We start from the raw sequence: 144,179 nt of genomic DNA, 5'->3' as shown, positions 1-144,179 counted from the left end.
ATATAGTATGTTGACGATAGATGGTTGGTGGAAGTGTTAGTTACAACTTCGTCATAGTTACTTCAGTTACAAATCTTACTATATTGTAATTTGTAAGACTGAACTCCAAAATAAAATTGTACATTAAATGACAAAATACGTATAGTACCTGAATGTTTTATTTTGTTATAACAGCGGACAACGTAGTTTGGACTGTATTTTAGAATGCTTTTAATAGCTAAATTTTCGTGATGTTTGATTAGCACTTCTCTCAGGACATTTGTATTCCATCAATTTGGGCAGATCACGTATTCACCAAGGCGCCAGTGATCGTTTGTTCAGGGTGTGCTCCGCATAACTCATTGAAACCCTCTCCTTGCCTCGTGTCATGTCATGTCATAATACTATTTGGATCCATACCGTACATATATTACTGGATTTTTTCCTGCAATGCAGTTCTAGTTTGGACTGTAGTAGTAGTTTAGATAATCCCTAGGTAATATTTTCTAATAAATATATTCGCAATAAATTCTAAACTCATCACTCTCATTCTATAAATTAATTACTAAAATAATTAATGATTATGAAAATGCTTAAGAGCTTGCTAGCGTCTGGCTGTATTCTTGGGTATTAACACCATCGATATTGAAAATCGCGGCGCTTATAAAACTAAGTAATGACGGCAGAAAAGTACAGTCATGGTAGAGTGATAAAGAGGAACCTTAAAACGAATAAATTATTTGTAAATAAAATAATCATAACTCATACATAGGTAAAATACTGCACTGCATGCAATAAAAGTAGCTCGGCTCGTCGCGACGCCTACAAACTAAGTTTGGCACTTGAAATTCTTCTTGGCGTTTTAGGGAACGTTAAATTACTTATATTAGAAAGACAGCGTACATGACCGGCGTCTTAATTTCTTCTCTGTATTTGACGCTATATTAACTTTTAAAGAATCCCCTTATTTTCATATAAAAAGACTGCAATCTGAATCCAGGTTACAATTTATTTAAGTCTTTCAATGAAATGTTTGCCTGGCTTCTTTCACTGACCATTTATGATAACAAAATATTCGTCAACATACACTGAATGAAAACGCTGTATAAGCTTTAATATTTTAAAGGTTACCTCCGTTTCAATTTATCTTAAACCCGTAAAACAATAAAATAAAAAAAATATATAATAGCAAGTATTCACATAGAATTACTAAATCACATTAAGTATTTTATAACTAGTAAATATTTGATTTGATTCTATAACTAATCAAATAACTACTACTCAAAAAAAAATGTTTCTGCATCTAAATGTTGCGAGTATCTGAACGGTTAATTAAATAGAATTTCTCTCAAGAGGACGTAACTTGTAGATAATATTGTAATCGAATATTGTACCTTCAACTTATACAAAATAATAATTAAGACGAACCCTAATTATTTCACAAATTTCGTTGAAAGAATTTATGTTTTATGGTGATTCATTTACATTCATTTTGCGTTGCTCAACTGTCTCGACTAATTAGTATTGTGTTCATTGGGAAGAAAAAAATTCTTTTGTTTCTGTCACTGGCTTTTCATGTTACACGCTAATTTGTTATAAATGGAAGTCTGAATGAGGACAAGAAATAATTGAAATTAAATAGAGAATGCCACATTTTATGGAAAATATATACAAAGGCTTAGGCATTACATTTTATAATTTAAGTTGGCTCTCAAAATATTTTATGTCACATTGTCAATGAAAAAATGAGAAGTTAGCACATCATGCACAAAATGTAAAAGTCACTTTAAAACATATTCTATTTCTATAGAATGTCGAACTTAATTCTTGAAGTCGTTAAGCACTTCCGAACCGGTCTTATTCTCTTATGTTTATTAATTTTAAATAGCGATTAGAACCTCCAGTCCTCATGATCCTCTATTGAATATGCTAACTACAGAACCAATAAAGCAGTTACATTATTATCACATCGTCAACGTGTTCTGGAGTAGTGGTAGATATAGTCCTGTACACATAATAAGTCTATATCAAAGAGCATAACTAGACCCAAGAAAATTTTGTAGTGAAAAAAGGCATGGCAAGGAAAGGGATAGGAAATGTGGGGAAGGTATTTTTATGATGCGTAATTGAAATTATAATACAAACCTTTTATCACGTACAAATAGCGTCTAATAACTTTAATATGTCATAATGTAAATACAAAATGTATATTTAAAAGTAATGCAAAAGCTTTGCTTTACTTATTATCAATAAGAGCCTAGTTATTTTATCATTCTCTACCAGAATCGTGTTCAAACAACGATCGAGCGTTTAGCGACAATCGTTGATTACTCGCAGGATTCGCGTAATCATTGACTCGTACCCAGTACGTGCAGTGCAAATGTACTCGTTATTCATGGACGAGCTGATTCTACAGTGTTGTTATGTCATTCAAACGTGACTCATAATTAACCTGAACTCAGCAATTTTGCTTATGACGTAATAATCAGGCTCCGGCTTTCGAAAGAAGTGACATATGTTATATATATATATATTGTTGATACAGTGACAACCCCGATATTTTCTTAGTTTTCTCAAAAATACTATCTCATAGAATCTGAAATTAACGCTTACAAAGAAAAGACGCTTTTATAAGTAGAGTAGAGTAAGACGCTCTTAAGTAATTATAAATGTTTAATACGAAAATATAACTCAGAGTACTAAATAATAAAGGACGTTTTACGTTACGTTTTGATGTGTTTAAAATAAAGAGGTTCTATATACTCGTAAGAATGGATTCTCGGTATTTTAAAACTATATTATACTTCGAAAAAGTAATTAAAATCATATCATAACCTTTTATACATTTCATTTCATTCATCATTTTAACAAATTACAATAATTTCTAAGCAAATAAATCGATAGATTAGATACTTACGGCGCTCGAACCAAAACGTCGCGTATTTGCTGAGCAAATTGAATTCCTCCCCGAGATTGTTTAATTTTAAGCGTAAATGTTGATCCTTATAACAAAATATTTGCGCCCCAATGTATCTTAACATAATATATACTAAAACTAAATCTTTTCTATATCATACTACTCGTATTATATTCTATATTTTAGTTAAAAAATAAACAAATTTATATTAAAGTTGACTAAAAATTTACGAAAAGAATATGAATCTGATGTTTAATAAAACGCCAGCTCAGTTTAATCTCTCAGTCGTGCTTGACTTAAATTATAATCACAGATAAGCGACAGCTTAATTTAAGTTTTCTATTTCAATCTTATCATTTTTGTCATCTTTCGACGATGGATGTTAGCTGCAAGTATGGCTAAGAAGTAAGAATTATAAACATTTTAACATATTTTTGCAATAATGATATTTCTTATTTCAACACACGCAATTAAAGGCCACTTTTTTGTTAAAATTACATATGTTACGTAGATTCTGTATTCGATAATGTCAAAGTATCAAAATCGCATTTTCTTAAGAAATAACTAAATTAATATACAACAAACTTCACACGTGATTTTATAAAAAAATTGAAATCTAGCAATTAGGTGAAAAGCGTTAAGATTATTTTAGGCAGATTAGAAAAGTTACAAATTATACTTATAATAACCGCTTTCTTCTAAAACATTCGCCATTGAAGAGGGTAAATGCAAGTACACTAAAAGCTTCCCTGTGTCAGAAAGACGCCTCAGGCCTTTCTTTCTTAGCCACTGGGAATCTTTCTCTTTATGATCGGAACACGAAGTACTTGGGACGATTTCAATTCAAATTTTATTCAGTGGTAGAATTTCAGATCATTACTTTGAACTTTATTTTGTGTATAATTAGTATTACTTTATTCATTTTAAATGTCTGTATATATATTATAAATTTCAAATGGAAGATCACAATGGATTTTATTGATTATCAAATGAATTCATATAATTTATAATTCGTTCTACGTCAAAACGAACAACGTTTTAGCCTTTTGTAATGTTAATCCGAGGCCTTGGCGTGATAACACACAGTTTGTTATTGAACAACATCAAGCGATTAACTTATTTGCTAAAAATAATCTTGCCTTATGAATTCCTTATGAAGTCAATAAAAAAAAATATTTGTCACCGCACTGCCAGAATTGTAATAATAGTTATTACTTGTGAGAGTAAGTACGAGCCACGGCTGTATATTTTTCTCACTCAGGTTTTCTTAGTTATACCAACGGAGTTACACTCAGATAAGAGCCAGGCGCAGGCACTTTCTTTAGCATTTTATAAGCGCTTCATACAACTTTATTATTTTGTTATACGTGAGTGATAATAAACATTAAAACTAATAAATGTGTCATGATTATCAGTAGACAGTTAGTTATAAATGTAAATATATTACCCAGTAGCTATCAATATTAAGTACAAATCGTTTATCGTGGAGTCAACAAGTCAAGCAAACAAAAAATGCGGTAAAGTGCTTGGTTTCGATTCTGTTTATATAACATCAATATTCAAAGCTTGTAGAAAAATCTGGCGTTGCTCGGCACGGGGCTTAGCCGTTCAGTTCCAACCGTGTGTTTATGCAGCGGGCACGCTTCACTGATTTCCTCGACGACAAAATGCACTCACGTAGACTCCGTGTGCACTCAGCCACGAATTGGAATGCACTAATATTATTGATCATAGGATCGATAGTCGTAACCCGAGCTGAGTCCCGCCTACCGAATCTTCTGGACGCCACTTCAGTACACTATGTAAATTTGATAATAGTCACATATCCTCTAACAAATTTTGCTTGAGAATTTGAATCAGTGATAGATCTTCTATATTTAATATAATATTATATATTATACGAATGCATGAGTCATATTCAGTCTGTATTGTGAGGTTTGTCATCAATTCCATCTTCATTTAAAAGCTCTTACAAAAAGGACAAAAGTGTGGGAGGCTCACCTGATGTTAAGTGATACCGTCGTCAGGGACACTCTCAATACCAGAGGGCTCGCGCGTGCGTTGCCAGCCTTTTAGGATTGGTACGCTCTTTTCTTGAAGTACCCTAAGTCGAATTGGTTCGGAATTACGTGAGTGGGCAGCTGGTTCGACATAGAGGTGGTACGCGTCAGAAACTGCCTTAGAAAACGCTCAGTTGTGAAGAACGAACGTCGAGGTGATACGGGACCTTGGCTTGACCTTTTGAAACATCTATTCCCCTTAAATATGGAAATCCATAGATACTTAATTGATTGACAGATGAATTACTGTTTTTTTTAAATTTGCACGCTAGAATATAGCATAGCTAAGCCGTCCATAATTAAGTATGTTTAAAGGGATTATAGTATATGGATTGATAGTATTTGGTAGCAAGTTAATGATAGCAATTGCACTTATCCCAAATTATATGGCAACGTTGAACACGTTGAGTCATTCGTGAGCACCGTCTAGCGCGGAGCGTGATCCCCTGAATCTTAAACCTTCATTATTTTAAGCAAGCTTTACAGTTGAATTCGAAAACATACATTGTTACATTCTATTTCTTATATTCATATATAAAGTACATTAAAAATAAAGCAGTGGCACTACAACCTTTTTAGGTATGGGCCTCAGATTTCTGTATCTGTTTCATGATTATTTATCAATCTAATAGGCAAATAGGTTATCAGCCTTCTGTGCCTGACCTACACCGTCGACTTTTTGGGTCTAAGGTTTCCTCACGATGTTTTCCTTCACCGTTCGAGCGAATGTTCAAAGAGCACATAGAAATAACGTCCATTGGTGCATAGCCCGGGAACGAACCTACGACCTTAGGGATGAGAGTCGCACGCTGAAGCCACTTGGCCAACACTACTCCATAGAAAGTAAAAATCTTATTATAATAATGTAATTTTCAGTGCACTTATCGAAAATGTCCAAAGAATAGGTATTATTCATTCGAATTGCAATACAGTTCAACGTTTATGCGTTTTAAAACTAGCCATTGTGCTCGTAACATAACAACAGAACAGATCCGACAGCGGAGAAGGTTCCACAATAGCTCATTCCGCTCCCCTAATGCTGCAATTAGAACGAGAAATACTAGTGAAAGGATTTGTCTGTCGCTAATGAAGACTGCAACTTAATTGTATTTAGGTTTCCTAAAGAATTCTCTTTTCCCGCTTCTTTTAATGCTAATTGAAGTTTAGGTATTTTCACTAATTAGTATCGTTAAATGGAATGGATTTTTATTTAATTTACCTGATAATTATTAAACTAAATCGTTTTATTACTCATTATTATTGATTGAATAGTTGGCATACATAGTAAAATCGAGATTTCCTTTCTACAAATTATTTCGTATGTATTTTAGATTTGTTTGTGGTTCCGTTTGTACAGCTGGTTTTATTATCCTACAAGACAGGATAGATATTATAGTGTTAATGTGCGGGATAATTCGAAGACAACAACAGCTCAAAAAGTTAACTATATAAACCATTTATAAGTAGCAAAGGATAGCAAAACACAAAGATTAACCTATTTCATCCTAAGAAAAACACAACATAGATAATTAATTAATAATTGGCCACAAGAGGAGCTTCGTCTACGGAGTAAAACTTAATTACCTTTCTCGGCTGAATCATAAAGCTAAATATTTCATACACTACCGAGTCCAGGCTTAAATACGTTTGACATTTTTCGACACGAAATTGGATTGGCTTTTAGTAAATCCCGTGGTAAATTTCACGATAACATTTTCATACAGATGCTTATTTAAACATACCTTTACAGGCATTAATTTTTACGTTGATAACGCGACAAGTAATGGAATATCGATTTCAACATCAACAAAAATATATTCCGTCATGCTTTTGTTGCAACATAAAACTATTTTAATTAAAAATTGGTATGAATACAGTTGTATATTGCTTTTCATTCTGCATAATGATGCACAAATTGATATCGCCTAAAGTACTTGTTTGATATACATAACCTTTTAAGCCTGGGCCTTCAGAAATCTTGGTATAAATCGCTTTTTTATATCTATTCATATATTTCGATTACATATTTCTTTCAAAATTACTGATTCAACAAGATTTTTCTTAACTTTAACACAGAAGCTAAAAATTCCATATCATGTCAAAAAACATCACATTAAAACTATTATTTTTGCTGAAACTGCGAGTTGTTACAGAAAACTCAAAGGAATGTAGCCAGTTAACCGGTCTTCAATATCTCAGGGGATTACAGGGACACGTTCCGTTCAGTCGGCAATAGAACTTCTACTCTCAAAGACAATTTCAATGTTCTTTTCTCGTCTATACTCTATAGCTGACATATAATTTCGATTCGATACTAACGGTTATACAATACACAACTGAATTGGGATTTCAGCATTGGATTTCACCGAATACGCTCTTTTAAGGATGTCTCACAAACAATGTATTTATTTGGAGTGGCCTTTTCAAACAGCTCATCCGGTAGATTCGGTTGGATCAGTATTTCATTTCTATTTCTGTTCTGATGTAAAATTTTGTTTATTTTCTGTTGTGTGTTTCAAAAGACATAATCGAACGATATGTCATAACAATCAGACTTTTATTCACAAATTATAATGAATAATTTCTTTGACTTTTAATTTGTAAATTTCTCCTTGAGAGATATTTTTTAGTTAAGTACCTATGCTGTAAAATTTTATTGTCTAGAAAAGCATCCAATGTTTCTTAACCTTATATTAATATATACGAGTATATATAATTATTTATGTGACAAAAAGTGAGGAAATTTTGCGTTTTATAAATTTTTCTAAATAAGTAACAAAATACATTCACCGTGGGTGATACAAACTGTTTAAATTTTCTAATAATTTGTCTAATAAAGTCTTATTATTCACATTTGTAGATGCCGCTTTTAAAAGTCTCACAAATACATGACTGCCAGTACGAACTCTCATTCCCTTGTCGGATGAAAAGACATAAATTCCAATAGCCAACCGTTAGTCTTTTTAATATGCGCAAAGTGTTTTGTTTCCGCGTTGAAAAATGCATTTATTCTAGTGAGACAACGTGACAGATTTATTTTCAACTCCTATATCTCAAACTCCTTCGGTATTACAAAGTTAGGATACACGTTTTTTACGACAAAAGTGGATTAAGATACGCTATATACGTTATTATATCCGGTAGGTTCGTATGATTTATAGGCTAACTTTGCTAAACTTTTGCATGTCATCCACCGGCTCTTTGGGAAAATTTCTAAAGAAAGTTTAAACTTTTTACGTTAGACGGATGATGGTGACTAACCTAGTTTAATATTACGCTAGATTACTTTTAAGTTTTTAACATGCATTTGAAGAACTTTATACGTGGAAATACGATAGAAAATGGAATCACAGCCATAACAACGGCAAAACAGCTGCAATAACTAAGTTATTCCTTGCATATATTGTTTCGGCCAAATAAAACCAACGGGATTGATTACCCAGTTTTCGACAGGTCACGGTGGATTATACTCGTATCTTTACAGGTTCAGGGTAAAACAAAGTGCTGCTTGTCCTTGTAGCAATACAGCTGAAGAGTCGGTGTTACATGTTCTGACCGACTGTCCAAAGTAACAGGTATAACACTAAACAAGTCATGGGAATAAAATTAACAAAGATGAAGGTAAAGGTCATACAAAAAGTTGGTAAAAGGAATAGGTAGTAGTGTTTAATCATCCGTGTTACCAATGCCATTTACGTAAGTAATTTAATACCTCTGACGACTACATAGTCGGAGAATTATCTCGAAAACATTTAAAAAAAAACTTGTATTTTAAATATACTATGCATTTGTTCTTGAAAAATATAAAAAAGTCGAATATTTATTATTTTTACGAACCATACTCCTGGGTTATTTCATGCGCAAGGGTGTTTGTAATTGCACTGGGAAATAAACATCTACATAATATTAAGTAATAACTTTTCTTATTAGAAAAACTCCCTATTGAAACGATTCTTTGACCAGTAAGCGATCGCTTTATGCCTGGTCCATTAGGGAGTATGAGGGAAAAACAGTTTTTTTATTAATCAATGTCAATAACTTTCTTTGATTAGAGGTTATTATAGTAAATAACAAGCTACCCACGCAACTTCGTTCGTGAAAATACGAAAATATATTTGGTGATAAATATTTAATTTTCAACATCATCAAACTTCAAAATAGCCGCCTTAATTACTAGAAGTATGGCTTATAAAACGAAATAAGAATTTAAAAAAACTTAAAAATATAGTTAATTATATAATGAGTAACATTAATATGTATGTAAGAACAAGGAAATTTATAAAAGAAAACACACGATCAGTTTTCACAAAGTCGATCCAGCTTTTTAGCTAAATACAAACACCTACAAAAGATTTATATATATCAAAAAATCATATGAAGACTGAGAGTTAGTAAAAATATTTTGATAGCGTTTAATATTGTATTTTCGGAACATCATTATTTTTAATAAGAACGTTCTGTTATGGAAATATGTATACAAATATATTTGTTATATCTACACATAGGCTTATTAATTTATCGTGTTAAATTTGTAAGAAAGAAAACTAATGATATTTGTCTGCTCAGTGATTAATGGTAAAGAGAGTTGCGATTGTTCGAGCGAGATCAACTCTGAAGAAGTCTCCACAGCCCGTGAAATTAACTTTCGATGTCGAACTCCTGTCAGTTTATTTTCAGACTTATAAGGCGTCGCTTCCCTTATGAGCATTTGAAATTTCAGCATTATTGGATTTCGTCATTACATTAACGTGAGCAACATTACAAGTATTCTATATAATTAAATAATAAAGTAAAGTAGTAAGTAATATAACTTCAATATTAAAGTTCGAAGCTGTTATTTATTAATATGCTAAAGAAATTAATGTATTACAATTTTACCGTTTAATCTTCATATTATCCGAATATTTTTTCGTTTATTCAGATATATGTATTATATCAGATGTATGTACACACTGTTTAATAATTTTTTTTTATCAAATTGAAAGGAGTAAAAAAGACAACAAAATCGATCAGTTTTTGTAATAATGTACAGGACATTGTTGTCTTTATTATCAACTATATCGACAATCTATCGTACGATGAGCGAGTACTGCATACTATGTCAATGTTTCTTTTAATGGCGCCTTTGTAGTGGCCAATTATTATGTATGGCAACCACAATTATGTCGGTGGTTTTACGCTCTATTTGAATTGTTACTTTCCAGTAAATTTAGAAACATTTAATTGGTAGAAATGATTATGAATAGTAGTCGTTTAGTACTTTCTGTGGGGGATCAGATAGCTAGTAATTTATTTCAATCACAATGATTATGGTGAAAGTAAAATGTAACGTAATTGTAATAAGTGTTCTCCAGATATCTCATAAAATATTTGGTCCATCATTAATTTAAATACTTATAAATTATATAATTTTCAAAAAATACAATAAACCAGACGGAAACAAACACTCGATATTTTACACACTTAAATATGGCGGAAATAAAAATTCCTTTTGATAACCGTTGTGGAATATAAAAACATACTTCAACTTGCTATTGCTATTCTGTAAGGCAATGTGATTTCAGGATCAATATGTAAATGCATTTGTGAGTATTCTGGTGAGGCGTGAGTGCATTTTGTCGCAGTCTTCGTGACCAACTGTTTCTGACTGTGTTGACCGAATCTCTCGACGCCTGGGATTTGAATAAAGAAATGACTCGTAGTATTTTTAAGACACTAGATGCATCGTGTTTTAATAACCAACAAAGTGATGCAAAAATGTGAGTAATTTGTGAAAATTCTATGCTAGGTTGCTAACATTTTATCTAAGTAATTTTAATTATAGCCCGTTTGTTGTAGCGTTCTAAACAATTTAATGTGCTTTTAGTAATTAAATAAAATGTATTTTTGTTCTTTCACATATCTTGTATAAATTAATGTGGGTAACACTACTCAGTGTATTTTCTAATTAGATAACAATTGCGATATGTTATACACCAGTTTTAGTAGTTTAATTACTTAAGAGCCGTAAAAAATAACTTTGAAACTTGACTTGTTTAAAACAAACTTATCTACAAAAACGGTAACTGTTTCCTTATCTAGATTTGCAATTCTTTCATTTTATAACCAGGTTTCATGAACTAAGTAAATATTAAGTACCTTTATCCAGTATAAAACTTACGAAAATAACGGCTGAGCAAAATATGATTACATGAAATGTCAATTACACAAATTGACTTTTAACCTAACAAGAAATCCCTTTGTTATTTTTTATCAGAATACAGTCGAAGATATTAGATTAACTGGTACATTTTTTTTCAATTAAGGGGCACTACTTGCGTAGTGGTTAGAGGCGCGCGAATCTTAACTCTGTGTTCGAAGCCCGGAAATGCTATACGATAAATTAAAAATATGTTTATTATGGAACATAAGATACAAGTATCACTTATTCAACGTCATTAAATTTGAATAGGTAGACATCCCTACTCATCGGCAAACAAGACAGACGATGGAGACTGAGAGAAAAGGCCGGCGTAAAAAACTCTCGTACTCTTTTCAAATAGCAAATTATCAAACAACACTTATTTTAAAACAAATATCGCAAGTTAATTAGAAATAGCCTGTCTAGCACTAGTCCCAGGCCCATTTATCAACTAGATAATCGTAAACTTGGTAGTAAGCATTTTTACACAGCTTTTCTTAAACTTATTAAAAGGCAGAGATAAAAGAGCCTGCATTTTATTAAAGAAGAGTATCCCTTTTCCCAAAAAAGAATTACTAACTTTAGACAGTCTAGTACGGGGAAATTACAGCCTGCGTTTGTCCCGAGTATTAACATTGTGCGTATGTTCTGTTCTAGTACATAATATTTTCATAAATATATTGCGAGGGAAAGGTAAGTATATTAATTTCCTTGAATTTATCTCTAAGAGATTTCCTATATTTTAAAATTATAGATTGCACGAATAGCCCTCTTCTGCAGAATGAAAATAGTTTCGACATCAGCAGCATGACCCCATAATAATAAGCCATAAGTCATTAAGCTGTGAAAGTAACTAAAATAAACAAGTCTAGCTGTATCGACGTATGTATATAAGTTAGTGAGCGAATGTTTTTAACCGCGTAAGCTGCAGAACTAAGTCTCTTCGCCAATATAAGGGACCACTGAAGTTTTGAATCCATGTTGATTCCAAGAAAGATTCCAGTTGTATCATCCAGATTCAATTTCTCATCATTTATAATTGGTCTAGTATCAATCAATCTAACCTAACCCTTGCATTTTTTGCACAAAATTTAATGCATTTCGTTTTATTTACATTAAGTAAAAGGATATTCATACTCAACCAATGGACAATCGAAGAGACAGCCTTGTTCATGTCGTCAAAATTTGTTATTTGTCGTTTGATTTTAAAAATCAAGGACCGGCACCGAAGCCACGTTGACTAAAGTGCGTACCGCCGCCCATGGACCTACAACGCCTTGCAGGTGAGTTTCCAACCTTTGGAGAATGGTATTTTCTTGAAGGCAAGGAAGGTTCGGATAAACCTCAACTGGCTGTATATAGCCAAAACACACAAGGCAGAAAGTGTCTTTAAAAATAATATATTGCTGGCGATGCCCAGTCGAGGAGAAAAGGATAAAATTTAATATTCTTCACAATTATCAACAATCTATTGAGCAATTCCGTGTTCGTTTACGTGGCTTCAGTATTCCTGTTTACAACAAAGAAATTAAATTGATTGAACGTTTGCATGTTTTGAGGTATTCAAACGTTGACGTGCTTCCATGTTGTAAGTCGGACTTAATTTTCGCCAAGTAATTACTTGTGGAAACCACAATTGGCTAAAAGCGTGTAAAATGAATTGTTTTTACTTTTTATTTACTTATTATGATTATACTAGATTTGATTAATAAATATCACTTAAATTTATTAATCCCTTATCAATGAAAATATAAATTAGAATGTTATATGAGTTGGTTATAGTTAAAATAAAAATAAGATAATTGGATTATCTGCTATTGCCGTTTGAACTCAACTTACAAAATTGCAATTAAAAATACTAGAGGAAAAAAGCCATATTCATCATATTTAATCAAACTTGCACATATTGTTGAAAACTTTCGTAGTTACGTACTTTTAAATTTACTTGTATTTGTAAAACCTACATGTTCTACGAATTACAATGAGTTTAAAGTTATATAATGTATTTAAAACTTTGATATTGGCTTCTTGCATACTATAAACTCATAAGCTAGTATAATACTTGGCAAATTGCACTAAGTACACTGTCAAAATTTGTTGGTATGCGGTACGAACGCAGCCTGCTCACACAAGTTAAATACGACTTAGCCTAAGTTCTCTTGACAAAGAGAACCAGACTAAGGAGCTAGTTTGGTTGAGAAACAAGCTACTTTGTATTATTAATGGTTCAATTTACATTACGGACGTTAAGTGAGCTTTGGGAATTGTGAAATACAATCAATTGCTAAACACATTGGCAGACAAAATAAAAACCTACAAGTTTACCTTCACTTATAGAAGTTTTAGTAAAAATGTAACTAAAGTTGCGTCAAAGACGGATGATATATATGCCCCATGCTTGGTATTAAGAGACACCCGAAAGAGCAGGTTTTTGGAGTTACACTTTTGTTGTATGTTAAAGCTAAAGTCAAGGTATGAAAGCCAAAAACATCAAGAAATTAAAATTTTAGACTTGTTTTAACTTGTAACCGTGTAAAGGACAACTATTTATTACAATATGATCCCGTTGTTATCGCGTGTCATTAAAATATAGACCACATATGCTCCCGTGTGCGGAACGATTTTGACAGCAATATTCCATTTTTTTTTTAATTCAGTAGTTTAATTGGTTATAACTCCATGAAAAATGTTATCGCAAACCTTAAATTTATATAAGAATCTGTTCAGAGAGTGCTTCGTGCTATTTAGTTCTCATTGTGCTTGCTAATAAATCCGTTAACATTTTTACTTGTTAGCCAAGAATACTTTGCTTTCGTGAACTAGTTTTAAATAGTAGAACGCTCAGCTTGAACATTTTCCCATATAGTATGCAAATGCCAGATATGAAGCGCTTTAGATTCTAGAGCTAGGTTAAACATTCTAAAGATGAACAAAATTCCCAATATGCTTATTAATCGTCGATTGGTCGTACAATAAACTACCATTTTAAAATACGCAAATAAAATAAAGGCATTTGAATTATCTAATAAAAATATTAAGCTTAAGATTTTTTTTAAATGGAGCTAGATTCAGAATGCCTCACATGAACAAGTTAGTTACATTATGAAATTGTCCTATATAATGGTCCGAAATAGTTAGCAGTTTACCGATTATTAAATTAATTGTTCTTAACATTTCCATAACAATTCCAAAGAATACAAGGTGTTCGATCACTTATAGTTCAATTTTCAATAATATTAAATTAAAAATAAACATGTCTTCTCTCTTCATTTATTGCAACTCAATTACTAAACATGATGTTCACCAAACACTTATTGTTTTTAACTTGATATATGATATTGGATTACTTACTTAATTTTGTACAAAAAGTAACTGCTTATAAACAACCATAAAAAAGGGCATTACGACCTTTTAAGGTCTGGGCCTCAGATGTCTGTATTTGTTTCCCCGTTAATCATCATCATATGTCTGTATTTGTTTCATAAATCATCATTTAATCTAATAGGCAAGTAGGTGATCGGCCTGGAGTGCTCGACGCACGCCGTCGACTTTTTGGGTCTAAGGCAAGCCGGTTATCGGAATCTAGATAGATAGAGATCTAGGAACATTAAAAAATTCAAGGGGTTTTTTTCAATTCAATTCATTTCTTAAGATGTTTTCCTTCATCGTTCGCGTGAATGTTAAATGCGCGTATAGAAAGAAAGTCAATTTGTGCACTTAGAGCCGGGGATCGACCTACGACCTCAGCAACACCAATAATTTTAATGCGGGTCTCTTCCATAACATATAATTTTGCAATTATATCAAAAATGCAAAACACCAATATTTCGAAATTATTTTTTAAGTGCTTTCGTTTGTTTCTGACAGTATACTCGTATAATAAATATAATTTGATTTAATAAATATTTACAAAATGTTTCATGCCAATGCGGATATATCCAGCCTTACTCATGATACAGGTATAAATAGTAATTTTGAACAACCAATAAAGTATTTTCAATCAGCCACCAATTATGTAAGTGATTCGGATATCACGATTTTCCCTTCTCAACACCAATATGACAGTGACACAACTTCCATATTTGTTCAGTTCATTAAAAACAGTAAAATAGAACTCAATAGGGTGTTGATTGAATTACTGTTGATTTTGTTTACTATGTCAGAGGTATGTACGGTCGCAGTAAATTGTGATGGTAGTCGGCCCTCGCAATCGACCGAGTCACCAGGGTGGAATTAAACGATTTATCGTAGTCACGGAGTGCGATTTCAGGGGAACCCTGTCGCACTCCGGCATAATGGTGTTACATGGATCGTAGTAAATACTTTTAACTCTTTTTATGACTTAGATTTGTTTGATAAGATTGCGCGACCCCTATTGATATTAAGTATTGTATGAAATTAGCTAGCAATTATTCTATCATTATATCATACTAGTAAATTAACAAAATAGTAACTCCTCATGGCATGTAGTAGATAACTGTTTCTTGACTTTCTCAGTCAACATTTTATCGCTGTTCGTAAGGGCATCTAATCTATTTGTTTTTGAACAAATAGCTAAAGTAAACAGGAGTATACTATTTACATTTATATCAAATAAACAAAAAAATACATACACATATAAAAACCCCAACTTTAACAGTAAAAAATCGAGTGATTTCTTACAGTATGGTAACTAACATGAAGCCGACCTTTTATCAGTTCACTCAACGGACAATTAATAACTGTTTATCTGTGCATTTCATTAATTATTTCCTTACATTGTGTCATGTGTGCCCTATTTGAAAGGTTAGTTTTCGCTGAGGGTATGAGTAGTAACGGCGGTTGATGTCACCTCCTAACGTAACCATCAGGCGCCCTAGGCCTAGGCACTAGAGCACTGCCGGATGTTTTTCCTTTCCACGTAACAGCAATAAGATACATGGTAAACGCAAATTCTCAGCGCACTCTGAGATCTTTGTTCGTTCGTTCCTATACTACTTTTTACATTGAGTAATGTGATTCCCAAAAGTCAGGTCTGAGTTGAACCGTTGTTCAAGTCAACTCATTTCAATTTTCGAACTCTTTGGTAACCTAACGTAGCATTCATTTGTCATTTGTTTTTGTGAATTGGCGTCAAGAGTTTTACTCTTGTTACACGTGAAAATTTTTGGTCAATGATTTTTTATGACTTTCGTGTCGGGCTAACTCAACAACAAAGCTATGATAGGCTACCTTTAGCATTTCTTAATGAAGCCTCATCTCGTGCTGCTATTTACAAATGGTTTAACGAGTTCAAGTGTGGACGTAGCACTCTCATCTCAATTATGAGTGTCCTTTAACAGCGACTTCGACGTCAGAAAGCTTTGTACCAGATGGATTCCAGAAACACCTTCGCATGGATTGGTGTCGCCAAATGTTAGATAAGTTCAACGGTGGTGACTCAAATGCTGTGTTTGACATCTTCACAGTTGATGAAAGCTTTAATATTGCTATGAACCCGGAACCAAAACACCATCAGCTCAGTGGGTGTTTCCTTTCGAGAATCGAAAGGAAGAAGTCAAGGAAAAAAGATGATTGCCTCCTTCTTTGGTTCAAAAGCTCATTTCGCGACGGTTGTGCTAGAAGATGGAAGGACAGTTACTGCATTTTTTTCCAAGACAACGGGCAAACAGCCAATGACATGGTATGTAAAAAAATGCTCTGCTTCGACAGCAGCGCGACAATCCTCCTTCACCACGACAATGCTTCAGCGCACTCCGAAAACGGACTGTTGAATATTTGACTATTTGGCAGGTGTCGAGTTAATCAGTCATCCGCTATACAGTCCTGACCTGGCACCCTGTGACTTTCATGTATTCAAGAACTAAAAATAAAATTCGAGGTATTCGCTTTACGAGCCCGGAAGATGCGGTAAAAGCATATGAAAATGCCAAGGAAGAATGGGCCTACTGCTTTTCTCAGTAGTTCCATCGTATGCGACGATGTGTAAAGAGGAACGGAGATTACTTCGAAAAACAATGAAAGTATTGGCAACTTAAGCCTAACTACATCAAGCCTTTTTTGATTTTATAAACATCAGTGTTACCTAGGTATCTCGACAATTTTTAAAATACGCTCTCATTTTCTAGTTATAGTTAAGTATACTTATAGGATTATATATAACATAATCTAGAAATAGGAAAACGAAAAGTAACAGATATTATTGCTTTTATTTGTCTACTCAATGCATCCGCTCTTGAGCCACAGAGAGAGGATGTATCGTCGGAAGGAAGACTCAATAAAATACTCTTAAAAGTATTCACATCGAGGGAGGAATATTTATACAGCTATGTATTAAGGTAGCAGGCTTTCAGCAATCATATTTCAATGCGGCTCATTTTGTGTGGGCTCCACAGGGACAATATATCAACCCCAATTTATTTTCTTCTGAAGTATTTTCATAACACATACCAATTCGTCTTTCGTAATTAAAATGAAAAGTCTCTCCATATATACAAAAGCTAATATGATTTCAATGTTTATGATATTTCTGGTCTTTTAAATGTGAACTTAAACTAATAAAGCAACAGAACTTACAACAAAATAGAATTTCAATGATTTGAAAATTCTATATTTTGTTATTTATTTGAATTTGAAATACATTACATACATAACTTACAGTTCACATGGTAGAACCGGTAACTTGATAGATAAAAGTGTTTAGGTTATAATAAAACGTATCGTATTTTGTTACTAAATGACACTGTGTAAGCAAAATTTATATTAAGTCCATTTAATACGATTTCAAAGTATTCGAGTTGAACAAAGTGAACATTTATAAAGACATTGTTCCGAAATAAGAAAATAGCACAATAAGACTATCTAGTTATTTGCAATTCATATTGTTCGTAAGCGTTTACACAGTTAATGTCGCCTGGGTGTAAGATCTTAAGATAAGACCTAAATAAATAGACCTGTCCACAACCATAACTCACTTCGTTTTGTTTAGTCTTTCAGTGGATCCTCAAGCTCTTGCCAGTCAGTTACTACAACGAAACTTTACGTAGGTTTTATTCCTACTTTAAAAAAACTTTTACATTGTTGGTCTTCTGGACCATAGGTCATAATTGGCCCTATGTTAAAAATCCTACCAGATTTGTTCAATTGAAACCATTATGTTTCATGGCATATACTGTTACCTTCGTTCATACGTGTGCTATCTGTAGCTGTCTAACAAAATTAAAAAATCTAGTCGCTTTGCACGGCTGTACGTTTTCTTAAATCATTCATAATATAAATAAATATAACCTATGTACGTATATATAGCATTCTAATGGTGAAAGATTTTTTGATATCAATCGAGTAGATTTTGAGTTTATTCATTACAAAGTAATGACCACGCACGCATGCTATGGTATAGGAATGTTATGTATACCATGACGAGAGAAAAAATATTCGTATTTTTCATAGGTCTGAAGGTCACGTCACTGTAAGGTGGCTGTTGCCCTGCTAGTCTCTCTCCACTTTGTTTGGTTTATAGCTTCCCTTGGCGCAGCTATTATGGGGATACCCGTGACTTGGTCACACCAGCTGGTTGGTGACCAGCTTTTTGCCTTTCACCTTGGCGATGACCACCAGCTTGTCCAGGTTTTCTCATGTGTGACGAGTGATATGACTATAGTAAGTTAAACCTCATTGTATCATATTTCTACCGAGACATATCAAATGTTACTATTTATTTTCATTTTTTATAAATTCAGTTACGCAACGAATTGCTAAGATTCCATAAACGTCTCGTTATCTCAAAACAAAATTAATATAGTATTTTCTAGTTATAGACGTAAGTACGTGGAGTTATATCAATAGTTACTAGCGCTCAGTGTATGACGGCAGCTTGAATATCAGTAATCGTATTCGCAACACGTCGCCCGCTGCGGGAAGACGCGCTACAAATCTCATGAGACGCCAGGAATCTGTTCACAGTATGCTTTCATGTACACCTTAGTCTTATTTATACACGCTTCGAGCAAACATTGCCTGGCAGTAACTAGTTATAGCACTGAGCAAGAGTATATTTAACATAATGTTAATGTATATATCAGGAAGTTCCGTTAACAATGTTTGTCTAAATTCTTTATTTAGCGCTAATTGAAAGGAAAATCGTTGACGTAAATGTAATTAATAGTGATGATACCTATCAAACTCACTCTACCTATATCAACTATTGGTATATTACTCATCTTTGTCTAGCCCTGAGTGAAACGGGTTACAAGCGAAATCCTTCGAAGAGTAATAAATAAAAAATATTTCTAAAATACATATCATCTGAATGTATGAATCTACTATTATTATTGTTTTCTTATGCTTTGTTCCTACCATGCTTTTTTGTATTTACATTGTATATTTGCCACTGTTTGGCGGTCCCATGCACCTTCTTCAATACAAAAATTCCCTTCGAGAGTCTTGTGCTGTGATATTGCGATCTACTCGATTGTGACTCGGTTGTCGCTGCGCCTTCTAAGTGTCTCATATTTCACACGTTCTTTTTTATAACATATTTTCATAAGTATTTGATTGTTCTTATTTTAACATGTTTGAAGGTTGAGAGCTTAAATAAAATAAAATAAAAAATGAACAAAACAAAAATAGACTTAGTATTATAGTTCTAAACGACGTACGTCCCACTTGCAAGCCCAATTTTAAAACCAACATTAATTAACCTTTATAAATTATGATATCATACAAAATATAGCCTGATTAAAATGAAAAACGTATCGCTTGGAGCGAGAAATCCTTTCAGAGACGGCCGCGAGCTTTTCATTCAACTTCCACAATATCAGCTTTTAATAAAGTGATAAAACGTTTATGCCAAACACGCGATGTGTATTTTATTTGCAGTTTTATTCAGCATTTTAAAGATTGTTCCTCAGAATTCATTGATGTGTGATTTTAAAAAACGTCTTAACGTTTTAGATTAACTATTTAACAAACAATTACCTAACGTAAAAATCTTGCTTTTTAACTGCGCGATACTAACAATATTTACGTAATTCTAATGGTTAGGTTAAGGCTGTTATTGCTGTATATATATATAAACAAATATAAATTGATATTATAGCGTTTTCGTTATTCTTTTTGAAAACGCATCGATCACTTAATTTCAGGTGAGCCACCTGATAAATGTTCACTCACGAATATTCAAAATCGCCAGAAAGATCACGAGTACAATTTCGGATTTCTAAAGCTTGGTATACTACTAATACTATTAATATAATATTACCGGTCAGATATGTTATAGAAATATAAAATATTATAATATTAAAAATTATAAGTAAAAGGAAAATGAAACTTTTAGCCTTTTTAAAATGAAGAAATTCACCGTAAATGGTTACACTTCAAACTTAGAAAATAGGTAGATTAGAAGGAAGATTTTCTAATTTATATTTCTTATAACAACCATTTTACAACCCATGCGTGTCACGGGACACTTTTCCTTATTTATTCGTGTCTCGATCCTGATACATTACAATTTCTCTTCGCACCCTTATTTTCTCTCCTCCATAGATCCTACATGATCCATTCCTTTTGATGATGCGACCCGACACTCTACCACTGGATTGAACACGACTCAATTACATAAATACTATTTGAAATTGAAAGCAGTCGAAAGAAAAACTAAGCTACAATACCTGTCATACAACGTTTTGGCATATTAAGAAAATTTTAAATAGGTAAACGATGGACAGATATAATCTACCAACTAAAAGACAACGGTTCTATATTGCTGTATACATGTCGCAGCCAACTACCTTAATTAGTCGTTTAATAAACAGCACCGTTTAACTAGCGGCCTGAAAGATATTCAGCCAATTGATCTAGCAGCTTGGCAAATGACTTGGATCAATGAGGTTTCATTACTTGCCTAGCCTGTTGATTGTTAATTTAAATTTAGTTCCACTTTCTGCTTCTCTCAAACTCCAAATGAAACTCTTCAAAATGTCAATATGTCGTTGGCAAACCAAAACGTTGATGGTGTAATGACAATAATAATGTGACGCTGTGACTGACTCAAGCAATTTAATTTTCAAAGATTTTTTTTTATGTTTCATCTCTTTTATTTCTGCCACATGATTGTACGAATTACCTAAGCATAGCCAGCTAGTTTATTTATATCTTTCAGCTAGCTAGTTGGCCGCGACATAGATACCATCTCAATCTAGTGTTGTTAATATCTATTACTTATTTCACCCCTTAATACCTCAAGGAATCTTGGCGGGATTTATTGCATATGCAAAGAATAAGAGGGTAATATTTTCTTCACCATAATTCAGCCCGGTTGAGATTAGAGGCCGCCCGTGTAAAGGATGATATATCAATCTATTCATTTTATGCGTTGATACGCTTTTCCTTTATGGCCCCATTTATTTGATATGGAAATCTATTGAAAATATAAAGTTGCTGATTGGTTAACTTACTTGTGTACCGCTTATATTACGGGCTTAAAGTAATTATCATAACAGACACCGCATAAATGAGATGGTTATGTCTTGTTACAATATTTTAAAAAAACAATGGCGCTACAACTCTTTTACGTACTAGGTATCCCCTTGATCGTTGGTTTTTTTTGATAGGCCGGTATACTAGACCACCGGTTTCCTCACGTTGTTTCCCTTCACCGTACGAGGAAGTTTTAACACAACATGAGCGACAAAGTAAGAAACTCGCGCACACGCATAGTAGTAAATTAGACAATCTTCGGCTCCTCGCGGCGTAACGAATATATAAGTGTTTAAACAAATCAAATTATAGGCCGATCGTATAAATACTCGGTTAAAACTATTGTGGGTATATTTGTTATTTGTTAATCTCGCAAGGCTATGCTTTCTGCCTTTTGGGCGTGTTATAAGCTAAGATTTTAAATATGGACAATAATCACGCTAATTTACTTAATATTTTTACAAACCTACACAAATTACTTGTTTATTGCAACAAGATAGATTTATATATTTGTTTATTCAAACGTCTAAGGATATCTTTCCCAATTAATTATATTTAAAATCCTCTTTCTTTACCTAACATTGAATATCGTGTCTTCGTGTAATAAGTAAGGTGATATCTGGGCTCAACTAAGGGTAGGCCTTGCTAAACAATATACTAATTTATTATCCATGTTGAAGTTTGTTATCAAGATTCTTGAACGCATTAACGTTGTTTTGATTGTAATTGAATTTTATTGCGCTGGGGAACGTTACTATTATAAAAATATTATTATTCATCAAAATATATAAATAACTGTTATGTTTGAATAGTTAGTGAGGCTTTTACTGCCCCAATGGATTTTTCTATGTGCACAACACTTTGGCTAGTTTTTTCGCTGAACCTATCACATTCTTAAATTAAAATTGTTTAATGTAAGAGAATTGTATCAAGCCAATATAAAAACCTTTATATCTCAGGACGCATATAATATAGAAATCAAAATTAAATTTACGTCAGCCGAAGCCGTTTCCTTAAGTTATTTTTCTTGCACTGAAACTTGTTGACTAGTAAAATTAAAATTTTACCCAGGGCGTTAGCTGATAAGCGCTGAAAGGGGTAAAACTCCAACGGCAACTGTATGCATACTAATAAGTTGCAATCTTCTTTTTCACAACGTTTTTAGAAAATAGCATTATTTTCAAAGCAAAATCGATAAACAATCGCTGAATAAAAAAGCAATTTTAAGGCTGTATTAAGGATTCTAAGGTAAACTACAAAAACTTGTTGGGTCATGTATGATTCATTAAAGTAGAGAAAAGAAATTAACTAAGATTTTTTGTTAACGTCAAGAACAAATTGAGAGCTCAATATGAAAACCATTGTTGATAGTTTACAATGTATCAAAGTTGAAATAACACACAACTTAGTAAAAGAGAATAATATATATTAATAGAAGTTTAGATGATAAAAAGATGTTAATTCTGAAACAACCATTTGTCCTTGAATACTTACGGACAACTCCAGGGTAGTAAACATAAAATACTGATATCTCTATCGTTTGTATTTTATTTTATTTTTACTAGTTTTATAACTAAGTAGTTTTCCTTCTTAATTTGGATTCCTAATGATCTTACTAGATCTTACTCAACAAAATAAGATTTTAAAAGCTTGTGTAACAATTCTTGAAAGGCCGGCAAGCCTGGCATTAAGTATTAGAGTGTCCATAGGCGGACGGTATCACTTAACATCAGGTGAGCCTCCTGCCCGTTTGCCCCGTGTTTTATAAAAATGTGTATTATAAACTAAGTTTCATATATATACCACCAAGGATTAATGAAACATATAGACTGTTAAGGGATGTAAAAAAAAGTATATTTGCAGTCTCATTTAATTTATTATTTTCGTTATGTATACTAATTTAGGATTGTAGGTACATCAAAACACGTAATAAATTAGACTGGAAGTAAACCGACGTTACAGTACTAGAGCAATATACGAAAATATTCCAACAAATCTGTTTATATGCTTTAAACGTATGTGTAAGCAAACATCCACAAATGGAATAATATTCGATCCGAACAACGTGAGCGGTGAAAATAGTCTAAAATTCAACAGATATGTTTGACCACGAACACTAACGCATGTAAAATCTAGTCGAGTAGATCATTCGAATATTGTCATAGTTTATTACGCTAAACAGATAAAAACTTAAGCTTATTCTTAAAAGCGTCTAAAAATTATAAACTCGTAAATTGCATAGTATTTATAATTCTATTATCTACATTTTCCAATACCAATTTTTACTATGCTCTACGAATGATAATCTCTGTATAGATGTGCATGAAACAGTTCGTATAATTCATTGACATTTAACATTAAAGCGGCTTGTAAAAAATTCTAATCTATATTACTATTTACACGATATCTACAAGAACTTATGGAAACAAAACTCTTTGTATTTCAAAAACAATTCATACCTGGCAGAGAAAATAAGATGTATAGACGCAATTAATTTTGAAAACATTAATTTGAGATGAGTTATGAATTACTAGAAATGTTATTGTCATATTTCATATTCATTGAAAAACAAAGCGTAAGAAATAATTAAATCTGAGTAATTAGTTATCAATTTACTAAGGGAACAGCTACTGTACAACTATGGCACTTTATATTAGGTACATAATATAATAGTACTAGTAATTAGGTATTTTGAATGAAAGTCTTAGATTAATAATGTATTTTAAACTACTGAGGGATATTTTATATCGGAAACTCAGTATTTTTTTTACATATTTAAGCGTTATTATTACGGAATGTTATAATTAAAGCCCATTGAACAATTTTATTCTAATAATAAGATATTATTTTGAATAAATAGTTTATATATATTTAGTTAGTCATCGTAACTTAATAACGAGATGGCTTCGAGGTGTTTAGATAATACGACAAATATTTATTTATTGAATTATTATTTCCATTCCATCCACCTGGAAATTACTTACATTTCAATAATAGGTATCAGAATATAGAATATAGTTTGTCGTTTGTAAAAATATTTGAAAGTCAAATAAAATAAATGTAGTTGATGTTTACTTAAACTACTTAATAATTATTTTTATTTCAGTTAAGGTTATGGCAATGAAAACATATATTGCTTATTAGTTAATTATTGTTATACATTAACGAAATAACACTCTTAAAGAATAATACATAATTGACACGCTAAATGTATTACTAAGTTCACATCAGAATACTCGTATTTTACTAATGCTGGAAAAATTGCAGATGATATAAGAACGGAAAGGATACATATGACTGGAATGCTTAAAAATTGTAACAACACCAGTGTCGTTGCTCTTTACCGATATGCATTCACAATTCAATTTTCATTACAATTATTATCCTTCCATACGAAACAATTTTCAGCACATAGCAGGCGTTGTAACAGATATGTATTACAAGGTACAGGTACTAGTAGTATTCAACTGTTTGATAATACTTTTAATATCACTGGCTGCAGCATATGCAAAGTTATACACAATATCGTATCGTACTCATAGGTCGTATGGGGTTCGTGATGTCTAAATGTCGTCCGTTCGCTTTGACGCTGGCAATGCAACCCTGCAGTCCCGTGTACAGAGACGTCGGCAATCCTAGTGATAGCGATGGAGATCCACCTACAGATAGAATTGTTTATTAAATTTAGAATTATTAAACAAAAATTGAGAAATGTGTCGCGTAATCAAAAGATAGATACCTAAATTATGTTATCGGCTTAAAGTAATTTCAAAAGTATTAGCATTTTATAATTTCTTTGCTTAATACTATAATTCCTTTGTTTTATTAATTGATGTGCTTCCCTTTTTGGATATTATGTATCCCATTAAAGCAGAACAGATCAAGGGCCGAAAAGTGTCTTAAGCGTGCGACCCTTATCTCTGAGGCCATGTGTCCGAATCACGGCTTTAAGCCAATCGTATTTTCTTCTTCTGTGCTCAATAAGCACTTACCAACCCACATTGTAGGCAAAGCGTTATGAGGAAACCGGCATGTCTTAATGAATGTCATGTGTTTGATATAGAAAGGCTGATCCCTCGTTTATAAGATAAAAATGATCGAAGAAACGAATGGAATGTTAGGCCATGCCACATATAGGTTGGCATGAATCACAATTATTGTATCCCATCACAATATATTCACTAGATATTAGAATCGAAGAATCAATTTCCTTTAAGTTAAAACTTACCGATCCACAATTTAGGATTAGCCTTCGAGGGTACCAGTAAAGACTGAGAGTACCCTCTAACTGGTGGTAGATCGTCCACTTGAAGCATAGCCAATCGTTTACGTCTTCTCAGTATAGCAGTGTGCCATAATCCATCATCAACTCGATCCCTGGACTCTACACTTTGGAACCAATCGTCGTGTCCTATATTATCCTGAGTATCCGTATCGGTGAAGATCAATTGCAATTTTCCACCACTGAAACCCAGTCCGATGAAGTCACGTGGTCGTACACCGATTCTACGTCGCCACATCAACAGACCAGATTCATTGAAGGTACGGAACTTTATTTCGTATCTAATACCGCGAGGGCCACGATTCCTAAAATATATTTCTTATTAGTCAAATATATAAATGTACGAGTATATAGAAGTTACCGAGTAAAGCGAACATCAGACCCACTAATAGCTAAATGTTCATAAATCAGCCATCAAAACCTAATTGTATAAAAGGTAAATTATTTTGTTAGCTAATAATGCCTCATAACAGACGTGACTCAGTGTTTAATAACATTGGACAATATCTTATAATTTCTATTCTAAACAATATTTTTGTTCATTCAAATGTATGTAAACATTTGAAAATAAATAATGTTATGCAATACAAATACTCGTCTATGCGACAGCAGTTTTGAATTTATGCTTTTATGCAAAATATATATAACTTTGGCTCAACTTTTATATTACCATGCCGTGAATTCTGCACATTCGAAAGCAAAACTTAAATTAATAACGAGAGACATTAGGAAATTCGTCAAACTTGTTTAATTATTATTACCGTAAAGTAAGTGCCTACCAATTGCGTGTTAGTGTAAAATAACAATTGGTAGATATCGGAGGACGTACTCATCGTTTATATATAAATTTTCTGGGGTTAGCCACTGTTTCCCCTATCACCCCACATCGGCATGACGTTGATTTATGGTACAACTGTATATATTTATATTCAATACCAGTACCACTATACATGTAAGTGAAATCGTAGATATATAATATATTGGTGTTTGGAATTATTTTAGTCTATCAGGTCGAAGCAAATTATTTTAATGTAAAAGCCAAATTTGCCAAATATTTTATATGAGCATTAATTTATCTAACTCGAACCGCCTTTGTAGATTACAATAGTTGGAACATGACTAGAATTTCACATATTCCGAAACTTAACCAAGTCACGTATAAGCACTTTAGTGTGATCTCGTAAATCAACTCAATTTACAAAGACTAATGAAGTGGAGTAGCGAATAAATTACAAACCGGCGTATTTATCTATGACTATTACTATATTACTACTTATCTAAATGAAACTGAAATTTAATAGAAAATTTACAAGTTTGTGAAGGAGAATATCCATATTTATTCGTTCTCTGATCAAAACAGCTTGCTGGTTTTTGCTAATAAATATCTAGAATTAAATTCTCGGTGGCACGAAGTACCTGTGTACCATAGAATCAACAGACAGGGCCTCAAACATATCAATAGAACTAAGTAAACCGTAAAACGTAATGTACCATGTTTCGTGTGATTGTGGTTAGTCAATCTTTGGACCAATCACAGGCACATGACAAGAGCCGTTTTTTCCGTTTGACTAATGACTATCAACCGTAACGCGCCATCGAATTGTTTTACAATATAATATATGGTTAGAACCGATTTATTTATATTTATGATACTACGATATATAATTAAAAACAATTGTGCCAACATTTCAATACTATTATACAGAATAAATATAGCCAATCTCCTTTAATCTTTCAAAAAAGTCACTTAACGTAAGTGTTACGGAAAAGCTAAATCCTTCAAAACACATATATCACAAAATTATTTACCTAATCTAATTATTGTGATGTTATATTATTATATATTGAATGCATCCTTTAACGCTATCTTACATCATAATTTCCTTCACCAAACAGCGCGTTAGTTTGTAAGCTAGAAAATAAAAATTATGTTAGTTACAGTTAGTAGATATTCAATATAAAATATATTGATACGTCGAATATATCAAAGAAAATTGTTAGCTATTGAAACGCCTCGAGCATCTAATATAATCAAATTTAGAAAATAATATTCTATTGGATCAAAGTTGACAAAGTGTACGTATATTCATCGTATCAAAGTAAAATTCAAAATAACTTTATTCATATAGGTAAACAAGTACACTTATGAACGTCGGAAAAGAAGTTAAATTAATTCTAAATTTACATTTACGACCAGTTCGCAAGTCAATTGCGTAGAGCGGGCAAGAAACTTTCCGCTACTCTTTTATAGAGTATATAAATTATCTATATACGTTAAAATGTTTTATTATATTAAATAATACCGAAATGTTTAACTTTAAAATCACCCTTGCTTATTTAAGAATGCTGACAGACCCTGAAGATAGAATCATCATTTGCATCCGGGTAAGGCGTTCGTAGATGCATAATATCCGTATTTATATATTAACTCCTAAAACTTATGCTAATAAAATACGTTATAAGGTAAAATAAGAAAGCAGTATTAGCCTAATTGGCCCTAATCATTATTACTTAGAGTTACAAAAGACTTTATAATTACCTGCGTCCGCCCCGGCTCCTATACGAGAAGTAATTATTTCCGTCGAACCTAACAGGTGCTCCGTCGTTCAACATCTCCACTTTTAATTGCACCTCACAGTTCCTGCCTTCATAGCCTTCGCGACACACACATTTATACTCGTTCAATAGTGGTATACATGAGCCATTATTTTTACACGGTGTTAGACCTGTTAAGAAATTGTATTAGTCGAGCCTTTTCTTTATAACCGAGAAGGAAATACTTATACGTAGCTTATTGCTATGGGAATATGTGGAACACGTGGTGTGAAAACCAGGCATCCTCTCTGCTACCCAGAAGGCCGAGTTATTGTTCACCCTATAAGACTCCTTAAGTGTATCCCACCAGCATGAGGAAAACACTGGGATCCTGGTCGTGATTTTTATTTAAGGCAAAGTTCTGTTACTGGTCTCTTAAATGTTACTGGGCCAACAACAAATCATCTCCTTGTCCTAATGATACCTTGAGAATCAATGAGAAAGAAGCGAAAATGGCTATACATCTATTACAGTACCTAGATAAAATATAGTAAAAATATTTTTCAATTCACGACAAAGTTTTTATATAAAGTAAATGAAAATAATTCACATTTTTAAATGTTACCTACAATTATATCAATTCCGGATATTTTTCAAGCATGAAAATACTATATAATACTAAATGATTTTAAAATATTGCTTTTTTTATAAATCTGTATTAACGTATCCTGTTCATTTTTGTCTTAATCTACATAAGATTCAGCTATAATTAATCGATACCGTAAAGGGCTTGCAAATATATTATAAACTATCATTCTTCTGTTCCTTTGTAGACAAGTTGAAAACAAATGCATTCTTGGTTACGATAAAAATTGGTAAAAACAATGTACACGTATGGTACCCATAGTATTGATTGAAATTCTACGCAGATGAAATTGTGGAAGAATATTTAGGTTTCAATTCAGGTAATGAATCTTTTAGAACTTACCATTTCCACATGGCGGACCGGTGTACTTTGTGACCCCACTCGTGGCACAAGGAAGCCTTTCCTCCTCGGGGACTACAACACACTTTGCTGTTTCGGAACTGTACAGGGATAATGGTTCGCCATTCACAAAGACCTGTTGCACGGCTCCTATAAAACTGCTGGTCACCCCTGACATTTTGTGGGGACGGTTGTAAGAACTGAAAAGGGGATTTTGTCTCAGTCTACCCTTCAATGGTATGATTTATACGATTCGCTTAACAGAGCTTTATTTTTGACGTTTTGCTTATTGCGTAAGACGAATATACTTTACAACTTTATGTAAGTTGATTGACTGAAACACATTTTTTTAAATCTTCTTAAAGACATTGTTATGGTAAGGTACGGTTGTAAATGTTTCTAAGCAAATAGTAGTATAATAATATGTTGTAAATATCAAAATGTGACTATATACTTGTGACTATGTTCTTATAAAAGTCAGTTGCTTCTGATACTAAGTGAAGTCACAAAAATGGTTTATTTATTATAGAATATAATACAATAGCAACAATGGGCAATTATATTTTTATTACCTCTAACTACTTATATTTTATAGTTAGCTTATTTTATAATCGCAGTTCGTAAGTTATAAAAAAGTTAAGAAAAGTTAAAATCTAAGTAAAAACCCTGCGAGTTGACTTGAAAGCTCTTTGTTAGAGAAAAATCCGTTGAAATAACATTTTGGATTTCTGCATTTTAAGGAAGCCCATTTTAAGAAATAAATTTATGTTTACTTTTTTCTTTACGTAAAATGTATAGCATAATTTACACTTTAAAATAATATTAATAATAGAGTAATATAGCATTTCTATAACACTTTGTATCTGGTTAACTATCGGCAGAGTACATAAGCGCCGTGAATTTCAATGAGGAAAGAAAAATGTGATGTTTTTTATACGCAAACGGCATGCGTTAGGAGTCATTAAACTATACATACGGTAGAGATCCAATAAAAAGGGGCAGCGTCAGCTCCAAATGCGTTAGAGGTGGGGGTGAGCGCCCCCTCTGAACTGGGTGGTGGTCGAGTTGTAGGCTTCCGTGTCGGCCTGCGCGCCCCACACGCACGCGGTGCCAACGCCCTTTGCTGACTGATACTGGTGACCTGGTGACGTTATTCAATTAGTATCGGTATCAATTTACAAAAAAGATATTATACCGGCTGAAATAATTAATAACTACTCGTGATAAAGTAGAATAATTTTCAGTATTATTGATATTGTTATGTAAATTACACGTAATTAATTAAATAATTGGTTGGGCTTAGTACACTTCTCCATCAACTATTTTGACATAAAAAATCTACAAATTTTATATATACCATTTAATAAAATGGAATTGTTAAATTTTATATATTAAATATGAGGTTTAAAAAAATAAGTATGAGATAATGATTATGAAAGGAATGAATGATAGACATAAATTAATTTGCAATTAATGTCTATCAATTAAAAAATAGTTAAAAAAATAAATATTAGAAGCTTAAAAAATAAAACGATTGTTGATACTATATAGGAACATGTTTTGAATCAAAGAGTTATTCAAAAGTGTAAGCCGTACTAAGCACAGGAAATCCCCTTACATTAATTTGGTTCAGGACTTCAAAGCTTTACTTACGTGATATTAGCAATCCCACTCCCTAAATTGTATCTAAACTGAAGGTATCCATTAACTAAGTTAATAGCTATAAAATCTCCCTTCGCTTTATTAGATTGGCCGGTGTACAGCAGCATTCCGGAGAATCGGTTCGTTAAAAACCAAATTTCGATTCGAAACGCTTTTCCAAGACCTTCGAGGGGCATTAACTCGATGTAGCTCGTGCCATTGAATTGAGGAGACCACGTCTCTTGAATTACATTTACATCTGCAAGAAGAAACAATTATTAGTGAAGGAAAAACAAGATGGCAGGGGAAAATAAGAAATTTGTGATTGTCTACCATTGTTACAAGTATTTCCACTAGATCCGATTTCTCCAAATAAACAACGACAGACGTGTCCTCCATCTGGTCCAACGTCGCACAATAGACTCTCATCATATCCACAAGGATTTGATTCGCAAGGGTCTAATCTCTCCTCGCAATTGGACCCTTGAAATCCGATAGAGCAGCTACATGCGTAGTCAGTTAGCGAGCCCTCGATAGCTCGGCACGTAGCCCCATTTTTACACGGCATACTCATACATGGATTAGATTGACACTCGTGGACGTTTTCTAAAGCGACTACTAATGAGTCAGGACGACCCAATTTCTTAGTAACTTGATGACGTATTATTCTCAAGTATTTCACACAGCCAATAAAGCCGCTTCGTGTCCCGATATTATCGTAAACTCTAAAATAAAATAGATTATCTGAATCTGTGATGCTTACATGCTTTAATTAACAATAACTATCAAAGTGTCAAATACACCAGGAAGATAATTTTTCATTTACTGACCTCGAATAATTAGTAGGCACGCTGCCAATATAAGCGTCATCAGCGAGGTCTAAAGCTTTTAAGTTGCCTCTCGACTGTCCCGCTACATCTTCCATATTATCAACTGATAGAATCCCATCTCGATGATATCTTTTGGCCGACACTTTATGATACTCATTTAAGGTTATTTTTTCTAGCGATGTAAGAATTATAGCCCCGTTGCCAAGGTTATACCTAAAGAAAAACTTCGAGTACAGTTTCTACAACACTGTATTGGTTAAAATACTTTAGCTCTAGAACATAGTTGCACGCGTCAAGAATACATTACTTAAAGTAGGTTATAAAGTAAATCAATACAGTACCTGAACTCTAAATATCCGTTCACAAGAGCGAGCGAAACAAAATCGCCCGTACCGTCGTATTTTTGCTGATTGTACAATATTACTCCATTTTCAGAAAATGCCTTGAACTCGATATCAATATTCAGCTTATGGTAAGCCTTCAATGGTTTTAGTCTTATATAAGACGAACCGTCGAAGGATGGGGTCTCTATATAGGCGAATAGGGAATCATCTTTAAGCAGTGTTTCGCAATTGATTCCTGTGTAATGGTCAGAACACACACAAGTGTATGTTGTTCCGGGCAAGTCAATACATGTGCCAAGATTGTAACACGGCTCGGACAAACAGGCACTATATTCCTCCGTTGTTTCTGGAGACAATTGCTCTGTAAAAGGATGTATGCCACTAATAATAAAAAAAATACTACTAACATTGAATTAAACAGGCTAATCAAATATTTTTTTGAACTTTATGATTTAAAAAAACAATATAAACAAGTTAGTATCACAAAATTTGAATCTATATCGACTCGAAATTGAAATGAAATTTATTTACATTTTATATTCATCAATGTAAATACACATTCATTATTGCTTTTATCTGATCGAAACATCAGAACTATGGAATTGCTGTGCTGTGAAATATATGAAAGGATGAAATAAATGTCTTTTGGAGAACGACAATGCTCTGTTTATACATTCACTTACCAACACATGCTTTCCTATGTGGAGTTGGTATATATCCAGGGCGGCAAACGCACCCGCCTCTCGCGCACTGGGCACCCGGCAATGCGTTACAATCAGAATCCTCAGTACAAAGATCGCCAAGCAATGCTCCGACAGCCCCAACGGTTGCTGTTGTTGCTGTTTGTGAACCTTTCAATGGAAATTCCAAATATATATTTTTTCTAACATATCTCACAGCACACTTACTTACAGCCTTTTAATATTAATTATGGTAATTATCTTATGGGCTAATACAAAATGTATCGTTTACAAAATATTAGTATTATTTTAAGTTACGTTTAGCTAATATGGTCGTAGCTTATGCCGCGTCGTGATCATATCAGGATGGAGCATTGTAGAAAACTTTGCAGAAGCCTAACCAGAAATGATCTCCAATTTTCGAAGCCTATGTCGTAATTTTACGAATCAGAATTGGCGTTGCTATTATTGATGAAAATGAAAAATTTTCCAGAAATTAATATTCAACAAAAAGTTTTCCCATTAACTTGTATTGAACTTTGAACAATGCCTGATTTTTCGTTTAATTTCGAAAGTTAAGGAAAATACTTGTATTTATCTCTTGTAATGAAACAGGCTGACGGCAACTAGCATTATTAATAATAAATAAGTAAGATAAATTGTTAACGAAGTTAGGACGAGGGACGTTGTAGAATGACAAGGGCAAACAACTCACACAACATGGCAAGCTCTAATCTCAACATTCGTGATTAAGATGAATTGAGTAGTTACTATATTCACAGGAACTTTCCGACTGAATTTCACTTTCGAATACTCAATTCTCATTATTTAAAGGGGTAATGTGGAAATAACATTAAACATTCAGTGACGTAGAAAACATGGATGAGTGGGTTAAAAGGGTTTCATTATGATATATTAATTATCATAGTTTAAAGAATCATTTCTGTTCTGAAATTTAGACTCATATAGTCCAAATATATAAATTAATTAAAGTATTTTAGTCTTTGTTCAATATATCAGATAATAATTTCGTATTTAGAAGTAGTAATTATGTTAAGTATAACACCATATCCTTTGCGTTTTGATCGGCCGGCATTTTTAAGAACCGATAAAAAATTCCTGTAAAGTCATGTTCAATACTAAAAAGCTGATAATTTCGCTCCTAACAAAGATTTATTGACAGAAATTTCTAAAACCACTAAGCTTAACTATCGTTACATTTTTTCCAAAATGCAATTAATTTAACATTAGCATCAATCACTGGCAGTAGATATTGAAAAGGAATAAAAAACCTAAATTCATGTGACCTAAAAAATTGAACGGGTCCCACCTGCGACCTAAATCTTGTTCCCGATACGTCGGAATTTTATAACATCTAAATGTCAGCGTTTACTTCTAAAATTATAGTTATTGCTACTTAAATTTATAGAAAATGCCATAATTTCGTGCTTTAAGTGGCTGTTGAACATTATTCGCAAGGTTTTAAAATGGTAAACGTAAGAGTACGTGACATTAGTTAATGAGCACAACTCCGGGTAGCATTAATATTTTTGAACCATAAACCATCGTGTTTAAATGGTTCCCTAGGTGACAATGAAACTCATTTATTCTCAGAGATTGAACCTCCAATATCTGTTATTTTCTTACCTTTTGTTTTTTGCCCAGAAAGAAAGCTTTCGAAATCACTTGGCGTTTCTTTTAGCGTCCATTCATACTTATTGTAGTATTTGTCGGGATTTAGTAAGTGTCGTGTAGATTTAGAGGCTGCACCATCGTCCTGTTGGGTGAATTGAATGGGCGAGGAAGGTCTCGGAGGCCCCGCAGTGGCCGGTATTTCTGATAATTTACAAGGCCCAAATGCCTGTATAACAATATCCTCTTGAGTTCTACAAGCCTGTAGTTTGAGATGGCATTCCGATTCATACGTCTTTCCATCGCTTCCACAAACCTTAAAAATTTCATCAATACAAAATATGAACTGAGTTGAAACTATCTCCTAGACGAATCCTTAAGTGTCGCATTAATTCCAAGTAAACTACTATAGCGAACTGTCTGACGAAACATGGAAATTTAATGATCTTTCTCATAAACTACGAACCAGACTTTCACACTAAAAAAGGTTGTGTTTTGTACCACTTGTCGGTACTTCATGGTATCAATACATTTTATTGTTATGAAATCATAAATCAAAAGCGATATCGCAGTCAAACAAATCGAATGCAACGTATTACACAGTTTAATGTTAGCTGGATATTACGTTGCCTTTATTGGACAATTCCAAATGTTCTGACAGATGCCCAATTTATGTTTCGATTGCCAATAGAAAATATTAAATAATTGTTACACAAAATATTTTATAAAATTGTTAGTAAAAAATTCCAGCTCATTCCCCCGTATTGTTTAAAAACCTTTCCGCTTTAATTGCGCCATTAACGTTCTACTTAACGGGAAAGATATTTAACTCTTAAAGAAATTCAGAGTTATGGCTTTTCAGTTAATAGCTGAGACATTAAACTGAAGGATAAAAAAATACTAAAAGGTTGATTGCAAAATTGAGTACTAATCAAAATTACTAATTTTATTTTCTGCGTTTCAAATTCCTTTTATACAACGTTCCTATTGTATTACAATCTCGGATTCTGAATACACATGAATTTGTACTTAATTGAAGGTTTTCAAATAAAATATCGTATTTCTTTAGTTACATTTCACCTTCAAAATAGAAGACCATCCTTATGATGAATAAATAACCTATTTGTTTGAATACTTAGATTAGTATGTTTATCATATCTTTTAAATTTTTTGTAATGTAAAACTGTTGTAGCTTTATATTTTTACTAGTCTAGTTTATGTCTAGAGACAGAATAATTAATACAACCTTAAGGATAATAACTAACGTAACATATTACGTTACAATGGAAATGGGAGGGGCACGTGGTAAGACAAACAGAAAATTGGAGTATGCTCCAAACTGATGCTCAAGGTTCAGCAAACGAAAAAGAGGACGACAACTCAGAAGGTAGATAGTCCAAATTAAAGAAACAGCAGGGGATACATGGCAGAGAGTGGCACAAAGCAGAGATGAATGGCGAGATTTTGATGAGAGCTTTGCTAAGGAAGAGCACACAGATACTCTCGAAGAAGATTGAAGTGTTTAAATCTCTGAATTACGGGCTATTATTATTATTAGTTTATCTCTACCTAATTTTATGTATATTACCACCTAATGCTTAAATAATTATTAATACCTTAATTATATTTATATTCAGATAATATATTAAAAGACATGAAATTTCATCGAACTGCAAGTACCACTCCTAAGAATATTTATTACCGCTACTACTTGTTGGGTATAATTTTATATCATGAGCACTTACCAGCATATTGAGATCGCTGTCGGGGCACGGTGCAGCGGCACACTCACATAGGGCTCCACCAGTCCGCTCTGTGCAGACAGCGCCAAAGTAGCAAGAAAGCTCCCTGCACGATTCTGCGATTGCCAAGTTTTCAGCTGAAACAAATCTTATATGACTTTCTTGCTATGTTTGGCTACACAATAAAAAAAAAGTTAAACTTGTGTATATTGTTTTAATTTTTAAATTATATATTTTTAAATAATATGGTTTATTTTCGATGGATTTCCATACGTATAAATATTGTTTGGTATAAAGCGGAGAGATGAGAGAAGAACCATTCATTATAAACTATCAGTAATTTCCGAACACAGCAGAAGGTATATAGAAGGCGAATGTAGATATTTAGCTTGCCCTGCTTGCAAGTTCTCCGAAAATCTATCAGGAGGTTCTAGGAAAAAGAACTAGCCAAAAGTACCCATAACTGACTAGCGTATGTAAGCAGTAAGGGTGAGAGAGAGGTATAACGGAATCGTACCAAGTGAAGGTGTAAAGTTTCCGCTTTGAGAAACATGTGAGAGTTACATAAGTAAATAAAATATTTTATTAGAATGACCATGAGCAGACATCCTAATTAAAAATCGAAATTGTTTTAGTTGGGAAAATATCCCCATGTAGGTCCAATTCTAGTTAATTATATTTTATTGCACTACTAAAAACATTATTGTGCCCGTTTTAACGTTAACTTAAAACTGACAGAAGCACACACAACATTCCCTGGAGTGAAAAGCCGTGTTTTAGGCCTACTCGTTAAATTTCCAAACGTCGTATAGTTATACGTATTTCACAAAATTTGTAACTACTCTGCTTATCAAACAGTGTATTTAAAGTAGCATAATATTCCTTTAATATGTTTTTTATAAATGGAACAAGTCCTTTGGAGGCCACAGAATCTAAATTATCTTTTACGGCTGAAATAATTTACATGGTAAATTAAGAAGTCCAATTAGATTCAGAAAAATTGATTACTTCATTAGAAGACGTAAACGCGAATATGATTTGATTTAATTTGCTATTAATCGTCAAATATCTAAAACAATTATTATGCAACTGTACAACAACAACAACGTAATGAAATTCGTTAAAATGTTCGGTAAATTTCGGAAGTACACGCGTAGAGTGTGGGTCTTAATTGAAAGCAGCGTGAAATTGTATCATGTTATTTACACACAAGTACATAACGAGCTGGCGATTAAACGTCTAGAATACTTCGGAAATTCTGCCAAGATACGCAACTCTTAAGAAAACATTTCCTTTATAACGTAAACTGTCGGGATTGTTCGCACAAACTTGCTTCTAGCTTTTAATGCTACAAAGCCTACTATTGTTGCTTTTAATCTTTGTTAAAACTTTAATCATTTTAACTTAGAGATATGAAGGTTTAAGAAGAAACTATCCACTTTCAAAAGTAACGTTATTTACGTTTTGAGTTATTATTTTCGTTTCTAAAACTCTATAAGATACAGGCAAAGCTTGAGATACACATATATTCTTGTAGCTAAAGTTACAATACTATATATGTGATATCAGGTTACGTATCACTGTTTTATTCATCTAACTAAATAAAAATTAATAACTAAATTTACCTGTATGTAACTGTTTAGGAAAAACACGTTTTGTATGACTATTAAGGTTTACAATAATTTACCAAAAGAATTAAAAGATCTTCCGACTAGAGTCTTTAAAAATCGACTTACTTATGGAAAAAATGTATTACTCAATAAATGATTATTTGCGTGAAACACTGTAGTTGATATAAATTTAATAACATTTGATTTGATATTTACGATAAAAATAATATAAGAATTGACCAATGTTAATATGACTAATAATGTAAAATTCCTTTAAAGACAAATTTGCGCGCCATTGTATGCGATATATGTATAATGCGAAATAACAATTATACCACCTTTTTGTACCATACTCTTCCTGTAAATTATTATTACTATTACTTATTGCACTCCTTTATATACTATTATGAACAGTTTTTAAACATTCTACAATAAAATGATATTTAAAAACAGTATTCACTGAATCGTTATAAAGCTCGTAGGCATTTACTCTAGACATTTGAAACAGTATTATACAATGTAACAGTACTTTATAGATTTTATCTTTAATACTTACGATCGGAACAACCATTAGGCCCTAGTCGTCTCCTATGATCGGCACAGACAGTACACTTCTGTCCTTGAACTCCGGGCCGGCAGACACAACGACCAGTCATTTGTTCGCAATCTTCTCTCACAGAGCCAAATGCTGAACACCCGCACGCTATAATACAAAATGCAGGTGTGCAGAGGTTAAAGATAAGGCTAAATAGTATTGTCTTTTGTTAAAATAGCTTTTACACATTAAGAAAAACACTTTTTGAACGGTTTTATTTATTAAATACAGATAAAACAACTTTCCCTGCAGATGATGATGATCCCTGTGATACTTTTGACATTTAACACCTTTTGTCTTCAGTCACCATGACCACGCACGCTGAAAAGTACGTGAAACATCGGAATTTTTTTTTTAATTTAGAATTATGTAAATAATTATAAGTTTTAATAATAATACATAGCTTTAATCCGTTCAAAAAGTGTTTTTCTTAAGGCTAAATAATGAAACGCGCCTACAGAGTACGTAACTAATATAGTACAATGTGATACGCTTTGATCATTTTTAATAAAATATCTTATAACATGATTACGAGCAGTGTAGACTCTCATCCCTGAGGTCGTGGGTTCGATACCCGAATGTGAACCAATGAACTTGCTGTATATGTGCGCATCTCAACTCTCGCTCGTACGGTAAAGGAAAACATTATGAGGTTTCTAGTTCACTGGTTTTCTATTTTATATTAATTCCACCACGACCAAATCAAAAATAATGCTATAACTATAAACGTTATACCAAAAAAAAACAGAAAATGAGGAAATGTCATGAATTTCATGATAATATAATAGATATTATTTTTGCTTAATATTACATTTTCCGAAATTTAGTTTAAATGTACTTTTAAAAAATGTAGTAATTAAGGTATACGATGGCTATAATTGTAACTTACGAATACATCCAGTGTGTCCTGAGCCTATACGTGGCAGACCCCAGTAGCCAGGCTCGCATCTGTCGCACTTGAGTCCGCCAACGCCAGGCCGACACCCGCACTGACCGCTATCATCACAATGATCAGATACCGACCCCAGGCGATTGCAGCCACAACTTGAACTTGTAATCGGGCAACCCTCCTCATTAGGGCCCGAGGCTGACGTCACACCATCCCCGCAACAACCAAACACACTGTCTGAACAATGCAGCACCTTCTTATCTTCCTCTTGCTTCATGTCATCTGCATATAAATTCAGGTTTAAGCGCAACACAAAGTGCATTTATAACACCAGAATAAGTGACTCAAAGCCGCTTCAGCGTGCGTGATTTTATCCAATTTGCTCGGTCTTATACTTTAGTATCCTGTAAAGTTCCACATAATGGAGCGCTTGCCAAAGTTATTTATGAATATGTAAATATAAGCGGAACGTACGATCATCTGCATTTGAAAATAATTTTACACATTTTTTAACTGAAATCATCACGTATTCAGTTTATCCCCCGAAATTCGCCAAAAAAGCCCAAAGCTTTCTGTTTTGCATTCAAAATGTATTATAAATTTTGTAATTCCTAATATATTTTCGACTAAATGTAGCATTAACATTGTTTTTAAAAATACAGAATTCATATTTCTCTTTATATAATTAGTTTTTGGTATGAAAATTAGATTAGCTTACTTTTCGGACAACACCTGGCCGCTGTGAGTGTGATGTGGCAGTAGCTCCCAAGAGGACAATCCTGTCGATGGGGCCCGTTCCCGCAGTCTATTTCCAGACCCGTAGATAAATCGATCATTGCTTTGCTATTCCCACAAGGCCTGACTTCCATGCCTATAAATGAGATACTGCTTAGTGTTTTGGTAAATGATGTCTACCACTATATGATAATCTGTAAGTAGAAGCTAGCAAGTTAGCAAATTAAATTTGTAAATGGATAAGCCAGTAGCTAATAGTAATGTAGTAGAATTTGCTTTTCCTGAAATTATTATTTTTATTAGGAAATAAATAAATAACAATTACATTTTGATTAAGATAAATAAATTTAAATATACGGTTGTGATCCCCACAAGAAACTAAACACTTACGAGCAGGCAGTTAGTACCTAAAACTGAAAAGAATAAGCCAAATATCTGAGCTGGGCTGCGGTCTTAAAATTGTTTTAAGAAAATAGAATAAATTATATAAACAAAACAAACCTTTACATAAATCCAGCGGTCGTAATCTAAGCTCTAATTGCTTCTGGCATCCCTCTTTCCGCATCGCGCACAAACTTGGATAAAGTCGAAAGTCGGATGCACAGACCGGAAAATATTCATCTTCCATTGGACATTCGAAGAGGCAAGAGCAACGGGGATAGCCGTCTACACCGATTTCACAGCTGGCGTCAAAATCGCAACGGATATCGCGGCAAGCAGAGGCACTTGTCGACTCCCAATCCGTTGCACCCAAAGAATCCGTAAACTCTTGCTCAGCCTCGGTTGTAGTCATCGCGGTCGTTGCTACTCGCGCCATGCAAATATTTGCGTGTTAGTCAAGCGATAAAGCGGAAAGTTAGTTAATTGATCCGGATAGGTCCCTTTATTGGAATTACAGCCAACAACCGAAGTTGATGGCGGTTCGATAGTAAATATTTTGTTTTGCGATCGTTCAAAACTTTAAGTATAATGATGAGTATATAATAGAGGTTAGTCATAGTGTAATAAGATTTTATATGATTAAACGTCATACATATTTCATGCGTTATAATAACATTATAATGCTACTTACTCATAGCTATAGGTGGTACAACAGCAAGTCTATCTTTGCAGTCCCCATAGAAAATAACGTGTAGTTTTGTCGGTGGTGGTACTCCACATGCTGCCTTTTGAAGTTCGCATTCATTGGGATATGTTTGCATAGAACTGCTACATACTGGTTCGTGAGGAGCTCCCATACAATTGGTGGGACATAAGCATTCTCCAGCTATACAGTGAGCCCCAAAAGAGCACTGCACTCCCTCACATAAAGCTGAAACAAAATAGAATACGTACGAAAACTAAAAACGCGTTAAGACAATAGTATTCCCTCATTATTTCATAACGTTCTCTAGACAGATATGTTTAGATTTTTGTTTTCCACAATGAAGAATGGGGGAAGAGACCGTGAAAATTTAATAACGATTGTTTGCTACTTTCCAACAAAATGAAATCCTCGTGAACGCGGTCGATTACCGCTTCGCGAAAATCTGGTTGGGAAGAATTAAAAATTATTTAGCTTGGGGAAAAAAAGAAAGGAAATTTGGAAAGGTATGTCTGTTAATTAAAAACTTTTTGATAGCTAAGCCAGAACCAGATAAATTTCGGAAAGGGATAAGTCATTTATTTTATGTTTATAAAATTATCATTACCTTACAATATCGTATGTATGTTTTATAAATTGTTTGATCCCCACATTTGACACATAAAATATAAATGTACCGCGAGCGGCCTTAATTGAAAAATAATTACGAAAATGGTCTTTAATAAGTAATTCTAATAATTTACCTTTAATTTCAACCATTTCACTTCAACCATAATGCTTCTATTTTTGTTTTGTCTGTGAAAATGAGTAATATCTCGTGAATTGACATTAATATGAATAATTGATATTGAATAAATGACGGTGACTTTATTCCCGCTTAAGTGCGTTTTACTTTGTAAATTCATTATCTGCTTTCGTATAAACGTTCATCCCCTATTTTGCTTTATAGTAGATGAGTTTAAAAATTCTTTGGAGCTATGTTGTCTTTGTAAATGCAATAGAATGGAAGAGATTATAATTCTAACCCGTGTCATGTGAAACCGTCAACAAAAAGTTTTGTATTTCATTATTAACTAACCTGTCTAACCGCGTGTACATTTGTACATTTTGTGAATATGTGTTAACTTGTTTTGAACAAATTTTTTTTTTGTTTTTTCCGACGTTTCGCGTGCTTTACAGCGTGCGTGGTCTTGGTGACTGCAGACAAAAGGTGTTGATTGCCAAAAGTATCACAGCTGTAGAGAAAGTTATATTATCTGTATTTATTTCCCTTTTTGCTGAAATTACTCACGGTGTCCTTTATTTTCGTGGATTGTTTAATGCTACTTATAAGTTTATACACAGCTTTAATCCGGTAAAAAGTGTTTTCTTTAAATATAAAAAAAATATTGTTCATGGATAAAAAAGCATAAATTTATAATAATTCACTCTCTGGTTAAGTGCATAGCAAAATGTCACTAGAAGGTAGTTTACAAAGCTTAGCAATGCATGAGTAATATATAATGCATTAAAAATATATTTAATCCAGTTACATTTATTGTTACAAAATTAATTTCACGTATTAAATGAGTTCAATCCGTAAAATACGTTTGGCTAAATATATGTATTATAATATGTCTAAATATTGACCAAAATATACAGTTACTTCTAAGTGTTATATTAGCTGTTAGACCCACGTTCATAATCCCCAAAACTTTATCCCGATGGCACATAATACGTTAATATTAAAGTTTTCATGCCACTTCACAGTTTCATAACATCCTTTGTGTCCCTGTTTCATTATTACTCATATGTTGACGAACACTAATTAAAATTTTGGACAATCTCTTAATGCCCAAAAGTAAAGTCCATTACCCTGAAGTTTGGTCTTAATAATATCAGCTGAGTAATATTCTGCCGCAGTTCTCTCTAATTTGAATAATAATAAAACTAGCTTTCTGTGTTCCTTATTATCCCATTTGTCTATTACTAGAAGTATTTAAAAAAATCAATGGCGCTACAACCTTTTTAGGTCTGGGTCTCAGATTTCTGTATCTCTTTCATGATCACTTGTTAGTCTAATAGGCCACTCGGTGATCAACCTTCTGTGCCTGATACACGCCGTCGACTTTTTTGGGTCTCAGGCAAGCCGGTTTTCTCACGATGTTTTCCTTCACCGTTCGAGATAATGTTAAAAGCGCATATGGAAAGAAAATCCATTTATGCAAAGCCGGGGATAGAACCTACGACCTCAGGGATGAGAATCGCACGATGAAGCCACTAGGCCAACAGCTTTTAGAAGCTGTGAATATAAAGTGGTATTTTTAACCATAAAATCTTCTTTTCTCTCTTAAATCAGACATAGTAACATACTACTATTACTGTTTTTTAAATATCAATTAGGTAGGTAGAATAATAGTACTTGTAATATTTTCTCAATGTGATTTATTCGTCAAATTTCTATTTTTAATAAATTGCGCATATTGTCTACATAATATATATCTAACCTAAGTTGTACAGGTCTTATGACATATACATTATAATACACCATTTAGGATATTTTATTGAATAATGTAAAGTACTACTTGTTAAATAAACACTGTTGTTTAAAATTTATGGTTTGTCTATTCAAAAAAAACAATATATTATATATTAGTATTTTAATAATAGGTAGTATACTTGTTAATACATTTGTCATTAACATAATTCTTATAAATGTGAGAAATTAAGGATGCCGTTACATTTACAGTAATCATGCAATTTTCATCCAATTAGTAACCGCATTTAAAAAGGACGAGGCAGGCATTGTTCACGTTTAATATAATTATCCCAAAGCTTTATAATTTGAGTATACGAAATTATTTACCTAGGAATGTTTCACGTTTTGTTATTACATAACTATTATGAAATACATTTATTTACTATAAAATTATGGTCTTGTTCGTTGTTCACAATAGCAGTGCTTTTTATCGGTTGATGAATGAGTAATTATTGCTCACAATTTTTTCATACACGTACGATGATGAAAGAGCTCGGTAAAAGGTAAATGTGACTCTATCTAAGTCTATACATAATAAAAAAAAACTAAAAACAAAAAACTACGGACTAAAAAATATAATAGTTCAAAAGTACATACTAGAATGAACAGATTACAATAGTCTAGTATTGGGCACAGAACATTGTTACACATAAAATCACATGACAATTGACAAATGAAACATCGCAGTGTCGGTTTGTAATCGAATGTAAATTTCAGATATGAAAAAAAAAACTATAAAAGTGTTGGATTTGATAATTTGATTATAATCATTGGTTGTTATAATAATAATTTTCAAATGTATTTATTTAATTTATCTAAAATATTTCACTAAATTAAAAGCAGTTACAAGTAGCAACAAGAAATTGCAGTCGTTTATATATAAAATAAATGGGTAATTAATAAAAAAACAATTGAACTTACGCTTAATAATAACGCTTTAAATTAATGCTATATTGATTTATTATTTAGTCTTCCCTTTTCGTTTCTTAAGATATTCTCCAGCTTTGATATTAGTAAAGGACTATGATGTAATGTCTAGCGGCATAATTTAAGCCATTCAATAACACTGGTTCAATACTAATAATTAGGATTTACGGGTAAATCTATTCAGTTAAGGTGTAACCAGCCGTACAATATTGCCTAGTGTAAATTGATTGACTGAAATAGCTTATCTCTGGGGACAACTATGCATTCTGAAGAAACTAATTGAAATATGTATTTATGTGAATTTGGAGCTTAGGAATGAGGGCTACTAGAGGGCTAAACTTGAATATGTTATTCAACCTAAGACTGTTCCCCTGTGTTACAGGTATTTTACAGGTATCATTCTTTTTATAGATCTAAAATCTTAAAATCTTGGGCTCGAAGGAAAAGGTTCATATAAACTATATATGAATGCCGTGTTTTTTTATGTAAACTTTTTAAAATGTTTTAATTACTTTTTACTTGATAATTTTAAAACAAGTGTTTCTTTATTCTTTCATATTTATTATAATGTACCACACGGGCTCATATGCGTGAAAACGTGGATGCGTAGTTATAAGATACAAGCATACAAACTGCAGACAACGAATTTGTTTTTTGCTTTTTAAAACCTTTCTTTAAAGTAGAACTCGACTGTTATTATCGTGGAATTCGTTGCGGTTACATTTTTCACATCTCCCGCAATGATCGTTATCGTTCAGTCAAATTAAATACAATTATAATAAATACAACTAATTCTTCCTTAGGAATCACACTATCTATTACCGGAAACCGTACAAACCGCTACCGTTATTAGTACATTTACGTTTAGTTAGTACATTTTGAGTTCATCGCATATTCGCAAATATTATTAAGAAATAAAATATTACTTAGACCGCCTGCGATACGTAAAACCGCAGCTGTGATTGTAGCTTAGCCGCAATTTGCATGTCATACCAATGTATATAGGCAACGGCGGACATAATATTGAATAGCTAATTACAAATCTAAATTTCATGAAAATGTAACAAGAGTTACTCATTACTCGTCATCGTATCGTAGATTAACGCACGCACTTTATAAATTCCGGAAGAAAAATATCAATGAAGGAAGGAGCGTTAGTTAGTTATAGTTGCGTGAAACATATGCAGAAAATGTTGTGCCCTATGGATGAACAAGTACAGCAAAATCTTGGAGTTTTTTACTATCGACGTAAAGAAATTTATAATTAAGTTACTATAAATTCGTAATTTCGAGATACATTTAAATTGAAATCTACGGAAGTAACTAGTAGTAGTAGTATATAACGATATGGATGAATTGATAGTACGGAAATCAAAAATCAAATACAGTCTTGCTTTGACTTGAATAACAAGGGAGCCCTTGTCTCGATATGGCAGCGAATTTTAAAGTAGTTTATACTTATGTTTACGTAAAAATAAGATGATTTGTTAATTCAGGTAAGTACTTACCACAGTCGCCATTATAAGCCAGCCGGAGGTCACTCTGCTCTCGACATGCAGTTGAGTCTAATTCACACTGAGATTTGTATGTTTGCCCATCATTTCCACAGACTACATCCTGTCAAAAAACCGGAATTTGGTAAGAAAAAAAGAACTGTGATAAAAATGAGACCATAATTATGTCTTTAAAACATGCTATTATTATATATTGTAATTATATACTTATAATAATAGTGTGGACTTCTAAAACTCAATCATGACCGTGCTATGAACCCGCCAGGAATATATGACACATACAAAAATATTTCCATACGGTATCAACATATCTCATAAATAACGACAGCGTATAAGAAGCAAATTAATATTTAGAATATAAAATATAATTGGCTTAATTGAATAATACAGCCATCACCATCACGGTCTGGAATGTTCACATTGACACAGCTTTTGATAAAATTAAAACGTGGATTTAAACACACATAAGCTCACTGAGCTAAATTTAATGTATATCATTCAGGTTAGATATATATTTAATAATATTATTGTATTGGTTATCTATTAGTAAATAGCATCACGCAATTTCGCAATAAAACTCGCCTATATTTTATTCGTATATAAATTTTATAATAGGAAACATTTACACTGAATATAAATGTATTTTATAAAATTGGGTAATAACAATTGCAGTTGCAAGAATAATCTAATTGTTAGGTTTTTATCTACCGGTCGGTAATAAAATATGATTCTTACAGTCTGTAATATAGTACAGATGTCCCATCTATTTAGTTGAAATAATAATAATACAGTGGTCTTACAACCATACAAATTATCTTGGTCTCGGATTGCTTCCGTTTTTTTGCTCATTTTTATTTCATAGACAAATTGGTAAGCTCTCTGCATGTCATTAGTTTTTGGATTTTGAGACACGCCGGATTTCTTGCAATGTATTCTTTCACCGTACAAGCGAGTGTTAGTTGCGCATATATAGACAAAACGGCACTTCGTGCATGGTCCTGGATGGGAGTTGAAATGGAAAAAGTAAAGGGAAAATATTTCTTAATTATTCATACCTGAGTATCAGTGCAATTGTGGATACAGCGACAAACAGGGCGGCCAGTTAGGGCGTCCACCTCACAATCACCGCCGCCAAGGCATACGATATCTCCACATGTTACTAAAAAAACACGTTACTTGTACCAGTGTTATTTGAAATACACATCGATATTGCTCTATTAAACAACAATTTATTTATATTAATATAGAAACCATTCATATAACTTATTTTTTCAAGTGTTAGGTACACTTCGTCACAGCGTCGAACTAGAAATATGCAACATCAGCCGAATTTTAAATATCAAGGCAATAAAATCAGTCCAACAAAGACACCACTATCTTTGAAATTGAATGAAGTCTCAACAGACTTTGTTCAAAATATCTTAGCCATAAATCTGTCCATCAACGTCGTTCCAAACGAAGCAGAATATTCTTAAAACTAAAGTAAAAGTCTTAGAAAGCGATTCTCAAAGTAGCAAGCTAAACCCTCTGAACGAGATTTCATTAAAATATGAAAGCTATTACTGAAGGATAGCGGCGTTCAATATTGATTTAATAACCAATAAAATTGTGTAAAATTAATCCTTTGTCTCCGCCCATTAATCCGTGCCTCTTTTCATTATTCACTGGAGCCATTTTAATCACTAATTGACATTTCAACGAACGCAGTGGCTGATGGATTTGATGCTACTAATCAACGCCCTTCTATGTGATGTGAATTAGCCATTCAAATTAAGGGACAAGTTGATATCGTACTAGAATAGCATTACAGTCTACATTAACCTGTCCAATTTGATAGACCTAAAGACTAATTAGTGAACGTTAAAAAGTAGTATAAATACTGTTGTTTTATTATAATATCGTCTGGATATTAAAACAAGCTCGCTCTTTTTAAAAACATTTTTATGCCAAAGGAATCCTGTGCGTATTTTATTGACAACTTTATAAAAGACGAAGACTTTCATCACGGGAAATTGATAGCGATTTTTCTTCCGAGGGAATTTTATAATTGATTTCATCTTTACTTTTACATTCGCTGCGGAAAGCGGGGCTTAAATCTGAATGACTGATGAAAATATTCTCAGGTACCGCTTTTTCTATTAGCGAATAACAAAAAGCTTAGTGAAAATTGTTTGAATGATGCTTCTGAAAAGATTCCTCTGATAGAGGACCCAATAAAATCCTCCACGAGTGTTTTATTAAGTAGTCAAATGATACTCTTTGACAAAAATATTATTTTATAGAAGGTTAAAATAAAAATAACAGTTGGTTGAGTATTTTACCTCCTTCATTCAAATTAAACTGTATTATTAGGTGCATATGTACTATTCTATTATTAACAATTATTAATAAATAGGTACTAACACATCTGTGTTCTTTATAAAACTTTTTATACGTTACTGTTCCTGACTTTCAAATTCTCGACTTATTAATTATATTAATTAGGATCTTTTCACTTTATATACTGCTTGAATCGCAAGGATTCACTGCTCATTAAATTTTACGTTGAAAAAGTTTAAACTCGCTGCAAAAAATATTTCGCTGCAATTCGACATAAAACTGCTTAGTTTCTAAAATATTATCTTAGTTGAGTGCAGTGTCTCATTTAGTTGGCACCGGTTCAAATTTTCTAAAGTATAAAATATATTTGATATAATAAATATTTTCTTTTAAAACTTTTATTAAATTTAACTGCAAAATTACCATTTAAAATCTTATTATACCTAATGGTTATGCTTTGATGGTTTTCTTTTGGCCCAGATATAATCTGAGTCTCTATGACTATTCGTAGATTTATCTGTAGAAATCGCTATCGCGTAAATAGTAGATGGTAGTAGTATAATTATGTTTTTTTAATAATACAAATATTTAATGATAAACTAAACTATTATTATATCTGGCGAGAAAATTTTCGTTATAAGTAACTTGGATAATAATGACATATACTTACAGCAAGTACCATTATACAGGACTTTGAGTTGATGTTCGCCGATACCCTCTTGACAGGCGTGCATACGCATTTTGCACTCGCTTCCATATGTATTGAAGTCTGATGCACACACGGGCGCTAGACTGGAGTCACAAACAGGACAAGAACAACGCGCAGTGCCACCGTGTGCTATGCAAGCTCCGCCCCAGGGGCAACTTGCTTTGGCACATGGGTTTTCTTCTCCTATTCAAGAAATATGAATATTGTCACTCATTCATTACAAAGAGAGATACTTGTAGGAAGGGGTTATTTTGGTAAAAAAATATTTCATTGTATATTCTGCGTATTAAAATTTTTAAATTATTTTAATATATATGGAAGAATTGATTTTTTGTTGCAGGTCCTTACCACAAGCACCCATATAAGCAACTCGAATCTCCCGGTTCTCTAAACACGCAGCTCGGTGCAGCTGGCAAGGATTGTCATAGGTACGACTGTCACTCCCACAGACTGGCCTCATCACCTTTTCACATTCTGGACCGCAGCCACATACAGCGACTCCACGTGCATCTAAAGTGCATAACTCCCGCATACTGCACTTGACAGATTCGCACGGATGTTGCGCTACGACAAATCAATATAAAACATAGATTATCTTGGTATTGACTACATTTTATTAATAATCTAAAACATGTAATAGAATCCCATTAAAGCTATATTTTTAAAACTGTTAATATTTTTTGTTTTGTAATTTATCACTGCGGAATTTGTTGTAGATTGTAAGATTTGAAACCGACTTAAGCAACCGTAAATTGGTTTGATGTGGAAACAATTAATATCTAATCGAATTAAGATTTGATATCGACCTCTAAAGAAATAGAAGCTAAAGGGATCTAAAAATCCATCTTATATGAATAGAAGTAGTTTAAACTTTCTTTAATTTTCTTGGCCACAAAGCCATTGTATCGACACAAATAAAACTATTGTTATTTAATACTTTTTAGTGTATTGAAGCAGATTATATTTTTTATTCTAAAGGAATATAATGCAATATGTAATATTTGCTCTATAATAATACTGTTTGCTCTAAATAGTTTTGATATTTGGACTTCGTAAGTTTGACCATATTTCGGAGTTCCGAAGAAAACTTAATTGGCTACCCATTCGATTGCGACGTAAGATGCACATTTTACAACTTCTGTATAATGATGTTTTTAATCCTAAAAGCAAAATTTTATGTTCCGCTCTGGCGGTAGTTTTGACTTGCGTTCCTTGGACAATCTAATTCTTGCTCTAAAACTCCTGCTCATAAAACTGATTTCTTTCACTCCTCCTTTACTGTGCAATGTATCTGATATGTAATTCCCTGCCAATTAATATCAGAAGAGCTCAATCTTTAAATTTATTTAAAAATCTTCTTTTTGATCATTTTTCTTCTGCCTCGTAATTAGCTACTACTTATATATATTAACTCAATTAACCTTTGGATTAGCTTTTGACATTTTTGTTTATACATATTTTTTTTGTTTTTATTAAATTTTTCTTTAGATTTTACTTTATTTAATTTCAGTTATAGTTACATGTTATTTTGAGTTCTTTTGTTAATTAATTATGCACTTTATGTACTTTACCCTCCGTATTTCTTTTTATTGTTCCATATTAGGGTTGCCTGGAAGAAATCGCTTGTTAGCGATAAGGCCGCCCGTTGCCTAATAACTTATGTAACCTGCTTCTTTAGTTTTTTTTTAAATTTTGTATATAATGGTAAGAAGTGTAAATAAATAAATGCTTTCCATGCCGACATGGCCACGGCGGCTTATGTCTATTGAGACATGAAGGATATATTTTATCATTTGTACCCGAGATTTCATGATCAGCCTAGTTAAATATGAAACCTCCAAATCTACTAGCTACTAAATCATTAGATAAAAGTCAATGACATTATACAAGCAAAGAGATTTTTTAATCTCACAAAGACCAAGCAATGATATCTGGTTAAAACAACTGATAAAACATAACAGCCTTACAAATATTGAGTTAATAACTCTAGAAAATTGAATTATATCGTTGCTGTCACAATTCCTTTGGACAGGGCACGCTTGGATGCTCCAATTACTTTCTTTAGAACAAATATCTTACAAACGGTACCTCAATAAGGGGGATATTTGTGTTTACGGAGACAGATTTAATTATAGATTAGAGGCAGACATCGAGGTGAATATTTGTTAAACCAAAATATTTTGTTTCAAATTTCTCTTTAGAATAATTATGTTTGCAACTTCAATTCGAAATGTTTTGTTTGACGTAGATAGATTGGAATTATTACGAATACTATTAATGGATCTAGCTAAATAGCTGACTTTACTATTGTTGAATACGTAAAATTTTAGTCAATAATATGAAACAAAATTTTACCATCTATAAGTTTGAAGAGTTTAAGTGCTTAGGGGATACTTAAAGTTGAGTGTTCTAATCTTCAATGGACCTAGTATATACAATAAATTAATATAAATATAACGTTTAACCGTTACCTGATGCACACTCTCCTCTGTAAGCTATGGACAATTCTTGCCTCGTTCGACAGGACTCTTGATGTAGACTGCACTCGCTTATATAGTCTTTGTAATCGGATCCACATACAGCTGAACCAGGTTGAACGATCAGATCACACGCAGGGCCACAACGACAAACTGGGGCGCGCACTTCATTCAGTTGACACACACTGCCGCCAGTGCATTCATGCTCCGAACAAGGATCTACGGAATAATAAAATGAATTTATTATAAAAATATTGTATGAGATCTTTATAGGAAAATTCACAAAAATTCATTTATTCATTCAGAAAAGGAAATTCATTCAATTTAGATATCTAAAATACTTTAACCTAAAAATTCAAACGACTTATTCTTTTCACATCCGTTATTTTTAGTAGACAATTTTATACTACGTTATAAGTGGCTTTTTGAATATAGAATTTGGGCTATAGAAAACTAAATAATTAAAACTTAATGCCTAAAACGTTGCTATACTAGAGTTACTGCTATCATTTATTTACTACGTATACTTATATTAATTCTAGTCTCCAATATAAAGTACCTTAAACGAAAAACCAAAATTAATTCAGCTACGAACTATAACTTTATTATAATTATGTATATTCTTATTATATGTAAAATAATTCCTCTGCAAACATTTGTTATTATTCTAAAATTGTCGAACACGTGTACCCACTGGATAAACTTCTGTTGACTTAACGAACAACTGTCTCGACTTCCACACATTGTATAAATTGTTATTATTCACCGGAAAACTTTTAAATTATTTTCACAACGTTTATGTAAGACTAGGGGTGGGATGTTGGGGATGGTGGGAATCGCAGATGGAATGAGGTCAGCATTGCCTAGAATAAGCCCAAAAAAACCATCTGCTGTGTTACGTAGTGGAACACTAGTGCAAACAGAACCCCGACCAGTCCGAGCCATTCACGTCCTAGTCGTCCACCCTGGGACCTGCTGCAGCCACGCTCACGCATGCCCACTACCTAGAGCTGCAAATGAGCTAAGGATGCAGGGCAAAAGGCGAGTTCTGCGCCTTAAAACATCGATCGATGACCGATCTTGAATTTAAATTTAATTTTAAAAATTTAAATATATGTATATAATTATAATTTTATAATAATAATTCATAGCTTCAATCCGTTTAAAAAGTGTTTTCTTTAACTTATAGGACTATTTATATCAATTGAAAGAAATCTAGCTAGACAACATTAGATTTTTCTTGAGACAACAATTGTTCCACACTTTAAACGCCCTGAATAAACTCTCGAAGAAATTGAAGTTATTTTTTGTTATAGGAGAACACAAATATTTGAATAGCATATATTTCGTTGTTATAACAAAAGAAATAAAATGAGGTCAGAGACATTAAAATACGTCCTTTACTTTAAGATTGAACTCAATTTGATTTCGAAAGAATAAAAGCATCCAAGTGCGACATAATTTCACATCTCAAAGTCCAAGACAAACCATTTAATATAGGTATAAAAGCGAGCTAAGGTAAACAGTAAATCTCTTAAAAGACTGATTGTGCGGGCATTCGGTACAGAATTAGTTTATATGGAACGGTCTGGGACAATTCTATAACAAGGTTATATATGCTTCATTGTTATATTAAAGAAAGTTTGAATTAAGAATCTGTTTTTCTTGCGAGACTTCAAAGAATTTCTGTCAAGATTTTTCCTTTGCTTTGACTTTATAAAAACTGGAATAAAAGAAATAAATGTTGGACATTTCTCTTTTATTTATATTTTAGTTTGATGTTGTATTTAATTACAGTTATAATCAAATCTTAAAACCCAACTTTTTTTCTTAACTCTTAGACATTGCGAGCCTTCTGGTATTGAGAGTGTCTATGCCTTCTGCCCGTTTGTCCCGTTCTATAAATATATCTATATATATATATATATATATATATATATATATTTATATTTGATTTATACCGTAATATGATGTATAAGGAGTTAAGGACTAATGAATATTTACCCAAGGTTAATTTCCATGATATCTGTGGCATATAGGATAAAAAACTGACATCTTTAATAGTCCGTTTAGTGATGTGTTTATTTTTTCCATGTTTTGTATGTAATATTAGTGAAAATAGTAGCAGCAATGGAATTATCTATAATGGTAGCTTATTTTGTTGAATGAAATAAATAAAAGTAATAATAGCTCTTTAAAGTATCCGTACCGCATTTTCCATGATATTTCACTGTGATATTGAGCTGGTTGTCGCAAGCGTGCTTATGGACGTGGCACTCTGAGGGATATTCTCTACCGTCAGATCCGCATACCACCTTCCGCTTTTGGCAATTCCGAGGACACCGACATTCTGCCTGGCCAAAGGTCGCTACGCAACGGGTACCAGGTGGACATGTCATTGTACTACAGGGTTCCCCAGTTTCTATACATGAAAATACTACTTTATAACACCTGTACTATTATTGGTATAAGTCTCGAAGCTTATTTAAAGAATTATTTATTGTGTGTCGTAATTTCATGACATAAAACTAACGTCAATATATAAACTATGAGACTATGAGATTGGAAATTACTTTCTAGTATATTATTTTTTTATATCAAATTGTTTTAGTTCAAACATAGCGATCAAAACAATAACTTACCACATTCACCCTCATGCTTGACCCGTAAGTTTAATCTTCGTTCACAAGCCTCCTTTCTTAGGAAACAATGGTTTCTGTATGTCCGGCCCGCGGTCGAACAAACCGGCGTTGCTGCTGATGGGCAGCTTGTAGGGCAAGCGCAGTGTGCACGGCCATCGCCTAACGACACACATTCTGCTCCCCAACGACAAAACGTTTTCTCACAGGCCTCTACGGGGGAAAAGTATTGACTATATCACTAAATCTTAAGATTTTTACAGGCTAAGTACATGTATAATTGGCAAATATAATTTTTTATAAATTATAAAGCGCATGTTTAGAACCCATAAGTCTATCTCGATAATCCATATCTTGATAAATCATAGATACCATTATCTTTATTTTGCTGCTCAGCAACGACACTATTGATATAATATCACGTGGAACGTTTTAAAGAATTACGATAATAAATTAGTTATCGAGAACTGACGCGTATGCAATGCAATGAAAACGGAAAACATTAATTCCTTTTCGAAATTGCATAATTAATTTAAGGCTATGGAAAATCATTTAGCACTTGTTCAAATCATAAGGTTTCTGAGAACTCTTTCAAATACACAAAATAAATATTTTTTCTAAAAATGAATGATTTTTTTTAAATGTGGAAACGTAATTGTTTAAAATCTTATAAATTTTCTTTATAATATAAGTAATTGAACTTTGAAAAGACGTGATTTCTTAGCGAATCCTTAACTCAATTACCTAGTCTATTTCCAATTTTCTACCGAGGCGTCGTTGGAGCCGTGACTAAATTATTAAGACACGCTAAAGTAAGGTACGAATATCCGTTTTGCCACCGCATTGTATTCACTGGCTTTGGAAATTGTCGATCTCTATCATCTATTTAAAATTCTAAGGCGTGTTTTCCGTGGGAAATCTTTTTATCTTTCGCTTTTACATTTTTTATGCTTGAGTCTTCAATTTATTGTATTTCTTATTCTATATTACTGTTCCTTATTTGATTTATATTTTTTTTTTTCATAAAAATATAACTCTTTTACTAAATACATTCAAAGCAGTGTGTAATATAGTATGACAAATAATTTGGAGATCACGTAGTCGTCTCTCAGCAACTAAATATTTGCTTAAGTTTAAAAAAAATAGCGAAATATTTTTTTTTATCTTACTGATTAACGATACAATCCAAAGAACTTTGAGGAACTGCTGGAATTAAACCATTCTACGACATCGTACCCTTTCGACCAAGATACAACACTAACGTACAGTATTAACATAAACCGTCAAAGACTGAATAAATTTTTGAAAGTGAGATTACTTCAAGCATCAAGATTCAACCGCGAACTCATTTCCTCGACTTTTATGAAAGCTTCAGATGAATCCGCTTAAAGGAAAGAAAGCAGCCGGAAATAACAATTTTGTAAGAAACAAACACAGTGTTAGGAAGCGAATCGCTGTTTGGTCCCAATATAAATGGAACAGGAGGGGAGATAAAAGTGATGGCGGATTTGAATAGAAGAAAATTAGTAAATTAGGTTGCAGGTTCCCAAAGACAGTAGAAAATTTATTATCTGTTTGATTTTGTATTCTCTAAGAATATTTTTGTAAGATTAACTAACATTGTATTAATTAAAAAAAATATTTTAAGACGTGTTTAAAAATTAAGAGATTTATTAAATTCCTAAATCCTGATTTATTTTAATTACTTTTGCATAATTGCTTTTGCGTAATAATGCTTTTCATTGTTCTACTTATTTATAAAACAACTTAAAATACATAGCTTCTACAGTGTAGATGCTAATAACTTTATTAATTAATTACGAGGAAATCATACCGGAGTATTTACTGAGTAATGCGAGCAAAAGCGCTCCCACTGAGTATGAACAAAGCAATTTTGCTGGCACTCTACGTAGTTGGCATGTCACCCGCAACGTACGTGCTTGTGTGAGCCGCAGATAAGCTTTTCTACTCATCTGTACCTTTACATAAAGAATTTCTCAAACACTTTTTCAAGTTTCAAGTTTAGGAATGCTGCTATTTTTTATAAGAAAATCGTAATCTGTCATTAAGGCAGATAATTACATAATGTGGAGGACACCATGTGTTTTTAATAATTGAGCTAGGCAAGGTTTTTAACAGAATCGATTTTACTTACAATAGCAAAAATTACAACAGTGGCGCTATGACCTAAAAATAAATAGGTCTTGGCCTGAAATTCGTCCGTCCATCTTGTTTCTGGATCATATTTATACTAAAGGCAAGGTGATCAGCCTTCTCTGTCTGACAGATGTCATCGATATTAGGGTTTGAGACATCGGTTTTCTCACGATGTTTGCCTTTACCGTATGCGCAAGTGCAATTTGCGCACGTAGAAAAAAATCATTTCACGCTTTAGACAAAACGAAATCCAAATAAAGTCACTATAAGCTACAAACCTTCGGGGGCCGGAGGTCGTGGTTGGTAATGTAAATCTGTAACAAAGAATAATTCTATTATAAACAAAACAAGAACATATTTTATACGTTTTTCTGTTATTCAATTATAATATTTTTCTACTCAGTAGGACCAAAAAATGTAACGTACGTAAAGTAAATATGAATTAAAATTTTGGTAGGTAAGTTTATTGTGGAATCAAAAAATATTTATCTAATATTGTAGATATTATTAGGTTATATATTATATTTTCATGACATGCAAATATATATAACTACTACTACTACTACTACTGTAATTAATATAACAGTACATATGGTAGATATTATTATATATATGTATGTTAATATTACTTATTTTAATTCAATTAAGTAATTTATTTTATTTATATACAAACAACAAAATATATGTATCAATTAACAAAATTATACAATTACTAAACTCAAATCTAAAATAAAAACTAAATGCTATTTATGATAAATAGCATTGTTTGTTTAAATATATCGTCTTTTTAGACGTCGTCTTATTATCCTAACAAAATTGTTAAAAAATTATAAGTACGTTGTATACAATATGTATGTATGTGAAATTTCAGTGCAACCTGTCAGTACTCAGGCACGACGTGTCTGTACACATTAACGACACATGTAGCCTAGTAATGAATCTGCAGAAAACGTTGAACTTTGACCCTCTATTAGACTATTTTAATAATATCATGCCTAAGAGTATGTTTTAACCCACAAACCGAATTATTGAACTGCGTTACTCAGCTATTTCTTTGTTATATTCAATCTAAATTTATTTCAAAAAGTTAAACTTATAATCTATATAATAGCTTATAAAATATTACATTATTTGCAATTTTAATTATGACAATAATAATTATAGAAATTTAGTTAATCGGCACAAGTATTTAATTTTGAATTGCCATTTCATTATAATGAACATGTTAGATGTCATCATTAAAATATCTCCGGAACATAATTATGATGAAATAGCCCGCGTTATGTATAGTCTCACATAAACGCTGGGGAAACTACGGGACACATCTGGTTAAGTTATACGAAGAATAAAAATTGATGTTGATGAAACATGCTTTATAATCATTACCAAGCATTTGATGTTAAGTGATACCGCCACCGCCGCTGGGCATTACCCGAAGGCTGGCAAGTGCGTTGCCGGCTTTTTTATTTAGTTGGTTTATTTTTAAATACTTCCTTGTGTACCTGGTTAGTTTGGTGGAGAGCGTCAGAAACTGTCTTAAAAAGTCTTAGCTGTGGAACAAATCGGTTGTGAAATTATATTAATATGTTTTTACTTTATAATTACACAAATGGATTTACCATAGAACCGTAATATTTAGAAATGTGCCACAAAGTTCGTGTCTAATGATGCTGTTAAATATAAAATTCAAGAGGTTGGCGATCACAACACGGCGTTGGTGTGCGCTATATTGTTTTATTGCAAATTGGATGGAGGTTGGTCCCTTACATACCGGGCTATTAAACTACACGCGGTGTCCACTCCTGTGGCAAACGAAGCCGATCAGCTAGTTTGTGTTAGGATGTCTATTTAAATGTTATTTAATACCTTACTTTAAATTGTACTTTGGGCTATAAATTCTAACAATCTAAAAATCTCGTAGTAGATAGCGGTAGCCACATACAGCTTTGCACTTTTTTATATAGAACGGGCTAAACGGACCCGATGTTGAGTGCTACCTTCGGTAGAATCGCGAATGCGTTGCCGCCCTTTTAAGAATTGGTATGCCCTTTTCTTGAAACACCCCATTCGAATAGTCCAATTAATTTGGATATATCACGACGAGCAACTGGTTCTACATAACGGTGGTATGTGGCAAAAATTGTCTTAAAAAACGTTCAGTTGTGGAACGACGGACGTCGAGGTGATACGGGTGGAATTCCATATTGTGCCTCGGCAACGTCCGAGTTTTATTTTTGTTTGTATACTAATAATTATTTATTATAATAGAACAGTGTTGGTCTAATGGCTTCAGCGTGTGACGCTCATCCCTGAGGTCGTAGGTTCGAGCCCCAGCTGTGTACCAATGTATTTTCTTTCTATGTGCGCATTTAACATTAGTTCGAATGGTGAAGGAAACCATCGTGAGGAAACTGACTTGCCTTAGACCCAAAAAGTCGACGGCGTGCGTCAGGCACAGAAGGCTTATCACCTACTTGCCTATTCAATTTACAAATGATCATGAAACAGATACAGAAATTTGAGGCCCAGACCTAAAAAGGTTGTAGCGCCATTGATTTATTTTATACTAATAATTATCATTTAACTATTTTTATTAATTTATTAATATTTTTACACTGAAACTTAGAAATGTTATGTTTTGTAAAACGTTTTAAATATATTACATACACTAATACATTTAAATCAACGAACTAGAAGTCCTATATCAGTTAGAGCACACAGTAAATCGTCAAATTCATAGTTAATTTGTAATCGAACTGACTCATAATGCGGATTCCGTATTTAATATCGCGGTATAGATTAAATGTGCACAGAATTTCTGAGTACTAGATTCGAAAACGTTTCAAGCGAATAGTCGTAGATTATGTTCTGTAGGAACGCAACAGGAAAGTGAAGTGGAATCGATCTACCCGAATCGAGTAGAAGCTGCAATAGCGCCGCTACAAATTGAAATTGATATCATCTTTGGGCAGAGAACGGCCGGATATTACTGGTGTCAGGCGGCAATCACGCACCGCCAGGTGGGATCTAAATACCCTTCATAATATCGATGCGATATGACACAATCGACGCAAAAAACGACTAGAAAAATACCTTGTATTATTGCCCTTGACGGCTTTATGGCTTCCAACACGCCCTAAAAGTTTTATATTGTGTACAAACATTATTTTATGATTAAACGTGTTTCTTAAGGTTTTGCTATATTTTTGTGTTTATAATAGGCGTTACTTAGCAACACATTTTTGGTTATAAATATACAATTATATGACACAGTAATATTTCAGAATATTACTTTGTTTCAAATAATGCGTAACCTTAATATATGTGGCAGTAATAAATACTTAGAAAAACACCTGTCTTTATCGTACACGTAACAAATTACACCCTCCGTTACGGAAAACGTACTTAGGGATTTGTGGCTAGTCAAGAAAGTGAAATTTTTTACTGTTTCAGTTCATGAAGTATTTTATAAGTCAAACTTGCCTAAAAGTCTAATAGTTTAAGTACATGCATGTACTAGTTACTACTATACAGTTTTGTGCATGTTTTTTGTCATTATTCATAGTAACATGAAACACTAAGTTTTAATTTACCATATAGCCGCACACTAAAGTTGGCGTTGTGAACAGGAGCGCTAACATTGTAACTTGGTAATAGTGAGCGCATCTAAATCGACAAGCTTAACACTAAAAATTATCTCTATCGTGGGCAGCTAATCTCTTCCGTTTGACACACAAATGAATTTAGGGACTTGACGTAATCCATTCTACATAACACCATTTTATAATTAAACTACTGTAGCACAAGAAGAATACTTTTGGTTTCAGCATAGGACAGGTTTAGAAAATGTTGTTCAAGATTGTTAGTGAATGTTTTGTATATACTATAAATATATATTCAGCAAGTCTATGCATGTCTAATAATTATTTTTTGAACTTTGATATTCTATATTTCATAAGTTTCAATGAGTTTCATGATAAAGGATAAATTCGATATTAGAAAACCAATCGTTAATAAATAACGTTATTACATATATCTCAATACGTTTAATTAATCAATAAATTACAGTAGTACGGCTATATAACATCTAATAGAACTACATATTTTGATTTCAATTCTACGCAACCGCCAGAGCCTTGCCCCTAACCCATAAATCACTTTTGCCCATATTTCTTTCTGATTCGTACATTTAAGGTACTATTCATTGTATTCTTGTTAATCCAGTAATCTGCGTGCTAAGAGGCAGTTATTCAAATTCACTATCGTTGTATAAATTATAGCTTCATACTCAATTACTGTATTGTGTAGGACACGGGCGGCTGTGCGTGATTTATAATGTTTTTTAATCACCTGTGGGGGTCGTTAATAATTTGGTGGCTATTTAAAACCATTTAATTTTATTAATTAGCAAGTATATCACGGAATTTGCAATAAATGGATATAATTTGTTTTCATTTATGCGTTAGAGCGGTTCGATGTGATTTATTAGTATGAAATTAAAGGTATGATTAGAATTTTTGTAAGTTTCAAAATTGTCTTCGATTCGATTTATTTTGTAAAACGAGGACTACATCTAAGGATCCTTGGATTTAGTTATGGTAAACGACACTGAGTTGGTTACCAAAGTTTTTTCCGAGTTAAAAACCACAACCTCAAATAAAGCTCGTAAAGATTTATTAAGCCACATATCATGAATCAATACAGACTATAACTATAGAATTTTGTGCTCAAACAGTGTGAAAATTAATCGTTCGATTAACCATTCGCACCCAGCATCCCCAGCTAAGCCGAACGTGACTCGTGAATCAGTGCCCGAGCGATGGTGGAAATTAATTCCTTCGACAAAAAAATGCGAAAAATTCGAACAAACCGTTTCGACTTTTCGATGGCGCATTGAATAGAGTTGGAAATGGGTACTTTTTACTTTATACTGTTGTTACAATTGTGAGTACAACTTGGACGGTCGTTTACAAAACATGACACTATATTGGCTATTTCAGCGGCACCATAAGTGCTTGTGATTTGATTATTTATTAATACTATCTATACTATTAACTCGCTTTAGTTTCATCCAGGTGCCATTTAATTACACGACACACGTATTTACTAAAGTGGGATTAGCGTTTGGCGATAAATAATATGATTATCAAATCTATCTTAGAGGTTGTCTCTATGTGGTACACATTTAAGAAAGAAGGTAAAGACGGCACGATTTTATTTCATACTAAATATATTGGTAAAAAGCAGGCAACCACGTGACAAATGTTTCTTAATAATTTACAGCTATGGATAAAATAAAAAAAATAACTTGCAATGTTCTACTTATACATCAAATATATAAAATCTAATTCTTCTATTTTTAATGATATTTCAGTAATTGTTACTTCTGTTTGATTTTGATTAAAACGTTGATTTAATTTCATTAGCTTTGTTACAATTTAAAAATCGTCTACGTGGCGTTCGAAGTGGCACTAAAATAAATGTTCTGTCAGAGAGAAAAACGAGCGCAGCGCCACACTCTCGGCCCCTCCTATACTTGTACACCTCACTATTTCATTTCAACTGAATCAACTTTGAATTACAGGTAAAAGTCATACGCATACGTGGTCTTTAATATTAAAATAAAATGCTTATAGTAATATTTCTATGGCTTGGTTATTTACGGTTTCGATTTCGTTTTAACTTTAGATTTAAGTGTTTCGGAATCGTTATATTAATGTGAATTTGTTCGATGATTTTCACAATTTCATATTTAGTCGACTTTTGTATGAAAATAGACGCAGAGCGTAATAAAACGCTTTTTTGCGCTAATTTTAGGCCCAAATGGGGTTGATCTGGCCCATCTACTTCGTAACATTAACTGAAGTACATAAAAAGGCAACCATTTCTTTGTTGCATAAATTTTACTTGTAAGTAAATAGAATTTATTCTTAATCTCTTCGTAAAATATTTACTAAATTTATATATATTTTTTAAGAATTTTTTAAGAGTACTTAATTGAAAACTAAATTAACATCTAGTATACTTACAGTTATTTGTCAATAGAAACCCTGTAGAAACGCCCAACAAAACTAGAAAAAACAGCAACAGCAATACAATAAGGGCTGGTCTACAATAATGTAACCAGCAATAGTCTTCAGAGTTAGCTACTTGCGGATTCGATGACCACACACAACACTTCGCACACAACGTGGAGTCTGCACTGGCAGTTCTAACTACTGCACTATTTCCCTGTTGATTCACTACCACACCCTGGACTGGAGCAGAACTTGTCTGAGAATATGCATTCTTCTCGGACATGCGAGCAAATCCAGAGCTTTCATCATCTTGCGAAGATCCATATACGCCATATGATGCCACCATATCGACCCCAGAAAGAGATCTCGCCGTTGCATTCCCATTTGCATTTTGCTCATCATTATTGTCAGAACTAGGCCAACATTCACAGGAACATCGGTTTTCTTTTCTTCGCTGTCTTGCTTGAGATGATTCAGATCTTACGACTTGCGTATCAGTATTCTTTTCCTCCTCTTTCTTAACCTTGACTTCTGGTATAGTCTCATTATTGGTGTGATTTGGTTGTACATTTTTATGGTTTTCTATATACCAGTGTCTTTCCTCGGCTCGAAGAGTGGTATCGTTGTTGCCCTCGTAGATGTCTGCATAATTCGAAAGGGGATGCGCTGATGGACTGTACACAGGAACTGAGGTAAGTTGGCCATACCCATGTTCATATTGTGGTGGCCGACTGTTCGTCGGATAATAGGTGGTGGAGACAGGCACGGTGTACTCGTAGCCCGGCCTGTTCATTTTCGGTCCGTATTGCCCTCATTGAAAATTAATTCACTCTAAAATAACGTTAATATTTCTACAATACTACATATATTGCTATCCAATTCAAAAATAATTTGATTAATCCCTATAGAAACAAAATGGTTCACATAAGGAAAGTAATTTATAGAGCTGAACCGAAAGGTGAAGTAACTTCGTAGACAAACTTTTCAGATTTTGTTATATGTTACACGAAGTTAGAAAGTTATAAGAGTAGAATATACACCTGTTTATCTCAATTACGTCTCTTGTTGTACGTTAGTATTTATTTTTTGTGTTAAGAATCACGCCCCATTATCCGGTTTCCGGGTAAAGTAGACGAGAAGTAACAACGTGCGTAAACAAACTTTTTCTTATTGAATAAATATTGGGTATAAATCTGATATTGTTATGTAACCGTTGCGGGAAAAAAAATATTTGCGGCAGTGATTTAAATATGATGAAACTATTTTAGGTTAATAATGCATTAGAAAAGATCAATTTAAACACAAATTCGCTTTTTTGAAAAAAATAATATATATTTTCATCCCCATTGCAGGAAAATATTTTTAAAAGTGTATTTAAATATTATGGTAAATATCGTTAACGAGTAACCTAATGACTGCAGTTACTAAAAATATTTCAATTAACTTAATTATATATACACCAACAACTTAAACGCAGACTAGGCTATTTATTATTTATTTTCATACCTATGGCCGCATATAAATACCGCTGACATATACAGATGCATCGTCAACTTTTTTGAAAGTGTCGGATACGTGTATAAGACACAGTCCTATTAAACAACTTCATTAATTAGTTGAAAAAGTTTTATCTACTTAGTTTGAGCATTGTGAAAGTTTTGTACTAATCCGTATCCCCGATTCGCCTAATTAAAATCTGCTTAATGAGTCTCAACGCAGATTAAAGCAACGTTAAGTAAATTACTGTAAGAAAATGTAAAAACAAAGTTGAATGTCTGAATCATAAACAATGTATTTTTCCGTTTGACTAATCAGAAAAAAAAATCTTTTGTCTAACCCTCTTTCTCTCTAGCTAACCTGAATCTCTGAATCGAAATCTTAACTAAAAGCGCACAAATAGTCGACATAGACGATAGTTTAGAATTCTATCTTTCAGAACAAATTGGTTCAGAAACCAGTGCAAAACTTTATACTTTGGTGGCTTTTTCAACGTCAATCTATTTTATCTAAAGTACTTAAGTACGCTCACTTCTATGGAAGTAAAAAGAAGTTCTTAAACAATAGTTTATTGTTACAGATCTGCATTTTATGGTATACTCCTTATATGTTGTATTATTTAGATAAACACTAAGTTTTTCTATTACATTGTTAGAAAAAAGGACCGGATTAGATAAAAAAGTTGTTTCCTTCAATAAAGCTAATTTGATTTGTAAAAATAGTGTGAAAATTTACGATGTTTGGTATTTTAGCAAATGATATCAAAATATTATTATATATTAATAATATTATTATAATAATAATAATATTATAAATATATATATTTTTAGCCTGGGAGTTTAAACCCCAGCTGCCCCGACTAGAGGTTTTTATTTTATGAGTTCAAATATATTAGTCATATATGACAACACCTACATGGGGTCGTAGTTAGATTGTTTTATACTTTCCGCAATTGTAAAATTTTAATTAGTCGTATTACTCGATTTCCGTAAACATTTAATGGATCTCGAGATACAGATGAATTAATTGCTTAAACAGTAAACTATATTATTTACTAAGGGTTTACTTAGTGTGAGTCAGAGAGGATAAAGTGAATTGGGTCACTGTTTGGTCGCCGAGGATAATCCATAATGTAACAATGAAATCTTATGAATTCCCCGGTATTAATACTTGCATGGGCACTCAAAAACTGTTCTTTACGTGAATAACTATTTTGCTGCCATGAACTATCTCAGGTATACTTAACTGCTTTATAGTTACAAATGTTAATTTACTTACTTTATCTTTCGTTGCATAAAATAATTAATTCAAATATCAATCGTGAACCTCTTTTAACATAGAGGCAAAACCTTCGTTTTACGCAATACTGCTTCAGTCAGCAATACTCACGCTAAGGTTCGTAAACGACATTCAGTCAATAAAGCGACGACGCAATGTTCAGCAGTTTCAAAATGCCTGGGTCACATGTGTTAGAATAGCCGACACCTGGACGTGAAATATATGCAAATAGCCAAAGCATTTAAATAACTGTTTCGAACAAAGCCTATACTCTATTTAATGCTTGAAAACGTGTAATTTCGTACTTTGCGGTATAATAGGATAATTTTATCTGGATTATAAATTAAATTCATTTATACACCTTAACTTTTAGTCAGCGCTTCTCAAATATCTTATTGTAGCAGTTAACGTGACTGACAGTTACAATATTAAAAAGGCTCATCAAAGATGATGCCGTTTAAAATTTACCTGATCTTACGATACGAGGCTTCAAAATTTTGTAGAAAATGTATTATGTATAATTTTGTATCTATATATTTTTTTTATAGTACATTTTGTAAGCTGATAGAAATAGAAAACGACCGAGTTCTTGGTTATTCTTGTCTTAAATTTCTTTCATGAGTCTATGTGAATAAATGAACATTGACTTCAACTACCTATACTATATAGAAATGTTATGTGATTAAATTGTCTATGTGCAGACTTTTAGCGGGTGTAACTGGAACCTAGTTATATATAGATGGTAATTAATTATCATAAAATACCTTTTTATTATTATTTAAATGTCTGTCTATAGTTATTTTTTTTTTCTTATTGCTTGTAATATGTAAATATTCTGTATAAAAATTTACTTTTTTTATATAAAACATTGGGGAAACTTGATGTTAAGTGATACCGCCGCCCATGGATACTCTCAATGCCAGAGGGCTCGCGAGTGCGTTGCCGGCCTTTTAGAAATTGGTACGCTCTTTTCTAATTGGTTCGGAAATACTATAAATAAGAACTATCTCCGTGAGGTCAACGTTTAATGTGTAGCCTATAATTACGAATTTCAATTCCAGGCGGATAAGCTGGAGAATCGTAATTGCCCTATGAAGGTATAAATTATTATTTTTGGAAAGAAGTTTCATGTAACTAAAATACTTTCGATCAATACAGTCCAACAACCGATTATTGAACGGTTGCGTGACATGAAATTCAATTATATTATTTCATTTGGGCACAGAATATAAAACTATAAAAATAATAAAATCTCGAAGTAAAGTTCTATCTCAATAAGTTATCTAATAAGTAATAAGTAGTTTGATTATTTGCATGGTTTTATATAAGCCTAAATTATGGATTTCTTTCTACAATTTTTTTTAATGAAATTTGTAAACTTAATAAGGTTACGCTTGAGAACAAAACTAACGTGTCGATGGCAATTAGCAGGCGGTTCAACGTACGGTATATACGCAATAGTTTAATTAATTAAAAACAAACCGTATAATGAATTTTCAACGTGAAATATTACTGAAATATAAACTAGATGTCTAATTGGATATGAAACTTTGTTATGAAACAAAACTTTTCGTGAAATATATTATGTGTAGTAATTTATTAATTTCCAGGAAACATCTAGGCATTTCTGTTTTAATTTTATAAATAATAGATGGAGAGAAAATTATTAATATGTATTATTAATAGAAATACAAAATACTAATTTTTAAAAACTTTGTTAAATCCTGCTCTAGTCTCCATATAAGCCGCTCTTTTTATCCGTGCAAATTGGATACGAATTCATTATTCTGGTCCCTTAATTAAAATAAAGTCAAGTTATTTTCAGTACTTCACCTTTTTGTACTTCAATACCACATTCATAAGTTGAAACCCCGACTATTTTTTTTCATTTTGATTCACCACATCAGGTGTACTATCATTTCGTCTAGTGGCCTTCTAGATTTACATTTTAATTCAGTTTCTAGTTTATAAAGAGTTTATATTATTGCCATACCTTTCCAAAATCGACTAAACATTAACTTTAACGGGTTCTTTTAATACAAATTAATTATTTCTTGGTTACGGATTCTCTAAAATATATATATATTATAGGATAGCAATATAGCATGCACAAGACATTTAAAAATTCACTAATTGGTTATTTTAATTAAAATAAGTGTTTCCTTCTTTTTGACGCACCGACACATACATAACATTGAAACACATCCATGCAGAACACTGATCGTACGCTCCCATTCTCCCGACACGGTTATCATTAAAATAGTATCGTATTACAGTCATTGACTCGATGAGTAGCACGCGAGGTACGGTGCGACGTAGCGTCGCCGTAGCAAAGCGTAGACTGCCGGCGAGCGCTACGTACGCCCCGCCCGCCCCTGTCACCGCCACTAGCCCAAATCCAGACAAGTTCTCATTAATGTTGTTATCGGTGTAAACTTCGTCCAAGTCAAACTTATCTACAGCTTTAATTAACTGCCCGTAAAATAACACTAAACAAGCAAAGATTCTCGTACTTTAGGCGCCTATAAAATTGAGTTTCCAGGTTGATTTTAGTACTAGTCAAATAATGTAAAATATTAATAAAAAAGATTATCGTTTCTGAGTTTCTGAACTTTGATGATCTAAATAGCATTCGTTGGCTCAAAAGTTTAAACGAATACTTCTTTCAATATTTAAATTGAATTTAGTATCTCTTTGATGTTCTAACTACAATATAGTTAGTGGCGGTTGTATATTAAAAGTTGATAAGTTTGTTTACGCAGTGGCTAAGTGAATGTATATTTTTTTTTATTATTTACGACAAAAATGTGATAGAATTACATCATGCCATATTATTATTAACTTAATGAGTTACGTGATTCAGACTTATCCCACATATTCACTAAACTACTAGGACTAAATCAGTCCTATTCATTATTTTAGAAGACTCATTTACGTAAACAAAATTAAACAGAAAGAGAAATGACTCAGTACTTTTGTAGAAACAGTGTTAAAACCGATGTTTTTTATACATAAGAAGTTTTTTGCCAATAATAATTTAGTGACAATTAATTTGCGGACATAAGTTATCATAGCAAGCCGTTATAGAACTAATTAAACTTTGCGAATAGTGTTAGTAGGAGCTCTATTGTGCCTTTATCAATGCTTCACGGTATTGTCTATAAATTAAACATATATGTTAACGCATAATATTGGGTTATCTCGTAAACGATCTTAATAACAAGGTGTAATAATAAATATCCACTTGATTACAATTACTAGACATTAGATTTATTATAAACACACCTTTAATAATATCTACATATATGAAATATTTATACTATACTATAATTTCCTGATTCTATAGGAAGTAATTTTTACTATCATATTTGTTTAATATTTACGCTCATACGGTTAGAAATCATCGTGAGGAAACGGTTTGCGTTAGACCCAAAAAACGAGGAGTGTCAAGCACAGAAGGCTGATGACTTACTTTTCTATTAGTAAGATAATCTTGTTAAAGACCCAGAAGTTTGTAACTCTGCTGGATTTTTCAATTTTATTTTTTTATTTACTTTGCAATTGGTATTTGTTTAAGTACAACTTATATCAAAAGTTTGTACTTAAAGGAAACTAAGGCCTATATTAAGATATGTGGGTCAGTGTACGCGTTCTCTCAGTGCCCACAACGAACAGAGCGAACGCTCTGCCTCGACCAATACAATATATACGGTCTATATTTTGTTCGCAGTGTAACTATAATTAAAACTGTGTTAGCCTAGTGGCTTCAGCATGCGAGTCTCATCCTTGAGGTCATAGGTTCAATTCCCAGCTGTGTACCTGTGACTTTATTTCTATGTGAATTTAATATTCGCTTGAACAGTGAAGGAAAACATCGTGAGGAAACGGGCTTGCCTTAGACCGAAAACGTCGACGGCGTGTCAGGCACAGAAGGCTGATCACCTACTTGCTTTTTAGATTAACAAATGATCATGAAACAGATACAGAAATCTCTATATAATATAATCCCAGACCTAAAAAGGTTGTATCGCCACTCATTTATGTAATTGTAATGTTCTTATTTTAAAGAAAGTATGTTTAATTGACAAAGTAATGAATATTAATATGGATAGTTTTATTTTTTTACCATAATTATCATTATATTATTTGTTTAATGTAGGATTACCACTCTGAGATATATCTATCACCGCTATACCGAAACGGTATTAACTGGTACAAAAATAGTTATTTATAATAGAATGATAATAGTAAGTGGCACGTAGTATCGAGATTTATTTACTACGAGGAGGTTAGACTTCTTGCGCAATACAATGGCGAACTTTTATTCCATTTCTTCTTCCCTATAAATAACGCAAAATTATATTTCACTTTAAATAACTTTTGTTTAATAACTTAATCACAAAAGTTACATTTAATTTTAACTTCATTGTTATAAACTTTGCGAGTCTTTCTTTTTTAGTAAAGTTATTTCATATACTTTCTAAGACACACGTAATTCAATCCCAGATTTTCAGGAATAGCTGTAGGCTAGGACTGTTGTAGAAAGTACAGGACAAACAGAGAGCAAACTTTTACCGGCGTAAGCACGAGCGTTACTTATCGCTAGCCGCTGACAGCGCCAGATGAAAAATTGAAATTGTGTGAGATAAAACTACTAACTGCCGCCGCAGCGAACAATGCGATGACAAGAAATAATTTTAGCTTGTGTACCGAATACATATTGTGATTTTTGTGACACTACGTTTGCATATTTTATTAAAATGTCCAAGAATTGTACGTGCTAGGATAAAAATATACGCTTTTGTTTGGTTTTTCAGCGACAACGATGTTTAATAGCTAATATAATGCATAATAAGAGATACTGTGTTCAATATTATTTAAACATATTCAACTATTGAAAAATTCAATTTATTCATATTTTAGTGAGACTGCGACTTTGTTTAAGTAGATGTATGTTATGTATTTAGTGTATGTTAATGTTAAATTGTTGATGAAATACAAGGTTTTATATACCAATTTAAAATAAGTACATAGTTCTGTTTATTGAATTATGGTCAGAAATCAACTGAACAAATAAAACAAAGTACAACGCTGAGGTGCAATAATGGCCTTTTAGGATATGGTAGCTCCTTTAATGAAATGGTCAAAATGGTATCGAGTTAAATATAATACGAGTACGTGGCAGAAGTATTAGTGAACGCTCGAAAAACAAATTTCGGAGTCTGCCTTGACGTTTTTATAGCATCTCTCAAATTTCGTTACGAATTATAACTCCTTATAAACAATATGCAACTCACTATATAAACTTAGATATTCAATTCAAAATAAATTCATCGTCGAACGTGAAATTTATCGTCCGTCAGAAAGTCCACAAAGCGCCAAGTGAGCAAAAATCATTTTTATGCGAGCTCATATCAATTGAATTACGATAGGAAAGGAAATAATATGGAAATTTCCGATCTTATTCCGATCCTATATCAAATCGGGACCGGCAGTTCAACAATGACAACAGCACTCGGCGCAAACAACAATAACGAACTGTTCAAAACGTCAACTTGAGACCCTTCCTTTTATGATACTCTGAGGGCGTTATTAAAAATTACGCGTACATCAAACACATAAATTCAACTATCGTGAATGAATACCATAAATGTCTAGTACAGTGGAATAGTCCCTCCCTCGTAGGATCACCTCTACCAAGTCATTTGCCTTTGTTCGGAGGGCAATTAATAACTGGCAGAAGGGCGTTATCGAACCGCAGGCGCCATTGCTATCTAAAATGATCTAGCGAGGTTTCACAACCAGATCAGGTTTGCTATCGATCATTTAATACAACTATTTGATTTCTAAGATTCTTGCATATTTATGCCATTAAATAATTATTTATTTACGATTTCAACAGGTTCCCTGTACATAGGTTCTTTTAGAAAGGACACGCTTTTTAGTATGTATAGTCTAATTATATTATATATACATATATTACAATTGTTTCGCTTGATGCTAAGTTAAAACATATACTTCGACGTAATAATTAATAATTAATTCATTCAGTTTCTTTTAATTCCTACTTTTATGAATGCGACCTGTTAGTGTTTGTCAGCGATGAAAAAATTGTGTTATAGAATTGTTAATGTTGTGTTTATGCTCAATGTTATTTTGATTGAATGGCGTATTAAGACAGTTAATAAAATGTAGTTGATATCCCAGTACATGTGTGCCATTTTGGTGGATAGAATCATTTAATAAAGATATTTTTAAAATTGGTATATAAATTAGCGAATCCGTTATATAAGCCGTATCTCAATTTTTGGAACTTACTCGTAAAATGTGAATTACATGACAACTTTTATAAAATTATAACCAAGAAAACATAAATACGATGAAGCTTAAACGAACTGATAAATTTAAAATAAAGTGTTCCTGCCAAGATTTATTTTAGTACAAATTATTTTGACAATAACTCATCAATTATTTAGCCCGGCAAATATTATAGAAGGGAAATAAAATGGCATGAATATTCCGCCCAGAATTAGAATAGCTAATTGTTAAATAGCGTGTTCCGTCAGTCGTGCACTGTTGTATTACTGGGCTGATTAGATCATTTTTATCCAAAGGATAATAAATATATAGAAGTTATTCAATGTATACGTCACCGTAATATAACAAAATCCGCAAGTTTATAAAGTTCCTAGGCAATTCATAAACTTTCGTAGGATTCTAAGCGAGAGATAAATTGTATTATTTTACGCCCATTATGTAATATTTGTAATATTTTAAACAAACTGACTTTGGCGCCAAAGTCAGTTTGTTTAACCTCTAGTAGAATCTGTAATATTTTTTTATTCAGCAGTTACTCGCGAATATTCTATTCATAGTTAACATTTCCGATACATTCAATTACATTGTTTTGTTCTAATAGTTTTAGTCAAAAAACATGCAAGGTTAGGTAATGTCCAAATGGTACGTTTTTGGAATATCTAAAATTCTTCTTTTGTTATGTTTACATCATAAATTGCATTAGCTGCCAATAATATCATAGTTGAAAATTCTATCCCTTGTATGAATAAAGCAGAATTAAGAAAATTAAAAAAAATGGAGAATTAACTGAAAACTAATGCGGTTTTTAAATATACAATATGGATGTACGACTTGTAACAGTGGTTTACCACTGTTACAAGACTATAGACTCTTTTTACATCCAATTGTATCTACGTCCTATATATAAAACGCGCATATGGATACAGTGGATGAAACATTGTGCAATTAAAAACTTAAATAAAACAATAATTTCATTGCACGACATCCGAAAATGATGTTCGAATGTAATGTACTTGTGTATCTTCGCGTAGTCGCGCAGAACTTTTTATCTAGCACAAAATGAAAAAATATTAAATGTTATAAACTTTTGTATGGATTATACAAAGGCATCTTTTTGGTGTCACATTATGTACCTATATATCATCCAAGTTTTACATTGTTGTTTACGACAAACTTGGAACATACTAGGGGCAATTCAGCTCATAAATTTTCGAGTAATAACAGCTCTTAGTTTCCCCAGACACTTGAGGAGTAGGGTTGTATATTTACCTGGTAATACCATCAATATATAGACTGCTTAATCACCTGGGTTAAGCAAGCATTTAAGCATTTCAAGGAATTCTTATTCGAGAAGAGATGTAAACTTATAACAAATAAACGCCTCGTTGCAGGAATATTAATATTTTTCATTAATAAAGAGTATGATTGTATGTGGCCGCAACCACATACTATAATAGGCATTTAATGAAAATATAAATATTATAGGTGGTCAGAATCAAATTAATAATAATAAAAGTCGATGACAGCTGTTTGTTCTGAAATGTCCAATAAAGTGCCAGTGCACTTATACCAATAAATAAAGGCCTCATAACACAAAACAGTATTTAAATGTTAGTAATGACATTAAGGAATGATATTAACGTAAAAACGCTATTACTTTGGTCTTTATAAACACTCTTCTGTACTCTATCTAACAAAAAGGAATATTCCAGAACCTGTAAGAAACATAATTCGTTAACAAACTATAATTGCGTTTAAAGCTGTAAATTTGATTACTAATAGTCATCCTATATGAAATGACCTTAAAAGAATTTTTGATGACTTAAGACCGTCACTTACAAAGCGCATTTTCTGCATTTTTAGCTTTATTCCAACCGGAATGTGAATTAGATGGGCCCTTATACAATATTCAGTGACAATTTCAAGTGGGTTTTCCCGCAGAATTCAACCGCTGTCAACAACGCGCCCGCAACCCGCAGCGTAATTACCTAAATATGACTTCTACCAAAAGTTTACTATTTGAAATTATCAAAGCTTAATATAAATATAGCATTGAAATTTCAATACCGTAGTATTTCCGTATCGTATTTGAACAACCTTCTTAGCGAAGAATTCGAGGTTCAAGCAATACACCGAATGGAAACAAATGTATCTAAATTTTCCCGGTAAACCCATGCTGAATATCAAGTAAGTGCAACCCATATAAGGAATAAGCCGAATCGAATATATACTGGAGTATGGCTTAGTGCGGTCAAAGGGTTATTTCTTCCAAAATGTAATCATAATAAATTGTCCCATTTATGAATTGAATATATCTTTTTATATGATTGTAGGCAAAAGCCAGAAGACTCGCAAATGCGTTGTCAGCCTTCTAAAACTTGGTACGCTCTTTTCTTGAATGACCATAAGTCAAATTGGTTCTAAAATACTTCAGTGGATAGCTAGTTCCACATAGTGGTGGCGCGCGGGAATAACTGGCTTAAGAAACGTCGAAGTGATACGGTATTTTGAATTCTGCCCTGACGTTCGGTGATAAACCTCAGCTACGGGTATTAGTCGTATGGTAAATGCGGTAGAGGATGCAGAGAGACCATACATTTTTGCGCAACGTCAACCGATCAAGCCGCACGGTAAGTGAATGATCGTTGTGTAAAGCTTATGTATATAGAAAACTTCTTCTTCTTCACTGTACATTTCTAAAGGTCGTATTAGTGGCGCTGCACAACTTCCTCCACTATCCCCTGGCTTTGGAAAGCCTCTGCTTTACTTGATCTGTCCAGTAAATAGGACATCGGCCTCGAGGTCTAGTGCCCTCTACTTTACTTGGCATTTGGTTTTTCTAAAATTTCTAGATCTCTGCGTGTCCAAAAAAACTGCATTGGTAACAAAGAGTCGAAAGAACATTTTTTACCTATAACCATCTGAGTATGGACACGTTTGTTTCCTTAGCTCTCCAGGGAATCCTAAGGATCCAAAATCAACACCACATTTCCAGAGAATCTATTTTTCTCCCTCAAGATGTCAGGATTATTGGAAATACCAGAGTTTCCACCAATTTCATATTCATTTCCTCGTATACGTATAAGTAGTTAAATAAATATCTAATTTCATATAAAGGTGACCGTAGTGATACGTACAGTCTATGAATCATATTGCGATATTAATTAACTTGCACGAGAGAAATAGCAGCGTACTGAAAGACAAAATTCTATATTCAAGAAATGTTGCGAACATTCATTTACAATTTTCATCGCATCTTTGAATGCTGAGGCCGTATGAATGATATAAATAATAAATCCTAATTACCTCTATCTGACTTGGAAATTAAGTTGAACTAGACTCTGATAAGTTCAGGTGATTCAGTCTGCTACATTTAGATCGTCGTCGACACCCGATAATAACACAAGTTATCAATTGAATTGCAACGTACGATATAACTGTCGTGGCATATTAATATTCAAAATTTAAAATGAACATGTCGCTAAACGATGCTTTTAGCGTAATCATAATCGTTAAATATACATAAAATACCTTGTTGCTTGAGTTGTTGATGTTGTGCTTTCGTGCTCTTTTTTAACAAATTTAATCTAAGTAAAATCGTAGAGTAGAAATAAGTTAAATTTACTGCTAATGACGCTAATAAACGACTATCTAGATGATATGAATATTCATAAAACAATGGTTTAATAGTATTTCTATATTATAGATATATCAGACACAAAAATACCACCACATTGCGGGATCACGGACAGGCACGCACATATATATTCACAAACAGATATAAGACAGTATTTGTCCTACCAATATAAACTTAAGCCTTGTAGGTATAATCATGCTATTTCTACCGTTATCGCCACTGTTCATATCAGCTTGATACAGATATTTTCACCTCGAAAAACATAAAATAATTAAGATAAACACTAAGTGGAACTTTAAGCAGAATATAATCACACGCACTGAATTACCAATTTAATGTAAAGGACAAGTTAACATTTCAAACGAGAGCTATAAGGAATATCACTTCATTAGGTCACTTTAGATATATTTACGCCTCTTAATGTAAAGTAGATTGACAAGGTTTCAATGGAATTTTACAATTATTAACTTTGTGTCTTTTTATAGCCTTAACCTTTCAATACAAAAGGAAAAAAATGGCGTACATAAATCGATTTATATCTATTATGAAAGACACACGACGTGTTGATTAAGGTAATTTAAAATAATAATATGTTTATGACTCTAGTCTTAATGTTCTTGTGACAAAGTGTGAAAACGGCTTCATTTAGTATGAAGCCGAATAATCTTTGTTATATCGAGAAAGAAAGCTATGACTAACTTCCTTAGCTGTTTCACTGGTAGCTACATACTTTGAACTTCTTGGACGTTAGGTGCACCACAAAAAACCGAATGCGGTATTTCGAACAGGATTTTTTGCTAAAATAAAATGTTGCTCGTGACGCTTAATGTGTGACAGAGTTAAAAGCTTTTCCTTTTTGTCAAATTGGCGCTCTAGTGACTCGTAAAGCTGAATCCCACAATCATATAAGGACACGTACATACCATCTTACTTTCCAGTCGGTTAGAGATAACATTATCAGCGGTCCTGGCCACGGCATCAAGAAGCACGTACATGTAATATTATTGATTGCTAGGTGCGGCGGTCCCCTGCCATTTGAATTTCCAATGAGCTCGTTAGAATCGGCCGCACACGGTACTCGGACACCCGATAAAAACTTCATTTCTTTTCAGCTGATTGCGAAGGTTCGCTTTAACACCGAATTACAGTAATCACTCGCTTTTCGTAAGCGATTTAAGCTTGCTGTGTTTAAATACGGTACAATTCAAGTCTTTAGTTAGATTTACTACAGCATTGTTGAAATAAATAGTACGATCCGAAGTCGCAATTTTTTATCAGAATGTTGTTGCAACAATACGTGTCATATAAAAATAATTAAAAAAAATAGCCTGTTACAATAAAATGAAAGCAATATATTCTAAATCGTGGTTTCTGATATCATTCCCAGAATATGCACAGAATCTCCTCTATTAACCGCTTTGGGTTACAGGAATTCCATATTTTCTATAACTAATTTTATTATGATATTTATAGAATACAAAATATTATGAACCAACATCTAAGCAACTACATTGAGTTTGTTATTTGTGTCATTGTTGGCAACTTGAATTGCCGCCTGACTACTTCAACCACGAGGTCGAAAATCCATTAAACGTTTGTATAAAATAAATTCCCATCTAATTTTTAACTTAATAATAACTGTATGCATAATTCCATTACAAATTTTAATAAATAGAATTTCCGTTAATTTAGCGGTGCCTTGTTGCACGAAGCGGTCGCAAGTTCCAATGCCTTAATTAAGGCGGCCTACCGGGAAACTTCGATTGCGCTGTCAAAAATCCGAGGAATTATACTGGTAGTAAAATAACTTGCGATGTTAGAGTTTATCGAGCGAGTTCAGGCATATTAGCGAATTTATACGTTCAGATGCAATATGCTGGCTATACGGCGCTAGTTGGACGGTTTTATTAAAAACAGTTTTATTTATTGACGTTTCGAGGGTCGTATGTATTTTTCTTGCAAACGATTGTGCTCTAGATATTGTTTCCATTTGAAAGGATCTTACGGACGTTACGCGAAAATTGAAATTGTGATGCCATTACGTCCAAACTAGCTGCTTTTTGTAATAAAGTCATGATTGATATAACATTATTTTGATCTATCTTGAAAAGTTAATAAATCTTTAAACTGATACTAGAATGTCTGTATCTCGTTTCAGAGGGAAAACGTATAGAGTCATAAAACCAAAGGTGTGTATGTTTGTGTTTGTGTGTGTATGTGTGAGTGAGTGAACTAAGTACTTAAGTACTACATGATTTTGCTTATTTTTATTTAAATATTTTCTTTACATGTATAAATTGAACCCACGTTATAACTTTGTAACTAAGCGTCATTAGCACAAGGAAATATGATGAAGAATATTAGTTAGTATTGATTATTTCCTCAGCTCATTTGTCAAATCGAGACACATAATTATTTTCGTTGAATACTAATAATAAAGCTAATGGTCTAGTTGGATAATTATTTTCGTATTGATTGATGGCTATTGAGCTTTTGTTTATGTATATCAATTGGACCAACTTTTCGATTACGGCTTTCGATAGCGTGTAATAAAGTCTATTATTTGTCACGTAAAGTTAATAAATTTAATTGTTTATTCAAGTAGTGTTAGGATCAGATTCAGAGTCGTGACTTAGTCATGTATGTTATAAACCATAAGGTTTTTGTCGAGTGGTAGTAAAGTACAATTTTACTTTGAATATTTTTGGATTAAAAGTAAAGTACTTTTAATCCAAAAATATTCAAAGTTTAACATGTTTTTTTTTACAATGTTTAAGATTTGGGAAATATTAGTAATACTCTGAAAGGAAATCTCGAACGCACCGCAAAGATTCGGTGGTTACCAAATCTATGCCGTGAGTCTATGATATACATGTTTGTTGTACACAATATCCCAAAGAAGGTTACATACATATTTTTCTATATATATCTTGATGATAAGTACGCAACGACACATGAGGCTCATTTTGTTCTCAGTTGTTCGCTCTGCCCGACACAGAAAGTTTAAGTTTATAACCTTTAAACGTTTGACACTAATTAAATTTGTTTGTGTTATGAAACAGATATAAGATAAATATAGTTTTAGTTATTATTAACAACCAGCAACAATCAATGTACAAAAAACTTATACACATTTGGAAATAAGTCTTGATTTTCGATCATTCGATGATACGTCATAACATAAATCATGTATTAATAATATTCGTGATTGTGGAATCAACGCGTGCAATTTACTGCCTCCCTTCACAAATACCGGACAAGGTATCAATTTTTTAATTACATAAATAATTAAATAAAATTTAGATATCTAAGTAATATTTTAATCACATATGCGATATCACCGGTATTAATCAGTACCGCGAGGAAGGAACTTACTCACATTTTCAATTTATTTTAGAGTTTTATTTATATTTACTGTTACGTATTAAACACATTCATTTACGAATAAGGGATTTGCTCTCTCATCCGTGTCATTTGGTCCTAGCGAGATATAATAACCATTAAGTAATAACTCTTGAAGAGTGGTTATTATATCTCTAATATATATATTATTTATTCTTCAATAATAAATTAATTTAAAAAACTTATAGAGGCTTCAAATAACAGAACTAAATTTACCGAGGTGTGTATTTTATAAATACGAAATGATTGGATACATCTGAAACCGATTAATGAACTGAGACTGAACTGACTTTGATAAAAAAATATATTTTTGATATGACTTTTTATTTCCGAGAAATTTGTCGATATACACTGACAAAATGTACTACTCGTGCTTGAAAGCCAAATAAGATCATGTTACTGAAATAACATCCCACTCTTATAATATAACTTTCATGTAAAAGATATATCTTTTTTTGTGTTGACAGTTATTAATATAGTTTTGGCATTTAAAAATCGACACTCAAAGCTCTCCCTACAAACAATCGCTCCACGCACTGAAAGCGCCCACTACCCGCTATTTTTATTACCATAACCACTGGTCTACGTATTGTCATATCAGCATTCCTTGGAATCCGTATCTTCTGTATGTAGGAGTTTTATTACTCTAACACGAAATTCATTATAGATATTGTTGGACCACATTTGACTTTATTGAAAGTTGTCTTTATTAAAAAGACAAAATACTGTATGGTCTAAAGATAAAACTTTATTTATTGCGTATAAAGGCATAAATGTCTATTATTTGTGTGGACGACAACATATAGGTAAACATATAGAAACAATTACACTTTTCAAATGTTAATTATATACTTAATCTAGCCATAAATACAGTAACAATTGAAAATTAACAAAATTTTACAGTTGAATTTAGAATCTGTCATTTTTATATCTATGTTCATTGGGATTTCTCATTTTGGCGCCAATACATTGTACAATATTTTGCGATATTAAAATGGAGTGTGGTGATAGAGAACCGAATCGCTGAGATTGCATTACACAGAGTAGGTATGGAGCCAATTGCAATTATTAAAACTCTCCATACGCTTGGTATTAGTAAAAAGTTTGAGTACCGGGCTATTAATAGGTACAACGAAACCTCCTTTGTTTATGACAGAAAAAGATCTGGCCGTCCACGTAGTGTTCGTACGAAAAAGGTGATCAAAGCAGTAAGGGAAAGAATTCGAAAAAATCCTGTCGGAAGGCAAAAGTTTTTATCTCGGGAAATGATGATAACACCTAGCACCATGTCGCATATTTTAAAAGATGACTTAGGACTTGTAGCCTATAAGGAACTTACAAGTAATTTCTTAACTGATATTTTAAAAAAGAATAGGGTGGTAAAACCTAAACAACTACTGAAGCGTTAGGCAAAGGGAGGTCACAGAAAAATTTTGTTTACGGATGAGAAAGTTTTTAAAATTAAGCAACATTTTAACAAACAATATGACCGTATGACCTCAAAGCTCTAAGGAAGCTTTCCAATTAGACGACAGAGTGCAACGTGGGTACTATCCGTCTTCAGTGATGGTTTGGTGGGGTATGAAAGAGTGACTGAGCCATACTTTTATGAAAAAAGGTATCAAAACATCGGCACAAGTATATCAAGATACCATTCTTGAGAAGGTAGTGAAGCCCCTTAATGTTGTTAAAAGTCCATGTTCAATAACCAAAAATGGTCCTTCTAGTGAGACGCGCCGTGTCATAAAACTCGTTCTTCGCAGTTTCAGGTGGAAACGAACGTTTCGAACTTCATCAGAGCTGAAAACTGGCCGTGGTCTTGACCCAATCTTAATCTGATGGATTATGATTTATGGTCAGTTTTAGAGAGTAAGGCTTGCTTTAAACGCTATGATAATTTGAAGTACCTAACACAATCTGTACGATTGGCATTGAAAAATTTTCCCATGGAAAGAGTGCGTGCTTCTATGTCAATAGATCTGGCCTCAATGTCTTTTGGCCTGGACTGGCCTTAAAGGACTTTTTTTTACTTTTATATAATAAGTACAAGGAGATTATTATAGTAGGATATTAATAAATAAAGGTTTTCCGTTATTTATATTATTTTATACTTTATTGTAGGGGACTTAAACTATTTTTTTTGAATTTGTTACAACAGGATCATAACAAATGAGTCGATATAATTTGTTCCTGTTGAATAAAAATTTACCTGTCTTTAGAATAAAATGCACTGAGATCAAATAGAATAATTAAGAAACTTACTGCTATTTCCGAGAAGATTTTCACTCGTGTTTGTGGCATTTCACTTAAACGGTTTCAACTTAAACTTTTTGTGATGACTACGAAGATTTCATATCTCTTTTTAGAAAACATTAATCGATATGTATTTACCAAAAGTTTATAGATGTATCGTTCTGGTACTGTAGCTAAATTCACTATTATCACTAATTAATTAGTGCGTTCTAATCACATCACGACTTCTTTATTCGTAAAACTTAAGATTAATACGGTGCAGTAGGGATCGGCACCTTCGCATGGTTAGACGAATTACATAACCAATTTCAATCACGGCAACAAATCAGCTGAGATCAGTGATGCCAACTCCTACAGAAAATTCCTTCTAGGATCATCTTCAGATAAACCTAAACATCAATTAAAAAACCCTGAAGTTGTTGTTGTACACTGCGTTTGAGAGGTAATTTCAAAAATGCATCAACAATACATTCAAGTAGTATAAAATCGAGCGTTTTAGAAAAAACAAATAATTATTGTATCCTCTAAATAAATATACGCACTAAAAACCCCTAGAAAATCTTGATCTAAATTTGGGAGGAATACCCCCAAGTTAGCATGACTAAGTGGCAGAGGTCAAATTCTTAATGTGCCTAACATACAGCCTACTATTACGATATTTTTTAAATCATATCAATATATCAATCATATCATGTAAATTTTTTTGTGACCTAACTTCTTAAATAAACACAGAATTAAACTAAATAACTAAATTCTAAAACAGATTTAAATCAAAGTTTTCACATCGTTGACTTTTTTAATATTCTTAAACAATAACGTTTATTTATTAAGGAAACGGGATTATTTATTGGACAGATTGTATACGTACCAAACTAATTAATAACAGTAAATAAATTTGACGAAATACGTTGTATATGTCTGTAGGCTTACATAGTGATACATGAAATAAGGTTCTTAATTGCAAAGGGGAAACGCAGCTGCAATTATTATTAATTCATGAAGAAATTTCAAAGGCTTTCGCCATAAAGTTTCATGTTTTACAGCGTTATGTTCACCCTCGCTTTAGCTTGTCAGTGATGCGCGTCGCGTCGTGAGTGTGCTTCATAATATGGGATCGGAGCACATACTATAATTTGCAGGCAACACTTTGACGCTTGTTAAGTCTTATTTACCATATAAACGATGATTATGCCTATTACTTTTATACCAACAGATGCAAATGGCTTATAATAAAAGCTTATAATTTGCCTTTATTTTATTTTTATTTGACTTCACTACGTATAAGATAATATTTGTAAGACAACACATATACGGCGATTTTTTTTTATGTTTTATCCTTAGCGTGATACTTTGAAAGGAAAGAATGACAACGCTGTTATTTTGAGAGCCCAACTTATTGGTTGGTTTTACGGTGAACTAAACCTTATTAATAATTATATATCATATGAGCAGTGAAACAAAGCTACTAAATTAAAGGCTTCATTAGATAACGACTGATTTAAAGAAATATAAGTTTCAGATTGGATATCTGAAACTCGTATAAAATTTGGCTACATAGGCGACAGGCTGATCAACAGTCGACTCTAAACGCCTGTTATTTTCTTACTATCTGCGCGCCCTCACTCTGGAAGTTAGAACTGGAACCAATAGAGTCAGCGATTCCGATCTCAACGTTTTTGTATGCAAGTTCAATTTAGTTCTCTCAAAATCCATAGCTGAAGCTACCATTTTGGTGTCGCACGGTACGAAAGCTCATTATTGAGATGAGGATCGCTATCGGTATCACTATTGCAAATTACACAGAAAGTGCTCTGTTGTCATATATGCGAGTATAGTCCTTATATAATTCTTAATCCTTTTATATTCTAGACACGTATTTCTATAATAATATATTTAATGAAAAACCACAATTATTTGAAAGTTAATTAAAATTCCGTTTACTATTGTTGGTTGACATTTGTTCCTTTCACACCATGAGTTTATTTATGAAAATGAATGTTTGGACACGCAAAGGTTATACGTAAATATTAGATAATATGAAACTGTATGAAACTTTCGCAGAACACAATTATTTTGCTTACTATATTTAACTATGGAACCAGTTTGACTGCGGCTTTGGTCATGCATTGATATCATTACAGGTTCACAAACGTCATTAAGCCGCCACACCCATTACTTCTAAAAATACATGACTATAATACGTATTACGAGTATTGACTAATATTTTTGTCACTTCGGTTGCATCTAATGAAACCCAAATCCTCCAATAAAATTATAAGGAAGCTATCATTCATAGATACGTTTAACTAATCGCCTGTTAAAAATTGCATAGCAATATCAATAAAAGTCTCTATTTTGAAGGAATTGCCTACTGTCTGTGTGGAGCTTACGAACTGTGGTTTGCCAGCAGTCACAAAATCCGAATTTGATTACGCTACATTTCCTTAGATCTGCACCAGAATATATTTGCGACAGGTTTAGGTAGTCTGAAAGACAAATGAAAGATGGTTAGGCATTTTTATGCTGAAAATAAATATTAAGGCATACCAGTATCACGTATGTCACATACAAAAGAAAAAGATTAAATCGTTTTAACCCAAGTTATTCTGAATTATTTTAGCCTACGTATAGGAATGTAAATAAAGCCTGTCTCAGCCTTATACATTGTTCCAAAGAAGCTTAACCTCTGACATAAATACAGACTTTCTCGCGATACAGTTGATCCTACATACAAGTTAGTCTACGAAAGTTATAATGGCTGTTCAACACTTCATATTCTCATATAAATAAACTTTATACAAGATATTATTTATTTTAACGTTAAAACTGTGTCGTCATTCGTGTCGATTTATATCATGAAGGACGTATTCGATTCTTAACGATATAACAATATTTTTTATTACAATTTCCTGTTTGAATACGACCAATTAAATATAGTGGTGGTCTATTGCGGACACCACTAAAACAAAATTGTTGACAATCTTAAGTACCAAGAGCGTAATATAGCACTTCTATATGACGGCGTAATTTAACAGATTCACTTGTGCAAAATACCTTATATGTAACTATTACAATACTATATTTACAATTTAAATGATAAAGTAACGTATTGCTCTAGAAACATTAAACTCTATAATACTTTGCACCAATAAATGTAAGTAGTTCATATAAAACTTGTTCATGATTGTTTACTAATAATACCGCAAAAGCACTTTGCGGCGCGAAACACCGTGTTATTAAGTAATATAACCGCAGAGCATTATTAAATTATAGTACAGTGTGGAGTAGTTTGTTATTAATTCACAATCTTAAGGAACTAATAAACGTATAATTTGAATTGCACGAGATTTTGCCACGTTCAGTGTAACGTAGGTGCTATACTACTCAGTAACAAAGTGGTGCTTTGAAGAATACTTATATGATCCTGATCCTTGGGATTGATTTGCTCCAGTTCAAACAATTTGTATGACTCAAAACTTAGCGATTTAAAAAAATGGCGGAAAGTTTCTTGCCAGTTCTTCTTGCCTGTTCTACGCCCTTGACTTGCAAACCAGAAGTAAATGTAAATTACAAATATTTTTTTTTTTTGACGTTCATAAGTGTACTTGCTTACCTATATGAATAAAGTTATTTTGAGTTTGAGTTTATACGTGTGTTTACAAAATAGTAAAAAGGGAACAAATTCCATAGTCTTGTATTATATGGAAATTAATTTAAGTGTTATTATGTAGTGTAGTGTTATATAGTCTAGAGCCTTCTTTGATTATGCACAACAGACCAAATGCACGTCTAAGTACGTAAAAACTGAGTCCACACTAGATAGCCTTCCTCGGTGCAAGGAGTTTAAAATAAAATATAAAAAACAACTAGCATTTTCGTAGGTTTAAGCCGTACATACTATCAGCTATTATTACAGTAGCTTGAGAAGCGATTGCGTTGCTTAATTAGACCAATATTACCTAGAATAAACATTGTATATAATATTGGTCCTTAGCTATATTCAAAGTAGAGATAAGACACGAAGTTAAAAATTCTTGTGATCATTATAGGAGTCGTCGGACCGAAAGCAATAAGCAAATGAACGCCCGTCTTAGTTGACATTCTGTTATCGGAGGGCTAGACGGTGCATCGCTATACTGTCCACCCCAGGTAAGGCATGATTCATATCTGTATCCAAATATTTAGTCACGCTTTTATAAATATGATGTCACGTTTTAGTAAAAGGATTTATGTTCTGCTTGATTTTGACATCACTGATCTGATTTTTCATACAAGATAACGTTGAATAAATAAAGACAACTTTTGGCGAATAAATGGTGAATGCTCGCAATGTCTACATCAATTTTGGGTAGAAGGCAGGCCGATTACATCTCTGTAAAATGTTAAGGAACAATCATTATATGACGTATATATGTAGAGAATAAATTTTTAATAAACATAAATCACGGTATGCTTGAAAAGAAACATAAATTTAAAAAAAAAAATATTTCCTACAGGTAACGAAACTAGTAAGAAATAATAATTCATACTAGAAATATAACTGTCCCGAAAGTTTCCAACATAAATATTAGTTTCAGCCCTACCAATTTATTTAAGCTAACTTAAATACGAATATTTTGTTGGAATGGAACAAAAATTGTTTTTTGTAAAATAGTTCAGAATTCTCTCACTAGTTCTTAATGTTTTTTATAATATTTAAACGAAAATACATCAAGAGTTTTGAATACGTTTATTTATGGTAGCTGATACCAGCGCCATTTGTACGACGTATATAATAAATCTATCAGTCCTCTCTCCGTCATATAATTATTGAAAGTAAACTCGTTATACTTCAAGGCATTATTATGTTATTTTAGAAAAGCAATTTAACTCTACATTACCGCAAAAGATAAAAAGAGCTTGTAAGTAAATCGTTATATGTGTTTTTAAAGTAGGAAATGCGTATACTTAATGTTTATATTAAATTTTAAGCAAATTATTCAACGGTTCTTGCGATCACTGCCTTAGTTTACCAAACCTACAACCCCTCGGTGGCATGTCCCAGGGAGTGATACAACCCCCTTATCTATAGTTTAACACGCAAACTTGCCTCGATTGTCGCTAATCAATTTGCTTTTCATTTTAAGTAAAGCACAGTTTTTAGGTATTAGTTTTCTTGAACAACACGAAGCCCTGTTTTGTCATAGTTAAAACAAACTAACTATTGAGATTAAGAAAGGTTGAAGTTAAGCGTCAGGGTTTCTACAGTCTAGTTCCCTATTCTCTCTTCTCCGTTTTTACTTTTACAAACCGTGAAGACATAGAGATACTAATAAAGGTACATACAAATGTAGTCATATTGTGGGTCGAAATTTACAAAGTATCAGATAGGCAACTTCACGTATAATAAAAATTGACAAGAAAAGAAAAATTAACGATCTTTTCTGTCTTTGGCGTAAATGTAAAATTTAATTGCATTGCTAAAATCTTATAAATATTATAACGTTGCTGGAGTAACATGTATAAACATATTAAGTAAACTAGTAGTAAACTAGTAAACATACTTAATTAAACAAAGAAATTATTTTATCCCATACAAATTGTGTTTATACTGAGAGAATCCGTTCATTGAATTAAATTAGGTTTAGTGGAACAAATGTAACTAGAAAGTAGAATTTGGTAAGAACGCGTACTGCATTCATTTGTACATCGTCGTTCTCTAGGTTATAAGAAATAGCTAGATCATTCATGCTATATAACAGGAATAAAATATACTTCTACTAATTTACGAGTTACAAAAACAAATCTAAGAAAAACAAATTATATAAAAATGTGTTGTAGCGTGCAAGTTGTGTTTACGTTTTGTTTATCAAAGCCAAATACGTTTATGAAATATGGGATTATTGCTAATCTTCTATTGTCTTTCGGAATTTTACCCACTATGGGTATTTCTGTATGTATTAAAAATAGGAATTATGTCATACTAAAAATATCTTTATATGAATCTATTTGCTTTTCAAATTTAGGTACATCACAAAACCTAAGGATGATGAAACTGTGAGTCAAATATTTTTAAAAAGCGCAACAAAATTCTATCTAAATTAAATAATTAATAACCCATATAGATTATCTATTCTCCATTCCCTATGTACTAGTTCCTACAATCACCGCGTAATTAATTCAATGATCGTCCGCATAATGACTTGCATGTGGCTAACCTCTTGCAACTGCGGTTCAAACTAACGCTAATTTTCACCCAGTAAATGCAGCCAATTCAGGGCTGACATGTTTTTGTTCGGACCCGTACGTTTGGGACGTTTCTCCCATTTATCATTTGCAAAGATTACATTTTAAAATCGTACCATTTGCTTGTAATATCCGGTCAAGAATTGGAATTAAAATGAAAGCAGCGGTGGTACAAAAGGAAATTACTGGTGCACCAGTTGTCCGTTCAGTACAGACGTACATTTATTGTTTCTTTTTTAATAAGTCAGTATGTATGGCCAGCTCAAGACATTATAGAATAGTTGTGTGCTGTTTGAAAATTGTGTAGTTATATAACCCTCAAACCCTACCCCTCAACTACCCTCAACCCTAATATAAAAAATAAAATAATGAAAACAATGCCTGAACCAACTTTTGATTTTCTTTATTATAAATATGCATAAGGTGCAAGACAAAAACAACTGTCACTGGATAAAATAAAATAATGTTATTTTCAGCTTTCTTCGAATATATTCTTGCAACCTAAGCCTTTCTTGGAAGAATAGATCCAACTGAAGAGCAATTGGCCCATCTTAAAGGCAGATAGTTGAACTTTGGTTAACTACTTGAAAGTTTGGACGTTTTGAGTCTGCATACTAGGATAAGGTAAACTGAGTGGCTTTAATCAAGTAAGTGGTTATTCAAACAGTACTTATACTCCTTAATTGCGCCTTAGTAATGATAATTACGTTAGATAAAAGTTTTCACTAGCTTTTGCAGTCCATAACATGTTATTTCTAATCTAACTATTGAAACTTTAATTAAAAAAGACTAAAATAGCCAGTTTCTAAGCACAGGTATCGTTAAAAGCCCTATCTTTGAGACGTATTGAAGACACTTATAATGGACTATTATATCTTCAAAGAGAGAGGGGAGGAACACAGAAGAATAAACTAGTAATCCTAAATAAAAAATTCAATAACAAAAACCACAGTTTAACAGTTTAAAAATATAAATCTCTGAGGACATCCGACATTGGCAAATGTCAACTTTAAAATGGAGAAAGCATATACGGAGCTGATACTAGGATTAAGGCCCAATTTTTTTTTTTTCATTTTTATGAATAAATAAGTTTACTTTATTCGCCAAATTATTAAAATGTTACGTTCATCACCGTATCAACTCTGTTAATGTCACTCAAATATCGATCTTCGCTCATCTACATCTGAGGAGTTGACTACCGTTATTGTTAATTCGCAGCCTCGTAACGAACAACGTAATCGTTGATGCTATTTTAGAAATTAAGGACAATTTAAAATGTTTACACACTGAGCAAAAAGTCGACCTAGCAAAGTTAGCATCTATATGTTTAACGAGCTAAAAAATTCACTCGAGTTCACTGGCATCTCAGCGACACCTTGGATAGAGTGAATGTGTTGGAAATACTGGATACGATAGAGCAAAATCAATCTAAAATTACGGACCTACAATATACAATAGAGGAATTGTGCCGGAAGGCAACTACACTAGTTTAACCAATTAAATGTGGAACTTTAAGGAATCCCCGAAAATAAAAACAAAAATTTTACTGATATAGTCTCTTACTTATCCTCGTATTGCGGAATTCCTTTATCTACTAGCGACCTCAACCTGGTCACTAGAATTCGGAATTACCCACCTCATATCTTCTATTGTATTTTACGAGGGTAGGCCTTCCACGATCTTTGCTAATTGTAATGTTTTTGGTTTTGTATTTTTTATAAAAGCTACCTAATAAACTTTTTCAAATTTGTAGTCTGTGGTTTTATTATAGTTATACCTGTAGCTTATGGACAAAGCCTGCAAATTTTAAAGTATAATTATAAGTGTATCGAAGTCAAATAAATAAAAAATAATATTCAGCATTTTAGCCCAGCGTTAGCCGTAAAATCTAATCTATTTTAGATACTTAAGTCTATATTTATTCCTATTTAACAGCCCATATTTATGATAATTTAATAATAGTTGAGACCTTATTGTTTTTGATTTTGAATTATAGACAAAAGAATAAACACACCATATGATGCAGACTATATATATATCTAACTAAAGCAGTCATAAACACTCGCTTACTAATAGTAAACTCACTATACTATAGAAGCTTATAAATTCCGCATAAATTCTTAATGTAAAACTAGAAGAAAATATGAAGGGTCTTTCGAATGTGCAAGTTGACATTAAGTGGATCAAACCGCCCATGTAGCCATGTCTGGCGCCACTCGGCACGTGCGTGGGCGCAGAGGCCGCAAACTGTACTGGACACGCTAATTAACTGTGAAATATTTATGCTCTCTATGATATCTGTTAAAATATAGTGCTTTTGTAATCAAGTATTTTTTATGCTGGGTTTTTTATTGTCAGACCAACTAGATTTAATGTCTGTGTATCGACGAACCCAACGACAATAATTGGTTAAAAAGTTTATTTCCGAAAGAAAAATAGATCACACTATCGATTATTTCTATAAAATAAACACATGATATATATATTATAAAATTGAATTTCGAAAATTATAATAAACATTGTTTTTATACTACAAACTTTGACTAAAATCACTCTATAACCTAATACTTACACAAAACATTCTAAAACCAATTATCACAAGTGGCTTGCATACAAATTATTGCCAGTTGTAATTAAGAGCGGCTTAATTTATTTTCGCATTCTAAGTGAACGCTTAAAGCATTGCTTGTAATAAACCCGGGATGTTAGTAACGGCTGTCTTGACTGAAGAGCAATAAGTTTCTCTAAATGATCTCTTAGCTAAGTTAATCATTATTATTTCACGGTCCGTACATTTGGTGATCTGTTGTTTAGTTAGTAGTACACATTGGAAACAACTTATTCCCCGATTTGACTCTCGGCGTTTGTTTCAGACATTCAAAATTATTTAGTAGAAATGAGAGCAGTTTAAGAATTCTTAGAGTGACCTCAAATAGCTTCCAATCGTTCCATGAATAAATGGCAAAACATACGATGTCATACAATTGATAGCATGTACTACTTATAGACATTGTATAGATTACGAATTTTAATAATTACAACCGAAGAATTACGTTATTAAGAGACTTAGTTAATCTTAATTTTCGAGCTACATCAATCTAACAACAGATATCAAAATCACTTTGTGCGTAGCTTATATTGATATCATTTAATTCAAATAATAAAATTAATGACACTAAACATTATTAAACCCATACATTGATTATTGACCCTTCAATTATCCTCTCAAAGACAGAAAACTCTTCTAACTAATTTACTGTAGTTGAATAACGGTACAAAATGAACTCGATTGTCATAAAAGACTGTCTACATCAAAGGTCTACAATAGAAAAGAAAAGCATAATGCTATATTAAAATCGTTCGAGGCCCGCGTTTCGCATGGGCGGGAAGTCTAAAGCGTTTCTATTGTCTAACCACAATACTCGGAGGTCACCTTAGAGGGATATGTTTTTTAATTCCTGTATACATTTAAAATATTTAATAGGGCCTGTTGCACCCAAAAGTTTGCCAGTGGAAGTTAGCGCAATTAATATACCCAAATAAAGTTTAATAATAACCCTTACCTATGATAAATTAACTAACTTAGAAACAAATTTTAAACTCAACCCATTCTTAAAGTGTAAAGCACGTAGACCAATTAGCTATGGATGGAAGTTTCTCAGTCAAGTCGATTAACTCGTACTTGCTATTACGTTAGCATGTGCATATTTTATAAGCTGAGCTTCTATTTTAACTTTATTACAAGTATGTTGTATAAGACTATATGGATAAACAAGATACATAACAGTCGTCTATTGAAACAAATATTTAGAATTTATTAGGTTGCGAACATCTCTTGCCGTAAAGACCTTACTAAGTGGTCTCTATGGTCGCATCCTTAATAATAATGCTTAAAATATCGCATAAGTGTTCGCTATAGTTTTAATACTCATAATAAACACTCCGTTTACCTTAAGAGAACGTTATTTCTAATCTGATTTAATTACTTAAATCATAAACTTAACTCACGCTTTTGTTACATGCTATTTAAACATGTCAGCTCCCTTAGCGGCTAGCGATTAAAATGACATAAAGGTCACATTGTTACTCGAGCATAGCCTTACCGCATTATAACCTTATCTATTACTACCGCAATCTGCACATGACTTAGTCCATTATACGTTTACGGCGCCAGTAAGGGTCCGATAATATTCTCTGATTCCGCCGAACACTATTACTTACTGTACCACACATAAAGCCGGGTTCGGGATATAAACATCTAACATCTATACAAACGGGTAATTGTGTAATCCTTTCAAAATCGTCCATATATAATATTTCATGTATTAGAAATACCCTTTATGAAGCAACCGTAAAACGTAGGCTTTCGGATGTTTATTATGAAGTAAAAATAAACGTATATAGCTTTTTTTCATTATGAGGGTTGCCACAAATGCGTGACATCGTAAAAATAAATTAAAGAAAATGCAGCTGTAACAAAAAGAATCTTAACCGTATCTTATTTACGATCTTGGAACAAAGTTAAGTCGAGGTCATGTTCAAGTCTGAACTATTACAAGTTCCACAAAGAGCTGCTGCAAATCTTTAAAGTTTCCAGTCGATACTCGGCACTTTAAAATTTATTATTTCATACTGTTATAGAATACGCATTCAACTTGGATTTAGATAAGATATCTATTTATGCTGGGCTGGTATATATTTAGTTTTATCTACATAAGGGTACGCTTCACAATCAAGAAGTATGTCTTCTGTACTTCTGTGTATCAAATCAATATCTTCACAATATTTCATATTTCAACAAAGATATGTAGTTTATTAAATATATGATCTGATCTTGATATGATGGTAAAACAAAAAAAGGAATAACAGTTTAATATTTTTTAGCGATGAGTACATATTTAACAACAGCAAACCCTTTACGTAATCACTAAAAAGAGCATGTTCTAATTAACGACATTTTTAACCTGGCTCATACTTGGATTTTCATTCATTAAAAATTGCTACGCACATGTAAAGGGGTTTGTTAGTATGGTACGTATTGGGGTATAAACGACTTGGTACAGTCAATAGGGATTTATGAAGAAAAGGGTTACCAAGTTCTCTTTTTACCTTAGTCAACAAGGTAGCACATACCTATAGCTGTACGCAAGACTATTGTCAACATTGCGCCGACACACGCAAACATAACTTGGCGAAAGTCAGCCCCTAGCTTCAACTCGTATTATTTACTGAGTCTTTGACTAAACAAACCTCTTTTGCTGGGGACGACTACACTTGTCTGTTTCACAAAAGCTTATATGATTAGCTTTTGCTTTAACTACTAAATAGTATTTAGTAGTTAAAGGTCAGCTAACGTTCAAAGTGATTACGTAAACCCGAAATTAAAAAACTTTTTCCGATCTATCGAAATAAATATTTTTTGTATGTTATATTTAGAAGATTACTGTTAACTGATTTAAAAGAGGATTTCTTGGTAATTTTTATACTTTTGTCTCTGTGTATACACTCATCAGACTTTTTTCTCTCTCAACAGAATTTTAATCTCGATAATATATTTAGGTTAGCCTACTCTCTTAAAAAGGCTTCTACAATGTATTGCACAACATAACAATGATGAGCAAAATAAATGCTTTAACATAATTATTGGTACAATAATACCAGCCCCCGCGGTATTGTTATGTTAATATTTTTAGTAAGTGGGTGTCGGATATTAATTATTGAACAAGAAATTTGTCATTGGACGAATTTTTATAACCACGTTGGTGTCATATTCTCAGTTCTTAACATTAAAAAATGGCGCTCATGATTTAATAATATCTAATAAATAAAATGTATAAATTACGAAATATCAGTCTAGATATCTTCTGTACAAAAAACTGAATCACTAGAATGGTCCATATACGTCTTTTTATATTCATTTCCGGCAATGGTTTTTCTGTCAAGGGTATCGCTACCTGCGTTGAATGATATTTGATATTGGAAAAAAAACAATAAAAACCACATTCAAACACAAGAAGACTCGTAGATAGGATCATTTATAAAATCTATCATAGCGTAGTGTAAAAATTAAAAACGGTGAAATTGCGAAAGTAAACGATTCCCTAGTTTGAAGAATTTTAAAAATTAATTAATGTAATCCTCTTGTCTTTCCTTGTGTAGATTATTTTAATAACATTAACGTATAACGAAACAATTATATTACGTTTTATTATATATCAAATAATCGTAAAGTACAAATATATTTTTGGGTATAAAAAGTATGACACCGGATGATGAATCAGTTATTAAAATTACCCTGCCCGATATAGGAACTCTGACGAATGAAAACATTTCAACAGCATGCCATTGCCAATTACCAAACCAAAAAGGTAAGTGAACTTTATTTGTCCTGTTTTTTTGACAGACTTTAATTTACAATAAAATAAATGACTACCCACAGATTGCATGAGGCTCAAACCGGAAATCTCTCAGTTTATAGACAATAACGAGCGCTTGTCAAAGCCTCGAGGCATGTCGTGGTGTTCAATTTCATTCGGTTTGCGGCACCAACGCTTTACTTTACGACGAAAAGCACCCCGCGTCGTAACAGACTTTTACGATCCCTACATCCCCTTCTTTCTAACATATTTTTCTCTTAAAATTACCGGTTTAAGTTATATAACGACATTGCATTATTAAAATATTTATATTGCAAAAACATTGACATGTAAAACAATCTAGGATGGTTTCAAATATGATATTTATTGATAATATGAAAATATATAAGCCCTTTGCCTTTTTAAATAATTCCGTTAAACAAAAGATAATAAAAGACTGTTAAATTTACAAGAAAGAGATTTTATGAAAGATTTGATAACATTATGAGGCATCTTAATCATCACAGAAAAGCTTTTGGTTAGCCATTCTTTCATTCCTTACAAAAAATAAGCTTCTTATAGTTTTATATTAATCCTCTTTTGTCTCTAAGGCTTTCAAATAATAAAGGCTGACTCATAAAAAAAAGTTTTAATGCAGGGGTATTCCAATTTTTTTAGGTTGTTATAGGGTACACAATACTTGGATAAATTAAATATTTATCCAAGTACTATCTGCTCTCTTATATATATCGTTATATAAACTAAAGATATTTTTCCACTACTTAATAAAAAGGACTGATTTACTCTAATGTAAAAGCACCTATACTTAATGATAGTTTTTAATTAAATAAACACTAGATTTTTTTCTTTTGCTTTTAGTTATACTAAAAGACAATCATATTTAGCTATCGTGTTAATGATTGTAGGCTAAAGATTTTTTTCTAGTTTTAAAAACGTATACAGTAGTTTTAAAAACAATAAATGTATGCTTTGTGATGCTATCTAAATAAGTCACGACAAGTTTATCAACTTAATTAATTGAAAAATACACTTAGTACAAATAACTTTGATTAACCGCTGTTAATGTTCGCAGTAACTGTTGGGCGGGGGTTTACATTTATAGGTCAATAAAAGTTGTTAAGAAACCTTACAATTCTATGCATCAAAGACCAAATTAACTAGAACAATGGAAATTATGAAAGTACATCAAAATTCTTGAACTTAATTGAATTTTATTTTCCAACCATGAAATTACCTTCGACGAATAATTCGAATCGATTTTCGTTAATTTGTGTAGAACAATAGACAAAAGAATCACAAGGTTACCGTACCAATTAGAATTATAACCTGACCTAAGCTTTGTTGTGTACACCAACGTGTGACAAAACTAGTTTATTGACATAGTTAACGTTAGTTATGGTAGAACTTTAGGAAAACACACTTTACCTGAAATGGGTTTCGTAATACTAAATTATAGTTATAATCCCAAGTCTTAAGGCTCTTCGTCAAACATTACCTTCGTCGAAGGACATATGACATTATGCAAATGTTAAAATTTAACCTTAGGCTATTTAATCTTAGATATGTTTATGTCGTCCTTCGTTTAGTACTTTCGGTTTCTGGTGAGAAAACTTTTACTTGTTATGACGCACCACAAACCATCATAACTAGAGAGTTACATACCTATACTCGATGTTTAACCAGATTTCTTCGACTTACTACCTATCATTAAGTTGTTTTAAATAAAAAATAGTTGCACGTATTACTAGGCGGCGTAGGGCTGCGGTCGCCGCATTTTTCCGCCCACGCGTGAACTTATATCCCGTGTTCTCACATAGAAATTTACACATGCTTGCGAGTATCGGCGGCTCGTAATAACACACTCGTCGCATTTTATCTGCCGGCGGCGGCAGCTTGCCCTAAGTCGAAATGTAACTCGCACGAACGTTTGACAACGCCCATGGGACGTGGGCGAGCAGCCGCGACCGTCGCATTTTTATAACCTTTTTATTCCATTGTCACTCGGAGGCGACGCATTTGAGGGAAAAATAAATTTTTAACTCTTATCTAAATGTCAAATCGTTTGCTTTCGATCGAATCAGTTTCCAAATAGTTTTAATAAATCTCCTTTTACGGCGCATAGAGCGGGCGGCTGGCGATATCTAGAGACGCATTACAGATTCATGCTGCGAGTTATCGTGTTTTATTCTGTTTTGACCGGTGCGTGCGTTTGCCGCAACAATAGCTTTAATTGAAAGAGTGTCAATAAATTTGTCGCAGGTTGTCGTAGTGCGACGCTGGTGGTCCGATAAACTTGATAGTGCGCGGCGATGCATCTCGAAGGATTTGTACCCTTGTTCGAAAATAGGACTATTTGTTTTTATCTGCCACAATCCATGTCTTCATTATAATAAATCTTTTACGGAGGCTTTCTATCAAATAATCGATTTGTTATCTAATCTTTTACATTTGTGTCATGTATATTGTCCTTACTATTTATAGGAATTACAAGATTTGTTGATATAATTTATAGAAATATATTTCCTTAATTTAAATTTTAAAAGGCAGTGGCGCGTATTATCTCTACGTCCGCTTCATTTATTCCGGAACTAATGACTCGCGGTGAATTCTTTGAAGTGATCGATCCTATTATTATTGAATAGCAGATTTTAGGTGCCTATTGTAAAATCATATAACTTTTGAGTTGTGTTCTCACGGCGTCTCCGCCCACGCATCTATTCCACGAATACATTTCATTTTTGGTGCCTTTGCATCTATAATAATTCGGGTGATTACACATGTAAAATCGTGACTGACATGGTATTTAAAATTGTATTTGAGGTGTAAATCGTATACTGTACTTAACTTCAAAGCATTTATTCTCGTACTCATGAGATTTCTTTATAATATTTAGTAATAATAAATTATGAAAACTGTTTTAAAATTAATTACATGACCTTGGTCGAGATGACTCGAAAGTTTATCCAGACTGATAAAATACGGAAATTCGTTTATCTCGGACACGTTTTGCGTCATCATTGATACGACTCGTTGCAGTGGGCAAAATTTAAGGCAATAGACGGGCTGGTAGAACGAAGAAGTCGTGGTTGCGGAACGTACAGGAGTGGACCGGCATCACATCCGCCAACGAACTGCTTAGACGAACGCATAATAAGCGGCAATTCACGATATAACAGCCAACCTTTAGTAATAAAGTGGCACCTGAAGATAACTTTAGTCCCGACAGAAGGGATGTTCCTGTGTAGTTGGTATTTATTAGTTAAATTTACTGAAACCAAGAACAGACAAATCCTAATTATGATGTAGATACAGAATGCGTTAATAAAAACGCACTTAACGCGACAATGCGTATACAATTGTCACATCTATAAAAGGATTCTTGCTTAATGCTTTTAAATCCAGTCAACGTTTGGTCTCAACAATTCACACCCGATAATCATCTTTGTGATAGCACCTACGGTGTTTTACCGTGAAATCTGTGAATTAACAAAGCTTGGATCAGATGCATTTACCATGTTAGAATGAAAATTTAATTATACTGTTTGTACGCGACTCAATCTTGACGTTAACGAAGATAACAAACAAATTTAATGTTTATTGAGAAACCAAAGTTAGAGATAATTACTATTGGCGTAACGTGAACTAACAACCTATTCTATTGGTTTAAATTTTTTTTAAGAGTATTTTAATTATTGGTTTTGTAATTGGTTCCTAGGTAATGGGTATTCGTTATATTTTATAAAAAGTAGGTCACGTGAAAAGATTTGCATCACACCATTATAGGGCATGCGGGCTGGTAGCCCATACACATCGTGATATTGTTTAACTAATATTAAAACTAACTCTTATCTATTAAAATTGTGATTATTTACCTTGAACAGCAGATCTTACTCTCCGTACCCTATCAAGTGTTAAAGGTACAGGATCAACTAAAAGCCTTAGCGGTGAAGACGCTCTATCTCCGAACAATATCGCCGCCCAACTATGAGACACACACAACCCCCTCATTGTGCCACCCCCTTCAGCAAACACGTACAATCTAGTCGAATTGCCCGACGTCGTTTCAAAATTTAACAAATCACTAAGCACACTTAGGTCACCTTTTAAAACTCGTCGTATGAGCACTTTGAAAACACTCCTTTTCGATCGTTCGATTCCGTACATCCTTGTTTGCACTCGTGAAATTTTGCCCGTAAATATAAATCGAGATGAATCCACAATCCGCTTTACAGATTCAACGTTATCCAAAACTGAATCGTTGTGACATGTAGATGAAAAGTTATTTTCAAATTTTATGACAGTATTTCTCTTTTTCACTTTTTCTTTTATTAGAAATTGCGACTGTGAAGGTAGGATTATTAAAAATGCAATAAAAATTGAGGGTACAAATCGAAAAAATTGTGTCATATTGAATTCGTAATGTTAAGATATAGACGAAGTTTGAAGAACATTATTCGGTTTATTTTTTTTTATATTATGGTGGCTGATCGTATATTGGTCGTAGGCGTGTACGCGCTAATGATGTGTAAGTGTGCGGCGCGCGCGCAGTCTGCCGTTTCGATCGTAACTGAAGGCTTTATCTGTGGCGTTGCAACTCAAAGCCTGTTTTTGTTATGTTAATTGCTTAAGGTCCTCTTCAGCTAATGTACGAAATAGTAAATATGTGTAGTATAAAAAAATATGACTTACATCTTATAATCACAATTTTACAGTACAATTGTGTTATAAAAATAATTGTACATTAAGTATGGTGCCATATCTATTAAAATAAATACGAATATGCGTACCATTTCTTTAATTTGATCTAAATTAATATAAGTAAAGATTATTAATTAATTTGTTTTAATTTTATATTTATTATTATTATTCAAATATGTAGTTTAAGAATATAGGAATACTATATATATTAATAAAAATATATATATACTGTATGTAATATACATACAGTATATATATGTTGGAAATAAATAAATTAATACTAAACTTTCATCTATATTGTAAAAATCATCTATATGATAATTTTCCCTCTAACTCTAACATGAATAAACTCATTACACTTAAACAAATAAACGGCGCAATTAAAAAATATTCTCAGTATGAATCCCTCAGCTACAGCAGTGCAAAAGTGCGAACAAAATAATTCTAAAAGCTTTTAAAAAGCGGAGACTAAACAGCAAGCAACGAAGCTTTATTCACTAAATTACACATTGGTACCTCATCGTATTTTATTAACGACAAGCCTATTAAACTTTTGTAAACACTGAAACAATGAGTGCCTACATGTTCCCATTTTTACTCGACCAGCATAATAAATAATTCAGCTTTATTTTAATCTTGTTTGGTTCAGCCACAGGACTGAACTTTAAACGTATTTTTATTAAACGATAAATCAGCATGAAATTATAAATTGAGGAAAAAATGCATGTATTAGTGTTATAGAATTTGCAAGTCTAGAATGCCTGAGTCTGAACTTTCAACAATTAAAAACACTGTTATTTAATTGATTATAAAATAAAAACAACAAAATATGATAGCTTTAATATGACTTTTGGATAATAATAGTACAAGGTAAAATTGCTTGGTTCGTTTAAGCTTACACTAAATCAGAATAAACTTAAATTCTGTAAAAGCGATCCAAACAGGTCAATGGACTTCTTTAGAAAGAGCATTAGATCCTAATATAGATATACAGTCAAACAAACTTCCCTTACAACCTATTTACAATCGTTATCGAGTCCTATCAAGAATTATAGCACTAGCTGGAAACGCTCGATATTTAGACTATTTTCCGAGAAAGCAAGACAGCGCTTTCTTTTTAAACAATCATTTCCTATGTAGTTAAGTGAGAAGTTTTACAGCGTAAAAAGCTTTTATTGTTCAGAGATGTGATGCATTTATCTGCACGTGTTAGTGGTATGCGTAGGCGAACGAGTAGCGATACATGCAAGAGACCAAGCGTAACAGCTTAAACGCAAACTTGCATTAAAATGGAATTACCTTTGAGCTCTTCTTATTTCACGTCAATAAGAGAAACGAACTTAGCCATGCTAACTTAACGGCATGATTAAAAAGTTTTTAATTTTATATTTGTACACTAGTTGACTAAGACAGATAAAAAGTAAAAATTGTATAGCTTTATATGAAACTTCTTTTCTTTATATGCAAAATATATGTAAATGGACGAAAGTAATTCAATGCCTCCAAGGAAGCGTAAAAGGCCGCCACTGAAGCCAAGTTTTGGTTGGTAGATGATACTTGTCTAATATATATTCTCCACTATATCCTATATCCTTAACCACTAATGCTGCTACCAAATATAACAAATAGTAATGCTAATTATTTTTTAAAGTTTACCGAAATAGTCTTTTACAATCAATGTACTATTCATAATCAATTGTACTTGTATAGCGCGCTTTATTCTAACCAACTTTTCTGAATTAAGGTAAAGCTATGACACAAAATTTAATTTAAAAACACACCGCAATGAAATTCCTCCGGGACTAGTCTTTGTTCAGTGGAAAAATTCACTTTATAATTTTTCGGACGGCCCGGCGCAGCCCGATGTTTGAAAGAATGACCACAACACAGATATTGTGTTCGTGTGAAACCTTCGGGACTAAACAAAATTGCTTCAAGCTACGAAGACACAAAAACATCGCAAGAAAACAATATAATTATATTACTGTTGTAATATTTACAACATTATTGAATACCTCGAAAGTAGTATTTTATAGATTTTATTTCGTAATCTGTGTGCTAATCTTGCTGAAGATAAAACCATTATCTGACTTCAGGTCAAAGTAACTGTCCCAATTCCAACGAAGCCTCAAGAGAGGCATTTTAACAACAACCGCTTTTAGCGCCACAGTAATAGATCACCAATCGTTCCCGAATTCTCCCTAGAGAATCTTGACATTTTCTATTGAGAATGCAAAAATATTTCAGATAAATTCCTATTTCAAATATTTACAGTTTGCTAAGTTAGAATAAACTGAATGTTGAAAACACCGTCGGCCTTGATTACATAATCAACAGAAGAGCGGAACGAAGAAAAGCCATTAAAATGAAAGTAGCTGATGTGACGAACAAATGCAATTAAATGAAATACTAGCTACGAGGATAGTTAGAGGATAAAAAGGTCGGTAGTTTATACTGTACTATTTTGGTAAATTTCAAAGTACCTTATTAATTTATATATATATTTTTTCTATAAACTTATTTTATCAACACTTCGCAACTCCAAAGCAAGTTATTGAAGTCATATATTTGCGCACGTTAAAATTCATACACATGAGCATGCGCAGATATTTAGATAGCATAAACAGCTGTTTGAGATTCACAAAATTTTCCCTGAGCGTTTGAAGATGGGTCAACTTCGCTGAAGCATTGGAATGCAATTCGTGAATAGCTGCGGCCGGCGGCGGTCGATAATTGCATTTTGTGGTCGCGGAACGCTCCACTTGGAGGGCAACACGCGCAATAGAATGAAACTCAAACAAACTTCACTCAGAAGGAGCTTACTCGGTACTTAAACAAAACCGCATGAAGGCGAGAAAGCTGTATTTAAAATATAATCTGACCCTTACATAAAACTATATTACGTTAATATTCTAAGCAATATAAACTTTAAATTGAATAAAAAAGTTAACGGCTTGAATTTTAAAATAGTTCATGAAATTGTTCAAACATTTCAGCGTTTATCGAGTTAGACTAACGTAACGAGACGTCGCGTTCGAATTTAGTGACTGAGTATTTCTAGACTTAAATTGAAGTAAAAATAGTAGGCAAAGGCACAATGGATAAGTAATTCAGCACAACGTTATCGATAGTTTCACGTCAGTCCGATTCGAAGCTTTGCTACGACACACAAGAGAAATGTTGGACAAATTGCCTCCACGACTGGTTGCAACGCTTGATCGTTCCCATTTACACAATACCATTTTTTACCGGAAAACTACAGGCGTTTGTATTTAGAAAAACGATTCATAGAAAAAAAATCTGCGCTTTCAATACAGGATTGTGTATGCATTGGTATAAAAAATTACCGTTCTCCTAATACTAATTGGTAATAATCGATACGCATTATTGTGCCGTATAGTTTGTAATCATTTGAAAACTCCTCTTTCATTATAGAATAGCTAAGATTATGAAAATGAGTCTTAAAGTATTCTGTCGTAAATATAGGAAATTGAACTAATTTACTTCATGCTAAATTGAATTGCACTGACAATTCAATCAGAGATCAAGTTGTTTTCCTTTCATAACTAGAAACGGATAACATAAAACGCAATTGAAGTTATTATGAGCCTCAAGATCGAAACCAATTTGTTTATAACAGAGTGTTCTATTAATGTGTCATAATTTTTAAGATATATATTTATTCACTTGCGTTGTACAAAATCAGTTATTTATAGCAGCTGAATTTAATTTAATTTAATAATATTTTTAGTTTATATTTGGTTGTACATAATCAGTAAATAAATAAATAAATATTACAACATAAGTAGTAAGATCGAGTATCAAGTAATTCATGTTTACATAGACATTTTAGCCCGACCTATGATCGACACAGAGCACTCTGTATATCACCTCTTGTTTAATATTTACAACCTGCATTGCAGTGCTGGGACACCATAATTTTCGTCTTATTACATACAACTTGTCATAAACACCATAATAATACGAAATATTGTCTTGACATTTAAAGAACAAGGTCTCATACTTAGCTTTTGAGTTTATAGAAGCTGTCTAAAAATAATTACGTGATATTAGGGTAAACATTTTAATGGTTAAGTAAAAATAATAAAAATACACCACATAAGTAAAACGTTGATGTGTCGAGGATAGCGATGAAAGATTCTTGAACGTACTACGTTGGATTGCTTGTTTTGGCAATGGAATCATTTTAAAATATTCAATTGTTTTACTATGACAGACAGATAACGAATTGGTTGTCAATAATATATTCATTACTTAAACTAGTTTATATGTTTGATTTTAAAGTAGAAATTTTTGAGGGTAATACAAAACATCCGACTTCAATAAGAAATCACGTGTTCGTATTGTATTTAGATGACTACAATCGAAGTTTCACCTTTCCTTTGAAATAATAGGCATTTCCTTGTGCGAACCGGCGCGCTGTGGAATCGGCTTCCAGTGGAGTTCTTACCTGGGATTTACCTTTAAAGTTTAAAAATGAGCATATTAACACTACATTACTTATTTAATATAGTAGTAGTAATCTCTAACATAGTTTTGTCCTTATTTAAAAAATAATGATGGACTTAAAACATCTATATTTCGAATGATTTCGTTCGTTAAATGAGTTCCTTTATATTTAATTTGTATCACGAAATATTAGATTTGCGCAAATAAACACAGTAGAATTTGAAAAAACGGTGGTCATGATTGAAGGGATATATTATTTTCTACATCTTTGTAGCAAATAGCCACATTATGGCGATATAAGAAAGATCGACGACTTGATAAATCCCTGAGGCAAAGTAAATAAAGTTGATTGGAAAAATAATATTAAATTTATTACGTAAGAAAAGTTGGTAGATAATTTATTATTCTTAATTATTCAGAATTACTTGAACTATTTTCTTCTTCGAGCTTGAAAGATCGAGTAATAATTATAGAGTCGGCTTTATTAAAAGTCTAAACCAACAGAATGTGTTTAAATTCTGACTCCGTAATTTTATCAAAATTATATTTTAAGGTTAATTAACCAAATTCTAAAATACAAAAAATATACGAATATCAAAGGGAACTTTATTAACTGTCATACAATATCTTGATTTAAACCTAAGGCCTCATTGTAAAAGCTCTAGATATATATAAAATATGTTACGCTATGGCGTTCGGGTGGTCTGCACCCACTCAAGAACAATATTCTACTGAAGCCGTCTTATGTGAGGATAAGCTCTCATTATTCACTAAAAGCTCACGGCAGACTGCTCAGTAATTGAAAGCTCAGTTCCTCTAATGTGAACTTCAATGGTTACTCCCTTTGATCATAATATTATTAAGACTTGTATAAGTAAATATTACACATTAAATTATAACATTTGTGTGGTGAATTAGTTCTTACTTAATATTGCGTTCATCATATATGATCATAAAAACAATGATTACTTAAGAAATTATACAGTATAATAAGAATTAAATTTTAAAGTTATTTTCTAAGACCGTATTAAATCTGAAGCTAAACTTGTTCAGAAAATATATGATGGCATTGTCCGTTGTCAAGTTTCAGGTTATATTAGGCGTGGGAGAAAATGCCTGTCGAGGCTATTTGGTACGATGCATAAATAAATTGTTGCGATGCCTGCGACCATCACAATAACTTCCAAAAGTGAAATACGATGTAGTATTTTAAGATGCAATCGTAGTAAGAATGGGGTTGTAAATAAAACAAAAGAAAACTAGCTAGGTTTGCGCAATAAAGTAACCCACTCGACCTATTCTTATCCCTAGGGATACCCAGTTGAATATCTTGTCAGGACAGTCTTTTCAAATATAATTGGTTACCTCCCACTTAAAAAACAACTGATTACTTTAGCACGACTCGTAAGATCTTGCGCTTTAATAGCCTACTTGTTTCAAGACATGTTTTACTATTATAGGTACCAATTTTTTTCATAAAACAATTTCTAGAATACAAAACGATATTTATAGATTTATCTTACATTAACAGTTTTGAAATCAATTTATAAATTGTTTCTATTTGTGCTTAGGATGTATGATTCAATATCAATTTCTAATCAAATAATCGAAAGCGTAATAAATTTCAAGCAGCAGTTTCTAATCTAAAGTTGCATGTTACCTCCCCCACGTGTCTAACTCATTGCTCACTCGATCGGTACAGTTATTGCTTCGTTCAGTTCATGGACTAATTAATTGTTACTCGAGACGTCCTTTAATTATACCCTAACGAAGGTGCGGTATTTGAATTGGTATTACTACTAAAGATAATTCTTATACTAAAAACATAACGTATACTATGTTATTAATGTCTTAAAGTTGTGTTGTATTAAGAGCAAAAAAATAATTTTATAAATTATCAAAATGGTACATAAAACATCAATTATAATTTGGTAAAGAATTTTACGTGCACTAAAATAGAGCCACAAGTATTTTCGGTCATAATAATTGCCGGCGTCAGTTATAGAGACTCGTTAAATTGAGCCTAGAGGCGATGTCACAGACACAAACTTATCTCACATTTATATTTAATGCTGTACGACTTTCGACCTTACATAAACCACTCTATGTGCCTAATACGTTCAGCATTATTGTTTAAAATTGCGATTTTCAGTTCCTTCCTTATTAGAGTCTGCCAATTTCAGCGCAACGTCGCGTCTCGCTAGATAATTACGTATCATTTAAACCAAGAATTATCTGCACCTCCCCTAAATGTTTTAAAACATTTTGAATTTGACTACAACTTAGATTCTATTTTTTTTTAATATTCGAGTGGCTTCGATATTGTTTTTAATTGATTTTCATTACTAATGTTTTATCTGTAATTTCTCTAGTATATCATATCATGTACCTATATAAAATAACAAAAGTATATTAAACGAGGCAGATTAAATTTCTAACTTGTCCTCCAACATTTAACCTCCAATGTAGAATCTATAGTAATCTTACAAAGTAAGTCTCCGAGTAAAAAAGGCTATATTTATTTCCAAAAAAATTACAAATAAAAAACCAAACCATGCGAAACCGGGATATTTTTGATATATAATGCACACGATAAGATAGTAAACATTCTAACAATAAGTACGTGTTAAAACCAAACACGCAGTCACGTCTCGTCACTTCATATTGAACTTGACTCCAATGCAGTGTCCAAGACCCAAAGGATCTTGAGATAACAAAAACAAATAAGTAAAGAGAACATGGGCCCAGCTCACGTAATCCAAACAGATAGATCTTCCTGTCAGCTGAGATGTCGCTGGGGAAAGTCTATGCAGTTGTGTAGTAAAAAAGGCTTAAGTCACAACTATGAATCATCATTTTTATAACAATGGAGGTCCTCTGAAAGTCCTTAAGGATTCGTGTCGGTGTGTGTAGACGTAATATATGTAATGTTATAGGTAAGGTACACGCGTATATTTTAGTTGTGCAATAAGTAAAACTAAATTATCAATAGAAGTTAATATACTTAATGTACAGTAAATTTTATTTATGTATTTAAGAGCATATATTTATTAATAGATCACAAAGGATAAGTAGAATACAAAAAGGTCCCTCTGCATGATAAAGTGAATATCACCATTCGATACAATTTAATAAACGACTCTAAGTATTGTAATGGGTATATGAACTAATATATATATAGAAATAGATTTCTGTGCCTATCACTAGACTAACTTTTTTAGTATTAATGCCCATCCGCTATAATTTGCATACGCCTAATTGAGATATCATGATATTGTTTCGATTTATTGTTCATAATGCATGACCAGGCAATGTTATGTGACAGATGTAACCTCGTGGGTGCACCTTACAGGTGTAGGCGGGCAAACACCGTAATATTCTATAACGGTCACTTCCCACAGAATCTAGATAATATTGTATATGGATAAAAAGATATTAAGGATATGAAACCAGACAACTCTCATCTTTTCCTCATAGTTTTACAAATGTTTTATATGTATAGTAAAATCAGGTTATATTTTTCAAATTGGTTGACAACAACATCCTCTTTAAAAGACTTCCAATAGAAATACTGAATCGAAGTAGAAGTGTAACTCCAAATGTAGGTCCACCATGCTCCACCCTTTATGGTTCTTAACATTGGGATGTCTAGTAATTCGCCACAGCTGAAACCGGTAAAAGATCAGCTCTTACTACTGTAAATTTAGGTTTATTTTTTTAGCGTAAATTGAAAAAAATATTTTGAAATTTTAACCGTCAATTTCAAATTATTTTCTAGATACATACTCATAAAGAATGCGATGCAGTTTATCAGTTACTAACAGACGAGTTTTGCCCAAAAATGCGGAACAATAAAACACCCACAAAAGCCATAGCTCACACGCACACAATACGAAATCTCTTAAATTTCGAAATTAAAATATAATTTATATCCACGATTTCTCCACCGGACAGTTCAGATAACATTAATTCACTGTTGATTTTATAGTTAATATCAATGTATAATCTTCCATAATTAAATGATATTAATGACCATTTATAAATGTTAATTAAAAATCGCTATCGCCTCAAAATTAATAAGAGTCATGGAGTAAAATTTCTTTACAAATACTTTTATTAGAAAGGTTTAAAGAATCTTAGGTTAATTTGCATACACTTATGTTACGTATTTTACGAACACGGCGCAATCAAAAACAAATTGTTGTATGGTACTGCTTTCATATATATTATATTACAATTTTCTATAGGGTTAATAATTGAGATTTTCAATTTGTGATGCGTGTTATAAGTAAATGAACCAAGAAGAGACTTGGGTTGTACAAGTGCTTTCTAAAAAAATACGACAATAGTAAATGAAATATCTATAAATCAGAAAATTTCTGTCTCACTCTCAAAAGGTGGCAACATCATTTCTTGATTTTTAAAAATTCTTCGTAATCCCCTCTTAAATTTAAAGACAATAATTAAGACATTTAGATCGCATTTTCATACAAATTATACCGAACCTACACATTAAAATGCTTCATCACCTCACGTCAGTGCCTACATCCGTACCACCGCGGTTGAATGCTAACGAAAAGCATGACTCCACAAATTCTACTCCACTTATGTTGAATTTTACATTATCATAACCATTTACATAGTAAACCGACCGGTACGATAAATGCAGCTTTCTTATTGAACCTAATTATTGGTCTTTGTGTTTAAATTCAGAGGGTTTTTATTTAAATGAAGTCACGTACGCGTCGGCGTGCGAACAATAAAGGCAAAAAGTATTAAGTTGTTAGCGCATTATAAATACGTGGGTATGGTAGTAAGTTCTCATGATTTTTAACCACTTGCTAAGAAAATATTGTATTTATTCGTAGTAGATTATTTGACTATTATTTTATAAATAAGCATTACTTTAATCAACTCAATATTTAACCAATAACTTGTTTTATTGTTAAACTTGCTTTTGTTAAACTTGTTTTCATGGCTCATTGTGTCCTTTTTTCCGCAATTTTTATTTATTTTGTTACACTCTCGTTTTCAACACAATTTATTTTGTGGGTGTCATATTTTTTTATGATTCCGTTGCTTTGAATTTCAAAGTCTTCCGATAGCTTCGCAAGAAGCCTTAAACTAAAAAGTTATACTCTCAAGACAGAAGTACAGCCACATAAATTCAAACATGCCTCAAGACGTCACATAAACTTGATTTATCTTTTGTGACGCACGTTAACTCCACTATGTATCTCAGTTTAATTTAACATAAAGCAATTTCTTATTAGACATGCATGTGTGAATGTAGTTTGCCAAATGAAGGCTAATTTTCTTGTTTAAAATAAAAGTTTAAAAGGGAAAAAGTTTGTCTGGATTATGATCTTTTGGCATTAAATAAATTAGAGTTTTCATTTACATGAGAAAAAGAAAAATTACTAAAATAAAAAAGTCGTCACCTTAATTTTACCAACGACCACCAAAAGAGCATAATCGCAGGAAACAATTCACAGAATGTGTTATTTATTTTTTTATATCGGATCAATATAATATCGTAAAAATAAAGCAAAAAAATATAACAATTTGATAGTTTCTGTTCTGAGTTCTAGAATGCTCTCGTTTTTACACTCAATAGTCATGAGTATTGCACAGCGCAGAACTCCAATACACACTAAATACAATCTATGTCCATGCAATAATGTTCATTGCTCTCGACATGACAATTGCCATGAAATTCATCTTTGTCAGTTTACTGTCGATATGAAAACGTGATATATATGAATCAATAATTGTAAAAATATAATTTTATATGTACTTGTAAAGCAATTATTGTTTTGAAAACGAAAATATTAATTAGATTTTTTTGTATTCATACAGGTGGATTATATCAATATTTGCAGATAGTAAAATCGTTTACTGAAGATAGAAGAGTTAAATCCAAAACTTTTCTGCAAAGCATAGAGGCAAGAAGCCTAGCTCAGAAACGACAATAATAAACATTTGACATTGTGATATTTGTAAGAAATTAGAATTGAAATAAAAACAAATCAAAACTTTGTATATAAACGTCAATCCGTTTGTTATTCGTCAATTTCCGACTTCTTTACCCACTTTCGGAAGTTTTACCCTTATCTTCATATCTCGAATGGAAAATAAAATTGTGCCAAGAAAACAAAACTTTCTTTTCAACTTCCTTTTTTCATAACACTTATGTCTTTCTTTTATACGATAAAACCTTTTACTTAAGAACGATAACATTTTATGTCCAAATCAAATATTATTGAGGCTTTGGTAGATCAGTAAAATAACACCGTCTAACACTGAGTACTTCATAATTTAAAAACAAAAATCATTTTAATACGCTATTGAAAATAATTTTTGTAGTTTATATACTATAATTTGAGAAAAAGTAATAGGTTGGAAATATGATTCTGTTTTATTTTTTAACACACTTTTTGTACTTGTAATTTGTTTCTATATTATATACCACGGACTTGTTTAAATCCCAACGTACGTCAATTACAAGTATTCTAACATATATAATATACTATGTTTTTGTTTCGAAACTATGATAGTATCAAGTCATATTTTTATGGAAACTGATAGGGACAATTACGGGCCACTGTCTCTTTAATAAACATATCTTTGTCCTAGTCGCGTCAGACAGTAACTTGTGCAGGGGCTGTTTATCATTTATATATATATATATATATGTGACCTAGAATGCGTGACTGTGATTTCCAAACGAACAGAAATTCTTGGAGCAGCGAGGTCGCTCCGTGAAACCTGCGCTTCTGAGTTGCTGGAAGGAGCTAGGATTGCTTAATTAGCGAGGCGGGACAACGGACCAAATGGGCGTCTAACTGAGTCCACACTCACACATGTATGGAAACTGAAAGCTAATGAAAAACCTTGCTTAATATAAAAAAACGAAAACAATTTAACGATGACTATAACATCAATTCTCGTGGCATTATATTATAGTGGGATATGAATGCATGAATATTCATGCGATTATCATTTGTACGAGCAAGATATCTTGCTATCGGTATTTTGTCACCGTTCAGATCCCAGCCATTTACATACTGCTTTGTATAAATCAATAACGTTTTGCTTTGCAAAAATATTATATTAATAAGAACATATATGAATAATTAATATTCATGTCAATAATTTGTCATCTCAAATTAATATTGTATTTCATTATACATATAAATCTTGCTATTTACTATATATTAGTAGCCTGTACACTGTTCGCTTGGCTGGGCATTTATTTAAAACAAATGATATAAATATAGCCTACATTACCAAGGCAAAATGAAGCATTCTAATTAAGATAATTCTAAATAAATAATTTATCGAAATTGACCCTTTTATTTGTTTACTTGTAACAAAGATATAAATATTTTCTCCTATATTGTATTATTTATAAATAATAAAATAAAAAATTAAACCCAAATTCATTTTTGACATTATTAGAAGTTAATCAAAAATCAGTAAATTGAGATAATTATAACTTATCACTACACAATAAACTGATCTTAAATAAAGCCACCATTGAAGATAAACAGTGACAATATAAAGGCTATTTATTGTCTAAACGCCTTCGCCGCCCTCCAGCTGTTAATGTACAGAATTTAACTAGATTCTAGCACTAAATGTTATGCATAGATAAATTACGTTTATTATTAGTTTCCAAGAAAAGAAATGAAAAGGCAATACACCTATTTAATGATCCGTCTTTGACCTTTATCACGTATTCGTATGTCTTGCGTTCCTGGGCATTGACTTAACTGTCTCTGTGGCTTAGTACGAGTACTCAATTGGTTTATTTAATGCTTTGAAGCTGGAATATAGCTTGGTGATAGATTTGATTTCTGTCGACATAGTTATGTCATGTGGTACATTAGTTTGATCTAACAATTGTCTATATATAACTGTAATAGATGCAGAAATGTGTCTGCATCTATTACAAAATTTCATTTTTAATTTGTTTTAAGTAAATCACTGTCCTAAATTTATTTACGCATATCACTTCATAAGAGATTCGTATCATAAATATAACAACAAATATTTTCATAAATCCTATAGTTTTTTCTTAACACGACGAAAACATCCGCGTTCCATATAACAGTGAAACAAAACTCGTCTTAAGAACAATTTCTACAATTGCACGTGTGCATTCTCAATACTTTTTCTTATTTTAAACTCTGAAAGTGTTTTCTTTTAAACGTTTACAGACAAGTGCTGAAAGGAAAACAATCATATAATGTACGATGAATGCACTTACTTGAATATGCATTAAATGAACGTTTCGATTCTCGCAAAATAATAAAATCTCAATAGCGCCTTTCCCATTGAAGGAATATTTGGTTTAATTGTATGATATAAACATTTATGTTAAAACGTTTAAAATTTTGTATATTCATACATTTTTGTACATGTATGCTTACTTGGTTCTCGGTAGAACCTTATGGAATATTTTCATATTACTCTACCACACGCTGAAGTACTTGATCTGTCCATGGTCTTTATCATACCTATTTCATATTAATTACCAGTAACACTATCAATAAGATACTCAATCAATCAATCAATATGATCACTATGATAACTGCATTCTTTTCCTGGGATGGGATATAGAACCTAATTGTCACGAACAAATATGAACGCGATTAGCATAGTAGTAAAGTAGGTTTTGGAGTTGGAGTAGTAGGAAATGGTATTGAAGTGATCTAGAATTTCAGGAGGATGACCTCCACATATAACTCTAAAGTAGACGAGGCGTGGCAAGCCGGCCTGCGCGATGGCTCGGTAGCCTTTATTACATTGTAGGAAAGTGAGGGTAGGTTTGTACATAAATATTAATCTACCAACGAAACCGTGCACTGATCGGACCTCATTTATTTAGCATCCAACGCCGCAATGGCTTTTCTAGAGTTTGATTTATATTTTTGAATAAATAGTCTTTTATCAACTTTGAATTTTGATATTGCATTCACTTCATTAAAAAATTGTTAGCTTCTAATATTAATGTAATTAAATTCTTAACATTTTTATGAAACATATTCTTAAGAATCTTGCTACAAGAGCGCATGCATTGTATAGTTATTCATTTGACTCGTTCGGTTGTTTACGAGTTGTTACGAATTGACTCGACCATTTTCCCGAAGTGGGATGGTCGAGTCGGAGGAGGGAGTTGTGATTATAAAAGAGGTTATGACACATGCGCACGGGCCTTTTTCTTCGTACAAGTTTGAAGTTATACAATTCACGTAAAATCAGTGAAGTAAATTATAGTGAATTAAGTCATCATTGAAGTGTTTAATTTCCTACTCTAAGAACTAAATCAACTACCGCTAACAAAATACACTTGTTTTTCATAATTTAATATGTCGGCTCTTGATTAGAGCCCCGACATTAGTTTAATCATTAATAAGGCGTCTTAGAAATTAGACCCAAGTCAGGATACAATCATTAGGCTAATGATGCCAATGTAAACAGCAATCCAATGTCAGTAGAACAACTAACTTAATTAGCGCTTTACGAAGCTTATACGTTTAGGCAAGTGAAGTGCTTGTACAAATAGTTTAATAGTTTTATATTTAACTAATAAAATACGATTGATAATTATGATACAACATTTCAATAAGTTTTTAATGACACAATTGTAGTTAAAAGCCTCTTGATACCTTAATCAATAATGAATTAAAATTAACGTTAACTATTGTAAATTTAATGAATTCTGTCGTTAATAATGTATTCATTAACACGTTTAAAAAGATAACATATTGTTACGAGCTAGGGGATCGGATAGAAAATGCTGTAGATTTCTTCAAAGGTTTATTTCTTGATAAATCAATGAGGAATTTATGGGCACAAATTAATTGCAGAGATGCACTTATAACACACACAAAAACAGTCACTAATTACTTCAGTTATGCACACTTCACACAGCACTTTATCACTTTATCGCTTCGGTGTTTCTCTTTTGTTATCGCATTCAAAACTAAAGGTTACGTGATACACATTAATGAGAATTGGATTCTTGCACCATATTAAGCATTTTACTCTATTTAAAATGAAAATTAAAGCGATAGTAATGGAGGGTTAGAGTAATACTTTCTTTATAAATATATTGTCGGAGTCACGCAAAGCGTTTAAAGAACTGATATTTCAATTTCCTTACTCCATTTTTATGAAATTATGGTATGCGAGTGAGAAACATTAATATTTTTATTTAAAATACACTACACAAATTAATAATATGTTATCTTAGTATTGTCTTTTGTTAAAATACCTTTTACACATTAAGAAAAACACTTTTTGAACGGATTAACGTATTATTATTAAAACTTATAGTTTACATAATTCAAATTTTAATTTTTTTTCCGACGTTTCGCGTACTTTTCAGCGTGACACTTAATTAATTTTTCTCACAATAAGCATCTAATAAAGTGTTGCTATTGTTTAAACCCGTCAAACCTCTTGAACTAAACCCATGGAGTTATATAAAAAGAGTTGTCTAATTAATTATAGAAAAGGCAGTATCAGATTATATTGTAGGCCACCAACAGTGATCGTATAGGGTCTCATTTACACGGGTGATTTACGAGTTCGCACATCGGAACCAATCTCACTTACCAATGATTTATGCTCAACAGCTTCCCTATACCGAGTTAAGCGCATTATCGGACCGCAGCCTTATCAACTCCGAAAACGGTTAAATATTAGCCCAATTCTTAATTAACATCAATCTCATATGAGCTATTAATAAATAACCACCTTTTTTCTTTGTCCCTTTCCCAGATAGCTAGAAAACATCTCGTAGTATTGTAATACAAATCTATGTATTTTGTATGACTTACTAAGTCCGGAACATGTACTCACCTTTCTCGTTTTTTTACAACGGTTTTACAAGAGACGAAAGAGTGCAATTAGACTGATTCAGTTTATATTACTTAGTGTGACAGTTATAAATTCACAACAAAGAATCGTATACAGTTCCAAATGAAATAATAATATTATTCTAGTCGAACAAGCATTGAAAAAAGTAAAATAATCAATCAGTCAATTTGGACTGTTATAAATAACTAAGCAATAGTAAGAAATAACCAATACTAAAATAATATTCGTCTCCTAATGTCTATGGGAACATTTCCATCCATCTTAGGAGCAATAGCAGTTAAAAGGCGAAATTGAACTAAAATATTGAGCTCATTCATCTTCTCTCAAGTGCGTATGTAAATAGGCGAGTAATTACGTACAACTGTTTTCAAGAAACAGTACTGCGAAGTGTTTGGCTTTATACAAATTCAACATGCGCCTTTCCTAACGAACGCGAGCTTGTTAAGAATGATATTCAATTCGAGGAGATATCAAAGAACAAGCAGCGGCTTTTGTCGCTTTGCAGAACAAAGAGGATATAGTATTAAAGATAGAACTAAATAATGGGTAAGTAGCTAAAAGGAAAGTACGGAGGAAATTTATCTTATGGATAAATTGAATAAAATGTTAGTAAGAGAAAGCTAAATAAGCCATATTTCTGTTACTGACTAGATCGACACAGCATTCATTTACATGTTGTTTATTAGTTCAGAAGTATTATAAACGATTGTTCTATTATATTTGGTCTCAAATACGCGACTACATTAAAAAAATATATTATAAAGTATTTGATTTTGTGTCATCTGTTCGTATATAACATTACAAGAATATGGTACAAAAATAATATAGTGGTACAATTAAAAGTTTGTATATTCTGCCAAACATAATGGCGTGCAAATTTGTCTTAATAGGAATTTTACATTTTACGTTATGAGTTATATCAATTAGTCTATTCGTAAATTATTTGTATCATACACAATCATACAATTAATATTAATTATAATTTTTCACGTAAATAATCATTTACTGAGTAATAGGTACATTTATTCCAAATCTAGTATCTTCGAAGTCTTTTTTTTAAAACTCTAGTCAGAGTTTTTTTTATGTTTTGGTAAATTATTGTAAACCTTGATTGCCATACAAAAGGTGTTTTTCCTATACAGTTCCAGATTAATATTTGGCACAGCCAATTTTGTCTCCATGTCTACTTCGATATTGTTAATGTACAAAGTAATTTTTAAAATTATATTGTATTAGCTGTCCCCACGTCAGGCGAACTTCGTTTCGCCTTAATTAGATCTTTTTCTTAACCTTTTTATTTGTAGCTACAGCAAAATATTCCAATTAATATAATATGTTACCAACATATGGAATATTGCATTATATACTAAAAGTGTCGTGTACAATACGTTGAATAATGACCAAGAGACATAGGAGTGTAAAATCATTGACAATAAATCTACAGGCAATCAGAGAGAATGTCACAGAGTCCAATTTAGTTGGGTCTATGAAGGCTTTGACGGCAGAATTCCACTTTTGGAGGTGTCAAGCTTACGTCCGTACTAATGACTCGTAATGCTGACGATTTATTTACGTCTTTGTCCGCAACACCCTATAGTTTTGCCGCGCCCACCCCAGTTAATCTAGTTCCTACTCCTAGTATGTTGGTAAGGACACCTAAGGAAAAAGCACGTAAGGTGTATGACTTGGGGATCACAAATTGATTTATTTAATTGCCTAGAAATCACAGGTGCATGTTCCAGCGAAACGAAAATGCTTTTATGAAAGAAATTTACTAAAACAAGTGGTTACATTTTATCCTAATACGTTTCTCCTGAGTTAATAATTTCACTCTGTTTGAAATCAAATTAACGAATTAATAAAAAATAACTTTACTACGTTACTTGCTGATTAATATACTACTCTCATAATCGTGCTATCAAAACTCCATATTACTCAGGAAGTAAAAACAATGTTATATGAAAAAATTAAATCAAAACCATATCTATCCTACAATATATTTAAGCTCCAGTACCTCATTTATCCCGGTAACCACTTGACATATATTGGCGGTTATCTGGTCGAGTTAATTTTCCAGGCCGAGGTCCGAGTGAATTCAATCAGAAGTGTCAAGCTAAGCAATCTCGTCAGATGCGGACGCTACGAGTAAGCACTGAGCGCCGGTGAGTACTAGTCGACAAGTGCCAACCTCGACTTTGTAAACCTCTTGCCGCACATCCTTTTATTAATAAGGGACTAACTACATTTTATCATACTTATTTAAAGTTGTACGTTACGTTTGTTGGTGTGCCAGTTCATTTTATTGATTAAATTACGGTTTTCTTTCTAGTGCACTCACAAAAACCCATTGAGGCACAGCTATATGAACAGCTCATCTTAGGCATCCTATAGCAGACTACCATAGCGATTCCTGTCTATGATTAACCTATTGTAAATCAGGACATTGAATGCAAAGAGAAATACAACTTTTCATATTTGTCTAATTTATATATAGACGTAAAGATATATTTTTATTAGAACTGACACATGTACCAAAAATGACTATTGACTAAGTCACAATAATTGACGAATTTTATCAAAAATTGCTTAAATAATGGTCCAAATTTGAGCATTTGATAGGAAATAAATTACATTTTTTCTTCTTTTTTCAGCGTCTTTAGTTAAGCTTTCAAGAACATTTATTTCATATTAAGCTTCAGAATATTAATTGAGAAATGCTTAATTGATACTTAATTGAAGGATTGTAAAGATAAAGTTCTCATTGTTAAACTTTGTACCGAAAATTTGATTCTTATATTCTTTGGTACAGTCTCTACGTTATTGTAACAATACGGTAAGCGTTATAATAATAAAATATTATGAATACAAGCGGTGTACTCGAGTGCTGCGGGCACCCATTTAAATGAAACGGACAGATCACTTAACCCCTCTCTTATATTTGAAGAAAAGGTGAATCGTTGAACCCACTTTGCTACCTAATTTACTATGCAATGTTTATTCTAAATATATTTATTAGAATTTATCTTTCGTTAGATTAGGAGTCAAAGATTTGTCTGCAAACTTAGGCACAGAACAGTGGTTAAAAGTCTGTTAAAAGCTTTCTAAGATTAGTAATTTTATATTCTAAAAGACATTGACAGAAACTCGACACCAATTTCAAGAGACAGTAATTTAAGATTCAGAACCAAATGAAAGTCATAAAAAGAGGAACATAAGAACACACATAATTCACAATTTGTAACAAGCATTATGTTGCCATAAATGAAATTGTAAAAACTGAATAAACTAAGTATATTTGCCACACACGGGGACCAGCAACGATTACCTACTTTGTTTTTACTATCGAAGAGCCAATGCTCTGGGAATGGGCTATAAGAAAAATAGCCGGTCAACTGTTATATCAATATTCGTTTATTAGTGTAAGTTTAACAAAAGAATTAACATCTACAATGTCTCTTTACTGCACATACACGGTGATCCTATATAATAATAAAAAATCGAAGTCTTGAAAGTAAATACGTGATGGACCAACTTTTTCACAATAGGGAAAGTTCAAAGTGAGAATGAAAGTTCTTAAGTAGATACGATAACTGAGATTTACCAAATGCAGATTAATGGGACAGTTTTTACTACCTTTATTGCTATAAATATTTCAATCGGATGTATCGGAATTAAAGATAGTATTATTACTAAGATAAAAACAATAAAAATGCGTCAAACAAAATATAAGGAACGAGCCAAAATTATATGCTGAAGTGAACGATCCTCAAGTGCAACGCGAATGTCCCGCGATTTCACATAATACATGACATTAAAACCAAAGTTAATTTAACTTTATTCCTGTTTAGGTGATATAGGCGAATGGAATCTGCATAACGACTTCTGTTGTCATCAAAACCCAGTGGGCAGACCAGTATCAATTCACACATGGAGATTTTACGGTGTAGAGTAATATATTCAATTCGTTCGCAACGGCACGGATTCGGCCAGCTTTACGAGACGGTTTAAAGCTAACTAATTTGGTTAATGATCAAAATTTGTGCCAGAAACGTTCGCTAGTACTAATATATGGAACTGACTCAACGGATTTCAGTAGGAAATGGGTTTAAACGTTTTGCACGTTAGGCTCATTAATCTTGTCCGTTTTATCTGTGAGAATACGTTTTCTTATAATGCTATCAATTAAATAATGTTAACCGATTTGCTATTGAAGAGGTTCTTTAATATGTTTGATAAGAAAATAATAATATTATCTAAGATATCGACGATAAACTTAATTATTACGTACTTATAATATTATGATTAAGAAATGAGAGCCATTAACCACAACATGTTGGTTTTCTATATAGTCTGTGCAATATTAATAAGATTACTGCGTGGGCTTCGGAGAATAAAGTTTTAATGGAAATTGTGTATTGTTTTAAGCTGATAAGCAGCAAATTTATTATTTTAAATTAACCTAACGTAGGTGATTTGAGCTGTAGTCATTGCATTAAAAATTTAAAAAGCTCAACCCGCGGGACGAATAAGTATTTCACAAAACTCCACTGCCTCATGTTCAGCTCGGGTTCAATTTAAATTCAGAACAAATTTTATTTCTTTAACACATTTTGTCATTTACATTTTAGAACAGAAAACTCGTAACTAGTTGCCCCTAGTTCAAGTTTTATATCAATCAAAGAAGTTTGAACTCTTTTGTAAGTTTCATTGGATGCAATTGAGAAAGTTAAGTAACTTCCAGTGCGGTAGTATTGCAAGCTTTCTTCAAGTACAGAGACTTGAATGTCTGTCGCATCTTTTATGACCCACTGTTCATTGACTAAGTAATTTGAGGCGTTAGGAATTTCGTTTCATAATATTTTGCAAAACTGTTTACCGAACGTTCTCACATGAGACGACGTTTATGAGTTTATGATTACGCTATTTACATAATCGAGGAATGCGATTGTAGTATAAAATATTTATTGCGCTTAATTTTTTTACATAATGTACTCAGGTTGCAATATAATGCTTCCTGGAAATTGATATACCTAATAAAATAATCAACACTAATCGAGTTCGACATTCCGCAAATATGCATTAAATTGCAATACATTATTATTGAAATTCAAGAGTATTTTTTTAATAGTAATACTAATGTCGGTTATTCATTAGGGAGTATTTTTTAATGGACACAATGAATACGAGCAGGTGATAACCGCCGCACCCGCAAGTCCGGAGGCTAACGGGTGTGCTGCCGACCTTTCAGGGAATGGTGCGCTCTTTTCTTGCAGTGAAATATGTCTTTTGAATACATCCTTGATGCCACTTTATAATTACAGTCAAAACTTTGTAATGTGATGTAACAGACAACATTCAGGTTATATTGACCAGAATCAAAGGTCCCGGCTGTATTCTATTGTATTAGGTTCTTAAAAACAACGTCATCGGCTGTTATGAATATCGGTTTTTACGACCATATATTTGTAGTCCCTTCGACGTCGATATAACAGATTTTGACTGTATCTATAATAAGTATTTTTTAATAAGAACAGTCATATACTTTGACAAAAATGCCAGAAATAGTTTTACATAAGAATTCCCATTCTAACTATGTTCTTCGAGTACTTTTCTAAGAACGATATTTTACGACGCTGACTAATAATTGAACTCTATGACCACATTAAAGGAGGCTGGGTGCGACACTCCATGTTTGTTTCTCACGGTCACACCCACCCACTCAACTGGGAGCTTTGCATTTAAGTAAACGGGGCTTACCTGAAGACTTATTCTTATAAAGTACCGTACTAATCGGTTTAGATGATTGAAATAGCTTATAATGAGTCATTTTATTTAGTAAAATATGGGACTTTTTATCCTTAAACGATACTAAATATAACGTAACAAAAAAGTTTACATACATGTATCAAAAGGATTTTAATTGTAAATATTATTTCTTAAAATGTATTGCAATAAAATCGTATTGTTTTATTATTTCACTATAAGGTAACACAGAAAATGTTTAGAAAATGCAAAACGGCTTATTGTTTTTCGAAGTAATCTCCGTTCCTCTCTACACATCGTCGCATTCGATGGATCCACTGAGAAAAGCAGTGGGCCCATTCTTCCTTCCTTCTCTTCTATGGCATTTTCATACGCTTTCACCGCACCGATGAGGGAATCATCTTTTTTCCTTGACTTCTACCTTTCTTTACCTTAGTTTGGCGATCCTCGAAAGGAAACACCCACTGAAGTGATTGTCTTTTGGTTTCGGGTTCGTAGCAATTTCGTTCCAGCTTTCATCACCTGTGACGATATCAAATACAGCATTCGAGTCACCGCCGTTGAACTTATGTAACATTTGACGACACCAGGTATTTCTGGTCGTCGGTTAAAGTATGGGGAATCCATCTGTTACAAAGCTTCCTGACGTCTAAATGTTCGTGTAATATTTTTTGAACTGACTCATACCAATTCCTAGACTTGCCCGTATCTGCTGCTAGGTCACTCTCTTATCTTCCTCTGTCATGCGTCGCACTGACTGATGCACACAGCACTGATGTTATCTTCAGTAGTCGCTGGTAAAGGACGTCCCTCACCCGGATTATCATTGAGATTGCTATGTCCACGCTTAAACTCGTTGAACCAATTCTAAACAGCAGCACGGTATGGGGCTTCATTAAGAAATGCTTATCGCAGCCTATCATAGCTCTGTTGTTGGGTAAGCCCACAACGAAAAGCAAAATAAATCAGTGAGGAAAAATTTTCTCTCGTTAATTTTATTTTCACGTGTAACAAGAGTTTTAGAATTGCCGCCAATTCACAAAAACAAATGACAAATGAATGCAATAAACTACATTAGGTTACCAAAGTGTTCTAAAATTGAACTTCAAAAAAAGTTTTCATTAGCAATGTTTCTAACTGGCCAGTTCTAAAGATTTTCAGTGTTACCCACGTATAATAATAATACGAAGATTTCCCAATGCGAGTTAGAGTTGTTGACTCATGTATCCTAGTCTGCATCAGAATTCTGAGAATAAGACTTCTGCTACTCAGTTATATAACTGACAAATAATCACATACAATTATGTAGTCACACCGGGGTGTTTTAACGCTAAATATGGCTTATTGTAAACCAAACAAAGTAATGAAGGTTCGAATAGTAGTTATTATTCACTTGACACTCAATAGCTCTTTGCCAAATCTTTACCGAAACAAGTATGAGAAGTAGTCAAATCTGTAACTGTAGTTTGTCATCTGGTATTTATATTTTGACCTGTCTTTAAGAGTCCAACTTAGCAAATTGTAACAAATAAAAATATAGTTGAAAGAGACACTAAAAAATCTTTTAAAAGAAAATCTTGAAGTTTAATGTAAAAAACAGTTCAAACCAAGTCTATATATAGGTCAATTGTAAAATAACATCTAGTACAAGAAATATACCCACAAAAATAAAGAAGTAACTTACAAAATAATATTATGTTTATTATTAAATGCAATGCTTAGTTTTGGCTTAAATTCAAGTTTGTGGCATAAACGTCTGGAATTATTATATTCATGTTTGGATAAGACTACCTTATTGCTTGCTATTTATGATGATTTGATATTTTAAAGGAGTACCGAGAGTTTCTTAGGACGGCTTTTTCTCTCGGCCTTCATCCTTTGTCTTCTTTGCCAATGAGTAGGGATGTCTACCGATACAAATTTAATGACGTGGAATAAGTGATACGTGTATCTTATATTCCATAATAAACATATTTTTCTTAGAAGGTAAATAGGTCACCAGTCTTCTCGTTATTTACTAAATGTTATATGAATACTTTGATTTGATTTGATAAGGCACCTGGGAGATGAATTGTTGAATCTCAGTAGGTAACTGTTAACTAAATCAAAGGCACAAATAAAGCTAATTGTGTATTTCTTTCGAATTATGAAGTCCACCATAGGTCTGTAATATCACACAATATTATAATATTATATACGCTGTCTTAATCAATTTTTTTGAGTGAAACGGTGACCAACAGGGATATCATTACTCGTATTATAAACGACTTAAAGTATAAAAGATTTAATAGCCGCGATTAGAATAACAATATTATGATTGCGTTTTCATAACAGCAATAATATTTATGAACAGCAAATTGTGGCTCTTGGAATTAGTTCGAATGTGAAATACACACAGAGGGGGTTTACAACTCTATATAAATGTTATTGTTGAGAAAAGTCATGAGAAAACCCACAAGACTTAGACTAAAGTTAAATCTAATTTAAGCGAAAGAAAAATAATCTATAAGAGCGCTACTCAAATTTGAAATGTGAGATAAAGATAGAAGATATGTTAAATTCTAAATTTGCATTTGGAGCATATCGTAAGTAATATTATTCACAAGATAAAACTTAAAAGGTTAACAAGTATAAGGAGCGGTGTGAATTTTACATACAATTAATATGGTTTATTATGGAAATAGAGCAAAATTATCGCAGTTGAATCGTATATTCAACATTGCGCTAAAATAATTTTTTTTTATAATCACTTTAATCTTGTATGATCTGATCTTAGCAGAATAACCCTACATTGCGTGGGTGAGCCAGTCCTACACAGGCGTACTAACAAATTACGTTTACCTTACGAGCTCACCTAGATGCTGATATAACACGAACCCACTGTTGACAAAGCAAAGGACTGACGTACCGCCAAATTGGTTATTTTCCAAGCATAATGTTCATCCCGACCCCTAAACCTAACGTATATTATAATAAATAATATTATCTTGAGACATATTAGTAGATCATTTTTTTAAATATTTTATTAATGAGACCTATTGTCGATAGAATTGTTATTTGTATCAATCATAAACAAACATGGAAGATGATAAAAGAAATAATACTGTACTCTGCACTAAGGAAATATGCCACGTTTTTTGAATACGAAATTTAAAATTGACAGCTTAAGATGGAAACCAGAAACAGGAAACCAGGAAACGGATAGAACCGGTGGAAACAGATAGTCTGCTCCAGATGCTTCCTTATTTACGACGACGCTCAGACATGATTGAAGAGAGATATCATTTCGCAAGTATAGATAATTTATACTTTAAAAATATAGTTATGTAATGAATATCTATCACCTACACATATTTATATATAGAAATCCCCATTTAAATAAGGTTTGAAGTTCATGCAAGATCAAAGCAAAACAAATAAATAATATCTACCAGGTACAAAATCGTTTTAAATGTAATATAATAACGCTTTATTATATTACATTTAAAACGATTTTTAATTCGCGACAGCCATTGCAATCCCGTATACTATGTTGTGTTTTGAACGCTCCGATGCGAAGATTACGACACACCAGAGTTTATATTACATATTGATAGATATCGTTATTAAAACTTTCAGAGCACCAGCGATGCCCTTGACAAAGCTTACATAATATTATTATCTATTCTGTTCCGGATTAATCAGTAGAACGTCATAGCTTGTAGAGTACATTAAAAAACGGTATATTAATAAATATCGCTTAGATAACAGTTTCGTTTTGCGTCCGCAAGAGGAAGTGTTCTAAAATGATTTTTAGTGATGAATTTAAAGATGGGGTGTTTTACGGAAAACAAGATTTTAATATACCATACCATATGAATTTTGGTGCATTTATCGTAGAAAACATTTTAAATTATAGAGAAAAAATTGTTCTGGTGAGTTATTCCTGTATTGTACAACGTATTTTACATAATAAGCAATTGTTTTTTATTATTAAAATAAATTTAATAAATCAATCACGTAGAAAATATTAAAGTTAGCATTCAATTTATAATTAAATATATTTAAAAAAATTGAAGTTGTTGTGATAATATGTTGTAAATTTAAATCCGATATGGGTAACCCTGTGAAGGCCACATTAATAACAACACAAAAATTAAAATAATCTTTCAAAACAAAATATTCTACTCAATTTCTTAAGAATATCAAAAACTGTGACGTATGTTATCAGGGTATGAATGTTAAAGTAAACAATGTTTTTATCATATGCAGAACATTGTTTTAACTAATAACTACAACGCGATTTATGTATGCTAATATTACTCCTTTCGTGTTCTACTTTTTTGTACACTACTGATTATGAACTTGACTTTGAGCGTATCTTTTATAGATTAATGGAGTGACAGGGGAGGAAATAACATACAGAGAGTTTGCACAAAGAGTAGTGAACACTGCTGACTCTCTAACTCATTTGGGAGTGGATGTTGGAGATGTTGTCGGTGTTTTTAGTGAAAACCGAATAGAGTTTATACTTACAGCATGTGCTGTGTTTTGCGTTGGCGCAACTGTTACTTTTTTTAATACTTCCTATGGCGAAAGTAAGTATTTAGTATATCTTTAAAACCATTAGCGCTATAAACCTGGGCCTTGGTATCAAATATTTGTGTCTGTTTTGTTCTTTGTTTTCTTTCTTAATAGGCATGTAGGTGATCCATCACTGGCTGGCACTTCCTCTGGTTTTGTAGCCTTTCCATCACTGGAAGTTAGCCGTCAGTCTCGTGAAGCATTCCACTACCCGTCCAGCCATAATTTTTCTTCTTCTACCAACAAACACCCCGGATTATACCCGTCATGATTGATTGAAGGTGGTGAATTAGTATCGGTGATTCAGCAAGTTTTGTTCAAGGCACACAACTTTCCATTGTTTGATATTCTGCATAAATCTTCTCGACAACTGGATCAAGATACCTTCTGAATCTAGCTGCTGACATACGAAGTCGACTTTTTTGAGTCTCAGGTTTGTCCTGATAAATATCTTCACGATTTTATCTATCACAATAATAAAATCGATCAGTTCGCAGCTCAGCTCCGGATTTTTTTTCTCTTCTCTGACATTGAAATCTCGCAAATGAGGTACTTAATTAAATTTTCACTATAAATATTTGTAACCCATACTCGTATTTGACGATGTGTCTAAAGTGATGTTAGAAGTGAAATAAAAAGGGATGGTTTGAATGAATTCTTTTCCTTATGGTACATATCCAATACGTTTGGCAAGACTCCAAAAAGCCCATTGCACTATTGTAAAACTGGAAAAAGCTTGTGACCAAAAGTGAACTAGTCAATACTGCGTATGTGAGCAATAATTTGATTTGTGTGTTGGCATTTCTGTACAACGGCCTTTCATAATACACCTTTAAAAGTGGAACATACGTTTAAAAAATGTAGATTTATTTATTTTATCTCGTAGAATTATATTTTTTATTTAATGTTTTCGTATCGGCACTTGCTTATATGTTAAAGGAAAACATCTTGATAAAACCGGCATGATATCGACCCAAAAATTGATGGTGTGTACAAGGCACATTACCTTTACGGCTATTAACGGAATCTGAGGCCTGAGGCTGTTCTGTTTTAATAGATGGAACATTTTCATCATCTATCACTTTCATGCTCTAACCCAGGTTTCATATTTTAAAATAATGGAAGTATATGCAAGTATGATATAATAAGGAAGACTTAGAACTTAATAAAAATGATAAGTTGTTGGCGTTAATATACGCAAATATAATTTTTCACTGCTATCTTTATTACTTTTAAGAAATTATGTATTTCTCTGTATAACATACATAAACAACAATATTATCTTTTTAAATTTGTTTTCATTTTCTTTTTAATAATTTTTATTATTACTTTGTAGGTTATAAATATTGTAAATACAAATTATACGTACATATGTAGCATGATAAAACAATCATACTTCAAAGTTTGTGCATATAGTACAAACTATGTTGTTATCTAGTAAATATTAAGAGCCGCGACATAAAATTAAAGCAGTGTTGCCAGTTCTAGCACAAAATTCAACAAAATCCAAACAATGCTTAAAAATGTATAATTACGGGATCAACTTTAAGTTATTATGGACCGTAGAAAATGGTCGGTTAGTTTTGGATATAAATTAATAAATATAACTAAAAAGATGTTTAATGACATTTAAAAAATACCAGTCAAATCAAATAAAAATGAATAATTATTCGGGTTTCGAAATATCAGTCTAAATCTCTGCTCAGTGGCGAGGTACAAATATTAAATTTTAATATAAAGAACTCTGATATAATATAGTAAGTTGTTAAAGAAATTTATTTTTTTCAGGCGAGCTAAGTCACGCGATTAACATATCTAAGCCAAAATATATTTTTCTCTCGGGAACTGCATGCGACAGTCACTATGAAAATCTGCAGAAGCATAAAATGATAAGAAAATACATTTTGTACGACGACAGAGGGTCATCGAGGTCACAAAATGTAGTGTACTTCAAGGATTTAGTAAAGTGCAAGGTGGATTTAAATTTATACAAACCTGTACATCTTGGAGGTTGGTTCATAAATATAAAATAACCAATATTTATCTACCTTTAGAGGATATATCATGGACGGCTGTGATCGTTACAAGAAAGCTTATATTGTTCATTTATTGTTGTTCATCCTTGATGTTTTAGACCAAAATAATTTAGCTAAAGAAGCCCACTAAATTTTTTACTATATGAAGTCGTTGCAAAGGCTTATTATTCACATTTCGTTACCTTATACGTAGCTCATAGTAAATATAAGTAGCTACTTACGAGGCTTACTTTTATATTTCAGGAAGAATTCTAACGAGTATGATATTATATTCATCTGGGACAACTGGACCAGCGAAAGGCGCAAAGATTACTAATCTTAATTTAATCACCTCAGCACATCAACCACCGTACGTTTTAACGTTTACTTCAATACATACATTTATTCTAAATAGAAAAAAAATTAAAATGTTTAATGTTCGTTTTTTGAACCACTTTAATAGCCCAAGTAAGCGAGACCTCATTGCACTATCTATATCTCCCTGGTGTACATGTATGGGTATAGCTACCCTGCTTAACGCAATTATCCATGGCAAGACCACTGTCTTTCTCACGAGATTTAACGAAAAGCAGTTTCTACAAACAATTGAAACATTCAAGGTGAGTAATAAATTATTTTTTGCACCAATTGTATACTCAGTGTTAGGGCATCAGATTCTAAGTTTAGTTTAGTCTAGTAGTAAGAGTTTTATACAGTTTCATATAAAATCCGCTTCTATTTCTGATATTAATACGATATGTAGATGTTCCATGTAGCTATGTACTAATCTCAATGTTTTCAGATAGGATTCATTCTAGTACCACCACCCCTTCTAGTAATGTTGTGTAAATCGGAACTGGCTAAAACCTTTGATCTTAGCTCGATAGAAGTTCTCAGCAGTGGAGGCGCAACTACGAACTTGGAAGTGATAAATCAAATAAAAACGAGGTACATACATGCATTTTACAATACATATACATTATACGAAACTTTACGCTACTAGCCTAGTGACAAACTACAAGTAGTGTCAAAGACAAAATTATAGGACAGATCCCTTTCCTCTTACTCAAAGTTGCGCAGAGTTACAATTGTTTAAAAATTTACAATAACCCCTTCATTTATATCTCTTGCTTTTTTAAATCTAATATTTATAGTTTGTAAGAATTCTGTTAGCAATTGATATAAAATCTTTCTAATGTTTTTTACAGATTTCCACAGATAAAATGTGTTTTACAAGGATATGGTATGACTGAAGCTACAGGTGCAGTCACTTATGACACAGAAGAAAATCCAAGGGAAGGAAGCGTGGGAAAAGTTGTTCCGGGAATTATTCAAAAGGTAACAAATTTTCTTAACAAAGAACAAAAAAGTGTGGTTTTTAACTAATCAATCAGTTACGATAGAATATTACGTTATAAATGTAATAATTGTCGCGTTCCTAAACAAGACTGCTATGGTTACATTTATATACACCACAGCGGCTTACTAATGTAACACATTATGATTGTATTATGTTAATGTAAATAAATATTATATTGTCACACAGTACATTCTTTATTAAATGACTAGATAGGCAAGTAATGGAAAAATCAAGGAATAATTTAATAAGTGTGTTAATATATTTTAAAAATATTTTGTAAAATAATACACACTTAAAGAATCAATGCACTTCTTAAATTAAAATATTTAATATACCTAAAATATTTTTTGTTAAGTTATATTAATATTATTTTGAATTTCTTAAAACAATAACCATAATATAAGACAGCACCTATAATATTAGTATTTAAAAAGTATATTTATACACATTTATTTTAATGTTTTGTACTTAGACAGTATATATAAAGTTTTAATGATATAAACGACAAAGATGAAAACAATTCCAGCATTGGCATTTTCTTAACGTACTCATTTCAGATAGTTGATCCTGATACTGGTAAGGTGTTGGGGTATAGAGAGCCAGGTGAAATATGCATCAAAGGCCCAGTTGTGTTCGAAGGTTACATAAGAAATAACTCTAGTAGCAACTTATACCCAGATGGGTTTTATAGAACAGGCGATATCGGTTATTATGACGAAGAAGGTTATTTTTACATTATTGACAGAATTAAGGAATTGATAAAATATAACGCTTGGCAGGTAAGATAATCTTTATCGTACGATAAGAACTTCATGGTGGTTGATAGTAGCTAATGATTATAATGATAAAGTTTTTTTTATTATTGTATATACATATACATTGTCATGTCACTGTACGATCGAAGATCTCTAGCCGGTGTTGTGTTGTAGTACAAATTCTAAAATACACAAGCGTCTTTCATAACATTTACATTGTCGTGCCTTATTCATTCCCAAGGTTCAAAATTGGCAACAGAATTTTCCAAAATGCGTCTGTAAAAACCACCTAGGAGTTCAGGTACCTCCCATTTGAATTGTTCGCGAATATAACATAATAAACACTACTTATCCAGAGCTTGATGCGTGGGTAACACATGTTTAGAACGGGCCAGTTAGAAACATTGCTAATGTTTTTTTTTTAATTTCAATTTTAGAACTCTTTGGTAATCTAATGTAATTGGCGGCAAATCTAAAACTCTTGTTACACGTGAAAATAAACCTAACGCGAGAAAATTCTACGGTCAATGATTTGTTATGACTTTTGTTGTGGGCTTACTCAACAACAAAGCTGTGATAGGCTGTGATTAGCATTTCTTAATGAAGCCCCATCTGGTGCCACTATTTACAATTGGTTTAACAAGTTTAAGCGTGGACGTAGGATGGATGATCCGCGTGAGGGACGTCCTTTAACAGCGACTACTGAAGATATATCAGTGCTGTGCGACGCATGATAGAGGAAGATAGTGACCTATCAGCAAATACGGGCAAGCTTAGTCATTGATACGACTCAATGTTTTGTACCAGGTGGATTCCGCATACTTTAACCGACGACCAGAAAGACCTTTGCTGGTGAATATTTGACTATGACAGTTGTCGAGATAATGAGTCATCCGCCATACAGTCCTGACCTAAAATTCGAGGTATTCGCTTTACGAGCCCTAATGATGTGGTGGCATCGTTCGAAAATGCCATAGTCTTCTATGGCATATTTTCTCAGTGGTTCCATCGAATGTGACGATATGGAGGAGGAAACGAAGATGTCTTCGATAAACAATAAAAGTATTGGCAACTTCCTACATGAAGCCGTTTTTCATTTTCTAAGCATTTTCAGTGTTACCTAGGTAAATTCGGTAGTGGGCTGATCAATTTAAAAAAAGCTTTGTTGAGCACCTATGTGTTACCTAATCCGCATTGTTACGCAAAAAGCAAATTATTAATTATATATAAAAATATCAAAATAATATGATCAATATGAATATATGAATGAAATGAAAATCAACAATACGATTAAATTCAACCATAAACAGATTTATTACTAACGTTAACTGTGAAACAATTTTTAGACAAAAGTGATCTAGGTAGATCTAGAGATATGATACATATACGGCTCGAGGGGCCAAAAAAGATGCGTGGGCCTGGGTGTATCGGTATGCGGTATATATTTAGTGCGCACGCGACAACGGTTAAATTTTAACTCTCTTGCTCCATTACGCCGGGACACCACCTACCATATCCGGTTCGTGAGTCAAAGTCAAATCGACAATTGTCATCCTTCTTTGATTGACACCGATTTATTGCGAACAGGTGTCAAAACAGTTTATTTCGAACACAGTCAATTGATCAGTTATATGTTGTATTTCACAAGTTTCAATAAGCAACTAACTTGATAAAGACAATATTCTTAATTCAATTTTTGCAAAGCCTTATATCATGTTAGGTTGGTTTATCCCGGAGAGTACTAAAGTCAACAGTAGCGTAGTAGTAGTGAAGTTAGCACTGATTGAAGTTGTGTTTTGACACAAATTTCACAACACAGAAACACAGATAAATTAATACTTGAATTGATTAGTGTCCTGAAATTAAGAGAATCACCCAACTTCTTAGTGAAAACGACAAAAACATATTCACACAAGACTCTGGAGGCGTAACCCTATTGGAGTATAATCTTTTTCAGGTATCCCCTTCGGAGCTGGAAGCACTTTTGTTAAAACACGATGATATAAAAGATGCGGCGGTTATTGGGGCACCAGACTCTTCAGCTGGTGAGCTTCCCACTGCGTTTATTGTGAAGAAAGAAAATTCACTCATCACAGATACGGAAATACTGGAGTTTGTTGATAACAAGGTATATTTTAAATTATGGTCCAATTTTAACGTTTTCGATAACGATACGACGATCGTTAACGATATTCCCTGTGATTATTCATTAGAGTGTAATAAGGAGATATAGTGGATAGTAGTTGCCTGGAATAGAGCGATCGAATGTGATAAGGCCGCCAATTACCCTCTTTTAATTTAAACGAACCTTTTATTTCTGCAACGAAGTGTTGATATAGAAATAGTGATAGATAAGGAGATAAGTGATTTTGTTTTTGACTTTTATGAATTCCCACGTCCTCCACGTGTACACATCATTTCCTTGACTATTTTTAGACAATATTATTAGATAAAATTAAGCAATAACTATGGTTTCTCAACATCTAGTTTGTTTAAGCACCGTATATTATATATTTTATTTTATGACACGTTTTATTTCAATCTCATGTGCACTTAAAGCAAAGCATTGTTATCTATTTTTTAAGTTTTTCCATGAATAGTCTTTGGCCCTAGAATGGTTCTTTGTTTACAATTTGAGTTGTGACTCTTTTAATTTATTATTCGCTTATGATCTTATTTTCCTTCTGAAAACTCCATTCTACAACTCTCTTACTGCACACGACACACTCTGCTTTAAGTCGAAGCTTTTTTAAGCATTGCTACTAAAATATTTTTAATTTATTCTTTTAATTGTATCATCATTATAATCTCCCTTTATAGGTAGCATCATGGAAGAAGTTACGTGGTGGCGTTATCTTCGTAGATTCAATCCCTAAGAATCCAAGCGGTAAAATATTAAGGAGACAGTTAAAACAACTACTAGTGGATAAAAGAAAAGGAAAATCTCAGAGCAAGCTTTGATCAATAATGAAAAAGAAATGACACTGTAGAACGTGAAGGTGCATCTATGTTATGGAAGTTTTATTTTGAACAAAATAAATGTAAATACTACTTAAATGCAGTCTAAAAAAAATATCAAAGACAATGTTTCTTTAAAAAAAAGGGGCGGTACTCTAGGTTTCAGATTTCTGTACCTGTTTCGTGATAACTTATTTTTCTTAATAAGCAAATAGTTGGGCATTCTATGACTAACACCCGCCATCAAGATTTAGGTCTCAGGCATATCGATTCCTGAAGATTTTTTTCTTCACCGTACGAGCGGTTACTAATTGCGGACAGAAAAAAAACTTTATTGGTGCAAATTCATTACTTAAATTATGTTTCAAATTATTAAAGTAATTTAATTAATGAATAGATTTATTCGATTTATTTATTTACTAATTAACTCAAGATAGGGGCAGAACATCATCAGTACAAAATTAAGGTCTATACCGTCTTTGTGTATACAATTGTTTATTTCGGAAGTCCTTTAAAAATTTAAGCCCCATTGTAACTCTCGTTGTGCATTTATCCATTAATGAATAGTGCAGTGATTTATATGTAATATTAAATATCGAAACAGTTAACCATTATTTTTCCTTAAATTAATGCCTCTCGACCAGAATTTTCTTAAAATAAAACTAGTAATTAAATACAACAGAAAACTTTCCTTTTATACCTACGCAATTAAATTCCTATAAGCTCGAAGCTTGGAGACAGATTGAATATCATAATGACAGCATTTAAACCACCGCGTAATGTGTATCAACAACTTGTTAAAGCCAGTTAAAGGGACTAATTAGTTTTTATCTAGAATATTTAACACGAAGCCACTATTATAAGCTATAAATTGCAATCTAGTTTATGTCGTTGACTTTCAAAGGGCTATTTCTAAAATTGACGCATAGTATTTTATTCTGTCATAACAAAATGAAAAAGTCTTGCACTTAAATAGCAAAGATCTGGGAACTAGCTGTGTAGAAATAAATAATAGCCTATCATTTTCAAGGTTAGATCGGTTTTTTTGTTAAGCGTTCTCGTATATAGAATTATCTGGAATCGCTTTACAACCTTACAGGGACACCGTGATTTAATATTATGCACAAAACGACACATCTACAGCCGGTATTTCATCCACGGCCTCACGGTTGACTAATAGACAAAATTTTCTATTAGGATAGAATATAAAAGTTGGTCTAAAGAGGGTTTATTAACATTTAATTAACTCCATATAATGGGTAGGTTTAAAACACTGGAGCGCCGGTGCAGATAGATCAAACAGAGCGTACAAACGAAATCTTTTATGTTTAATCAATCCATACTCGAAACCGAGATTGGCCTCGATCAAAAAGTCTAGTCATTCGTACAAATATTTAAGTATCACATGTAACATTCAATATCTGTGTTTTAACGTATACTCGATATAAGGAATTTATAACGTGTATAGTCAGGTTATAAAAGTTTTCTTATTTGATTTTGTATCCTATTTTTGAATATTGCAAAATAACGTTGCTAAGTTTTACACGAAAAATTATAAACATTACTTAAAATTACTGTAGTTACGACCAAATAGGTATTATTACGTAAAGACACAATGGGCGGTATAATGATGGGATCGTTAGTGGTGGAGTAAATTGCACGTTGTATAGGGCCAATATCCACCCACTAAGCCAGTATACAATGACGAGTTGATTTGATACTGTTTAGCTTTGCTTGTCAAAACCAATACCGAATGTATTTAATCTGCTTAAAGCTAATTAACTTTAATTCAAGTACTTTACATCAAGAAAAAAATATACCTTTTTATGTAATAGAAATATATATATATAATATTTTAATTATATATGCTATGAGAACCTAGCCGTGTAACAATATCCTTGATCCTCATTGGTTCAGACTTAATGTACTATTGAGCGCATTCGTTGTAAACATAACAATGAAATACAAAAGTTCAATGTCAACTATATTATTCAAGTTGTTTTACTGTAAATTGCTATTTAGTATAATTATACACTTGCACTATTTTATCGATAACACCTATATATCGAGTTTTATAACATTATCCATTATACTACAGAAATAAGCGTAGGTTGTAGTTACAGCGCACGTTGTAAATTACGCATAAAGCATTTATAACGTGAATACACCTACTAAAGATACACAAAGTGACATGACACTTAACACAAAGCAATATTTACCTTTCAATGCGGCATTTACTCTGTCCAAATCATATAAAGACAGTGGAAGAGGCTCGTATAAGAGCCGCAGTCGCGGGGTCCGACGACCGTAGCTCTCGTAAAATCCATCGCTCAAAAATATTCCTGAAGAATGCCTATACAACTTATACGCGCACTTATTCGTCCGAAGCCAGTCAACGAACACAATCGCACCATTCAAAGTTCGTTCGTCTCCAACAAAAACGTGACTTTTCAGGTCGTGAACATCTCCTTTCATTATCAATCTGATATACAATTTGTAGGATATGTTTACTCTCACATGGGGCTTGCTACCCCGTTTAATCTTCCTGACGCTCAGGACGCGCGCTGTGAAAATGTATTTAGATTCAGACACCGCCGAGGACAGAATCTCGTAGTCATTAGTTAGCGTCTCATTTAAAACACATTTGGAGATGTTTTTCTGTTTTCTACCGTGAATGAGACTACGTTTATTCCCGAGACCCTTGACAGTAATGTGACTGTAAATAATACTGTAATTGTACCACAATAATAACATTAACATGAGAACATTCATTTTTGTGTCCCTGTTGAGCCTGTAGCTGTCAGATTGTATTCTAATAAAAATCCATTTTAATGGTGTATAAGTTATCGAGACGGCTCGTAAGCTCACGGTGCGATCACGAAGTTGCGCAAGCTTGGCGCCACCGAGACGGGTGCGCGAGCGCAGGCCTCCGCGTGTACTGGAAGCCTCGCAATTCTATGCAACCTTCAATATCGTAAACAAACGTGAGACTACGTTAGAACGCATGAGAGAGCGACATTGAATACCATTACAAGATTAACACATAAAGTGTATAGTCGATTCATGCTTGTTTCATTTAATATCGTACATTTCTCTTCTGAAAAATATTGCTATCTACAGAGCAGCTTCATGGGTCAACGGAGGCACAATAGCCGGAGGATAGGAGATAATACAGAGCGCACAATATGGGCCAAGTTAACAGTTATTGCCGAACGAGTCGCCGCCTTACTGCGCCCTGAATATTCATGCAGTTGAGTCGGGCCCGCGCCGTATCGCCCGGGATAACTACTTTTACCGCACTACACGCTATTCATACAGCGCCATCGTATTGGCTTAGACAAAATGCAGAACAAACTTTAACATTTACATGTTTATTTAACTGCATGGTTAAACAAGTTAAAATTTTAAAATATGTAAAAGCTGATGTTATTATAACTTACTATTTCATTTCCAGGTATTGTCAGTTATAAATTAATATTATAATATATAGGGTTTTCTATATCTATATCAAGGTATAAGGCCATTGCAGCTCTTACACAAGGAATTTGGAAAGTGGCACGTGCGTGGGCGGGCAAGTCGAGGCGGTCGCTCTCTTGACGAATCTTCAACGTCGCACTTTAATATTTTACGGCATTCAAAGTATTCTTAATTTATTCTTATAATCGATTTAGATTGATCTTCAATTAACAATAACTAATGTTTAACGTGCTTTAAATAATTATAGTTGGTATTTAAAATTATTAAAACTACCTATGAGCCTTGCAGTTACAACATTGACATCGTGTGAGGTGTAATTCCATAATGATAAATGAACGCGCCCATTATTTTCTCTATCTTCTGATCGAAGTTTTCGATATAAAACAACTTTACAATATCCATATATCAATGTGTGCTTTATGCGATGCCTGTAGACACAAAAAAGCTATTGAAACGATGCGCTGAGTTGCATCGCGTGATATTTAAAATATTTCTTTAAACGTAATGAGTATGATTATATCTTCTTCGCATGTGGCCCTTTAGTGTATGAATGTTCTCACGGATCGTGCAGAGCGTCGTCGATATGCATCGCAATACTGGCAATACCTTAACCCACAGAGAACTGAACATAGACAACAAAGACCGATGGATCGTAACAGTAGACTGGACTACTCAAAGACAGATTTATTGACAATATTGTTCCCGTAGTTTATTAAGCTCTGTCCAGGTAGAGTTATCCTCCCATACTGAAGATACAATTTATAGTTGCGTTAAGTAACAATGAACAAAACATTGTAAACTATGCCCTGCCGTTAATAAATTACGCGTGAGCTGCTAATTAAAATAGCAATGATTAATCCTTTATACAATTTATATAAATGACGGCTAAAGGAAGTGTTTAAACTAGCTGCTATAAGAACGTGCATAAAACGTCTTCTTTACTATTCATAAAAGAGAATACATTCACAAGGGGCTGCGAGTTGCAGTGTTGTTTATGAGCGCTCTATATTATGAAATGCATATTCCGTAAGTCAGAAAGCATTTGTAATCCCCGCACAAAAGCCTTGCATGCGGCTGATACTGGTGAGTAGTCCCGCAGGATGAGGTTCGATACTCATCTCGCCGCATTATTCGTGGATTAAATTGGATCGTTTCAGATTTTTAGATCAAAATGTGAGCTCAATTCACAAAATGTGAATCAAAATGTGATCAAAACGCACAGCATTTTGACCTCGTGAAAGCTTTTTTCGATTAGTTTTCATTTTAACTTTGATTTTAATTTAGGGATGTTTTTAAAAGTGTATTTTAATATGTTATTTATTTAGGCAGTGTTTTTTCAAGCCTTAAACCTTTTAAGGGTTGGGCAAAATATAAAAAAAATCTCACAAAAATCACATTTTTTTATTGATGTTGTTAAGTTGGTTGAGGCTGCGGCAAAATAGAATTATAAAATACCATAATAATAATATTGAAGCTTTTTTTGATCATTAACCTGGGCGTAAACTATGTTGCTTAAAACTACGTTATCTAATATATAAAACTACATGAAAATCGGCTTAATACTAAAACAGAGGTTATTTTACCTAGCTGTATGAAAATGGTAAATTATTTTGGTACTTTGAATTCCTAGTGCTTAAAATCTACAGAAGTGGCCCCTCGACCTTTTTTAACTACAGCTTTATGTTAATATTAGATGTAACATAACTACACACTGTCATAATTTAAAGTAATAATAATAATAATTATAAGTTCACTTTATTTTCGTTAACTTTACTTGGATTATTATTTAATATTATATTTGTATTAGGGATTTATTTATTAATGGACTCTAAAGTCAAACAGATGCACTGCGCACGGGTACACAGTTGTCGGCTGAACACAAACCCATCAAACGCACTCCATTAACTTAACGAACAGTTGTCGAGATGTCGATCAAACCACATCTCAATGCCCTTGTACTGAGCATTATGGATACAGCACCCACACATTATTGTAATTTCCACGAACCTCATTCTATTGAGCACATATTATTTCGTCTTTGTGACTGAAGTAAGATTTTATCGGTACCTTAATAGCTTTAATCAACATACATTTATTGTTTTAAATACGAAACTTTTCATTAGATACTTTTATACAATATTGAATTCAGAGTTTGAGATATTTTTTTTAAATACATTAAGAATCTCTTTTACATCATTTACTCTCTGATTCATTGAAAATGCTCTGTCTAATTGGACTCTTTTAACTAAAGTACTATCTAGTGTCTTTCTGTCAAATTGTGTTTACGCTGTGATGACAAAAGACAGATGAGTAATTTAGTGAAAACGGTAACATCAAACTATGTGTGCTAAGATTTTATTTCATTAAAATTGGATATATACCTGTTATATAATCAAAATTTTATAATAAAAAACATAAACGAAACACGACAGCGAATCATATTTTATAACATATTTAAAAACTTTGACATTAATTCCAGGGCAAGATTAGACAAAAACTGTTCTTAACAAGGTTCTTTTAAAAAAGTAAGTTCTTACCTTTAACAGCTGCATTGATCCTGTCTAAATGATAAAGTGTCAGTGGTATGGGGTCAGTCAATAGCTCCAGACGCGGCGCAGGTCCTCTTTCGTTTTCCTTAAACACCCCAGCACTTAAAAAGATTGCAGATAGCCGCGGCCTTGGTCCAGCCGCGCAATTCTCCCTTGCGTGAGGCCGCTCCACGAACAATGTAGAGCCGCTCAAACTACCCGATCCATCTTTCTTTAGAAATATCGTAAAATCTCTATCGTCCCCCTTTAAAATACGCCGCAAATATATTGTGTATAGATTAGATCTCTTCTTACGACTGTCGCGTTCCGATCTGTATTTTCTCACACTTAAAACTTTGCCTGTAAAAATAAACTTCGAATGGCCTATCGCTTCCATCAACGACCATTCGTCCTCGATAAGGCTTTCATTGAAATTGCACGGCGGCAATATGGCCCTGTGCCTCCGATGTACATTGTGCCTTTTTCTTACTTTACCGCGAATCCTGATTTCGCCTCCTACGATGATCGCGAGGGTGATAAAATAAACAATAACCATTGAAGGCCTCATGTCGGAGAGTCGCCGGTTAGACACTCTTATGCGGTCAATACAAATGTATCTGTCACATTATGCAAGTTATTTATGTCCCCAGATTCACATAAACTGCCGACGACAGTTTATTAAATGAGCAAAACGTTGACATCTCACTAACAGAAACTGATTGAATTGAATTTATAATTTATTGTTGCGTTTTACGCAATTCATGCATGCATTTTATTAAAAACTTAACAAATATAATTAAACCATGTTGATAGAAAAAATCGTTTTTAACCACTCATCATAGAAGTTTGTTAGTAAACAAACAAGTTGGTATGTATCTATGACATGAACGCGTGCGCGCGCGCTGCTCGCCGTAGCTAACTAAAGCCTGTCACGCCTTCTCTCCCATGTGAAATAAGGGAGCACACCGCATATTTAGTCATATTAACACGTCCATTACATCAATCACTTAAAATTATTACTTATTAGGTTGTTGACTGGGCTGTTTAACTCCTTTCGATGGAAATTTAGCGCCAAGTTGTAACTTCTTAAGCGTATCTAAACAGTGTTATCGGGGACTAATTATTAAAATTTTAGACGCAAATATATATATATATATATATATATGTATGTATTTGAATTCAACTAGCAAGGCAAGGAATACTTTAAATATTTATGTCCCCACGTAATTTCCGCTACTATATTTTTTGTGTTTATACTTACCTATAATATAATATATAATATAAGTGTATAATGTAAAGCATTACAATGATAACCATAGAAAGCTAAGTGCAATAAAGTCTAAGTTCCCAACAATTATTACTTAAACACAAAATATTGGCGAATAAATCTTCCGTCTCGACATATTCGTCGATAAAAATGTGCATACAAAATAGTGTCGTCAGTATTGTGTTTGTGTTCTTGAGAACTTGTAGTTTTTACGATAAAGTAATCTTTATTACTATTTATTAGATGTCAAAACGGAATGCACCAGTTTTGTACAAGAGGAGATAAGTGCGTGGAGCGTCGTATAGATCTTGTGAAAGCTCGATGCGTGAGACGCGTGGGTGAACCAGCCTAGCCGTGGCGCCCGCGCCGCGATCTGCGCTCATTTTAATGCGTGGCACAAGACGGAAGAGAGAACGACGTAATATCCAAAGTTATTGCAATCCACACTACCTATATTTACCAAATTCAAACTACCAAAGACTATATAGAATATATATGTGTTTTATATAGATTTAATATATCGTATTTATCGTTCATCTATAATTTGTATCATTCATGGAATAATGACCTTTTTTATTTGACAAAGTGTATACATTTTATACTTTAATATTTAAACTTTAAAAAACTTTAATTAACTTTAATTTTAATTAAATTTAAACTTAAACCACTCGCAAAATCGTATCGTACAAATCTTTTAACGTGTAATTACATAGGCTGATACAGAAACAGTTGGTCGGGAATATTCTCAATTATAACGCTAATGGCAGAACCTTGTTATCAACATTTTGAATGTTGATAAGCATATTAGTATTTTGTATGAAATTCGGATTTGGTAATAATGCCTTCTACATACCTTCGATTAGTTTTCGCTGTTCTATTTCAGTTCGAATGCTTCATACTGCCTAATGTATTTAAATAATATTAGTAATTGAATCAATAAATTAGGCTAACTTCAATAGAAATTTAAAACTTAGCAGAAATATATATTATATATAGCACTTCATGGGTACAAAGGAATCAACGTTACTTTTTAAAAATAAACGGCTTTGTATAGTCAACCAAAAACACCATAAATCATATCAAGACAAACATAGTTTTAAGCAAAAGGTTAAATGATATGCACACCCACACTACATTTCGTTGTAAGAATGATTGCGAGTATTTCCCTTGAAACAATTTGCAGCTTTTGTTCGAAGTGTATTCTGCACATAATTAATGCCAACCATTTAAATAATGAATACTTACATGAGCTTTCTACATACGGAAAAATGCTAATACTAGAGCTAAGTAGCGGTAAATCCTCATTTAATGGCCTCGATTTATGCTGCTGATTATAGGTCCGAATAATAGATTAATCAATATGTACTCAAAATTATAATTTCAGTAGCAAAGGTATACTGACCGATGATAAGTTATAATCATACTTTAAAACCAAGCAAGGCAAGGCTTAATCGAATTTCTATCGGCATGTATGTAATAATAACAAACAGCTATTTAATGGTATTTGCACCGCTAACGAAGTGATCATCAACACAACATCTGGTATTCGTAAACTCTAAATTCCAATCGGCGCTTTCTAAATAATATGATCACTTTAACCAATTTACTAAAATCTGATTTCCCATAAATTATTATCTACACTATGCATATTTCCAAATATACTATTCCTTAATAATAATGTTGTAACAAAATAATGTCATACATTCTTGCAATTATTCACGACTGTTTCACCCCAACCTAATCCCGATTTAGTGAACGATCACTGCGATATTAAATCACTCTGTCAAACTACAACAAGCCGCTCATTAAGCCCGCCCGCTTAAACGCCGATACAGCCCCATCGTGGCCCACTAACTCAATTAATACATCACGGCCAACAAAGTAAAAGTGAACACTTTTAAACTTTTTAGTGCTACTTATTTCACAATCAAGTTTATACTTCTCATATTATCTTGCGAAATTCAAAATATAGATCAGGAAATGCAAATTAATGACAGTTGTTTGACACCCTTAAATATACAGGAAAATTGTAAATAAAATTTTTTCGCTGTGAATATAAAACACAGCCTATGTAAAAGCAATTATAGAGAAGACAATTGCTAGAGTTTTATGTCAAATAAAAGCTAGAGTACCTTTGTAAGCCGCTTTCAATTCGTGTGCCGAGATCTCCACTTGTATACTTGTGCGGAGGTGAAACACAGGTAAAATGCTTTTACGATACACACTTTACGTTTGATGTTAACAGCATTCAGATCGGTATACTTTTTTTCTTATATTTATTGTTTCAGAATTAATGCTTAAAAAAACATAAAGCTTTCAGTGTCGCAAAGAATCATGCCATTTATAAATATGGTTGTTAATCTGAAGTTAATGTTTTTTAATAGCGAACGTTTTAATAGCGTAGGTTGAAAATTTAATATATATTAAATTTGCGAAAAAGAAGCATACAAGATCTGTTAGAGCTGCAAATGGCTCATCATTAGTGTTGAAAATCACGGCTCAGCAGAGCAGAAGCTCTTCAGTGCACAAAGGTGGACCGGACGAGTTCGCCTGATTCGTCTGAAATACTCGCAGCTTCACAAAGAGCCCTACATTCGATGGACTCTCGTTTTTGTTGCACTCGCTTTTTGTACTGTTTTAAAATTCCAATTCAGATTCTTTCAAACATGTAGTTTGTTTAAAGTAGAATCGAACAGAATGTTATTTATTTATAATGAGTTGAGCATATCAAAACAGTTAATCTTTTAGAATGTAATATAATTTTGACGTTAAAATTAGAACAATTCAAATTTATTCATAAGTTCTAAAACACGTGAATGCATAAAATTATACGAGAAAAAAATTGACATTACAAATTTTACACACATTCACAAAAATATATTATATACCCACAGAAATAGTAAAAATTACCATCTATGAATACGTAAATGCCGTAAAGATTGCATGAAAAAACGGTACTTTCATCGCGTAAATTTATTTTACCAACAAAGGAAATCAAATGTGACGTACATTCCATCTGACTTACTAATATCATGAATATAAATTGAAACATCATGGATATTTATGCGGGTTGCCCGAGGATATTGCTCAGGCCTGAGCGTTGAGGAGCAGAGAGGGCCAGGTGTTCAGGGTTCCCGCCGGCAATAAATTCCAGTTATCAATATTTACGCCCATTACCGCATCATCTCACGAAATCTACCTATTTGAATCTGTCATTATTGTTCACATAATTATAGGATACGTCACTATATATATAAGTTTGTTCATCACATTATAAGCTTTATCAAAATAGGCTCTTTATTACATTAAATGCAGTGTTGATAGCCGTATCGAATGCAATTAAAATAATCTCGCGCAAATGACAAAGTGCCAGCTTAATACGAGTTAAGAGATTTAATCGTTACATAATATTCACGAGTAAAATTAATTAATTTGTTAGTAGTTTATGCAATTAAAAGCATGGAATCTTTCATGAGACTTAATTGTAGGTTCAGTAAATTAATTGTGATTTTTAAAGATAAATATAATTTTTAAATCAATATTATTTTACTGAATAAGTAATTTTTAAATTATTTTTTTGATAACTAAAGAAGAGAGTGCATAATAAAATTGAACCACGAATAACATACAGTAATAAAATACATCATTCCAACCGTTTAAAAGATTAAATAAGAGCAATTACATGCATCATTTGGTTAGCAACATCACAAATCTCGTTCCCAGCGCGGCGCCGATCTGATAGCTTGAGAACACTGATAGCACCCCGGGCGGGAATGCATGGAGATAATACCCCTAATGTGGTAATCAATCACCCCAAACAAATAAACTATTGTTTCAAAATGTGCATGGTTTATTCAATTTGCGTAATAGTATTCTCGTTCTTATAATAAAAACAGTAAACTTAACGTGACATGTCTCCAGTAATAGTTTTTCGCAATAGATGTTTATCTTTTAAATTTTGATTTTCTTTACGTTTTTTGGCGTTTAAAGTCCACGACCGACTAGCTGTGGCTAAAGAACACTCTTTGAAAGCCTGTTCATGTCAATTGTAATAGAAAAAGTTGTGTATTGTTTGTGTTTGTTTTTTTTTACATTTTCGTGTAAATTAAAGTAAGCAATTTACCACTTAACATTTCGTATAAACAAATGAAAGCATCAACTAAGTCAAGCCAATGAGTGGTTTGCCAACCAGAACTTGGTTCATTATATAAAATGCATGGAAATCAGTAAAAGTACTATATTAGGATCATTTATACCGTTGTCTGTTTTGTAGACCAGAATCAAGAAACTCAGCACTAAGCGCAGTTTGTCGGGTATGTATGTATGGTTCGAGTCAGTGTTTACTTGACTAGCATACGGCAGATAGGTATTACCGTATATGACCTCCTGCAAAAAGTATAAAATGAGAAAGAGAAGCGTCTATATATTCTAGTAGTAAAGATAATATTAATACTAGGACAGCCAAGTCAAGTTTGTCCTCAGTAACAAATTCAAAGAAAATGCTACGGAGTGGCGCAGCTACGAAATTCTATCTACAGTATTATACGGACTACGCAAACTGCATAATAATCATAGATCATAATATACTATAAGAATAGATATCCCGGGCGTCCTCGATTCTGTGATTTTTTTTAAATATTATAGTCCAATATTAAAAAGTACTTATATAACTTTTATAATAAGTTTAAAAAATGTAGCAATATTGACACTAATGATATAGAAGATAGAAGCTGTATTTTATTATTTAAAAAAGGTGCTTCAGTTTGCATCCAGAATACAGAATTGTCTTAAGTAAGCGTGTTTTAATTTTGTAATTTAAAGATTAAAATAAAAGATTGAATACTATATTTCAAACACAGGTGAAGTTCGCGATTCCACGACAACTACATACATCATTACAATGATGTCAAGATGTCGATTACGGTATTTAAAGAGAGTTGTCTGAACTGCATTTCTTGGCAACGACGCACGGCGGTTTGTCAACAAAGTATTACCTGACAAGGAGTACACAAACGATAATGAATTACCGCGAATAAATTATATTTAAGATTTCCAAAAAGATTGATGTATTGACAGATAATAAAACTGGTTGTTTGAGAATGTTGAGCTTCAATGTATTAGTAATTGCGTTATTTGATCAATACAACTAAATAATATTTTTCACCTTCCTTTAACTGTCAGAGACCCTCAATCAAATTAAGCATCGTAACAAATCGCAAATAATTACAGATAAGTAAAATCAACTTGTCAATTTAATTTCCGCTAAGAATTAAGCCCTGAACGAGTCAATTAGCGTCAAAGTACCGCAACAAAAAGCTTGATAATGCACATACGTAATGGTAATTAGCTTTACGCAGTGTATTTGCGTTGTGAGCCCCGTTCCTGCCACTTCGACTCACTGATGCTCTTTTAATAGCGTTTAAGTTAAACAGCCATAGCCAACATGCAAACTTCATTTACTTTATGACACATTACACATACATTTCCATTACAAAACCTTCAACAACTTCGATGTTAGCTTGATGGTTTCAAAACTGTTTGCCTTTTGATCTTCACGCGCGTATTTTAATTATTTAAGAGCACGCTATTTGGAAAGAATAAGTCGTTTAATTACATACGTACTGTGTTGGTTACCCTTAGAAGTACCCGAGTTAAGTATAAATTAATAATTAATAGCTGTTTTGTATTCCACATTTAATTTAAAGTAAGAAAATTAACCTACCTGTTCGATTGCACCGTTAATCCGTTTGGGCAAGGTACGCAGCGCCCGCGCATTGACTGTGACGTATGCCAAGGGATCAAAGAGATAAATTGTTCAGTGCTGTCAATTATTTCACGGCAAAATATACGCGAAGGAGAAATGTGAAGTTGAGAGGGCTCAGAACTTAATGGTCCGCGTGGGCTGAAACTATTCGTTATAGAGTCGCTATAAGAAATTTGATTAAGATATCTATTACATTAATACATCTATTTGTTTATGCAGCTATTATCGAGA

The 144,179-nt window shown here is 32.7% G+C and overlaps 2 protein-coding genes across 3 annotated transcripts; one reads left to right on the top strand and one right to left on the bottom strand.

The window, feature by feature from the left end:
- Positions 1-23,493: 23,493 nt before the first annotated feature.
- Positions 23,494-133,776, bottom strand: LOC123716046 (agrin-like). Of its 2 annotated transcripts, none has more exons than XM_045671541.1 (26): positions 133,132-133,776; positions 56,715-56,750; positions 54,283-54,492; positions 53,850-54,062; positions 51,635-51,859; positions 49,512-49,727; positions 49,125-49,346; positions 47,191-47,294; positions 46,130-46,238; positions 41,165-41,404; positions 40,594-40,896; positions 40,076-40,228; positions 39,358-39,639; positions 38,430-38,576; positions 36,267-36,400; positions 34,537-34,837; positions 32,893-33,060; positions 32,207-32,570; positions 31,866-32,078; positions 31,369-31,760; positions 31,048-31,294; positions 30,371-30,535; positions 29,398-29,594; positions 28,414-28,600; positions 25,821-26,179; positions 23,494-25,251 (listed from the first exon to the last, which is right to left on the bottom strand). In XM_045671541.1, the coding sequence occupies exons 1-26, from the start codon at positions 133,682-133,684 to the stop codon at positions 25,106-25,108; spliced, it is 5,886 nt and encodes a 1,961-aa protein (XP_045527497.1). In that variant the 5' UTR covers positions 133,685-133,776; the 3' UTR covers positions 23,494-25,105. The 2 variants fall into 2 exon arrangements, with proteins under 2 accessions (XP_045527497.1, XP_045527498.1); XM_045671542.1 differs by lacking the exon at positions 23,494-25,251 and adding an exon at positions 27,684-27,786 and having other exon boundaries at positions 26,069-26,179.
- Positions 122,961-132,153, top strand: LOC123716047 (4-coumarate--CoA ligase 1-like). Its single transcript, XM_045671543.1, has 10 exons — positions 122,961-123,175; positions 123,631-123,838; positions 125,613-125,834; positions 126,104-126,209; positions 126,303-126,459; positions 126,642-126,787; positions 127,048-127,177; positions 127,757-127,978; positions 129,912-130,082; positions 130,775-132,153. The coding sequence occupies exons 1-10, from the start codon at positions 123,047-123,049 to the stop codon at positions 130,913-130,915; spliced, it is 1,632 nt and encodes a 543-aa protein (XP_045527499.1). The 5' UTR covers positions 122,961-123,046; the 3' UTR covers positions 130,916-132,153.
- Positions 133,777-144,179: the final 10,403 nt, after the last annotated feature.

This window comes from Pieris brassicae, chromosome 11 (genome assembly GCF_905147105.1).
Source record: "Pieris brassicae chromosome 11, ilPieBrab1.1, whole genome shotgun sequence".
Classification (NCBI taxonomy): Eukaryota; Metazoa; Arthropoda; class Insecta; order Lepidoptera; family Pieridae; genus Pieris; species Pieris brassicae.
This window is presented reverse-complemented; position numbering and strand designations above follow the sequence as displayed.

Excerpts from the sequence above, each read along its gene's own strand:
- LOC123716047 (XM_045671543.1), top strand. The coding sequence starts at position 123,047 with ATGATTTTTAGTGATGAATTTAAAGATGGGGTGTTTTACGGAAAACAA. Across the intron at positions 126,210-126,302 it reads ACCTCAGCACATCAACCACC|CCCAAGTAAGCGAGACCTCA; the intron begins GTACGTTTTAAC and ends CCACTTTAATAG. Across the intron at positions 126,788-127,047 it reads ATAAATCAAATAAAAACGAG|ATTTCCACAGATAAAATGTG; the intron begins GTACATACATGC and ends TGTTTTTTACAG.
- LOC123716046 (XM_045671541.1), bottom strand. The coding sequence starts at position 133,684 with ATGAATGTTCTCATGTTAATGTTATTATTGTGGTACAATTACAGTATT. Across the intron at positions 51,860-53,849 it reads GAAATATCATGGAAAATGCG|ATCCTTGTTCGGAGCATGAA; the intron begins GTACGGATACTT and ends ATTATTCCGTAG. Across the intron at positions 46,239-47,190 it reads ACAATTGCACTGATACTCAG|GATGTAGTCTGTGGAAATGA; the intron begins GTATGAATAATT and ends GTTTTTTGACAG.